Raw genomic sequence first — 144179 nt, forward strand, 5'->3', positions numbered from 1 at the left:
GACAAAAAAAAAACAACAAAACACCAAGAAATGAAATGTGGTTAAATAATTTAACGTCAGATGGTTTCGGCGCGCTAGCTGCACGATTGATGAACCTTTTTTTCGGTTCTCTTCGGATCGTTCTCTTCCACTTTCTTCTTCATAGAACACGCCAGCGTGAAAAGACATTCCAGGCCGCTGATAGGCCGTTTGCAGCACATCAGCATCAGCCCTTGGGACCTTTCAAGGTTTGAAGTTTGTGTGAGTGTGTACTTTTTTTTTGGGGAAGAAATCGTTTGTCTAATGATGCTCGGGCTACAATGAATCTCGAACGCGACGTATGATTGATTTATTCCAACCCGGGGGGGGGGGACCACCATTTCTTCCGCCAGGCGAATTCCCATTCCCCTTTTTTTGAACGGTCAATAATCACACATCGGGGCCAAGGCCTTTCGGCGGTGGCGGTGGTTTACGGCTGCGCTTCGCAGAATTTAGAACGGTTTCGGTCCAGTTTTAATGGGAAACTCTTCGCGGAACGGCTACAAGGTTGCGCTAGAAGGTTGCATTTGATCTTTTTGAGCTGGGCGTCGCTCGTTCACGAGCGAAAATTCTGTGGAGCATGCTGTGCCGCTGCGTTCGGGACAAGCAAGTGTCGGCAAGCACTGGGGCCAGGGACTGATTTTGAAACCATTACTGAGAACGCGTCGGAGGCCGTACAATTAGTATCGTCAAAGCATTTAGCGGACGAAGATTTTCGACGATCTCGAGCAATTTCTTAGGTCCTAGCTCCGCTATCAAAGAGCGATGAGTGCAATTATGTTCAAGCTTTTCGCCGATTTTTCCCCCTTCTTCTGGCAAGCAGGAAACCTCTCCGCATCCTGCAAACCTACCCCAACAAAGTACTCCCGCATCAACACCGCTAGAGATGGAGAAAAAGACTCAATCAGAAGGCCTCGGTGAGAAGAAAGTTAAATACAGTGAAGCAGAAGCAGAGGAAGAATCTCAACCCATAATGAGTTTCCCTTTGTCGAGCGAAACTCGGTGTCCGAGTGAAATTATTGACATTATTTCTCACACCATTTTAGCCTGCCTGCTCGCCTTCTTCCCACCCGAGCGCGTTTCCGACGGGCGGAATAAAAGCTTCTGTTCTGTTTGTGCACCATCAAAAAAAGCGAAAGAAAGAAAAAATCCAGCCAGCCACTTCCGGGCGTGTGTGTGTGTGTGTGCCGATGGAAACGGTTCCTACTCAGCACCGTTCCTTGCGACGAGCCAATTTAGCTTTAATTGGGGACGTTATTCGAGACGATTTTGCTCGGACTTGGAATCACGGTGCGCTCGAATCAGTTCCCTCGGAGTGCTTAGAGTGAAGCGGTTAGAGATTCTATTTCTGGATAAGTTTCTTCATCCCCCTCCCCTTGGGAGGAATGCCCTCCACTCCCCCGGTCCGGAAGAGGCTCGTAATCGATTCGGAATACCGGAGTCAGTATGATGGGAAGGAGGGCACCCGAAATGCCCGAAATCGCTCCCAACACCATTCGCTGGATTAATTATGATCGAGCTCCGGAGCAGAGGAGTCTTTTTTTTCTTTCTTCTTCTCTAGTTTGTACGTGTGAGTGTGTTTTGGCTTCTCCTTGACACACCGTGTAAGTGCTGTGGCGCTAGTAATGATGATGGCAGCGTTCCCCAGGGCACTTCTCCAGCCATCCCCAGGAAATGGAATGTTCTGACGGCGACGAGCGCGCGCGCGAGCGTCCGCGATCGCTGCACGGTGACAGGAAGTCCGATCGCTCTCGAGCACGAATCACGAGCCAAGCAAGCATTGAACCGGTAGGAAGTTGGCGGAGGGAAGGGCTGGGAGTAAGGAAGCTACACCCTAATTGCGATATAATGGTACGTTGGGCGAGGTGTTGGGCTGCTGTTGCTGGTGCGTGGAAAGGATTAGAGAGCAGTGCGCCCTAATTGGTCTCGCTGGCTGGCCGTCTTGGTGTCTTCGCTTTGCTCCACCGACGACGAGGCCGGCTTGTTTGCTCACCTTTGATGTGCTGGAGCCCGGTGTTATAAATGCGATTTCTTCTTAAATGCACTCTTGCCTGCCCTGCGCAAAGCCCACATCGGGAAAAGGTGACTGATTATGATGTTGCAACACCTGCAATTGTGGCGCGTTTTCCCGCAGACAAAATTAAGGTGGGGGGGGGGGGGGTGCTTGGAACTGGATGGCGTTTATGAGTGAAGGGACGAGACATTACTTGAAGTAACGCTCCGAAATAGTCTCGAAAATAGAGCATTAGTTGCTTCTGCCCCAGGAAAAGTGTCTCCAGACGCCTGCTTGCTGTTCTGTTGCCATTGAACGAAGCAGTATAAACAGGTTTCAGGGGTGATCAATCAACCGTCGTTGCAAGCGTCAGTAAGACACGGACAGGTGCACTTGCAGTTGCAACGCAAAAACACTTGTTGAACGATGGAAGCAAGGTAATTTGAAATAATTTTAAATTAATTGCTACTTACGGACCTGTTCAAAAACCGGTAAAACTCAAATTGAAACGTAAAATACCACACCGCTACAAAGTAATCCAGCCCGTATGATCTATACTGCGGCAGACCTTACGGGCACCTACCATTGCTGCGCTGCTCACTGTCACCTTCAGCTTCAACTCAAATCTTGAGCAACTATGATCATCGATTTGCTTCTTGTGCGCGCGTTAGCCCGATCGAACCGCGACCAATCGAAACCAATTCGAGCATTAAGTCTAATTATGGCCCAGAACCTGGTGGCGGCTGTCTCTGAACATTCGGCTACGGGGTTTTTTTTTATTCCATTTGCTTTTTTTGTTTCTTATTGTTGCTCTTTTTCTACCACAGATCAACCGGTACCGATAGCATGGAACCGTGGCATAGCCCTCTGGGGCCGGAAATTGAGAAATTAGCCCCGCGCGCCCAGCACGTTAATAGCCCTGCCCAGTTAGCACCGGTAGTGGTGGTGGTGTGACCCGCGCATCGCTTTGGTCCTTCGAGCGGGATGGGAACACTTTATTTGTGCGTTGGACGTGTGTGAATTTCGGTTCGCAGGTTTTGTCGTGCGGTGTTTGTGCGCTGAGCGTAAATAACATACAGCAATTAATACAGCTCACGGGTACAGCCTTGCCAATGCCGCCGTCCAGTATGTGCTGCTAACCGTGCTGCCGATAATTTCTAGTCGAATCTTTAACGCTCGCCGACCCATCGGCAGGCGGCAAAGCGCTGCTTCCGAAAAGGGGGACGAACGTTATTTGACTAATAAAACCAACTCGTAACCATAAAACATAACCCGCGCCGCCAAGCTCTGTGGCGCCAGGTTTGCGGTGCGCGGGACGAAGCGAAGATATAAATCCAATCGGGGCAGACCCCGCCGTCACTCGGCGCCTTTGCTCTTCCTCCGGAGCTGCGACATACAAACAAAATACACACACAGACAGACACAAAATGAGGTTTGTTTTTCACTCGAAATGAAAAAAAAAGAATCTCGACATGGACCCTCTCGATGGCCTGCAACGGGTTTGATACGTTTTGAGAAATCATCCCGGGCGCCGCCAATGTTTGCTCGGGAAGGATCATCATTTACTCGCCACCTGACAGCCCTGTTTTTGTTCAGTTTTATAGCTCTCAGGCCCACTACGGTCTTCTCAGGCAGGTTTGACGCCGATAGCTCACCTGCTGATGCCACTGCTGAGCTCTCGGTCGTGTATTGCGTGGATGTAATCGATTTGAGTGGGTTGAGTTTGGCTTTTTGTATACAAATTAGCCTTTAAACTCATTACGGAGCGGCTAGCACATTTTGTGTGATCTAGTTGATGTTTGAACTGAACGTTGGATTTGAACTTTTCAGAATTTGTGCACGATTATGACGCCAATGAACTGACACATTAGCAACATATAGTTCCATTAGGTCATATAGGTCCTTGAAAAATTACGATGTTTTCTGGAAACATATTCAATTTACAGGGTTTTCGAGGATTATATAGACATGTCCAGCGAGTTGTAGATTCGTTCAGGCATATAAAAGACTCTTTCAGCGAGATATAGAATTGCTCAGAAGTAGGCGTTGACATGTTCGGATACTGTAGAGCTGTCACTTTCGTACCCCTTGGACTGCAGCTTGCATCGTTCTCATCAGGAGGTAAACAAACGGTTTTGGAAAGAAAATATGCTTGTTTCAACTAACTCATTCTACTTTTAGGACTTTTAAGAGTGAAAAATTGAACCCTGCGGCACAGTGTGTAAACAAAACAAATGACAGCACTACAGAATCGCTGAACATGTCAACGCCTACTTCTCGCCTACTTATATCTCGCTGAAAGAGTATATTATATGCCCGAACGAATCTACAACTCGCTGAACATGTCTATATAATCCTCAAAAACCCTGTAAAAGACTGGATTTTTGTTTTGTTGAATTGACAAATTTCACCAAGAATTATAATTTAAGGTAATAATAAATAATCTCAGCCTCTACGTTACATCATTCCCATTATTTTACGTGAGAAGAGTGTGTATATTGCTATTGTGGAGAGCTACAGCTATTGAGACTGTGGAGCTACATTGAGCGTGTTGTGCGTGCGGAGTATTTGGAGCGTACAGAGGCCTCGCATCTTATCGAATATAAGACGCTCTCGCCTCTTTCAATAGAGCTACTCTATGCAATACTAAACGCAAATGAAGAATTTTAGCCAAAAATATGTTACTGAAAGTAAAATAGTTTTTGTGTTTTTATGTTATATTCATCGTGTCATGTTTTATTACTGATACGTTTACATTGTACCAGGCTGTTGTTTTATCCCGGCTCCTTCGTAATACCTTCCAAAGTAACAATGAAACAGCATTACAACACTGTAAGCATGCACGACAGCAGTAAAAAAAACCGTTCCCGTTCTTTCGCCCGTCGCTTCCAAAGCAGACATTTTTCGGTAGTTATGTTACGGGCGAGCCGATACCATAAATAAGGCGCCCTTAACGTTGCAGGAGAGGGCGGGCATGAATTTATGCCGTCAGCGTGGCCCGTTTCTTCGATCCGACACTCCGTTTTATCGTTGGTGTCACTTCGAGTTCATTTTTCGAATTAAACTCTTCTGTGCACCCGCTTTCCCTCGCTGTCGGTCCTCCTCCCTCGAGCACACGACAGCTGGTGGAGGGCCGGGCCGGGTACCGTGCGAAGGATGTAACCTTCTTGTTCGTTTTTGTTTTCCGGGAAGTCCCGGGTGCGAAGGTAAAGGAGGTGATAAGAAAATGGTGACCGATCCAGTTTAGGAGCCCCTTTTTTTCCTTTCGCTCGATTTGCTACTGAAAACAGCGATCGAAAGGACTCGCTCGCCCTCGAAAAGAACCCGGCGAGAAGTTGTGTACTTGAGAGGATCTTGTCTTTTTTGTAGCCGTTGTTCGCTACAACTGGAGTGATGCTTTTCTTTATCGCCAGCAGACGCCGAACCGGGCGATCTCGGATCACAAATACGCGCGGGTTCAAAAGGTAGCCCGCTTACCGAACGCTTAACGTAATTACGGTGCATTGGATGGTTTGTTTGAAGATAGCAAGAGCAAAGGGAATGGAAGGAGTGGTAGGAAAGGGGAAAGCATGAGAACATTTGAGACCTGAACCTTCGATCAAGTGCATCGTGCGTGTGTGTGTGAGTGAGTGTGTCTGTACCTGCCAGGACATTTCTCAGGACTTTTTTTCTCGGTTCCGCCTCTCGCAGATTTGGTCGTTTGCGTGTTGCGTTTTCACGAAAAGCGACTGGAGATGTGCGTTACATCTCCTGTCGGGCCGGCCAGCCAGCCGGTTGATGAAGGTTTGCGTCGATGACGAATCATTTATCGAGCAACCCGAGCCAACGAGGACCAGACTGCTTTTCAATATACAAAAAAAAACAGCTTCTTGACGAATCGGCAATTAATGATGTTTTTGGAAACAGATGTAGTGTTATCCGGTCCCAGAGGATGCAATAGTGCAGGAAAATGTACAATACATCTTTTAACCAAAATTTCCTATATACCAATATTTTGCTCAAACTTGAGATCGAGAATGTTAGCATTAGCATCAGAGTTCGGCTCTTTTGGCGATATATCGAATATTGCTGCCTTGGACCAAGCTTGGGATTTACTAAAGGACAATGCATTAATACTTGCCTAAAACATAACATATAATGAATTTCTCAATGTAATGCTTACGTAATGCTTACCTTATGTGGTGGGTATCTAGTACTGGCATTGGTTGCCAGGACCGGTGAGAGTCCAGTAATAGTTGCACGACCTGCATGTGTTTGTAATTAGTTTCAAGACCAATATCGGTTCAATATCAGTTCATGGAATTCCACCATAAAGATAGAAGTAAGATCCGGTATGAATTCAGGAACAGCTACAGGATAAGTTTATTATGAACGACTTGAATTGAATACATTCCAATATTAACTATTTTTAATAAACTTGGGGCACTCCCGTGGTACAGTCGTCAACTCGTTCGACTCAATAACACGCCCATCATGGGTTTGAGCCTAGAATGGACTATCCCCTCGTAGCAGGATTTGTCTATTCTGCAGCTGTGCTGAGGTACAAGAAGTTATTGACGAACACATTAAAATGTCATCAAGAGTTCACAATTACGAAAAGAGAAAGCTTTGACATTGAAAGTTTCACAAAATTAAAATGTGTTTTGCATGTTTTTAATTAATTCTGTTTCAACTTCTGCACAAAACCTACAAACCTTGACTCTAGTTCATACTCGTAGTTATCGTTATCAAACCAGGCTCTATAAATGTTTTTTTGTTGCTCCTGTTTTGATGAAATGATCGGCCCAGTAGTATTCCCGCTTCCATTTCCATTCTCTACAATACTGTCTAAGCCACTGTTAGCCACCCCAATATTATGAACAAACAAAATAGCACAGCGACCGCTGTATACCGTACCGGTATCCTCTGGCAAGTGCTATTCTCTGCCCCGTCCCCGTCAGCGCTAGCGGCAAAAGACATGCTGGATATCCTTGACAACGTTTCTGGGCCACTTTGAACTGTTTTTTTCCCACCATCCATCCTGGTCACCTACTTCAAGTGCAGGCAACAACAAAAAGGATGCACAATAACACCGCATGTCGCAATGTCGCCTTGCAACTTCAATCGCTTTAACCTCCTAAACGGTTTTCGCCTCATTTCTTTTTTCTTGTGCAAGCGTAGTTATGTATGACCTGGTTGTGCTGTGTGAGTGGTATTACTGTTTGCCAGTGTTTGCCTGTACAGGCGGCAAGGGTAAACAACATTCCGCGCGACCAAAAGGAACAGTCGACAAAAAAAAGAGCTAGAAACATTTATTTGCGGTTAGTTGCGTGCGTGTGTTTGGATTCGCGAGTGCGGCGAGAATGCACTTACCATGTCCGATGGTGGAGACCAAACAAATAAGTGAAGCAAAAAATAAACATACACACACTAACCGAGAAAATCCTCCACGACTCCACCTGCAGGGAGAGAACGAAAGTGAGCATCCTGGTGCCTGGTTGGCCATTACCCGGTGCAATTAGAATGCAGCAATGGTACTCGCTGGCACTAGCAACACTAGAGTTTACCATCGGTTTTCTACCCCCAACCAAATCTCCCCCCCCCCTCCCTTCTAGGGAGCTCTCACCCACTGAAAGTGATTTTGCCTGTGCCTATTTAGCGGCGCATATCTGCACGAGCGAGCCTTTTCTTTTATAGTGGCACGTTTTATGCAAAAACAAACACGCGTGTGTAACCCAAACTCTCCACTCGTTCCGCAGCAAAGATGAGGATATGGTTATGAGGGTGGTGGATGGGGCGAACCCCTCCTGGAGTTGATAAACGGGTTGACAGGCTGTCCGGGTCTCTGCGTGTCCTGGGGCGCGCGCGTGCACCAGGACACGGTCCACAAAAAGGGTTTTAATGCGGCAGCCGCGTGCCCGGTGCCCTACATTCAGCCGTGCCGCAATGTTTGCACAAGGACGATGAGTCATTTCCAGGCCGTGGATCACGGATCGGACATCGGAGGGGGAAAGGAGAGCGGTAACGGATGCCGTATGTTGCAACTTCTTGCCGTGGAAGTTGCCATTTCCATCTGGTTGCGCATTTTTCGCATCGTGCGTTGGAGCTTTCATTCGAAAGTGATGCATATGCAAGGGCGGTGGGTTCCGGGTGACGGTGGACTGACAGCTGGGTGAATTATTATTGCCTGCAAACAGCATATCACCGAACGTGGCGATAGACTGCAGCGAGACATTGTTTTGGATGCGTATCATCTGCATCTAACAAGGCTTTGGATGGCCTTCAAGGACCTTGGATGACTTCGCAGCAGTTCAATGTATTCTCAGGTTATGTAATGACCAAAGAAAAAGAGAGAAAGATAGAGAAAGAGCGTGAGAGAGGTTAGGGGGACTCAGTTCAGAGGCATCTAGACTTCAGTAAACATTGCAGACCTTTTCCAGGAATGTCGACACTCGACACTGCGCTTAATTGACACGATTAGGAAGTCCGCCATCTATCAGCAGCGCTCGCCCCATCGGCAGGTGGACCAAAAAGTCGCCCCTTGCTCGGACATTTGTGTTTCTCTGTCCAGCCGTGCAGAGAGCGCCTTTAATGAGCCCAGGGGTAGGTGAAGGAAACTAACAAAACGAAACGGAACATGGTCCGAAAAACAAACCAAAATCAATTAAAATTGTAATCAACCAAGAGCCCACCCCGGTGAGAACTCGCTCTGTTCTGATAACTGATGTCCGGATGGTGTCGTCCCAGCGACGACTAAGCAGCAGCAGTTGGTTGTCACTCTCGCTGTCTCGCTCTGCATCGTAACTGAGCGGGGTTTGGACCACACAAAGGCAGCAAGCATCAGCCGTTGCTAGTCGAGCTTTGTTGTGCTGTGCGTCTCCTTTGTATCCCGTCGGATATCAGTTTCGTAGCGTCTCGCTACACAACCACAGACCACCGGTAGCCGGATGATGATGGTAGGAGGTAGAAGAGATATGCTGTGTTTTATCGCATCCAACCAGGGACCGGGTTAAGCGAATCGAACATGGGGCAGCAGAAAAAAAAGATCATCGGAAGATTGATGAGGTTGGCCGATTAGAGCGTAATGGTACACACGGGGCGTACTGTTGTTGGGGTACCGCACGCTGGGAGGCAGGTGGTTGTTGTTTGCTGCGGTGCCGCAGAGTTGCTTTCGATGTTTTTCTTTCGTGTTATGGTTTTTGTTTTCATCTATTCCCAAAAACGAATGTCAAATCTGTCAAATCAATTTTCAACATTGATAGCCTATTGGTGCGAGGTCACCATGTGGATTGGTTCCAGAGCATCCAGAAGATGCTGCCCGAATTGGCTAGCTCCAATTCACGAGTTGTCCGAGAATCTAAGATGTGAGATAAGTGGAGCTGCAAGATCTGGAAGCTGCCCGATGCAATCAGATACGACGGTCGCTTTACCTCGGACATTAGCTCAAGCAAATCGAACATGACATTGAACCGCCGCCTAGCATTAACCATGTCACTCGCGCACTCGCTTGCCCGTTGAATGCGTTGAATATCTTCTGAGAAAGCATAGGAATGCGCTTGCGCCATCCGTTCGGCTCGACCGCTCTACGCCCATCAACACCGGGAGCTGAGTCTATAAGATATGGGGAAGAGGAGCTCGTCTTCACCGGCCACGTAAAAGCCACTCGCGCACGACAATGAAGGCACGTTACGCGCAGCAGTGCTCCGCCGTGGTCGGGATAATTAATGAACCATCGTCGGTGGCGCAGCGCATTCCCCCACAGTCGGCCAAACAACTGAAACTAATCCATCAACCATCGAGATAAGATGAAACGGTGCCGAAAGCATCCGCACAACCGAACCGGACTGATGTCTATCAGCCTGGGCGTCTCTCTCTCTCTCTCTCTCTCTCTCTCTCTCTCTCTCTCTCTCTCTCTCTCTCTCTTCACAAACCCGTTCCTCTTCGCGGTTCTGCTGCCGCTGCCGATGAGTCGTTACTTTCCAGCGTCTTCCCGGCAAGGTCTGCTCCGGGTCCGATCCAGGCTTTGTTTCCGGAATTTAGCCAACCGAATCCACCCGCGAACAAGCAAAGGACTTTGTGCGGAGAGGCTCCAGGGGAGAGGTCGAAGAAAATAACAAATTTAGCAGCGCTGGGGAATGGAGAGAATGAAGCGAATGTAGAGCTGGGAGAATGGGAGAGAATGTATTTTTTTATTGCTCTGAGACAGTGGAGACAGCCGCACCAAGACACGGGTCTGGTGATGGATGAAGCAAAGCGTTTTGCTGGACGTCAGCCGTTTGGAGCATTTCGTACAGTCAGACAGTCATTGCTCGTCTCATATTGGCGAGGTTCGCTGTTTCGCCGAAACGAACTTCAGCGAGTTTCCACCGGTTGCGCGACCAGTCGTGGAAAAAAAACTTTTCTCAGGCAACTGTCGCTGGATGCTCGCGTACGCGCACGGTCGCTCGCTAAAGCCCGCAGCAGGTGGGTTCGACCCGAGTCTAGAGACACAGAGACCCAGCGACAAGACCTGGTAACTATTAATAACAAAACAAAATAAGCGAAGCTGAGCGTGGCGGCTCCTAAGCCCCCTTTCCACGGTTTTGACTCCATCAATCATCTCACAGGCAACACGGACAAGGATCGTTTGGAGCGTGAAATGCTCGTGGACGTGCTCAAGTGGAGGCAATGCTGCGCGTTCTTTACTTTTACGCCCAAACGCACCGGCTTGGGACGCTGTGGCGTTGCGTTGAGCGACCGAGTCGGCAATGATAATATGCATAATTACCTCCAATCGCTTGAAAGTCACGTACGGCCCGACATCGAGACGCACTGGACAAACATGGCGTCCCGGGACGATGCATTGTTTACCCCGTCGGCCTAGGTGATCTGTTTGCGAACAGTTTAAGATGTATCAGGGTTTCGTGCTGGAATCCATGTCCCGGAAGCGTGGGTTTGAGGTTGAGGATGCAATGACTTCATTGCCCTCAAAGGTAGCTAGACCGTTTTGTGGCTCTTTCGGGATCAATGCACCGATTTTAGGAAGCTAATGGTGCTTTAACGATCATTTTTGTAACTCGCGTTTATCATCAGGCTTTGATTCTTTCGATGAAAACCCCCAAAAAACGCACAAGATCAATTCACACACACATATCCTATTTGCTAAACCTTTGCCCTATGCCGACCATGTCGATCGAGCAAATGATGGTTGCGTGATGGTTGTAGTTGCAATTAGATAGGCCTCATCGTAGCCCGTTCGACTCCCGTACGAATCTTCCTGAGATTTGATCAAAAGACCCGGTAATTGGATTATGAACGCCCTCGCCCTCACCCCATGCCCGACAAAATACCGCCAAAGCCCGGGCAGGAATAATAGCCCAATTAATGTGAACTCCCAACACCGGTCCCAAACTCTCGAAGTGTTTCGGGTAATGATGGGATTCATTAGTGGGTTCTCGGGGGCCCAAGATTAGGATGTCTAGTCTGGAGAGCGCTTGGGCTTTCCAATTACGCGTGCGCTTGTCGCTAACCACAGGTACACGCATGGCGGCAAGCCAACTCGAGAAGGAAACGGAAGCTCCGCGAGACCCGAATGCCAGAGCGTCTGCAAGACATATGGTCGGGGAAAGTAATGTGGTTTTCCGCAGCAAATATGCTGTGCGACAGAAAGATATTGCAAACGATGTAGCGTTGTCGTTGTCTCAGGAAAAAGATGGCCGAACGCAAGATGTGTTGGATGTAAGATGAAATCGACAATGTACAAAGTAGTGAATGAACAGAAAACACAAAAAAACAACATCCCTACTTGCACCACACAGCACATCTCATTTGACTGATGCATCGGCGAATCGCATTTACGAAATTAGTTTTCCGGTACAAGCGAGCGGTGCAGAGGAGAAAGAATGGAGTAAAAAACAATGGCAGCGCTCGGTTTTGCGGCAAGGAATATAGAGCAGAGCCGAAAAGAGGACTTTTGTCGCATTGTTGAGCTGCTCCACCTGGCGCAGGAGCGCATCCCACGCTTTCAAGCATCCTTTTGCGCGAGGAAAGCAGCAAAGCGCCGCAAGGAAAAGCGTATTTGTTTGTTTCCCGGCTATCTATTTACCTTTGCCGCAAGGGAGAGACTAGCTGGAGTAAGAAAGCTTGGTGCATCTCGTTCAAGTACTCCGGGAAAGCACTCGAAGCAATCCCGCGATTATTCTCGGTTTGCTCCGCTCCGGAGGGAAGCGAAACAGAGCAGGAAAGCTGAGGGGGGTTTCGCAATTTCATCTTGAAAATTAACCGCAGCATCTTAACCCGCGCTGCCTCCGTCCCATGGCGGAAGTGTTGCGGCAGATTGGGTGATGAGAGTTTAAGGGTGCCCGTGAGAGCGGTCGGAAGCTTTCCTGATTGGGAGCGAACCAGGGCGTTCTCGGCGAGGTTGGGTCCGAAAGCTGCATTCACGCCAGGGGAAGAAATTCTTATTGTACGTTACTTGTAACTGTTTGTAGGCAGTGAATGGATAAAAAGCGGAGTTTTTTTTTAAATTTTAAAAGAAAATTGAAGAAATTTTGCTTTGTGCTAAGTAGCTGAAGATTTAACTGCACGACCACGTATCATAGGTTAGATTTCAAATTCAAAACCCTGTAGAAATAGCCTCACTCAGTCACTACATGCAGTCGTTAAGGGTGTGATTTAGTGATTGCTACCTAGATTTTAACCTAGTGCATTTAAAGACGAATTTATTGTGAAAACTTGACAAGACGACTTGACTTAATGAGTTTGAAACATCGTGAAGTTATTTTGTAATTAACATGTTTTTTATCTTACTATTTCCATTTAACGATTTGGGAATGAGTGAGGCTGTATGTATGAGGCGATAGTTACTTTTCTAATTATTATTTTCATAAGATTCATAGTATATCAATCTGAAATTTGTTTTTGTCTAGTAAGATATCTAGATGATATCATACGAACTCAGAGGTAGATTTATCAATCTCGGGTCCTTGTGTACCAAAGTGTAGTACTGAGTGTTATGAAAAAGGTTGAATTTGACCAGCACAAACAATACATTTTGATGAATATTGAGAGGAAGCCTCAAATTCGAACTAGTATGTATGTGTAGCCTCATCGGCAATATCGAGACCACCGAAACATTTTGAGAGTTGAAAAGCTTTACAAATCGGTTCTAGAGCTTGGACTGGTTTCTACAAAGTCTACAGCAATTGTTGGTTTCTTGGGATAGTTTTAGATTGCTTGATTCGTTACTTGAGGCCGGTTCGCTTATGGGAAAATGCTCCTAACAGGTTGGCTGATAAGTCCCCGGTCTAACAAAGAAAAACACATTTTTTGGTCAAAATTCGTTTTTATTATTCAACATAGTTCCCTTCAAAAGCGATACAACGATTATAACGACCTTCCAATTTTTTGATACCATTTTGGTAGTACTCCTTCGGTTTTGCCTCAAAATAGGCCTCAGTTTCGGCGACCACCTCTTCATTGCAGCCACATTTTTTCCCTGCGAGCATCCTTTTGAGGTTTGAGAGCAAGAAAAAGTCGCTGGGGGCCAGATCTGGAGAATACGATGGGTGGGGAAGTAATTCGAAGCCCAATTCATGAATTTTTGCCATCGTTCTCAATGACTTGTGGCACGGTGCGTTGTCTTGGTGGAACAACAAAATAACAAAAGTTACTTGACAAAAGACGCTCTGTCTCACAAACTAATTGACATACAGACGTCAAATTTTGACACGAATCATTTGAAGGATGGTACTATATAAAAATAATATGCATTTAATACTAGCGGCGCCATCTATGTGTCAGACCGGGGACTTATCAGCCAACCTGTTATACTAGAAGCGTAGTGTACGCTAACGGTGTATCGTTTTCTTGTTAAAATTGTAATAGCTTTGATCCATGAAGATCAGCTCGTCGCTGACGCTGCACTACTCCATTAGGATGTTCTCGAGTGATAGATTCCTGTAAAAAAAAATCCAAAGGCAAAGAGGTTTTGATTGAAAGGTTCCTGATGAACCGTAATCAAGTTGACCGACTGTCGTCATAGTATTCTGAGAATTTGATTGGGACCAACCCATAACCTTCTCACAAGACAAAAACGTGCAGCAATAATTCCAATGTAGTGTTTCCTACTAAATCGCGGCTAGAACCTAAAAGGACCTAAAACATTTTCCAATAAAAATGAGCAAAGCCAAGCAATTTCTACTGTTTTCGAGCTGATACGCAATTCCTGTGACAAAAACCAGGAATTTGAAATGGCTGCAATCATACTGATGCATACAAAGATGGAAGCAACAGCATCGAGCAATGACACAAGGATCACATTACAACGGCACGGCATGACGCCGCCTTGAGAGCGCTCTTCAGGGGATATCACGGGATACCACGCACCGCGCTACGCACGCGTGCTTCCCTGGGTGCACGCGGGAACGAAGGGCTGGAAAATTCCGGGCCTCCCTGCCGACTGCGACCACTTACCAGCAGGCGGGGAAGAGGATTTCAGCGACGCGAGAATGCAAGTGGACGCATATGGATGCAGGCGCCCGTGCATTGTCGCCGTCATTATGCTGATTGGCTTGTTGTTGAAGTGCGGACCCCGGACCGGCACACGGATCTCGTCCTGGGGCGCTCTATTATGTGTTGCCATGTCCCTCTCTCTCTCTCTCTCGCGCTTTCACTCTGTCGCAGTTTCGTGAAAAGATTGTTATTTCCATCTTTCAACCACTTACCCTCGCACGTAGGTACGTGCACATGAGTGGGAAGGGTTAAAAAACACTTCCACACGGCCGTTCGCCGAAAGGACGTGAGGATGTAAGTGCACGTGTTGCACTGCGCTCCAGTTGCATCCAGGGTACGATGCTGCACTCCAGAGTGCACAGCCCACTGTAATGGAGAACCAAACAAAGCTTCCTCGGTGCCGTTTTCCCCCCGTGTCGTTCGGCAGGCGCCGGCAAGGATATCGTAATACAATACTACTCAGTGATTTTTTATTGCATGCATTTGCACACCGTGCCCCTTTTGCTCAGAAGGAGGAGGAGGAGGAGCAGTGTGCATTAGCTTGCATCGGAGGGGTGCATGCACAAAAGCCCCGTGTGGGGTGAAGCTGGGTTTTTCTGTTTGTTTGGAGGCCGCCCCGTCGCGTTACGAAATGGCGACCGAAACGGATCCGCTCACGAAAAATGCTTACCGTTTGGCGTGCTCTTTTTCTTCTTCTTCACCATCCGGCCATTGACGCCATGCTGCCAGCTGGAAATCTCTTCAGATGGGAAAAGGATGGTGGAGAGGGGGAGGTTAGCAATTGCATCCTTTGCCAATGTGGTGCCCTCGCGTTGTTATTATACCTTCGAGCGAACGCATTGCAAACTCCGCCTTTTGCTCACATTTGTGAAGCACGTTTTGTTTATGCTGCGCTGCTGTTTTCTTCCTCTTCTTCTTCTTTTTGTCGTGTTTACTCGTATCCTTTCCGCATTTTCTTTGTGCTTGCTGCGCCACCCATCTATGTGTGAGCATTTGAATTTTTAATTCATCATTGTTAATCGTCAAACGTTGGAGTTTAGTTTTTTTTAATGATATTGGGCGCGTTTGCTACGGTTGCTCTAGCCGCAAAGAGATGATCCGTCGCCGTGGAGTGCTGAAATAGTGGAGTTCATTAGCGAGCTGTTGCGTCAACAGGAAGGAGTGTAATGTAGAAAGGCAAGAATGAAGAAAAAGCAAAAGCACACACATGGAAGGAACCATTTTTTGTTTTGTTTGTGTGGAGCAGAGACGTGCTATTCCAAATGCGAGGAGGTCTTTTAATTTCTCATTTCCTCCACCTGTGCTCCACACACACATACACACACACACACACACACACATACACATGCAGTAGCGCCACCATTAGAAGTATTTGGATCGTACATGCCGGCCCGAATGGTTCAATGTTTTACGTGCACGTTTTGGAGCAAGCTTCTACCAGTCTTTGGGAACCAATTGATGGGGGGGGGGGGGGGTAGGTTTGAGCAAAAGAAATGAAGCAGAAGTCAAAGCTCAGCCTACCATATCATGCACACACAGCCACTGAGCCACACTCACATACACACATCGATATGGTCGTTTACGATCTATTACTGATGCTAATTTATTCGAATGAGTCGTAATCCCATTGTGTGAGCGTTGTTTCGCGTCGTGAGCTTCAGGTTCCACGGTGCTACCTTTTTTTTTTTAGCATTTTTTTGCTTTCCGATGTTGATGTTCATCTGCCTACGAGAAGCTACTCCAATGGGTCCTAACCATTTTTAAAGCATCGTGTACCGCCAATTTCCCGGCCCACCGAATGCGCGGTCTCTGAAGGATGGAGTGCTTTTTCCACTGCTTTTTTGTCCCAAAGCTTGAAGTGAAGTCTTCACAGAACACATACACACAGAATACAATAGAAATGTTTTTTAGAAAAACTCAGCTCAATTTTAACAGGCATGCACTAGCTAGATCGATGTATTGTGGAGCAAAAGGCTTCGGTTTAATTGTGTCTAAATGTGAGCAAACTTTTAATGCTCTATTTGTCTCCAATTTGGCTCCACCGTTGGTCGATAAATTCTACCGGAACACACACACACACACGCACAAAGTTTAAAACCGTTTCCATTGCCCTGCCCCTTTCGAGTCGAGTGGGTCCGCACAAACTGCGTGAGAAGCTCCAAAAGCTATCGTCTAATAATTGTAATTTATGGTGCAAACATTAAGGCCCTCGCCATCTCCCTACCCCCTGTCCGGAAGCTCCGAAATCAACACGTTGAAAGCTTTTAAATGGTGTTTTATTACCTTTTCCACACGTACCAACACAAATACACACACACAGACACGCACACAGAAAGACAGAGATATACAAAGCGGAAATGGTAGAAAAAATTAGTAGTCAGTCGCGTTGCCTTCGCCCATTGCATCTGGAGCTATTAAAATGAAAATAGAATTCCACCTGAAGTCGGCTCTTGTTTTAGCTGCTTGGTATGAAAATGGAGGTGTTGGGGTAGATGAGGGGAAAGGTAAGACCAAAAAAAAAAACGAAGCACCGGCTGTTGACACCTGTCAGCTGGGTCGGTATGTCAAGTGTAAAAGCCCGGCCCGAGGTCAAGTGAAGCATTCTCTATCCATCGGGTCTCTCTCGGGTGCGTGTCCTCTCAAGACACTCAAGAATGTGCTTCAATATGTGTCTGTGTGTGTGTATGTGCACTTGAAGGACATCTTAGGTCCATTGTCTTTCGTGGAATGTCTTTGGAAACTGTGCTTGACGTTCCTCTGCACCTGATTGAAGCACGGGATGACTTCGGCAGGACACACCATCGGAAGTGCTCCTCGAAGGAGGGCAAATAAATTGGAAATTTAAATTAAACAACCCATTCCGAGCGGGCGGTTCCAAGCCTGGGCCGGGAGAACCCAAATCGGGATAGTTCCGTGGATAGCTTCCTGCTTGACTACCGGGGGAAAGTTTAATGAATTCCTAGTTTCGCGTGAGCGAATACTAAAGTTGTGTTGAACGTTTGTTGATTAAATCTCCTTCGTAGCGGTGAAGAATTGGGGTGGTATCGGAGTTGGTCGTTGGTTCTTCGAACGACTTCGCAAACAGTGGATTGACTTGCACTCAATTACTCGGCATAAGCGAGAAATTCGCATTCCCGTGTACGCTGTCCACTCTCTGGTGTACTTGTTTTTTTTTTACGATCCTGTAGCATTGGGAAATGCATTCTATTCGCTTTGCTTTCTAAAGCCCAGAGCTTAACCTGGAATCCGGCAACAATAGCTTATTCTGTGATCCATGCTCCGGCCCCACAACCGGACGAAACGGTTTGCTCGGAACGCGGAAAAATGCAAAGTATAGCGGCGTTTTGAGGTCGGCGTTTTCGTACGGCTCATTGAACCCGATCGAGTGCGCGGGAAATCAAACTGCACGTGTGCTCGGGCCGCAACGGCAATGCCATTTGCATACAAGATGGTGGAGAGGGAGGGAGGGGGGGGGGAACACGGAACTGTGGGACGGACGACCCACTGCCAAGTTCACGCCAACCCCGGGACAGGAAGTCACAAAACTGTCAAGCCAATTGTATGTAAATTGCTTGTACGCGAACGCGTTTCGTGCAGTCCACCCGGATAGGGAAGGGATGTGTTAGGAGCTGACCTACAAAGCTAGCAGGCTGGCAAGTGAACTAGAGCAGCACTACTTGCGGCTACCGAATGCAAACACCAACAAGAACAATAACAAAAAAAAAAACATTCAAATTCCTCGGAAGAGATCCTTCCGACCGGTCGGTGGATCCGGGGGGAAGCTACAGCATTAATTAATATTCATTTGGCGTTTATGAAAAGCGTTCCTTCCCGGTCGGCGTATCGGAGCTCACGGCAGAGGGGTACTCATCTCGTTCCGCTGAAATATGGTGACCATTTGTAAGCGCTAATGATGGTGCCATTTGTCAAGGGGATCGGCAAGTCCTCAGGTACTCAGTCTCTCGAAAGTACGGGCCAATACTCCTCGACCTCATCCAGAGTCTGCCAACTGCACTCAGTGTTTGCAGTCAATTTTGAACTATAGTTGAGGCATCCAACTCCAACCCAGAAACCGTTTTCCGGGTGCGCATGTTGATTGATCGGCCAGTTGCGGCAGCTTCCAAAAGGTCCGGTCTGGTGTCAGCTGAAAAGCTACCAGTTTCTAAGGGCAACTGACACGCTCGCAAAACTTACAGCGGTGTGTGTGTGTGTTCAGAAAGCAGGGTCCATTTGTTTTCTTTTTACAAAAGCTACAAACGCAAAAAAAGAGCGACGCCAACTCTACAAGTCTATTAAGCCAGCCCCAGAGCGTGGTCAGGGAGAGTCAATTAGCACTAATTATTGCTTCGTACCTGGGCGCTTCCGCCACGCAGCCTGGCAGACGGATTCAAACCAAAACGCCCAAAACAGACGTCAAATGGCCGCATAATGTGGTTGGTTTAATGTCACTGGCGTTTTGCAGCAAAGAAGCAAGCACTGGCAGAGTGATTACACTAAACCGGTTGACGACGCTTACTGACAGAGGTCCTCAAAAAAACAGCTTGTTTGACTATTACCGCTGTCGAAACGGAACGCACTCATACACGACGCTTTTGCCCGATGTGACACACGGCGAAGCGCTCTTCGGGTTTGCTCGACGACGCTCCCGACGAACAAAATTCCTTCCCGAGCACGGCAAATCGAACGTGTAATTTGTGTAATTTGTGCCTCTAAAAGGCTGTACAGCAATTTCGTTAATACCATCACTTTCACCCTGTGGGAGTTGTGTTGGTGTGTGCGCTTTGCTGCTGCCTGCTTCCAACTGTGCTTGTGCTTCCTTTCGCACGCCATCAGAGCTTGTATGTGTGTGTGTGTGTGTGTGTGTGTATGAGTATTGCGAGCGTGTCGAACGAATCGGTTTGATTTGTTTACTTACCTTGTTCGCCCGCCTCGAGTTCGATTATTCATTTCACTCTTTAGTGTGTGTGTTTTTTTTTTCTCTCTCTTCAATCTGCTTTTCAATTCTTCACCCAATGATTGCTGCAATGATTGAGATGAATTCGGTTAATTATAACCAACATAGCATTATCGAATCGGATTAGTGGCAATCTGGTGGCCAACGGTGGGAGCAGCGGGACCGTTCCTTCAGCATCTTCAACGAAATTGGTTTCTGCTTCACTTTTGCGATTCGAATGAGTCCGCGGTTTTGTTGCCCTTTGCTGGCTTGCTTCTCAATTTCTTGCCACGCTCACCTCGCTATTCGCCACGGGGCAGCCCGAAAAAAAAAAATACGAGCAAGGTCGTTTCGCTCGCCATCGCTGCGCTACAGCCGAAGAATGAAAATCAACTACATACAACGAGCAGCAACGGTGGATGAATGAAAATGAAGAGCGAAGAGCGAGACAAACGACCCGAATGAACTACAGCGTAACACAGACAAAAAACATGAGAGCAATCAAGAGTGAGCAGAACTACTACTACTACCACTACTAGAGGGGAAGCCAGAACGAAGCGTCCCAATAACACCATGAACCGTGCAGAACCCGAACGGGCAGAACCATCGAAAAGCGCTAAAAGTCAACTGCGAACGGAGAACGCAAACAAAAACTTATCGAGATTCAATCATTTACATAATTTATTACAATTTTATTCAATTATTATTTGATTGTTTCCCTTCCCCATCCCCTCCAACTACTCCTCTTCCAAGCTGCTCTGCTATATTCTTGGCTCATTTCGCCCGGTGAAGCCCCATGCTGCTAATGCCTGGCCTTGCTACAATTATCTTTCCATTTCTCTTCTGCTCGCCGGAGTTATCTCTCTCTCTCGTGCGCGAGCGCTCGGTAAGGGTTTGTTTGCTGTTTTTATTAGTTTAATTTAGTTTGCCGGGGCAGCTGGGGAGGGCAGCGCCGGAACACTATCCATCGAAAGAATTACCGACCCGCTCTGCCGGCCAACCCAGTACCAGAGACGCCCGAGCGGAAAGGAACTGATTAGGTTTTGGTGTGTTTGTTTTTGTCTGCTGCTGCTGCTTCTATGGAGTTATTTCGCGCCGTATTTGTTGATGAGCGTGGGGCTTGGTTATGTACTGGCTAGTTTGGCTCTTTCTTTCCAATTTTTGTTGATGTCGTTCACTTATACTTGTTCTAAGGAGTGTGTTGGATAATGGGATGAGCAGATTTACAACTGCATCCGCTTGGCACAATATACTAGGACTGCATGATAAAATTAAAACATTATTCTAAGCATCTCGTTTCGGTTTGCGATACGATCTTGTACAATAAAATGCTATAATGCTATCTCAGCTTGGCAACAATGTTTCAATGCACATATTTACAATCGCACACTGGCAAAACGGTAACGTAAGCGCGATAGAATACGTTACAATTTACTATCCTGTTAAAGCGTTTTGAGCAAATCGGACCATTTCGATCGAAGTAAAGTGTTGAACAGTTTCGTTTATCATTTCGTCGAAGTTTACCACAGCAGTACAGTAATGCTGTTCACACGTGTGTGTGTGTGTGTGTGTGTGTGTGTGTGTGTGTGTGTGTGTGTGTGTGTGTGTGTGTGTGTGTGTGTGTGTGTGTGTGTGTGTGTGTGTGTGTGTGTGTGTGTGTGTGTGTGTGTGTGTGTGTGTGTGTGTGTGTGTGTGTGTGTGTGTGTGTGTGTGTGTGTGTGTGTGTGTGTGTGTGTGTGTGTGTGTGTGTGTGTGTGTGTGTGTGTGTGTGTGTGTGTGTGTGTGTGTGTGTGTGTGTGTGTGTGTGTGTGTGTGTGTGTGTGTGTGTGTGTGTGTGTGTGTGTGTGTGTGTGTGTGTGTGTGTGTGTGTGTGTGTTTGGCTAAATTAACACCACCTACCCGAGCGAGCGTGTTGTATAGTTTGAGCAATTTGTGGCATGTAATAACTCGGACCTTTGCGATATTATGGTCAACACTGAACAGAACCTTCTAGTTTGTTTCTTAGTTCATCACTGTCCTAGTTCCGGACACGATGCGTTCTATTTATAAATTTTCATTACTTTCACGTCAGTCGAGATACCTGAAGCCGTTTTGCCAAAGTTGCATTTTGTTGTGGGAACCGAAATTGTCATCGGTTCCGTGTTATTTTTTAAGGTGGCAAAATGTAGGAACCATTCGATAAAGTCGCGGACACGCGTCTCTTATTGCATACTGCAGCCGCAGTCCGTTTTGGCGTTAGCTATTCCGGTACTGGGCAGTGCGTGTGCGTATCGAAATTAGACCTGTCTACACGGTGTGGAATGTTCGTCACAGGCATAATTTTTAGACGATCCACCTGCAACCGCGGTAGGGTAAATGTACCTATAGTGGTGGTAGTACCAATAGTGGTGGTATTGCACTAAAATGCGGTTCATACGGCAAATTACAAGTAATTAAGTTATTTACGTCAATGTGAAATGTTCTTTCGCCTTTTATAAAGAGTTTAAAAGTTAAATGGGACCATTCCGTTACTTAGTGACCGAAAAATCCATTATTTTGTGAAATGTGTCAACATTTTTCCAAAATCCTTAGGATGTCATAACGAAACTCATATTTCTGTTAACGTTCTAAATGACCACATAACCACGCAATTACTAGTTTTTCAACATAACCATTATGAAATGTTATTGTTTTACTAAAATTATTTGCCTTTTGACCACATTTATTCATTTTTGAGTGTTTTTTACCATAGTGCCATTATAGGTACACAAAACAGGCATGTTCCTATAGTGGTTTTAGTTATAAAATCAATAAAAATAGGTCGTTTTAGATTTTTTCGAGGATATTTTCGACATGTCGTACTGTTTTCACTAAAATAAGCAACAGAAATGAGTTTTACGTACGTAATTTACCAAAAACAGGCCAAAATTCGCTTATATGGCTGAATGAAAAATTGACTTCAAATCAAGCACACTCTTCCGGGTGTAGGTTGATGACAGGTGTGATGCAGTACTTTAGTCAATAGTTTCATTGATCAAATTTATACATTTTTTCACGATCAAATTACCCAAGAAACCTATATTATGGCAGTAATCCTTGCTATTCATACGAAAACAGCTTCGAAACTAAGTTTCATTGATATTATACACCGTTTTTGATGCATTTTTGTTTACCACCACTATAGGAATACAATACGACGACTATAGGAACCATAACACTATTATAGGTACAACGAAGCAGTCACAAAAATATGTATTTTTTCGTAAATTTGATGTACTTCATGATAAAAATGGTTGTGATTGCGTAGATAAAACATATTCCAATTGCTATGTGTTAAAATATTCAGAAATTGTCCTTCCTTACACTTTAAATCCATTAAAACACATCGGTACCACTACAAATTGCACCACTATTGGTACATTTACCCTACACCGTTTTCGAAACGATTATTTCCAATTAGCTTTCGGGGCCCGCGTGAGCGGCCGATTAGCTGCCGGTTAGTGGCCCGATAAGGCCGAGTGGGGCAATAAGTAAGACGGGAATGCGCTTTAGAACAGTTTCACGATCGGCAGTTCGCCCTCGCCGGGCAGTGGCTCTGCTTTTGCTCGCCCAGCACACAAACACACACACACACACAGTTTAATATTCAATACGCGCGCGGTAGAGTGGAATAGCAACACGACACCCCTCTCGCATCCGAGAGGAGGCCGAGAGTTTTTTTTTTGTTTGTTCGACGGGAGCGAGGCGTATTTTGAAACGTTGAGAGACGCACGTTTGCATTTAAAATCTAATGAAAGGTATTCATTTACAAATGACAGTAGGAAAAATGGGAGGCGAAGCCAAAAGATGGAGCCCAACGCGTGGCCCATTGGGCGTCATGTGTCTGGACAAGTGGTGAATAGAATTAAATGCCATGGAAAATCGACGGGGGGCGTCACGGCCGTTGTTTCATTACATTTTCGTGTCGGCGTGTGACTTTTCCGAGTTTGTTATTTGTTATTTGTTACATTTTAATAAAGCAGGTCCGCCACGGACTCTTGAACAGCTCTAGCTAGATTTATTCGTTGGTTTCTGTTGTAAGATTCGTTACCTTCTTTCCTGCCCCACCATCCTTAACATTACCTACAATTAAGTTCACATTTTGCATTATCTAAGCCGATCGAAGCCCGTGGACCATTGCCGTCGCTTCGATCGTTGAATATTTACACTCTCCCCAGCGGCGCCCGCCTCGGCTTTAGACGTGCAGGATCTCAACCATAACCTCGTTCTCCACCAGTGCGTCCTTCTCTAGTCGGGCGGGGTCGGCGGGGCTGCCCGGGCGCCACTTGACCAGAATCACGATCGTCAGCAGCACCAGCAGGAACAGCAGCATGGCGACGAACAGGGCCAGGATGGCGATCTCGCCGTTGCTTTCGCGCGCGATCGGCCAGGGATGCAGCTGGCTCGGCGAATGCCGCCGGTGGTACGAGTCGCCCTCCTCGAACGAGTCCAGCTCCCGTGCCAGCGCCTCGTCATCATCGCCCTCGGCGACCTCGCCCAGCAGCCGGACCGTGGTGGTCTGCGCCGGCGACGGCTTCCGGGTGCCGCTCTCGAGCAGTACCGCGCCCGAGGTGCTCAGCACGAGCGGTGCCGAGCGGATCAGTGCGCTCGAACGCTGTGGGCGAAAGGATTGCCGCGTTTGAGCGAAACGAAGGAAACGGTCGAACAGGGACGGCTTACCTTACTGCGGCAAGTAACCTGCACACGATAGTTGGTGTCCGACCAGAGCGAGAGCTGCACGCTGGGGGACTCGGTCAGCAGGTTGCCCATCAGTCCACCGCCGGACACTTCCCACGTCACGAGACATTGGCTAGCGCCGGGCACCTCGATGTTGGTACCGTTGCACACGTCCGGCAGCGTTGCCGTCCAGCTGACGTCGGCCGTGACCAGGGACTCGTTGCGCACCATCCGCTGGACGGTGAGCTGGAGCTGGCAGCGGGGCAGAGCTGATCGTCGCGAACCCGGTGTTGGCTGAAGCGCTCCTGCACTCGTGCAGCTGATCCAGCACTGCAAAAAAACGAAAAAAAAGTGTAAGATAACCCAAAGACTAAAAAAACAACATCAGACTTAAAGGAAGATTGCAATTTACGTTAAATATAAGTCAATACTCTTAATACTGTATCAACCACGCTGAAAGTCATCTCCAACAAAGTTGAAGATACTGTTTTTATGAGCTTCGCGGTGCCGTCCTCTACCGATCTGCTTATGGGCTGCATTTCTCAATCGCGCCACCTTTCACCGTGCCGCCGACAGGGTAAGGTAAGCTGATGCAATCATTACAAAATTCCCCTCCCCTCAGCCACTCCTTGAAGCGCTGGAAATGGCTGCTCGACTCATCGATCGTTCATCGAAGGGAAGGTAAAGCTAGCTGGAAAGCTTCTTCAACACCATCCTAACCATATTTTTTACCGTCTGCTGGTCATGATGTTGGTGTGTGCAACTTCTTCGAAGATGTTAAAGCTTATTGTGCGAAGAAAAAAAAATGCATCCCCGACTGTTCCTGGAACCCCCCCGCAGACCCCGTCGGATTGGAGCAATTTATGTGACCATTGTTTCAGATAAAGAGTCATCCTCATTATCATGGAGCTCACCCTTTATTACTGTTATTATCGTAATCATTATCATCATCATCATCATCATCATCATCGACATCAACATCAAACATCATCGCTGTTGTTATGATCGTGGCAATAGGGGGGGGGGGGGAGGTGGTGGTTGATTGTTTACAGAGCGGGGCAGAATCGATGTTTCGGGCGGGTTTCGCGCCGTTCACGTTTCGATACAGGTTTGATTGCAGCCCGCTCCGGGTTGAACAATTGAACCTTTCAGCGAGCGTCGCCTGTCGCCTTATTAGTTTTGCCGTTGCACAGGCCCTTCCAGGTTCTTTCGAACTGGATCATGACGAATCGATTTTTTTTTTTGGTTTTTGTTTGCCCACGGGTGGGTACACAATGGCTAAAAGGACACAGCACTGACAGGAGACGTCCAAATGTTTTGAGATCGTAAAGAGTGCCAGTTGATCGCGCAGAAAGGTTCGTCGCTTGAGTGGAGGTGAAATATTTTGTTTTAAAATTTCATTTCGCTCTAGCTGTTGAAGCACATCCTTGAGGGATGCAACAATAATCACCGAACCACACCACTGTCCAGCTAAAAAACGCTTTGCAATGTTCGTATTGAGTTTTTTTGTGTTTGTTTGCGCTTCTTTCTCGTCTACCATTTGGCCACTGGATTACCGGGGCTTCTCGTGACATTAATCCCTGTACCAGTGGGTACATTCCCGCCGCTTCCTACCTAATCGATCGAATTGCAGAGTGCTGTTCCCACTCCCCTGCTGTCTGATTGCTGTCGGTCGCTGTGCTGATCGACTTCATCAAACCGTTCAGCGAGCGAAGCGATTGCGACGAGTGGCTTTATCCATTCAGGGCCCAAGAGGTTCGCAAAAACGAACTCAGCCAGCTCTAGGTGAGCCACAGCCCCTGTTTAGACCCTTTCACTAAAACCGCGACGCAACCACGGTAATGATGTGTGGTAAATAATAGCCCACGTAATTAGACCAAATAAACATTATGAGTTATGGCAAGTGGGCACGAATGGCGGGGAGGTGATTTTTCAAACCACCCCATGCGCTGCGTTCAATGGAGAGCAGAGGCGCGTGTGTGAGTGTGTGTGTGTTCGTGAATGACAAACTCCACGCTGGGACATCATTGTGCAACAGTGCACATGTGCATAAGTCGGTGGCCGCGCACATATGCACATAGTGCTGTTGCGCAACGCCTGGTCGCAGGTGAAGGTTCGCCCGGGACAGCACTGCGAAACACGGGCACACGAGAAATCGAAAGCCACCACGGTGCTGGTGCACTACGGTGCAGAGAGATGGATGTTGGAAGTCGAGACGGGGACGGTGCCAGCCATGTTCTGTGTGCCATGTTTGGCTGAATGCGTTTACCGCTTTCCGTTTTATTATTTTGCACACACAAGACACAAGGCGCAGGTCCCAACCGTTTCCCGTGGTCCCGCACTGACTGAGGGTCTTCCCGGTAGGGGGTGGGACTTTGTTTCTTCTTCTTATTATTACTATTAGCTTCAACTGTGACGTTGGGTTGTCGGTTTAGGTGGTGGACGGATTGACTTTCGCTTCGGGTGGGTTGGCATATACACGGTGACACAGGACGTGACTGTCGAAGGGAACGCAACAGTGAGCAAAAATTCAATCGTTTGATCGTTTTTTTACATTTATTGTTAGGTTTAGGCTAACATTGGAAGGGAATTGAAGTATAATATTTGGCGTTCCAGCAAAATTTGACAAAAAATGCACAGTTTTTTACACGTAAAAACAACTGCAAACGAGATACGATCATCTAAAACAAAAGACTTTAGCAAAAGCGACGAACCTCAAATTCATCTTTTGATTGAATGATTTCATCTTTTTATAAACCTTTTTTTGTTGAATTCATGAAGAATCCTGTTATTTGGCAATATTTAAACGAGTAAATAAATAAATTTTTGATCTTGTTAATTGAAAAAAGATACAAAAAATGGATCTGATATGGTCCGTTTTATTTGAATTTAAACAATCTTACGTTCTGTTTCAAATTTTGAATGTAACTCACGTAACCTTCCAGCGATTTGAGCTCTTAAGCCCCAGCAAACCAGGCTAGTAAGAGAGCTAATGCAGTACAAACGTACTTGGTGACCTTTGCTCTCCTTGCCAAAATTGCCTGCTTCACTGTTAGAACTGTGCAGTTTTGGACTTATGGACATACTCTACCCACGGCTCGAAGGAGTCAGTGAGACGGAAACGATTTTGGGAGTATTGTAAGTTGTGTCTGGTGCGCGTCGTACCTTCGGACGAGACCGTTTCCACAAATTGTGCACCAACCAATGAAAAAAAAAAAACACAAGGCTTGGTAAACAAAGGCATGGAGCAAAAGCGAAAAGGTTGACCGTTTTGCAAGCCGTGCTGGTTTAGTACAGGCTCGAGAGGGGGCGGCAGAAAGATGAACTTCGTAATCGATATGACTGCTGGTGTGGTCAGGCAACGGGGGGGGGAGGGGGGTAGAAAGCCGCTCCAGTCGGCCAATGCGATGAAGAGCTTAGAAAAGCGCACAAGTCTTGCGAAATAAAAGCGTCTTGGCTAGGGATGCGTCCGTTGTGCAGGGAGGGGGGAGTGCTGCATTCCAGCGTTTAATCATTTTGCGCCGTTCCGGACCCCGGGGACTAGCTGGTGTGTTGTTGTTAAGGCGACGCGAACCAGACGCGGTCGAGTTCGTTATTTTGTTGAATATTTTAACATTTTGTATTTTTAGGTAAGCATGTTATGCTTTTATTAACCTATCCCATGGCTTGATGGGGAATCTATTGTACCATTGTCAATACATTAGAATTATTACAACCGCTTAGAAAACATCATATGTGTTGCACCATACAACTGAAATAATGACAGAAAATGCCAGATTTAAAAAAATAATCAACATAGGTGCTGCAAGTAAAAGAATAGCTCAACTATAGCTAATATTTACTTATGTAAGCGCTTAACTAGTTTAGCAAGAATCAAACAAAATACAAAAATAAACAGATAAAGAGAAACAAAATGCAAAAGAATGAACTAAAAGCCACAAAAATATGAAAAAAGAAAGAAAAAACAACAGATTTAAACAAAAACTTTCACACATGTAAGCACACATACACACACAATACAACAAAGTACGTACAGATAAAAAATGTCTTGTCACACATATACACACTCATGGCATTCTTATTGAAAGGACTCTTGGGCACTTCATTTGATTTCGTTCTCAGGCAACGGAAGAAAAAAGGGCAAACCGGCACACTGGGAAGCGGAGGGGGGGGGGGGAATAATCACACAAAAAAAGCCCCCAGAGAGCCATAGCAACCCCGCACCAACGAAAAACCAACGATGATAAATGATGGCGTAACGGTGCGGTAATAAATCGAAATGCCGTGGCCCCGTGGTAGTGCGCCGTGCATTATAATTATGAATAATGATTAAATTTTTCTTCCGATCGCTGACGACTGATAAGAGACCGCCGTGGTTCGATTATTAGCAGCCGCTCGATCGCGAATAAAGGGTGGAAAGGAAAAGGCAGGGAAACCGAGGGATCTTTAAAAAATGAGCTTCAGATTAGCAGACTCCAAGTGGGCTGACAGAGGTAGAATGGTTTTCCTTTCGCTGCTGCTGCAAAAAAAACACTTAGCATAGAAATAAAAAGTCATAATCACACACACATCCATCCGGCATTCGATTCAAAATGATTAACAAAAAAAAAAGATTAAAAAAGAGTCGTTAAATGAGCGCGCGAGCCTCCGCGGATCGTTTCGCGCGGGTTTTGAATTGCAAATCGATTAAGCGTTTCATGGTTTGGGTGCGGTAATGTGGAATGATTAGCTTCACGGGTGTTGTATTTTTTTTTCTTTTTCGGCCACGGCGCTAGGCAGCTTCTCGCAGCCGCTTATTAACTCATCACCATCAACTGCCGCCGCAGATGCGGCCGGCTTCCCGCTTTGGACCCACACGGACATTTTTTTTCTAAACTTGGCGTTGACCGTGCTGGACTTCATTTATATGGCGGGAGAGATAGAGAGAGAGCGCGCGAGAGCTGATTAGATGCAGATTATAATCATGCTCCGGAAACGATTAATACATGACAGCGTTTTATTTTTGCTTGCCAGTGTCAGTGGGATGGCCATCGCTGCAAACGGTCGGGACGCTGTGGAGCAAGGTGCAATAAATAATCGTTGAAGAACCACGCTACTGACCCTGGCGTTGTTTGGGGTTAGCTCCAATCGGTGGCGTGTTAAGCTTTTTTTATAGCTTCTAATCAAAAGAAAAAGAGAGAGGGAGAGAGAAAAAGAAGAGATAGAGAGAGCACATTAGACACATTCCGAGCGTGTCCGGGAGATCTAAGCGGACGGTGCCGCCCGTCAGCGAGTGTGTCGAATCTGTGGCTGCCCGGTGCGGAGAAAGAAGCTGCTAATGTGTGCCGCTCAGCCTCAAAGTGGTGACCTCGGCCCATCATCATCAGCAGCAGCACCGCACCACCGCATCATCAGACAGCACCGGCGTTATTGAGCAGGAACCTGTTCGCTGGTCGAGCTGGACTTTGCCGTGTTTGCTAGGTGCCAGCGCAACCAGAAGCGATTATCTGTTGACCCTTGGGGGCTCCGGGACTTGGGAGCGATCTGGGAGGCCTCGTGTCGATGTATGGGAGCTTTAGCTTGCGGAGCAGAATGACATTTATGATGTCTTCTTGGGCGAGCGATTGGGAAAACGGTTGGAAAGTCCAGCTATTAGGGGAGGAAGCTATGTTGAATGAGATTTAAAAACTTTGGCGTTTATTTTATTTTCAAGAGCTGTAGCCATGCGAGTAATTAGAACTAATGTTTTCATTTCAGTTTTTCCCGTTTCTGTCATTAAGCTTGAAAATGTTATTTTTAAGACAATTCATTTTTTTCGATGATTTTTTTACTTCCTTTCTATGGTCTAGCGTTTACTTTATTATCTTTTCATTTTTGTGTTTCTAGTGTAAACTTGTTTTAACATGATTATGTTTGTTCTTTATTAACTTCTCTATTTTTTCCTTTGATTTATCAATTATTTCATCATGTTTTCATTGTCATTTATCCGTTGTTTCCTTTTTTTCGATTTCGTCTATCCATTTATTTACATATGTTTTTCTATTTATTTAATTTTATGTTTTCCGTGTTGTTCCTTTTTTTTAAGAAAATTTGATACACCTTTCAAACATTGTTCTTGCCTTATCTGTTTTAGTTTCCGTAAGGGAAGCTACAATAACTATAATAAACTTTTAAGATTGCTTCCTTTGAACGCATTGACACGTTCGTTCTGCGATGTCACATGAAAATAAACAAAAAAGCCAACAAAAAATCCGTCCCAAAAATACAGAGACGTACTCCTTTTTCCCCCCAGCAGCAAGAGTTACTCTTGTAGCGCGACCTTTGGCCGAGCCGGCGGCGACCCAATCGCCAACATTAATCATCCCCGACGACGACGACGCTTTCCGTGAAGATGATGGTGAAAAAAGTAAATAAATCTTCAATTGCTGCCGTCTTTGCCTCTTTCGCGTAAGGGGAGAGGTTTGTTGGTTTCGGGCTTGTTTCGGGCCAACTTACGCCCGGTCAGCCGACGAGTGACGGAAAACGTGGCCGTGGGCCCCATCGCATCGGTGCCGGTGGATAAGATGATGAGATTAATATTGCATGAGCAGCCAACTCTTGCGCGGGATGAAGAAATGAAGGGTTTTTTTGTTGCTGTTGTGTTGTTTTGTTTTGTCTCGCGCTGTTGATGTGTGAGAGCATTTTCCTCAGGTTTGCTTCCTGAAGCTTTGCGGATCGGTGTAGATAGGTGGAGTGGTGGTAGTGGTGGCAGTGCAAAGCAATCAAAATTTTGTGCGAGCCAAAAACGTGGAAAAAATATTATTTACAAAACAAAACAAAGCAGGAGAAGCACACAAAAAAAAAAAAAATCGAAACAAAATCGGAAGCAAACTCCGGAGCCGATCCAGTGCCCACCGTTTGTGTGCATGCGTCCTTTTGCGGCGAAATCGGTGCGTTTGATCCAAGCAAGCCGCCGCCAGCCCGCCAAAGGCCGCCTGCGCACAACAAGGGCAAGGCGCAAAGTCGTTGCGGTGCGCAGCGCTGCTGAAGTGCAGAGCTAGCCGGCATTGACCCGAGTGGCTTTTATGGTGGGAGCGGGGTTCGGTAGCCCCCGGGGAAAATGGGGAAAAGTGCTCTAAATATGCTTAATACACACGGCGCACAAGTACAAATGGTGATGGGGAGGGGGGTGGGAAAGAAAAAAAAAAGGAAGCACAAAATCAAATGCGCCTGAGAGCAGCAACAGCAGCAAAGTTGAACGAAAGCGCTGAACGATGAAGGAACCGCAAGATGAATGAAAGAAGAGAAATAAAAACTACACACACACACACACACACACACACACACACACACACACACACACACACACACACACACACACACACAAACCGAGAACGCACTGGCTGTCATCGGGAAGTTTGCGATAAGTTAAGCGGCAAACGTTCGTTTGTTTTAGCTTCCACACATGCACTCTTCCTCCTCGTCAGTCCTTTCGAGCGAAAGAGAGAGTAAGGCAGAGTAGGGTAAAGGCACCGGGCTAGCTAAGGAAGGGACAGTGACGGGCGGGAATAGATTATTAAAATGAAACGCTCCTCACCATTTGCCCAGGCATTATAATTTAAGTCAATTTAGATAGGATGTATCTAAAATATTCCTTTGATTTTTTCCGACTCATCCCGATCAACGGGGGAGGGTTTAAGGGGGTGTCTGGTTCTGGCTTCTGACTTTTGTGTGTGTGTGTGTTTTTTGTTACGTTGCTTGTTGTTGCTCGCTTTTGACCGCGCTCGAGAAGTCGGCGTTGTCTAGCGCAAGAAGCGACCTTTTCCAAACCTGTGTCTTCACGGTGTACGGCCGGACGATTGAATCATTGGAATGATTAATTAAAGGTGAGCAACTGTGCACCAGTGCGGGCTTAATGATTCACCTCGAAATGAAGGGATTTGCGCTGCAAGTTAATAGTGCTGTGAAGATCGCTTCTTCGAAGCTGCAAGCCAACCTGCGCAGGCTCGCCAGGAACTGCCAAAGCCTGCCCTTATCTCAGGCAAAACCATTCAGCGAAATATTAGCGTATCATGCTGATCCTTTAGCTAATGATCTTCGCCTAATGTGAAGCGCTGAAGAATAATGCGAGCAGCGAGCCTCCGATTATGGATCTAATTTTCGTCATTCATCATGTGCATCTTGTACCATCTACTGCCCTCGGAAGCACTCATCTAGCTCTGCCGACGTCCACGAAGCAGTCGGCTAACGCACCCTCCGGCTAGCCATCACTTATGATACGGTACGCTTCCCAGAAGCCAACGCAATTCGATCTACGCCTCGAACATGTGTCCTCTGCCGGAGAAGTTCCAGGAACCTGGGGGACCAACACGATAGCCGACCATGCGCTACGATCAGACCTCCGTACACTCACGCTCCCAGGGGCCCCAAGACCTGCCGGAGTACGAAACACACCGCATGCAATAATAAAATTATCATCCACTATTACATGGCAAAGTATCTGCAAACATGGCGCGCCCGGAGATAAACACCGCCTCGCCGCCACTCACGGGGCCGCAACTGCGTCTTTGCTGGAGGTCCTGCAGGGTGCGAGCAACCCTCGTGTACACACGAGCCCGGCTGAGCGCGGTTTTCGGAGCAGAGCGCTAATAGAGATACGCCGGTGCACGGCCGCCATCTACGACCGTGGCGTGACCGGCAATGCGAGCTCCCCCTGTATTATTATGCATTATGCGAAACAGTTTACGCATCGGCTCGGGTTCAGCCCCCCCCCCCGATGTCGCATGTGTGCATGTTTTGGAGCGCGGCGGTGCTGCCGGTGGCAATGTGGTGACGGAGCGCAAACGATTTACATATCGAGGCAGTCCGATCGAACGGAACCGATGATGGATGATGGGAAAGGGGCTCCCACGGGGTTGCTCCCGGTGTGCCCGGAGTGACAAATACTGCCAGCTCACGGGAGCTTCCCAAGTTTGCCTTCCCTCCCCGAGGGCAAGATCCCGGCCGTGCGATAATCGAATGCGTAAATCGACAAGATAAGCAAGCGAAACCGAATGTCCCGTGCGCTGCAGGCCCTCGCCAATTCTTCGCCCGCTGCACCGTCGGTTGACACATGACTCTGTGTCCTCCACCTTCTGTTCGTGTAGCGCTGAAACTGGTGCTGCAATCGTGTAAAACTGAACGTCTTTGAATCGTTCCCATCCGTGCTGTGGGCCCTCCCTTTTGGAGGTGGAAATCGGCACCGATCGCCAATTCTGTCACGATCGACTTCAGTTCTCGGCTGCCGTAGCATCGCGGTGTCTAGAGAGTGAACGAAGGGTAATTGAAAAAAAAGCGCTGGGTAAAGAGAAGGTAACGCAACGGAGAAAAACAACAACAACATAACCCTAAACACCGAACATACTTGTAAGAGGAGATCGCAGGAGCTCCTCGCAAAGCCATGTTGGAGCTCGTGGAGCTGATGTTACGTCTTGCGGTTGCTCCACTGATTTTTCGGTAGCAATCGCAACATGCTTCCCTTCCAAAGTGCTTATACACACACATACGGCAAGCTGAAAAATGTGTTTCATTACAGTGTGTGTTTGTGTGTGGTGCTGGCCAGGAATGAAAATGTAACGGCGAATAAATGGACACAGTGGTGCGCATAGTGGACGTTTGTTTAAATTAACGCTTCCGAGATGAAGATTTCTTGAAGATATTCAACGGTTCTAGTGTTAAACATTGAAGTTCACGCAAGAAAGGTGTAAAGTCAATAAGGCATTTGAATTCTTCGATATATTCTTAGTGTTTGCTCCAGAAAAGCCAATATTCAATTCAATTCAATTCAATAGGTTCTTTTATCCAGGTTATTGTACTAGATTGAAGATATTCAACGATTCTAGTGTTAAACATTGAAGTTCACGCAAGAATGGTGTAAAGTCGATAAGGCATTTGAATTCTTCGATATATTCTTAGTGTTTACTCCAGAAAAGCCAAACTCTTCTTTGACATTGAGAACCTAGTTGTCCGAGACATCTTTGCGCGTACTGATGTACTGAGGTCCAACTTAGATCTTTGCGTTATGATCCAGGTTCTAGGTTCTTTTATCCAGGTTATTGTACTAAGCTGACGTTCTGCCTAATCCAGCAATCGAAGTTCAATACTTGACGGACCTTTCATCAGATATGGACAACTACCTCTATTCCCTGCTATTCCTTCTATTCCTACTTTCCTGCAATATCTCTCACGCCAAACGCAATCCTACAGCATGATTTTATGGCTGCAAAGACCTCTGCCTGACCCACCGTGTTAAATTGCACGGAATTCCACGGAGCGAACGTACCAGAGCGAAGTTGCAGCCTGCAGTAAGTACGAACCCCGCTCCGAGCAGTGCGGGAAAGCAATTTAATTAATTATTTAAATTTAAGCATACATTTTAGGCTAATAAACGATCGCATGAGTATGTAATCGTGAATTCATTAGCCGGGTTGTCTGCTACAACTGAGCTCGGCAAGAGCGTAAGTCGACTGTGCAGTTCGAACTTTCGGGCAGCAGTCGATAATGATTCTTTCCTGCCCGTTCTTTACCACCCCTGGGAGGATCGAGAGCGCAATCGAAACATGCGCTGAACACGCGTAATGGTGGGCAGCTAGATGGAAGGTTACAACTGGTCCACGGCATACCCGACGCTGGAGACGTTGTGGTGTTTTTATTTTTATTTTTACTTTGCTTTACTTTTTGCCTTTTGCTTTTTGCTGTTTTGACAAAATCGTTGCATGTCGCCCTAATGCCAGCAACAGCGACGCAATGTCAGCGAGTAAACGCATAATTTTCGGAGCACTTCCCCGCTTCTTATACCCTTCGGGCTGGAGAGAGACAGAGATCGCAAACGCAACTCCGTACACCGGATGGCTGAAAGCAACATGGACAAATACGTACACACACACACACACACACGCTCGATGCAGATGCGTTAAATGGCTTTTAATTTTCCGAACAAAAAAAAAGGGCCCCATGCGAAATAATACCCTCTCTCTGGCCAGACAAAACGTTTGTGCCCATTGGCACTGGTGTTTTGCTTTGTTTTGGTGTTCTGTTATGGTTTTGCATTCCCCGTGTGCAACTGTCAGTGAAGAAGAACGACCGAGCCCATCGTAGCCGACGCCACGCACCGCTCGATCTGTTGCTTCGGTTCGGTTTCGGTAATAATCTTCATAAAATCGCACGCGAGCAAAGACACCGGGTTTCGTACGCCGGGTGCCGGGCAACTCCCGGGTAACATAAGGGAACTAGCGAAAATTAGCAAATTCCTGCTGATTAGCGCGCCCTGATTGCAGTTCGCCGGAAAAATGGATTGATTTTGGTGGTTAGCTCCCGGGTGGAATAGGAGCCATTTTGGATCGCGATTATGTGCCTACATTGTGTGTGTGTGGGGAAGCGCATGGACCGTGGTTCGGCTTTTCACGTGACCCAGCTAATTATTGTAGCGCTTCGCGCGGCCCATCGTGAAACGACCTGGCCAGTGTGGGAAGGCCAATTTTAATGAGCGTTTGTACATGGGGAGCAGTTGGGCAGAACATTCTTTTGCGCTTTTGCGATCCTTGGGTTGGTTTTCATAGAGTCTAAAAATAGCTGAGACAAGACATATAACAAGAGAAATCTAGAAGTCGCAAATTCTACGCTATTTATGGTTGATTTTTATTAGTTTAACACGTGAATTGAAATCTATTGGGTTCGATTGGATGAGTCGATTTGAGCACAGTATGAGAAAGAGCTAGATCTTCACCACCCAACAGTTGGTGACGGCTCGAAAGGGAGAAATAAACTCCAACTAGAATAACCCAAATGTCCAACTCCTAGACTTGTCCTGTACCGTGTCACTCCGATGTGCAAATAAAGCATAAATAATGTCTTCTCCGTCCTTACAGTGCTCCTGTCACTTCTAATCAGATCTTGGCTTTAAGACATCGCTCCAACAGGAACGCAGAACGCGCCTCTAAGTCGATGGTGTTGTAACATTGAGCCTTTGTCCAGCCGAAAAGAACCGGTCCCGCAAAAGCCGAACCGAACATCGATTTTTCGGGCAACCGTATCGATAAATGTCATTAGTGGCGTGTTGTGGTCCGATACATTTGGGGTGGCATCTCCTCCGTTTGTACCCGACCCGCAAACCCACAATCGGATTACACTGCTTCGTCGGGCACATTAGCTGCGGTATAATTGATTTATTAACTTGTGTTGTGGGATTTTTCCTTTTCCGTTTCTGTGAGGTTACGTAAGGGGTGACAGCATTGTGCCATATATCTCTGCGTGTAGCATTTGGAGCTGTAAGTTTTAGGAAGTTCCAAAGCTGTCTGGATGGCTATGTTCTGGTGCAGGCTTCTACAAGAGTTCTGCAACAGTGGGCTGGAGTTTGAAGATATTGGAGATGCGCCGTTTTGCAGCTCACCGACTGTTTGCGACAAAGCTAACCAAACAGAGGAATGATCTATATGTTAGATCTTCGCCTGGAATGGATAAACCATTTGGATAATGCGGCAATAAAATCCATTGGAGCAACGGCTGCATACTTTCAGCTTCACGATGCGCAGTACAGAAAACTCCGTGTGAAACCTTCAACGCCAAGCAAAAGGAAGATACGCTTATCTCGGACGGCCAAATCTTTAATGCACCTTCTCGAGAAGATTTTTCAGATCTTTAGACACACATATTCTACATCCCATTGCCTCAAAGCCACACGCGACGACGGACCACACACACAGACACACCGAGAGAGCGAAACAGCGGACACTAGGCGACAATGCGATACCGGTCGACGCAATAACCACCGCCCAACGTCCTTCGGGGTCGGCAGGGCGCTGGGGAGGACCTTCGCATCTTCATTCGTGTGCACCAAAAATTCCCAAAAAACGATCCGGTAAAATTGAAAACAAAAAAGCAATGAAGAAGCGAACACACGTTGTTGCAAATCAAAAGAAGCACGCGAAAGCCCAACCCGAGAGGAACGGGCGTGAGTTTGGCCTGCTACAAAACGCGCCACGGCTGGTGCAATCGGAGCACTGGAATGGCCGCTGGCCGCTGTCTGGGTCGCCCCATTGTTCGGAGCTCCCGCTTTGAATTGCATGCGGGTAGGTGCAAGTAGGTGCAGCGATGGTTGGGTATTACTTTGCCGCTTTCTGGCCTTTTTTTTTTGTTTTTTTGGTTTGCACTCTCGGGCATTACTTCTTTAACCGTCGCGAGAATGTTTGCTGAGTTTCTGAGGTGCCCTTTGCTTGGTTCCTTCTTGCTCATACATAGTCACGCACATACACATAGACACATATGCGTATAAGAACATCTTCTCGCTCTGTCTGAAGTTCCCGGATACTTTGTTGAAACACCGAGCGTAGCACCTAGCGAGCGCAAACTCCTTCCCGTGACATACGGTTAGGAAGCAAGAACCAGCGAGAGAGCAAGAGAGCTGTATAGAGAGTTGCCATTGCCAACAGAAAGAAGAACAAAAGCATAAATGCAGTGACATGGAAATGAAGGACCCGGCCGAAGGACAAGGCACGCGATCCCAGGGTACGACATACACAAGCGGGAACAAAACGAAAAACTTCCTCCGAAACCGCCCCAGCCAAACCCGTCCCGGTCCCGGAGCGGCAAGAGAGACATCAAGTGCGGGCCCCCGGAAGGTACCAGATCGCACAAGATGTGATCCAGCAATCCTGCAAGCACGCAGGAGCGCGGTTTCGGGGTTGATAGAGCGAACTGGGCGGAACAAAAGCGAAAACAATCTCCCAAGAATACGCTTCTATATAGATATGTATGACCGATTTTTTGTTCCTCAATATTGTGTATGTATGTGTGCGTGTGCGCTATGTTCTTTTCATCCGATACGCGTTCCCGATTGTCCGCGTGGTATGATGAGCGGGGAGCGTTTCTGCAGGATTTAAACTGATCGGGAGAGACGACAAAAAGAACTACGGCATGGTGAACAAACCCGAAGGAAGAAAAAAAAAAACGCACAGCCACGGTGAACGATAAAGTCAGTTTGACAAATTTATGCTTTGCAAAATGGATTTGAACTCCCCTTTCCCCCGTCGAGTAATGGGTGCGGACACACGCGGACAAACGAACGAACGAGAGAGAGAGAGAGAGAGATGGCGAGCGATGAATTGGAATATTTGGAACGTGTGTGCACCGAAACGGGCCCATCAGCCTGAAGGTAAACCTTCCGAAGGCCATCTGTAGCGCTTCGTACCAGCCAATCCATTTCCCAAGCAGACAAAAAAAGGGAGACGAAAAGGGAACCAAGATGCCTGACGGGATTTTGCGTTTCTTTTGTGCGACACATGTCGGGTTTCGGGGCACAGGTCTGGATAATGAGAAGCGGCGAAGAGGTTGTCGGTTTAATAATGCCCGGGCACAACGACGGTCTTGTGGCGATAAAGAGTCGTTGGAATAGAGCAGCAGCAGCAGCAAAAGAGAAAAAAGCTGGAGAATCCCAAACTCTCCTCGACTGAACCACGGACGGACCGAAGCTGACGGGCGGACGATGACAAATTGCCAAAGGTCTTGATGCATGAAATTGGTCCAGGATCTCGAGGGGCTTTCCCCCGCTGTTTATGGTCCTTTTGCCTGCCCTGCGAATCCGTCACGGATGTGCGGTTTTTGCGCACCGCGGTTTGGTTCTCAGTTTTGTCATAGAAGTCTGATGTTGTCCAAATGATTCCTGCTGGCAGAATCGCGAACTCCAGTATGCACTGGCACAATGTGTCCAGATGCGGTGTGTTCTGTGTGCATTGGATTGTGTTTTTTGTTGTTTTTGAAGTTTGGTGCCTCGGTTTTGTGCAATTACCATGCCATCATGGGAATTTCAGGCACTTCCCACAAACTCCAAAACATGCTCGCCCAAGAGTGCAGCGACAGAGATTAGACTCGGTGCGTGAAAATCTTATCCCACGTTCCATAAATTAACCGCACCCATTATCGAGCGTACAGGACACGAATTCCCGCGGGTAAACACTTGCGCACTTTCGGGAATTTTGGACTGGAACGTGATCTGCGGTCGCCGATTTCCTGAAGGACTGCCTTTTTTTACAGTCTCCATTCTAGCCGATCACTATCGGCAGACAATTTGTCACACTATGCAGCGCGCGATAGCCTAGACAGATGAGCGCACGGGCTGGCCATCCAACCTTGAACTTGAAGCTCGCCAGTGTGTGTGCAGCTGGCCGATAAAGTTGGAACGACAGTAACATCCCGCGAATGTACCGCGACCGCGCGAGCTGATAATGAACCGCCAAGGCGTCCTGGGGCCGCCACAATCGAACGATGATGGCAATTGTTGCTGCGGAGACAGTGCGTGAAAAAGAGAGAGAATGAGAGACCTGACGCACGTGATTAATGGAGTGACTGATAAATTGCTATCGCGTGTCCGGCTGGGTTGTGGCGCGTTGGCCGGCCAGGCAGGTTTTGGTGGTGCTGTTGACAAGAGACGCCCCTCACGTGGATTGTTCCTGGACGTCCTACATCGTCTCGCAGTAGCCACGCAGAGAAATATCGCTATCAATCAACTTCGCTAGCCGGAGTTCGTCGGAGCTTTCGCAGTTGACGAACTTCTCGCCGGCTCCCGGGGGGCGTCCAGATGGCATCTTGATTTGTTCAGCGAGATCATATGCCACACATACACCGGTCGGGAGCGGAAGCACCAAAACCACAGCAAGGGCCCGAGCCACTTCCGGCCGGATGGACGGACGGCCATCCAGCAATCAATCATTTTTAATAGGATCCCGATTGGCGTACCTCGTATTGCGAAAAGTTTTGATTGTGCTTTGTTGGGGAGTTGGGAGCGCACGATTGCCTAGCGCGCTCTCCCAAGTTGGTTGTCCGGTACCGCATTGACAGATGATTTATGAGCTACACTCTCCTAGCCCTTCAGGCGAAACATCCCTTGCACACGGCAAACATCCCATCCCGCGTGGGGTAATTGATTCGTCATCCGGAGCAGTGCGGCGCATCCTCATCAGCAAACGCTTACGGTGCCACCCGCTGACCGACGGTGTCCACCGTGCGTACACAGTTCGGTCATTATATCGCGTTTTCGGACACCTCTGCAGCGGGCTGCAGCGCGGTAGTGTAGTTGTTTACCCGTTTTGTAAAACATGCCCTTTTTGCGCTCCAGTGAAACATTGTAAGACACCAGCCCGGGCCAAGGGTGCAGCGCGTGATCGTGCTCCAGAAATTCGCGACCGAAAGCGACGCTCGACAGCGGCCATTAATCGAGCAGCGAGAGAAACAACTTGTTACGCCCGGGGACGCTGCGGGAGTTCCGGCCGAAAGTCGCCAAACGTCGCGTTCCGGGAGAATCACTTGGCAGGTGCCTGTAAGCGAAATCCTACACTAATGGAGCAACTCCCGGTGCACGCAGGTGAACATGAGATTGGCTTGCGTGTCGGTATGCAACACGGGCTAGCAACATTGTTGCAGTCGCGCTGATATGCGGATCTGAAACCTAGGATTGCTGCTGAGGGAAGTCGAACGTCGAACGCGTGGGCTAGTTCAAGGAGCAGGCCGTTCGGCCGCATCCATCCAGATCCACACAAAGGGGCAGAGTATTGCATTTAGAAACAATCAAGACGATGTTTTGCATTTGAAGTCTATGCAAATGGTCCGATTGAGACCTTCCCTCACAGGGGTTGGCTGCTCTTTGCTGGGATCATATTTTTGGCTTGCGAATGTCTCTCCATCTCTCGCTTTGTCTTGTTAATGCATTCAACCGATCCCGCGCCTACCCCACAGAGAGCTAGATCCTCACCAGAGGGCGCCACCGACCGCCCAGCTAAATGATTTCATAACTGTTGCCATTCTCCGCTGCGCCGCGGCGACTTATTCATGAATTTCAGCTTCCATTCATTGCTGTTCCGCTTTTATTTGCGCGAAAGTGGCACAACGGCGCTTCCTTCCTGGATGAGTTTGGCCGTTTGTTGCGCTCCCAGGAGGAGCGGGTTTGGCACAAAACCACCCCAACCCGAACACTGCACCGTACCGCACCGCCCGGCTCGGTCATGAATACATAATTTTCCACCGTACCGGGGGTGTGTTTGCAGTGCTGGTCGCGGAAAAACTTCCAGCCAACGGCGAGCAAAGCGCGGAACAGGAAGCAGCGTTGCGATGGTGGTAAATAAACCGACCCGCAAAACGGGGGAAAAAACTCTTTCCGATGCTACGATAAGATTAAGTCCCAACGGTACACTTCATTCTTTGCTGCGCCCCCGCGAATGGGTGAGTTTTGGAGGTGCCGCAACAGCTACAGCCACAAAAGCAGCAGCAAAGATGTTGAAAAAGGTACCTTTCTTTTCTTGAACCTGTGGGTTTTTAGTTTTCTGTGGACGCTGCCACTAACCACCATTGGAGCTGAAGATGCCTGCAAACGGTAGACGGTACACCGCATGACGAGAAGAATTTACAAACGGCGGATGATAAATCAAGCAGATGAGGAGCTTGCTGATAAAAAAGGACGAGCTGCTAAGGATGAAAAGCATCAAGTAACAACATAAGAGCAGTGTTAGTAGCCTTGAACGCCAAAAAAAAAATGCTTCACCGAGTAGTGGATGCAAACCAAACGAAACTTAAACCTTGATAAGAGTTTTAGTGTTGAAGTATTGCCGAAATACAGGCAGTTATCTTCGAAAGCTGATTTGAGAGTGTTGCTAGAGAAGTCTATTTATAGATTTACATAAAAAAAAGTTTAGTGAAATCTATAATGAGTTCCTTGTGTAATGGATTCTAAGCACGTCGTGAAAGTAATCAATTAGAAGAGTAAATGTACCAATAGTGGTGCAATTTGTAGTGGTACCGATGCGTTTTAATGGATTTAAAGTTTCAGGAAGTACAATTTCTGAAAACTTTGACACATATTTTAAAAAAATAATATACATATATTTGTGACTGCTTCGTTGTACCTATAATGGTGGTATGGTTCTTATAGTCGTCGTATTGTGTTCCTATAGTGGTGGTAAACAAAGATACCTCCAAAACAGTGTATAATATCAATGAAACTTAGTTTAGAAGCTGTTTTCGTATGAATAGCAAGGATTACTGCCATAATATAGGTTTCTTGCGTAATTTGATCGTGAAAAAATGTATAAATTTGATCAATGAAACTATTGACTAAAGTACTGCATCACACCTGTCGTCAACCTACACCCGGAAGAGTGTGCTTGATTTAAAGTCAATTTTTCATTCAGCCAAATAAGAAAATTTTGGCCTTTTTTGGTAAATTACGTACGTAAAACTCATTTCTGTTGCTTATTTTAGTAAAAATAGTACGAAATGTCAAAAATATCCTCGAAAAATCTAAAATGACCTGTTTTTATTAATTTTATAACTATAACCACTATAGGACCATGCCTGTTTGGTGTATCTATAATGGCACTATGGTAAAAAACACTTATAAATGCATAAATATGGTCAAAAGGCATATAATTTTCCTTAAACAATAACATTTCATAATGGTTATGTTGAAAAACTAGTTATTATGTGGTCATTTAGAACGTTAATAGAAATATGAGTTTCGTTAAGAAATCCCAAGGATTTTGGAAATGTGTTGACACATTTAATAAAATAATGGATTTCTCGGTCACTAAGTAACGGAATGGCCTCATTTTTCTTTAAAACCCTTTGTAAAAGGCGAAAGAACATTTCACACTATCATAAATAACTTAATTACTTTTAATTTGCCGTATGGAGCGCATTTTAATGTAATACTACCACTATTGGTACTACCACCACTATAGGTACGTTTACCCTATATGTTCTTCAATATTTTTTTTTGTTTAACAAAAAGTTGATCAATTGCTTACATTTTACTTTCGACTATTTTGGTTGTTTTGTGATGTTTAAGGAAGCTCTTTTTTTGCAATGTTGTTTGACATTTGCCAACGAAATGACGTCATCGATAAAACTAACCGTGTCGCAGCCGTGACATCAGTTGGAGCGAAGCTGATTATAGACATAGATTGCCAACTGTTGTTTGTTGGAATGAGAAACCCTGTAAAAGGAAATGTCACAGTTTTTTTTTACAGAAAATTTGAAAATATCATGAAACGCGATTACAATTATTTCTTCCTATAAACTTCCTTTATGTTCAAAGTACTATTGTATTGCTATTGTAGCGACCTTGGCCGCTACGATATAGACCAGGGGCCTCCAAACTTTTCAGCTCGCGGGCTGCATTGCTTAAAAAATAACTATGTTGAGGGCCATTTGAAGCTACCTTTAACTGATGAGTGAACGTTTAAATCTCGTTTTTATAATAAAATACCAACGATACTTGTACAGTTTCGTGTTACTAAAGTTTGATTTTTGTCTAAGAAAAGTAAAAAATACATTTTAATTAAAAAAATCATAATAACGTAATATTTATATTAACTCTGGCAAAGTCATCGTGGGCCGCATTTTAAGCTCTTGAGGGCCGCATGCGGCCCGCGGGCCGTAGTTTGGAGACCCCTGATATAGACCGTCGATGACAGCTGATAACGGCGGCCGTATCCGTACAGGCGGCTAAAGAACACGAACCGTGAAATAGGAGAGGAGGTGAGAGAAAGATCATCGTGAGAATGGAGAGAGGACAAGGTTGACGATCAAAGGAGCAAACGGGCGATGGCGGTAAAAAGATGAAGGAGATTCTGGTGTCGGTGCTTGGCTAGATTGGAAGTGTAGTTAATTGAAATAAAAGTTCTGGTGTTGGGGAGCATAAAATTTAGCATTTTATTTATAATAAATAGTTCTAACCGTTTCACTATAAACAAGAAGGAACAATTTAAAACAAATATTGTCTCAAGCAACATTGCCTCAGTTTATCAGCTGCTCCAGCACTTTGCGTTACAGTTGTTTCGCTACTTTAAATATTAAATAAAAATGTGTGCACACACACACCCCTTGATTCAATGGAGCAGTCGTGGAGAAAGCAAAAAGGGATTCGCACGTAGAAAAGGGAAAAAATACAGTAAAATGAGATGAAAAATCTGCCCAAAATTCCGTCCGTTCGGGCCCCCACTCAGTCTGCCAGTGAAACGCGAAAAACAGATTCTCCCAAACAGAGGCCCGCACCGCGATTATCAGGTAGCGTGAGAATCGCACCAACCACAGTGCGCGTGCCAAGCAGCTTACAGCATTGTCTGTCTCGTTTCGGTGGAAAATTGTGCGTGCAGTGTGGAGAACGCCTCACGTGGACAACCGTGCAGTAGGGATGGGGGCGGTGTGGGGAACCGACCGAATGTTTTGCGGATGTTCGTGGGGATTTGACATGCCCGCACGTTCTTCCTGCCCACCACATGGTCCTGCCTCCTTTGCACCCTTCTTTGCATAGGAAAAGGGAACGCTTTTCCCGGTGCCTTCATTTCGGTAAAACACACGGCCGGTGCGGGTTGAAGTTTGGGTTGGAATTTGAACGGCTGGGGAAGATGTGCGGGGAAAACAAACGAAATGTATCGCAATGTGCGCGCATGTGTGTGTGTAGGAAGGTGATGAGATGAGCGGGAGATATGGTTGAGTATGGTGGCAGAATAATACATGAAACAATATTAAGCCGACAGATGAAATGTGCTTCGTGGATGGGAAATGCTTTGCGATTCGGTTTTATTCCAATTTTCCTTTGCTTGCGTGTGTTTCTGGGTGTGTACGTGCACGTGTTCGTAGAAGGACAAGCAAGTATTAACGACGGCCAACACAAACACACACACACACACACACACACACACACACACACACACACACACACACACACAGAATAAAGCGTTGGAACACCCGTGCGGGGATGCCAAAAATTGCGCAGAAACAACCGCTAGAGCATAAACATAAATAAATAAACTCGAAAATTCCTTTCGCCCAGGCTCAAACGGGACTTCACCGGGCGGGGTGAGGAGGCAAAGATAAAGCGTGGAACCGTACCTACCAGCTATCAGCTCCCTGCCCTGCCAAACCCGTTTTTTATACGTCTGCCTCGAGCTCATCCTTATCATCCGTCTCCGATCCGAGCGACAGAAAAACAAGGACACGGAGATTGTTTGCCGTTATTTGAGGTTAGTTTGGTGGTGATGATGGCAGTGGTGCTGCTGCTGCTGCTGCCCCCGTACCCGCAACCCACCGTCGAGGCAATAAAAGCGAAGCACGAAGGGGTTTTGTTTTCGTTTCTATGTGCAATGCCGGCCACACTCCAGAGATTCCGCTGGCTGCCCCAGAAAGTAAAAAAACAAAAACAAAATAATCGGGATATGCTCAGGCTTTCCACACGTTTTTCTATGTGTGTGTGCGTGCGTGTGCTCGCTTTTGGAAATTGGCCCACGGCCACGGAAATGGTCCCGAATTGGGAAAGAAGGTCCATATAACTCGCGTGAAATGCGGAAAGAGTATGTTAAGGTGTATTGCAGTGCGGAACTTGTTCGGGGGCAGGTTGCGCTGAGCGGTGGAACAAAGGGCCAAAAGAAATTCAACAACCCAATCTATTAAAGTGTACGTGGACTGGCAGTGTAGAAGTGCGGGAAGGTGGTAGTACGGTAACGAGATTTACAAAAAAAAAAAAAACCTCCGAGGCCCAAGGTACGCAAAACGCCACAACAAATAGCGAACGGGGCGCACGCAACCACAAAACCACGAATCCACCGAAAACCGAAACTCGAACAAAAACGCACACTCCAGCCGGCAGAGAAGGTAAAGGAGCCTCCCCAGCAGAGACAAAGGCCGCTCGGTGGATCCGCTTGCGGTGGCCGCCCAGAGAGCGCACAGACACACATCGGTGCCCAGGTGCGGACGGTTTTACGATAATGGAAGACGATTTATGGAAGACAATTGCTTAAGGATTCAACGGTTGGGATGGTTTTTCTTCGCGTTTCGGATTTTCCCGAGCCCCTGCTTTGTGCTTTGTGTGTGTGCCGTGTGCGTATGTGCGGGCTGCCCATGTGTTATTGGGCTGCGACGTTTGTCTTGGATATCCCGACCGGCAATGCTGCTATCGTCACCAGGAAAAGCATCCTTTCGTGTGTGTGTGTGTGTGTGTGTGTGTGTGTGTGTGTGTGTGTGTGTGTGTGTGTGTGTGTGTGTGTGTGTGTGTGTGTGTGTGCTTTTTTTTTGTTTTCGCCTCCTGTGCAAGGACATCCTGCCATGATCCACGCTCATTCATTTTCCTTGCTCACACTGGGCCGGGGAGGGAGGGCAATTTCGCCCAGGAAGTATGATGGAGGATTAGTCGGGGCAAAATATTATTACCATAAAGAGATCCGCTTTGGTGGTTACTCGGGTTTTGTTTTGTGTTGCTTCTCCTTCGCCCAGCTTAAAGCAAGAAGCCAAAATAAATAAATAAAGCCCATTCGGCCTTACCTTCCTTAACCATGGCAATAAAATCTATTCTGCCCCACTTGAGTGGGGGTAAAATGCGAAAAAATCTAGCAAGGGAAAGGGTATCCGGAAGCGGGGGAAAGATTATCCTTTTGTTGACACGCTCATTTCTCTTCTTTCCATTATGTGTGTGTGTGTGTATGTGTGTGTGTGTGTGAGCGAACGGCTTTCCACAAATTGGTAACGCTAGGCTAATCTTTCTGGCCCAACATCCTGCCTCACAGTCACATAGCAGGGGGCATTCGGGGCATTGCAGCAGGTGCTGCGATGGGTGTTTTGGGTGAAATGGAGGCAGCAAGGGGTGCTGAGGTGGCAAGACGCGGGCCCAAGTTGTGATATTGTGTAAATGACACAGCATAAATACAAATCAAATGTCAATCGCGTGTCGATGAGTCCGGATTAGCAGCAGCTTAGGTTCGACCGAGCTCGGACGGTTTGAGGACGAACTTAATTTTGGGCTATAATTAGCCTTGATTGGTTGTTACGGCTTTGAAATCTTAAGAACATTGTTGTATAAACAATTCAAAATTTGCGAATTGCTAAAGCGAAGTTCTTTATACACACTTTTTGCATTTGACAACTCCAAATTACCAAAAATTGAGCAACTCCAAATGAGGAGCATTAAGTCTTCATTTTAGTGAGTGTTTTGACGATTGTTTCTATAAGTCGAAGGAAAAATCAATTTCCAGAAAATCGATTTGTATCTCATCGCGAACAACATCAATTTTCAGCATCTTACTTATTACAGGCGAAAGAGACCCGCGAGACTCGAAACGTCTATTATAACACAACAAAAACAACAACATCTTACTTATCAACAGAATAACGATACACAACCATTACCATAGGAGTCCTCTCCATAGGCAATTGAATTTAAAATCAAAATCCTAGTCTAGCCTATTCCAGACATACAAATCTTGTGAAAAGTTTGTGAGTGCTATTATTTTGAGAAATTTGATACCATACGAAGCATATATAAATTCACCTTAGAAGGACTACCTTCGATCGAACAAACCTGATGGAGCTCAGACCATTAGTTTTGGTACGCAGAGAGAAGAATGCAATGACAGAGTTTCAGTAGTAACTTCAACTCATCCGAGAGTTGTCGTTCGTATTTACCGCTCCAAGTTAGGTGTCGATGAGGATCAAAAGTTGGTAGTCCAATTCCAAGAAACGATTGCTCCAACAAACAACCCCAGTAAACTTCCCAAACTGTTGGCAGACAGTAGAGTCATCTCGGAAATAACCATGTCGTTACAACATTGAGCTGAAATGTCTATTGCGTGGACAAGGTTTAATGAAATCCTTTGCGTAAATTTGTTGTTCTGAGAAACGATAAGACTCTACATTGAAGCTACTGATGTGCTTTAGCAGTAAGCAAAACGAAATTAAACGCTGGTTGGATTGAACTGGATAGTGAACCCCAAACCCGTACAAGTTGCGCACTTGCCTGTGTAGTTGCTGCTAGCGGTCCGGTTCTGCCCGGCAGTGTCTGTCATTTGCACCCCGTCGCTTCAGTTGCGGCTAGTTTGCTCGGGGCTAATAATATCGCTTTTAGTTTACAACCGACCAAAAAACACGGGTACCTTGGGAACGTATTTCTGCTGGTGTCCCTCCTGCATCTCCTTCCCGTGACAGCATTTCAAGTCCGCCAACTCTCATGGTTCTCGTCATTTTTCGTTTCGCTAAATTATGACTGCGGTAGCGCGACGGCACAACGTTCGCTACGAAACCCCTGTCTATCTAAGTCTCTCGTCCTCTCTCTCTTTCTCACGTGCTCTTGCTCTACTGTCGATCGCGCACTCAAGGCATGCGAAATGTTTGCTCTTTTCCGCACCAGCAATAAATCATGCCGGTTGCTGTTGCAAAAACGCGACCCCGCCTGCTCGGCTCGCCCTCCTTGAACCATGAAGCGATGTCATCGGTACCATCACCAGCCCGTACCTCGCACTGCAGTACACGGCACACCACACAGACGGTTAAAATTAGCATTCATAATCGACCGGGTAAAGCCAGGCGGCTGCTTGCAAATCCAACCGCTCCGCATTGAATTAAAAGGTCCCCCGGTTTGGCCTGGAGGTCGCCCCGAGGTTTCGTGCGCAAAAACACTCTGCCGGACGATGAAAACGCAGAACGCGCGAGAACTTCAGGAGATACGATGGGGCGCGTAGGCTTCTGAAATCAATCCTAGGACGTGTGCGAGCTGATAGCGCCCTTGTTTCGACTACAAATTGACGTTTGCCGGGTAAGATGACACCCCGGCTTGTTATTTCATCTTTTTTCATCTTAGCAGCTCCCTTCCTTAGCCCTGTCATTAGCCACTTAGTGAGGCTGCAGGTCTTAAGTGACGAACTCTGGATAGTCTCAAGGGGGCACACCCATGTGTGTGTGCTGCCGGCGTAATAGGACACTGTTTACATGCGCGCGATTCTGGTGAGGATTTGTTTCCGCTGCGGAACATCGAGCTGCCTAAGTGCTTTCAAGACGCGACACTCGTTAAAGGACGTCAAAAGGTACTTTGAGTTGCTTCTTCGCTTTTGAATCTTGCTGTCACATGTTCTAGCAAAAGCCTCGAGTGTACGACATCCTCCCTCCCAACAAAAAAAAAAAAAGGTAGCAACCTCATTAAGATCAAAATTGTTCATTAGATCGTTCCGTTCCCCGGGCGAGAAAACGATGTTATTGAAGGATCTCCGGAGCGTACATTAAGCGATATCCCTTGCGAGGGGGAACAGCGACATCCGCAGGGACTGGGACACCCGAAAGTCGAACAGAGCAATACACGAAAACATCATCAGCAGAACGGCCAAAGAGATATCTTGACACAACTGGCCCGGGCACATCCGGCAGTGTCGGGAAATAGGACTCGTAAATATTTACAGCTTTCTTCCGGTTCTTGGTGACGTTGCCGGTCTCGCTGCTGGAAAGATACAGCCGCATGGGATCTTGTCTCTTCGCTCTCTCTCTCTCTCTCCCTTTTCTGAGGTCACACCAAGCAGCTGGGTGCATCGCCGAAAAAGGTCGCTCGGCCACATCCCCTCACGGGGTCACCGCTCACAAATGTGGACGCGCCGGGAGACGGAAGTGACGGTTTTATGCCATTTAACAACCATTTAGCATAAATGGCAATCGTGTGCTGCCCGCCAACAGAGCCGGCAAGATCCGGACAATAGAGTCGGAACACTGTGTCTGTGTGTGGATGTGTGTGTGTGTGTATGTGTGTTTTATAAAAATAAAGATCCGGCCTTCTGCGGGACCCGGACAGGCCGACAGGCGACTCCGGCTAGGAAAAACCAATAAAAGATCGTAAATTATCGCCACTTTCCCTTTTGCGCTGGTCCTTCCGTTGCTGGGTAGAGGTTAAAGCCGGGGGAGGAATAGACAAAGACACCGAGAGCCGGGACCGGGAACAGACGGGTACAACAGCCAGAGCAGAAGCGTCAAAGGCAAATGTTTGATTTCCTCACCTATTGTTTCCCCTCCCTCGACCCTATCCTGCGTTGCGGCGAGGTAGCTTTCCCTTGGTGCTCGGGGACACCTTTTTTCCCCGCTGTTCGTTGACTTCACCGGCCGGGCAGGATGTGTTTTTCACTTCCCAATTGCACGTGATTTATTGTGACCGGATGGTGGCAAACGGTTTTCGCTTCGCTCACCGACCAGACCATTGCATTCCTGAGCGGTTCCTTCCGACCCATGCTAGGGTTCTTGGAATTCCAGGTCCCTACCTGGAAGTTTTTGTGTGTCACGCCGGTAGGGTCTTTATTTGCAAGGACCGAGCCTCTCCGAGGACTGTCGCATTGGCGGACCGGTACTTCCGGACTCCCAATCTCTGCACCGAGTTACAATGGAAGCATTTTACCACCAAGAAGTTGTGCATCTCCGGGGAGTTGAACTTCTTAGCGATGCCGTTTGACACTGGTCGCCGCTTTCTTGTGCTCCAGCGGACAGGTGCATTGGTTTTAGTGTTCCTACATGTGTTGTAACCTGCAAAGATGTTCTTGTTTGACAGTTTTTTTGCGTGTGGAAATCGTTGGATATGAATTCTATTGGAGCTGTTGAGCAAGTCTTTGCGGTCGGTATGGTTCTAATTCTGCTCCGGAGATGATGTCATTCAAAGTCATCCAATATTCAGGTCGGTCACATGGTGTTCCCAATCCCCGGCATGACCTGATCCCAGTGAAATAGTAGCCACACCGTCACACATATGCAGCAACAGACAAACTAGAAAGACAGACGACCAGTGCACGACTAGTCACACTGGAGTCAGACGAACATCGGACGGCTCCTTCCGAGTGGCTCCGGGTGTGGCGAGTACCACCTCTCCGCCAATCCTCCCCCTCCAGAAGCTTTAGGATGTAAACAAATAAGATATATTACAATCCATAAACAGCGACGACTGTGCCATCGCCGCCAGCCGCCGTGGTATCCCAAACGCTCCATTCCAAGCGCCCCCGTACGGCACAAGGGTGGTCCTCCCGCGTGTTTGGGCTGTGCGGGACAGAACCGTCCGACCGCCAGCTGCACTGGCACTGGCGTTGTTGTTATGCTGCGTGTTTTTGTTTGCTCGCGCGCCCCTTCACAGGCACCAATCGGAGGACATCCTCGGAAAACATCACCAACGACCGGCATGATGGCGGTCGGTCTGTAAAACAAACCAAACGGTGCAGATGCAGCAGCAGAAGTACACCGAGGTCGTATTGTAGCAAGGGCTCGTTCGGGGTCGTCCAAGGTCCGCACACAGACACGGACCACGGGCGTACCAAGGGCACTGTCGCCGCTCCTAGCCTTGCAGCGGTAACGATCCCGGATTCCCGAGTCCGGTTCGTCGTCCATCGTCCGCCAGCTATCGCAGAGCAGAGCGCTTCGAGCGATTGGAGGTCAGGCAGGAGTACCGTACCTTGCCGCTTGCTGCCTGGTACTTGAACGGTGTGCAGACGTGAATGCTCATTTCATGGATGAAGTTGTTTGTTTTTCCTTCGCTTACAGATCGTGTGTGAGTGTTTCGATTCTTAGCCCTGCTGTGTATCGGTTTTCGTTGATGGTGGTTTGTTGTAGCTGGTGCTTGTAACAAAAAAAAAAACGGCAGAAAGAGTGCTACCAATGTAAGAGAGCAACAAAAACCAAAATAACAAAAAAAAAAACACTAACTACACCACTGCCACTAGACGGCGACAACGATTGCACTTACGCTCTCCACACTCTGCCACGCCATTGCTGGCGCGGTCCAACGCTGGAGATGCTGGAAAATATCCTTTCCAAAGACGTTGAACTCCCGTTGAACACGAGCAGTTTCGCCAAAAACCGCCGGGAGGAAGAGAACCAAGAGGAAAAAAAAAACCCCACACCGTTCGATACCGTACCGAGTGACGAGCGCACTCAAGAAGTCAAGTGGTTTTGTGCAGAGAGCCCAGGAGTGATTGCTGCAACAGGCAATGGAAAAAAAGGCACACAGAAAGACGAAACATGATTCCGAAACTCACGGTCGGCCACGGTCGGCTTCTGGGGCCACTTGTTCACCGCGTCCGAAAGCTTCTGCTCAAGTGGTGCGAACTGTAATTTTACGTGCCCGTTGTGGCAGCGGCCCGTTGCTAGGGGGTACAACACGCACTTGGGCAGCAGGAAAGCATGGGTTTGGAGCCCTAAACACGATTAAAGGCGACGCGATAGCTGTACGAGCAGAGTTGTCATTTAATGTGTCAAAAAATTGGCAGAATGATGGCGACAAATAAGCGTCATCGTTCAGTAAGCAACTACTTGATGTTGAACGCTTGGAATGAAACGTATCTTAAAGTTTTCGGTACACTGAAAGAGTTGAGAAAACATTTCAACAGAAATATCTTAACACATGAATGATACTGCATGAGGGAATAATTGAAGTAAGCATTAGATCTAACTCCATATGGCGAGTTTCGTGCAACGATGGAATAACAATCGTGCAGAGTAACGAAAAAAAAAACCCGAAACTTGTCTGGAAATGTCAAGACGTCTGCCATTGTACCTGCCAAACAAGTCAACATCAACACAACCGTGCCCGTACGTGCATAACGATCAGTTTCAATAATTACCGAAACAGTCCGCTGGACAACAACTTCAAGCCCCGGCCGCTGCTACCATTGGCTGAGCAATCGTCCGCACTTACAATTTCTGTTTGCTCTTGGTACGTTTCTGTTGTTGTTTTTCGACCCCACCTATACATCTCCTCTTTTTTCTAAAACTTTGATCATATGTATGCATTCGAAACGCCAGAATGAAAACGCAAAGGTATCGGGGACAAATCGTGTGCTTTACCCCGTCTCGATGGTAAAAGTATGTACAAACATGTTCATGTGCAGGTGGAGAACTTAACACAGAGAGAGGGAGAGAAGAAAAACACTGTGGGTAAATAGAAACCAAGTTGGTCGGACAAATATTAGCAACAAAGCTGAGAAAAACAATCAACAGGAGATCAGAGCAGCAAAAAAACAACACAACAAAGAACAAGAAGAGAATGGTGTTGAGAGGGAAGAAAAGAGTTGAGAAAAGCTGCGTCTAGGCACGTACAATTGTGTAAATGGAAGGCTTGTTGTACTTGTAGCATGTAAGACGTGAAAGAATGGCCAAAATTGTTATTATAATCGGTATAAAGTACAGTTCTAGCGAAGACCAATTTGAGCGCAAGGTGAAAGCAAAACCCTTGGAAGAAACATGCAGCAAACAAACGATCGCATTCGGGTTGATTGTCATCCGGCAAAAGTGCGCGCTGTTGAGAAAGCACACACACGTACGGCCCTTCGTAAAACCCCTTTTTTTCATCCCTTCCGATGCATTTGTTTGTGCGTGTGTGTGTGTATTTAGAAAAGCAAACAAATGCGCTGCCGTTGTGTATGGTGCCGTCTTCCTTCCAAGTGTTCCACGGATTCGTTTCCATTAAGATATTACACTGTGCTTGCGGAACGGTTCGCTCTCAAGCTCTCCCAGCTGCATGGAGGGACAGTTCGGGACCGGTCACCAGGAGTGTCGCTGCCGCCCGCTGTGACCGCTCTGGGCCGCCGAGTCAACGAGGACACAAATTAAATAATGAAAGCCCCGTAAATACTGTTTGCGCTAGTAATTGATATCTTTGCCTTCTGCCACCTCGCCCGGCCAACGGCGGGTCGCAGGAAGGCTGGCCTGGGGTTTGCCAGAGAGATCACGATGGTTCAGACGTTGGGTGAAGAGATTTCGCATTTCGTTTTATTGTCGAGACGGGACGGGGAGTTTGCGTTATGCGTTATGGAGTTTGCGTTATGCGACTGCCAATCAAACAGTAGCTGGCGCTGGTGTTAATTTACAGCTTAAGTGTTGCCATTTATATCTGCTTGCAAATCAGACTGTGCAATCAATTTGCGTTTATGGCATCGATTTGTGTGCACGGTAGTGATAGAATGTTGAGAAAATAATCTTTAAGTTACCACAAGGTGTAGAGCAATATGTTTTTACTAAATATAAGCTACTGTTTTGGTTACTTAAAAGACATAGAATATCTATCAACGAACTTGAAAGATCTCTTCGGAAGTGCTTCAAAGCTTCCCATTAGTGGTGGGTAAAGGTGGCAAAAATCTGGAGTCGACTCCGATCCGACTCCGATTAATTCGGAATCGACTCTGAAAGGTAGGTTCACTTTGCATTATCCGGAGTCGTTCGCAATCGCCCGGAGTCATCCGAAGCCGCCCGGAATCGTTCGGAGTCGTTCGGAGTCGGAGATGTCCGGAGTCGTTTGGAGTCGTTCGGAGTCATTTGGAGTCGTTCGGAGTCGTTCGGAGTCGTTCGGAGTCGTTCGGAGTCGTCGGAGTCGTCCGGAGTCGCCCGGAGTCGGAGTCGTCCGGAGTCGTTCGGAGTCGTTCGGAGTCGTCCCGAATCGTTCCGAGTCGTCCGGAGTCGTTTGGAGTCGTTCGGAGTTGTCCGGAGTCGTCCGGAGTCGTCCGGAGTCGTCGGAGTCATTCGTAGTCGTCCGGAGTCGTTCGGAGTCGGAGTCGTTCGAAATCGTTCCAAGTCATCCGGAGTCGTTTGGAGTCGTTAGGAGTAGTTCGAAGTCATCCGGAGTCGTCTGGAGTCGGCTGAGGTAGGCCTTCGAAATTAAGGCCTGTATGTGCACGCGCAAAGTGAAAGATAAAAAATCACAATGAAAGCAAATGTCTGATCACAAGTACAAAAGTTCTTATTGACTCCGATCATTTTCGATTCCGGTCGACTCCAAATGACTCCGGACGACTCCGAACGACTCCGAACGATTCCAAACGACTCCAATTCCGAACGACTCCTAACGATTCCGGACGATTCCGACTCCGAACGACTCCGAACGACTTCGGACGACTCCTAACGACTCCGAACGACTCCGGACGACTCCGGACGACTCCAATGGACTCCAATCGACTCCGAACGACTCCGAACGACTCCGAACGACTCCGGACGACTCCGACTCCGAACGATTCCGAACGACTTCGGACGAGTCCTAACGACTCCGGACGACTCCGACTCCGACTCCGAACGACTCCGAACGACTCTGGATAACTCCTAACGACTCCGGACGACTCCGACTCCGAACGACTCCGAACTACTCCGAATTACTCCGAATGACTCCGACGACTCTGGACGACTCCGACTCCGAACAACTCCAACTCCGAACGACTCCGAACGACTCCGACGATTCCGGACGACTCCGAACTACTCCGACTCCGAACGACTCCGACGACTCCGGATGACTCCGACTCCGAACGACTCCGAACGACTTCGGACGACTCCTAACGACTCCGGACGACTCCGACTCCGAACGACTCCGAACTACTCCGAATGACTCCGACGACTCCGGACGACTCCTAACGACTCCGGACGACTCCGACTACGAACGACTCCGAACTACTCCGAACTACTCCGAATGACTCCGACGACTCCGGACGACTCCGACTCCGAACGACTCCGACTCCTAACGACTTTGAACGACTCTGGAAGGCTCTGGAAGGCTCCGAACGACTCCGGACGACTCCGACTCTGGACGGATCTAGTGGTTCCATTTTGCTGGAGTCGGAATCGGACTAACAATAGTTGGAGTCGGATCAGAGTCGTGGGTGCGCTTCAGAGAGCACATCACTACTTCCCATTACTAGTGCGCATTGAAAAATGTGCAGCAAAGACAAGTTTTCAATTTTCATTTCTAGTTTTTCGTTTAGAAAACCATCACAATGCACAAAATTAATAATAACGAAAGCTACTTGTATTTTTTTTTTTCGATTTAAACATGCAAAGAAACCAACCCAATCACATACACACACACGCAGAACTCCACCGCATGCCCCTCATGTCCCCCCTGTGCTGTACGATACAATTCTCACTACCGCGAGCCGACGCGGAATGCTGGAATGCTTTTAACCGCGGCGATCGGGGCGCGAATGTTTGCCCAGCTCGTTCGCACCATCACACCTTCGCCGATGGCCGCCAATGTTTGGCCGGGTTTATGGCTGTGCGTCCGCTTGGTTCATCATCAACGCGTTAGCAATCGTTGATTGCGTTTGCTGAGAGGTGAGCGTTGTTTTGTTTGTTAGTTCGTTGCTGTCGTTTTCTTGGTCGTTTTTTTTCTCACTAGTCGCTAGTTTGAATTTGGCGGGCGGAGCCCTGGCTCGCTATGGGGTGGGGGGGACTTACCGTTGAGCAGGCTCGCGTTTGGCTGCACGCCATATCGGGCACAGAATGCTGCAAGCAAACAGAGAGAAAGAGTCAGTGAGAAGGACGATAAAAAGGTGTAAAAAAACAAACACGAAACGTGTAATGAAGCGTGGTAGCTGCGTTTCGCGTGAGGCGCGAAATGTTAATACCTATTAATGTGCCAATGGAGAAGGCAAAAAAGCAACAACAGCAACAAAAAGAGCGAACGATCGGCATGACACACCGGAAACAGGGTTCTGGAGCTGCCGAACCCTCAGTTTTGTTCAATTTTCCATCAAAAGCGAAGCAAAAAGAGGCTTTAAAAATTGAACAAACTGCAAACTGTTCTGCCACAGCAAGTTCCCCACTCACTTCTCTAACGGATGGCAAAGAAAACTTATCTCAACACAGCCGAATTCTACCCCTCCCTTCCACTGGCCGGAAGTGATCGGCTTTCGGCAACGGTGGGTTTGCACAGGACGCACAGGGCTGCCCGGCGTTCGTCGCCGGCGCCCACCGGTTAATGCAAATAAAATCACTCGTCCCGCCCGGGCCGTTGTGTGGGTGCGCGGGGCGATTTCAATTTGCCGAAAAATAGCAAACGTGCGTCCCGGGTGCCGCTGCCGCTGATGATGTTTATCTTGCGGTTTGTCCCCTGGTGCTGTTGTGCGCTTGCCGCACCGCCCCCGGAGCTGGAGAAAACTAATTTACACTTCAGGCAAAATTATTTCTGTGTGCTGAAATCGATCTTCCCCACATCGTTTGCACGTTTGCCGCGAGAAAGGCACTGTGGGGGGGTGCTGAGTGCTGCACAACAAATTGAACCACCAGTGTTGATTAAACATTGTATGCTTAGGTTGCTCCGTGGGGAAGTTCTTTTGCATTGAGATTTTTTAATTTTCTTCTTTTTTTTTTTTGCTTTGCCTTCAGTGAAGTTTCGTTCGATGGACAGAGCACTTGAAGTGCTTCGCTATTTGACAGCGAGTTTAAAATGCTCCATCAGTACTTTGAGTTTCCATTCGCATCGGCAGTCAGCCAAGCATTGCTCAAGCCTCTTACGGGCTTATCATCATCTGTGACTAGAAATTGTATTAAACTATAAAAGCACTTTAAATAAATAAGGTTCGCAATTTCAAACCACTTTTTGCTCGGTTCAAATTTATGTTTTGTTTGCTAACATTTAGTGAATGAACGACGCTTTGGGAAGGGGGGGTTAAAGTCATATCCTCCCACTATCAATTTGGTCATTAATTGAAGTAGCGACAAACTTTCCCTACGATGCTCGAAGCACTCGGAAAGCTCGGGCGCAGTTCCTTTCGTTCGTTGCTATTCGTTTGAAGCTGTAAACTTCAGACCGTGCTATGGTAACGGACACATACCGTACGCTGTAAGGTGTAGGGATGAAGACTCCGTTCGATTATCAATCTTAATTTGCTAGTGAAAACTTTCACTTCATAATGCTTTTATGCATTGAACAGTGGATAAGTATCGCTGAAGTCAGGAAAACGCAAAAAAGGACAAAAACGATTGATATTATTCCGTTTTTTTTTTATCAATTCAACACTCTTTTCACAGCCTGATTTCAGTTGAGATTTAAAATCACGTTCACCCCCCCCCCCCCGTAGACACTCAATACGTCCATCCCGGCGAAGGGGTGGCATTTGGGGTGGCGAGCCGAGCGACGGCACTTTATTTTAATCGATCTCCATCGCATCGTTGAGCGGCGGCGGCTGTGGATGCTGTGCCGAAATACAACAACGTTTGCGCCACTCGCAATCGATAAGCTTCGTCTCGCGGCGGCAGGTGGCAAGCTTTGGTAAACCCCCGGCTAGCAACCCCTTGGTACCTCTCGCCCAGTACCGCTCGCCCTCTCCCTTGGAAGGTCCTTGGCCTTTCAGGGGTCGTGGCTAACGAGGGTAATTCTCCGGAGAGGGAGTGCGCTGATGATGGGCGATGATGATGGCGCTGGCAACATCTTGTGTTTCCACAAGGGACCGCCGAACAGAAAACCGGAGCTGAAACAGTTTTACTGAAGTTCGTATATGTGTGTGTGTGTGTGTGTGTATGTGTGTGTGCAATAAAGTAGAAAAGGTGGTAGTGCGAGGCGCCTTTGGGCGTACGGGAAGAGCCTGGCAAGGAGCTGGTGAAAAATCAGTCGAGAAAACTCGTTTAGCCGATGGCAAAGTTGACTGACCGGGAGCAAGCATGAAGGGCGGGGAAGGGAGCGGGCCAAGGTGGCCGGTGCAAGTAGGGCAAGCTGCAAACTCCCGGAGAAGAATTTCCAAACTTTCTTTTCACCTTACCGCACCTGAGCCGGGGTTTCCACCCGGCATGCCGCCCGGTCGCTTTGTGTGCCATTTGCTTCGTTTCGCCCGTCGGTTCATTTCCATTCCAGGGAGCAATGACAATCCGGTCGAGGTGCGCACCAGGTGGGCGAACGGTATGCCTCACACACACACACACACACACACACACACACACACACACACACACACACACACACACACACACACACACACACACACACACACACACACACACACACACACACACACACACACACACACACACACATTCACAGATACAGCCATTCATTCGTGCAGGTGGGTGGAAAATAAATTTGCCGCAAACCCAAATGCTGCCACTACTGTGAGCATCCTTCCAATCGGGCTGCAAGAGTTGGCGGACAAGTCCCAGTTTTAGTAGCCTTTGTTTTTATTTTTCCTTTGCATCTTGCATCACACACATGAATGATTATCGATCACCAGTTCGAGCTTCGAGCCGACAAAACACAGTCAGCGGCAAAGGCAAATATCTTGCACAAACAAAACAGAGGATGGTAAAGCATCGTTAATGCGGTGCCAAAGATGCATAAAATCACCCGCGAGTGCCACGCGCGAGCAGATGGAGGCGCCCAGCACGGTGTAAGGTACGGACGGCAAGGCGCATCCATTGCACGTTGTGTTTGCAAACTCGTTTACCGGCAACACGGTTCCTGATTGTAGTTTAATTTTATACTACTAACATGAAGCGATGAGGGGAGATTTATGCAAAGACGATCGATTAAGTTTAACACTCTCATAAGTGGGGCAGAAACAGTAATTTAGAAAAATGCAATATCACGCTAGAACAATTTGTTTTGTTTATTTCTTAGTAGTTGACTTCCATGCGGGTTACAACGCAGTCTTTTTTTAATTGATATTAAGCTTTTTATTGGGAAATTTCTTAAGCATTTAATAGCATTTAATAATCACAATAGAATCTACACAGAATGGCTTGAAAGCAGAGAAAAAATCAAAATCCTAGGGATTCTATTCACAAACTCACTTCGTTTGACGAGGAAATTGAATTTGGAAGCATCAACACATAAGTTGGCTCAATTAGTAAGACAGTACAAAATGAGGGAGCTCAACATCCAGGAACGGATCATACTAGCCAACACTTTCCTAACTTTGTGGTACATTGGATCAGTTATGACAATAAGCAAATACCTTATTGGAATATACCTTATTGGACCTTATTGGTCAAATGGAGGGCCAAGCGTAAAAAAGCAACAACTTGCTTTAAACAAAGCCAAGGGAGGTCTTAACCTGCTAATAGCAGAACTCAAACTTAGAACATTATTGATCAACCGACACCTTATTAAAAAAAACACAGGCTATTTACAATAAGATTCTTGAACCAAACAGAAAATCCACCTAACATTAAAGATCTTTCATCATTCTATCCCTGTTTAGTGCCAATAAGAACTGAACTAGCCTATTTAAATGATAGATATACAAATGATCCCTCAGCAAAAGAGATTTACAAAAAAGTAATAGATTCGACTCCTCTACCACATATTCAATCCAAAACACCATCACTGGAATGGAACAAGATATGGCGTAATATTAATAATAACAAAATTAATTCAAAACAACGAAGCTATTTTTATTTTTTATGTTAATAAAAAACTAGTGATAGAAGAAATCTCGTATAGAAGAGCTCATCAAGCCAGGTAGGAATAATAAGAACAAAGCAAAAAGAGCTAAAATAATGTCATTGTTTATCAATTATTCTATATTTATTTATAAAGAGAATTTCACCAATGGCATAGGTAAAAATCAGTTGAAAAACGTAATACGTTAAGCAAGAAGTAAAATAGATTAAAGCTAGTGAATAATATACCTTTGTTATAAGTGTCAACAAACTGTTCTTTGTTAAAAAAAATAGTTATGACACATGAAAAAGCAAAAATTAAGGAACTTTTATATTAAAACCTTCCAGTGATCATCAAGGATAAGATCGTCATGGATACATAGCAAGCTTTCAGCATGTTCAACTGTTGCACTAAAGGATTAAGCAACAAAATGTGACAAACAACAAAAAAAAATCATCGTTACACACGCCACACACTCAAAGCCACTCTACCACGCCGGTGCAACCGGTCAACAACGTGGGCGGCTAAACTTTGCAGGCAATCTCCCACAGCCGCACCCGTTGTTTCCGGATGCGGATGGTTAAATGCTGCAGCGTTAAAACGTTTAGTGAAACGGAGAAAAGCGAAAACCGAAACACTCCATCCTGCTGAGAGCTGCTTCATTCACTAACTGGGAGGCGCTGGTGCCGTGCCGGAAAAGTGGTGTATGAATTTTCGAAACTTTTTCCTCTACTCATGTGCACGCATTGGCACACAGGCGCACATGCACACACACACACACATACACACTTCTGGAAGGGTATGGAAACCACAAATGCGTTTGGAGGGCAAACAACAGCAACAACAAAAAAACGACAAAAAGGACAAAAGCACTGACAAAAGCATCGTCCATCTTTCTGCGATCTGAGGCAAGTTGGAGGTTGCTGTTTTTTCTCGCATCCTCCTTTTGGCTTCTCACTAAACGACCACGTAACACGTGCTTGGCAATGGCAAAAAACAAGCTGCAACGAATGGGTATGAGCCCTAACAAAAAAAAAAAAAAATAAAAACGCAACAAAACGGCTAACAGAGCAAGTGCAAAAGCAAGACCACACCGGTGTAACGAACCGTTCTCCGCTCTCTGCTTTGGGGCGGGAGCTTGCACTCGACCCATTCGGTTGAGGCACAAATTTACAACCATTGCGGTGATTCGGGAGCGAGCGAGGTACCAAACCGATCCTTCCGCACGGCTACGGACAAAAGGAACGTGGCAGCAGCAGCAGCAAAAAATGGATCCCCAAAAACGCATAAACGCATGCCGGTACGATACAGAAACGAATGCTGATGAACAAAAACCCGAGCAAAAAAAAAAAAAAAAAGGAAAGAAAAGAATGCACAAAAAAAGCCAAACCGCGCCAAACCGGTGTAAACGGTTTTTAGCTTTTCCACCATTGTTGGCCCGTAAATCCTTGGCCGAAGAAAAGTTACCACTCTTATCAGCATGTGGCGCGCGGTGTAAGAGCGAATGATCCGTGCCAAGGGCGACCGAAGGAGGAGGAAGGTCACTGCGCTCGAGCGCGTGAAAAACGATGATGATTTTCCATGCCCTGGCTGTGGACGTATGTATGTGTGTGTGGTTTGTTGCCATTTCAATGCATTTTTTTTGCTGGCTGTATGCAAATCGTGCACAGGAATGTATGAAACGGGATCAATTGGTATATAGCGGGCTAGTAGTGAGGTTTTGTCCCCGCGCTCTTTTGTGTCCATTGTTCCGCGAAAGCGTGTGTGGGTTTTAAAGTTTGTGTGTGTGTATGTGTGTGTGTGTATAGCATACACCGCCGAAAAGCTGAAACAGGCTGGATTATAAATTTATTCATTTATATGTTTGAACCATAAAGCATAATAAATTACTTCACTTTCTTTTTTTTTTGTTTGGCCAGGCTGCTGCAGCGAATGCAAAAGGGCTGCTTTTTTTTAAAGAAAGAAGTGTTTCACTCTTTTAGGAGCTTGTGTGCTTACTGTATGGTGTAAATGCTGTTGTAGCCTATATTTTTATCTCACATGGGGATTTAAAGTTAGTATGAAAACGTAGCACACGATTCGGATGCATTTCAACGAGTGGCATTCGTCGAGCTTCAAGATAATAGGCAATAAAAGTTAATGTTAACGTACTAATAGTGGTGGTATTGCACGATAATTTAGGGGTAATTATTATGTGGGTTATGTGTGAAACATTCTGTGATCTTCTACAAAGCGTTTAAAAGTTAAATGATGCCATGTTCGTATAGTGGTTATAGGCATAATCAGGGATGTGCCAAATCGGATATTTTCAATTTTGGGAAAAAATGGTTTTTGAAATGGGGAAATGGGTTCCCATCATGGGTTTAAACCTGGAATGAACTGCTCATCTTCAGAAACTGATAATTTCGTAAAACCATAATCTATAATCGTACGACTTAACAACATGCCCGTCATAGGTTCAAGCCCACAATAGTACGTGTCGCCATACATAGGACTTATTATCCTGCTATGGGGGGTAATCCAACAACCACTAAAAGCCAACCCCACCAGTGGTACAGGCAGGCCTTGACCGACAGCGGTTGTGAAGCCAAAAGAAGAGGAAGAAGAAGTTACGTTCCTTGATCTGATAGATCTAATTTAGAAGAAGTCAAATGTACCGGGTAAAACGCTTTGATTAATTGCGCTTTAAACTATTCGCTACGACATACTTTCTTACAACCAATAAAAGTTCCTTAATTCAAGGAAAAAGTCAGTGCTCTCAATGATTGAAGATGTTAAAAACATTATGAATAATCCGATCGTTCTTTTGAAAACATTGAACAAAAATCGTTAACAAATCTGATAGCACGACAGCTTCAATGGAAAAATGTAGGTGATAAATGATAGTGTTATTAGAAATAGAATAAAATGTATTAAATATGTAGGCAAAGAGACCTTGTATTTGCCTAAGCTGGGTATAAGTAAATCTTGGTTTTCAAATCAGCATAGTTAGGTGGCTAAATTCCAACCTATTGCGTCGTTAAGTACGTGTTAAGATTGGGGATTGCATCTCTAGTGAATTTGGCAGGGTCTCTGGTGTTGCTCAAGGCAGCATTTTAGGGCCTCTATTATTTAATCTCTTTATTATGTCATTATGTTTACGCTATACCTGACTGCTCGGTTCTACTATACGCAGATGACCTTAAGATGTACTTTCCTGTGCGTAGTTATAATGACTGTCTCCGATTACAAGGCTTTCTTTCTGTTTTTAATCTTTGGTGTTCCTTTAACTGTTTGTCACTCAACGTCAGTAAGTGCTCGGTTATTTCGTTTACTCGTACGAGAACTCCTTTATGTTTTATTTATGTTCTTTCTGACACTTCATTGCCTCGGTCTGAAACTGTTAGGGACTTAGGCATTATATTAGACACGAAACTTTATTTAGACAAACAATTTGACGATGTTATTGTAAGGGCTAACAGGACTCTCGGACATATAATTAGAAGCAGCAAAATGTTTCATGACCCTCCTGCTTAAAATCAATTTACTGTTGCCTTGTTAGTTCTTTGATTGAGTACGCTTCAGTTGCTTGATTTCCGGAGCAAGTTACTAAAATTCAGAGGCTTGAGAGGATCCAGCGAAAATTTACCCGTGTAGCTATTAAGCGGCTTCCGTGGAGACATAACAACGTGGTAACGACTTATCGTACGAGGTGTCAGTTGTTAGGGCTTGAAACTCTTGAAAAAAGAAGAATGGTTGCCCAAGGAATGTTTATGTTTAATCTGTTTACTAGAAGAATCGATGCACCTCTATTGCTAAGTAGTGTAAATTTTTATGTCCCTATTAGGCCTTTAAGTTGTGATGGGAAAAATGTAGTTTTTGTCGGAATCGATTCCGGCTAGCTCCGCAGTTTTCTGGAATCGATTCCGGATAGTAGGTCCGGAATCATTTTCCGGAATTGGTTCCGGAATCGACTCCGGAATCGGAATCGGCTCCAGAATTGATTCCGGAATCGGCTCCGGAATCGGAATCGGCTCCGGAATCGGAATCGCTTCCGGAATCGGAATCGCCTCCGGAATTGGCTCCAGAATTGATTCCGGAATCGGCTCCAGAATCGGATTTGGTTCCGGAATCGAAGTCGGCTCTCGAGTCGAAAATGGCTCATAAATTAGAATCGGCCATCAAACGGAGTCAGTTTCGGCATCGCCATAAAAATAGGCGTTTGGGTCCAATCATACTACGTATTGATAACCGCAAAAATCCAAATTTACTTGTAAAAGATCCATTCTCATGGAGATTCCCGAACTGATTTCGCTCCGGAGTCCGCTCGGCTCCGAAGCCAACTCCGGAATCGCCTCTGGAATCGGCTCCGGAATCAGCTCCGGAATCGGCTCCGGAATTGGCTCCGGAATCGGCTCCGGAATTGGCTCCGGAATTGGCTCCGGAATTGGCTCCGGAATCGGAATCGATTCCAGCATCGGAATCGGCTCCGGAATTGATTCCGAACACGGAATCGGAATCGGGTTGGTCCGATTCCGAGCTCCCACCTCTACCTTTAAGAACTCGACAATTTTTAATTACTGATTATCGTTATCGTTTTTTTTGTGCTAGGGATCCGTTATTATACATGTCTAAGAATTTTAATTTATATTCAAATTTAATGACTTGTCCTTCGGTGTCCCGAAATATACAAGTTTCATACGAGACTGCATTACGTCTAATTTTAGGAACCCATAGTTTATAAGACATTAGTTGTAATTGTGTATGTAGGCCATGGAGGCTCGATACCTTGATAAAAAATTAATAAGTAAATGGAAATTTTGGATTAAATGAACTTTTGAAATAGATGTTTTACATAAGTGACAAAAAAATTATTGAAAATTCCATTCTAACGAAACCACCACTATTGATACATTTACTCTACTAGTTTTTTGATCCAAAATGTCACACAAATTAGAAATTAAATAATTACATATGTTATGACAATAATGCGACGAGAAGCATCTCTATAACCACAGAATGGACCACAATAAAAGAGAATTAAAATGACCTTAGTTTGTACACTGTTCACTGAAGGGACTCTCATCTCCCGTTGCATACCTAATGAAGTGCTTGCGAAGAATGCAAAGCACCAAAGCGAAGGTTATGAGTCGCCGAATTGAATGTTTGCATCGTTTTGTTTCGTGCGGAACATTTTCCCATCATCCGATCATTCCTTACCAACCAAGCACAGGACAGCTAGGACAGCTACATCACACCCGAAAATGAAATAAAAAAGTACATCCTTTGCCTCAGCAAGTTTGCCCGTTTGCTCGCTGACCGTGCGGCAGCAAAGCGTGGAAAGCAAAGCATTATCCGCCGCCCTGCCAGGGACGCTGGGCCGTCAAAGCCATTCCGTTCCGGCCAAGGAAACCTGTGCAAGACTTTGCCGTACTTATTTCAACGCCACGCTGTCCACGCTTTGATTTGCACCTTGCTCCCTGGTGAGCCTGCTTGCCTGCTTGGGTACGAGCTGTTGCACAAAAGACCCTCCACCGCCCCATTCCTGGGCAGGGAGTTTGTGCGAGGAGTTCCGGTGCCATAAATAAATAAAAACGCCCCCAAAACCGCACACACACACACACACCCAACACCGAAACAGAGGCTTGGGGCAACGGAATAAAGGGAAAGGATGCCCGGAGTAAGGGTGGGAAAAACAGAAACAAAAAAGGGAGGCAAACGGAACCCGAAGCGAGAAGAAAAGCGGCTTATATTTTATTCATGTTGATGTGCTGCTGAAAAACAGTTTCATTTCGTATCCCGGTGTTTGGGGCAGATGGCGTCTGCACAGGTAAGCTCGGGTGGCAGGGAAATCGTGCCTTTCGCTGGGCTCGGAAAAGTGTCCGGGCTAGTTGCGGCGCGCGGAGAGGGATGGTATTACATCAAAGCGACAGGAAGCGAATAAAGGAAACGGCGTTGTTTGGTGGTAATTTTTGGCAGTAAACTGCACGCCGCACAGCGTGGATAGTAAAGATCAAGTGAACGGCTCTCCACACGCTTACACACCGCTCAATCGGAATGGTTGTGTTAAGGTGTTGGCAAATTATTTTTAACGCATGCCAACCACGACCTTTCGAGCCGCTCGGGGGGCAGCATGTCTTCGGGTGCATACAGCTCCAGCATGATTCTAAGCAGACAGTTCCTTAAAGGTTCCCCAAGTCATTTATTCGCTACTAATGTTTCGATTTGGATAATAAGTCGTTAGCTGTTAACGGGGTTCTTCCATTCGTCCCCGAAGCGAATCCCGCAAGCAACTGCCTGCATCGCTTCCCGCTCCCAGCGCACGTACTGCCCAAGCGTGTGCAACTTTCTTTCCTTCGCTTTGTGTGCGGCCGTCCCACCAACTTATCATGCACGGCGCAACGTTACTACGCGCCCGTAATCATTGGCGCGCGGCCTATCCTATCGCATGGAAAAAAAGAAAACCCCTCCCCCCGTTGGCCAGAACAAAGGCGGAAAGGAAAAATTATACCCAAAGAAGGACAGCAAGCAGCCTCTGAAAAACAGCGCCTGATAAGAAGTTCCGCACCACGGCCCCGCTGCTCCACTGCGCTCAACCGTACCGGGCGTGCGATGCGTATTGGAGCGCATCGGATGGAAATGAGTCGGAGCTCCGCTCCATGCCCGGAAAAAGTTTCGCTCTTGTTTGCTTCCCATTTTATCATCCCTAACGCACAGCTACCCACACACACACACATACACACACACAAACGTACTGCCGTACAAACACTACTTTCGCTTTGTTGGCCAAGTTGTCGGGATTCTTTTTCGGGGAGATGTTTTTTTTTCTTCTTTTCGGCAGTAAAAGCATTATTTTCCGATGGTAAAACGTGCCAAAATTCTTGCACAAGGACCAGCACCAGCCAGCAGGAGCGACGAACCCGTCCTTTTGTGTGTGTGCGTGGAAGGTAAAAGATGCTCCCCCCTATCTTTCCCCCTATCTTTCTCACACTTTCGGGTTCAGCAAACTCGAGCGCTTGCTTTTGCGAGTTGTTTTGCTCTTGCCCTGCTTCTGCTTCCTTTCCAGCATCGAATTGCCAAACTTCCCTGTGGGTGCTCTCTGTTTGTGTGTGTGTGCACGTGTGCTTCCTTCCGAAAGCGTAAAGTCTGGCAGGATTCGGCGAAGAAATCAGCAAACGGATGAATAATCGAAAGTACATCCGTACGTGCACGGTTGCGTACCGACCGAGCGGTTGAAAGGGGATCCGACTTTTATCCTTGCCACTGTGTGTGTGTGTGTGGTGCACGGTAGAAACAATGGCGAAATGTGGTGAAATTAGCTTTCTTTGCCGGCACGGGATGGGGTGGGGCGGCATGTCAATCAAGCCGTGCCGGACCGGACTCAAACGGAATACGCAATCAGCCGACTTTGCTAGTGGTGCTGGTTGCCGAAAATCAGAAAAAGTCAGACTAGAAACTGGCTGGCTGACGAAAACGATGAGCAGAACCTTTTTCCTTGCTATTTTCTTCTTCTTTTTCCCTTTCTTGTTGGGTGTCTTTGGGTAGCACCGATGGTAGCAAAACGTTTCATGCAAAAAGGTATTGTGTAGTTTCGCTTAATAACATCGCTTATGACTGGTGAAAAATGGCAACAATAACAAATTTGCACAAATCTGTTGGTTTTGGGCCAGAAAGCCACCAACAAAACAGAATGTTGATCAAGCCAGAGTAAAAAACAAAAAATATAAGCCCGAAATATTGTCACTATAGAGTGAACGAGGCTGACGCAGCCGAAACGGTGTAAATCTGGCAGGCCCCCTCGCATCCCGGAAGACTTCCGGGCGGCCCTTCAAAGATGGAGATGATTAGTGCTAAAGATCCGCTCGTAATCACATTCTCCGATGAAATATTCAACCCACGCACACACACACACGGCTAGCGGGATCGGGCAGCAGGGGCTTAATATGCATATAAATTAGATTATGGATTCCGGATCGGAAATACTCGGTAACAGCGCTGGTGCCGTGACCAGGATTCGAGTGAAAGTAGCGCAAGGGAGCGATGCTGTGCCGGAAATCCCTTGCCAAGGATCCCCCAAAATCGCAAAGGGGAAGTTATTTTTGGGCAGGAGACGACGAGAGCAAAAGCTGGAAGGCGAAAGGAAGCGAATTTTGATTCGGCACATCTATCAAACCGTCCTGGCGACATCGAGCAAAACAGCCAAAACAGTGAGGGATGATGTTTATCTAATGCGAGCTCGTATGCAAAACTCGTGAGCAGATGTCCAAATGTGTATGCCTCTCTTCATGAAACTTTCTTACCCTTACCCCCTCTCTCTTCCTCTTTCTCTCTATCTCTCTCTCTATGTCTCACTCTCCAAAGGGTACATCCGCTTCGAGGCTTTGGAAAAATACGGTGGCTCCAATCATAAATTTGACCTGCGGCTAGCACACCCTCCATGGTTGACAAACACCCAAAACCGAGGGGCATCCTTGCAGCCCAGCAGCCAGCAAACCCTCTCCACACTAAATCTCCAACGCACGGTCAGATTCCTGGACAAGGCTACCAGGGACGGCATTCCAAAAATGCGGCAATGATATCTCCTATCCGATTGTTTAGTGCTAGCCCCTTTCACGTTCCACGTGCCATGATTTGCCTGTATCCTGCAATCCTTTTCAGTTTACAAATGCTTAAACACGCACAGACACGTGCGGGAACAGAGTGAGGCATACAATCACATACGTGCAAAGAGAGGACGTGTTCGTGTGCAGGGGTTTTGCTAATTAATTAGATTAATTATTCACTTCTGTAAACACAACACCCATGAAAATCGGTGTAAACTTTGTTCGATTTACGCCACACCGAATCGAAGGTAAGTGTCTGAGTTTGTGTGTGCGTGTGTGTGTGTGAGAGAGAGAGAGAGAGAGATAGAGAGTGATAGGGATATAGAATGTAGAAGAAGTAGTGTTGCACAGTGTTACGCCATCAATAATAGGGGTTTTGCAGCAACATCGCCGAGTTCATGTCCTGCTTTGCGTCCTGGGTGCGAGCGTAAGGCGTCGCGAAACAGTGGAAGGTGTAATTTAATTATGTTGCCCATTGTGCACGTTTCAAACCTTTATCCTGTTTCGTTGTGCCAGGAGAACGTTGAACGCAAGGGGGGAAGCCATCGTTACTGTATCCCATTATCCAGCCGATCCTTTTGTGGCGCGCGGCATTGCAGCTTCGGGTTATTTATGGCGGTCAGGCATTATTACTGGAGCGCAGGGCACGGTGCGATGGCATCCCAACTGCTCCCATACGATTCTTCCCTCATCCCTCCCACCACTGGCAAACTATGCTGCGGTGTGAGTCAAAATCTCGATAAAGTGAGCGAGCTTATCGCACCTGCCGAGTCGAAGGCCGCCCTGATCGGGTCTTAACCGCACTGCTACCAGTTAGTCATCACCTTTGGATGGAGGATAGCATCTACCTTGCCATACAGATACATTCCATGTGAGAGGCAGACCACCTGCAACGGTACCCACAGCTTCCCAGCACCGGGTGGCGGGCCAGGCCGACTAGAGAATGTGCAACTCGCTCCGAACCTGAACCGGTAAGGAATTTGCCTTGAGCCCGGGGGTGGTAGGCAATGCCGAATTCCACTCATATAACGGACTAATTGATACGCAAGTGGGGCTTGTGCACACATACACACAAGCTAGATATTTCGTTTGAAACGCTTGCGGAGCAATAAATTTAAACAGACTTTAAGATGTTGCAAGACACCGTTTCCCTCTGGAATAACCTTGGAATAGCTTGGGATATGTTGAGACCTAGAAACTCATATGACAAAAGTGACGTTTCTGTAAGAGTGTGTAGGTTAGATACTGTGCACTAGAAGTGCAACTGGAATTCCCGAGCGGAACTGCTTAACTCCAACGAATGTATAAAAATATTTCAAACCATCTCGGTACGCTCCTTTTGCAGCACAATATTTGCATGAGTGACGCTCGGTACGGCCTCTCCAGGGCAGTAAGTAGAACGCTCACGAAGGCGCTATCTAGCATCAGCAAACTTTCTCTGCCGCCTGTGCGCTTAAGAAAAGGCCACCCGGGAGTTCACGGTCAGAATCGTGACGTTGCAGCGTATTAGCTGCCGAAAAGCAGAACCGAGACCCGCACGCTGGCAATCGATCGATCGGAAGCGTGGCCGGAAGCCGCGAGACCAATTATCACCTCGGATCGGATTGGCGCTGGGGATGAAGGGTTCCAGTTCGTGTGTGTGTGTGTGTGTCTGTATGTGCTCCTGTGTATCCCCCGGCGAAGACTTGCCCTTTGGGGAAGGGTAGAAGGTTCAGACGCCTAGCCCTAGACGTACTTTCACTTCGTGGAGCTGCCAAAGAGGCACCTTTTGTACCTTCCGCGATGCACACGGTGAAGATATTGTTGCGAGCTTAGAATAGCTGAGGACCCTATTTGACAGTGTGGACATATCTGTGTGGTCGGGAGAGGATTAAGATGTTGCCTGAAAAGGCGTAGACGACTCTAAAATATGTTTGGAGTCGTCCCGAGCAATGCCTCTTCCTTGCGGAGTGTAGGTGTGAATTCTCCAAAAAATCTCCTCGTGGGAAGTTGTACGTCATTCGTTATTTCCAAGCTCAATTGTGCTCTTTTCCAAAAAAAAAAAAGGAAAACAAACAGGAAAACATACTGTACCAATTTGTCTGTGCGCAGTGTCGCAACCAACACCCTCGCTGCCCTTTCAATTACGCTGCTCTTCGATATCTGACTCCTCCACACACATCTGACGTTTGCTGGTGTTGCATGGGGCAACATCTAAACGGAATCAGCAGCCCACCCTACACCTTGGGCGCTCTTCAAATCTGTCACACCCGCCCCAAGATGATAGAAGCGCTTCGCCAGCCAGTAACTTAAGCCCTGTGACGGGCCTGTCTCGCTGGGAAAGAAAAATGGCGTCGCCAGTTTGACAGCTCTAAGCGAGGAAATAAAAATAAAATTAAAGAAAAAAAAACAAAGCCGACAAGATATACGAAGCGACCGGAAAATGTATTATTCCACGTTTGCGTTGTGCTGGCGTTGCTCTCTCCCCAGTGCCACCACAGCTCCGAATCTGCCTTCGTTCCATCTGCCCCGTCGCACTGATTGTTACTTCACAGCTCGGCGGCCAGTAAGCGGAGACTAATAATGAAACCGAAAACTGAAGCGCCTATTCGAAATGTCTAGTGTTCAGCTGTGTGTTTCTTTTTCTCGCGCTCTCTCTTCTCCTCCTACTGCTGCTGCTGCTGCCAGCCTGATGCCCTACACTAAATTCGTTGCGCTGGCAGCGTGTAGCGATTGAACGTTTTTACGCCTCCACCCATGCACCCCGCAGCTCTGTTCTACGCTCCCCGTTCCCACCCGGTGGTATAGATTTCTTCGACTTTTTTGTATTTTTTGCTTTTGGTGCGCGACCAACAGCGGCAGCGCGGCGGCAGTTTAGCCGCTAAATTATTACGCTCATTTCTATAATGAAGCTATCGCTTCCCATTAGCTCAATTGAATACGTAATAAATTCTGCTACTATTTCGTCCCGAAATCGGACGCCCAGCGTTTCGGGGCGGCGAAGTTGAATGATGCGCCGAGCGTCGGTAGGCGCGGTGGAAAGAAGCACAAATTCCGAATTCATAGCAACTCCGATGCGAGCTCCGACAATGCGAATTTGTTCCATCAAAACGATGTTGCTTTCGCCATCTTCTCTCTCTCTCACACACACTCTCTCTCTCTCTTTCTCTTTCAGACACCTTTTCCCATGGGACCGATGCTTCGTGTCTACGTCCGACGCGCTCGCCATCTTGGTGGACGCGGTAGTAAGCAACGATTGACTGAACAAATTCACGGCTCCCTCAAACCCGCGCCAAACCGTGAGTCGTTAAAAGATGTCGTTAAATCAATCCATAAACATATCCATAAACATTCATCGCTGTATAATTATGCAATTCTGGAATGTTGGCTTCCATAGGCACCGGGGAGCATATTAACGGCCTGCTTCAACACATTCCCGGGCCTCTGCGCGCCTCTCACACCTGAAGCTGATGCTGTTGTACGATGATGGTGACTCCGTTGAGCCAAAGATCCTCCCTCCTCACTGCATTTGGGGGAGTGCAGGGCACGAAAGTGAGGAAGCATTGCGACGTAAGAATTATGTTCCAATGCATTGAAACGATGACTCCCGAACACACATACTGAACATATCTCAACAGCAGTGTGTCTCTGGAAGTGTTTGGCGCAGGCCATGTGTTGAAGCGATCACAATATGTCACCAGCCATGCCGAATAGCTCCCGATAGCCAACTGTCAAATAAGTCTTTTTTTACGTCCTCCCCTCTCAAAAAAACCCCTACGCATTCTCTGATCCGCCAGCAATTACTCACGACACGCCAGAGCGTGAAACGATGTAAGGTTTTGTCCTGAGAATTTTTATTCCTCTGCTTCTGCTTGCTGGGTCAGAACCGAACAAAAATAAAGATTAATGACAGTCAAGTGAAAGTCATCATCGTCATCGTCACGTCGTGAATAGGCACTTTAGGGACCTCGGGGCATTGTGCGCGTTCGTCGTCTGTTACATTTCCGCTACGCGTCTTTCCGACGAAATGCGCGATCATGTTCAGCGGCACGCTGTCCGATCTGGCGGAACGCGCGCGCATCTCTAATCGGCCACCGAAACGCTGTCTGACATCTGCACCCACAATTTGTACGACTCCAAAGTGCGTTCCAACCACCCTCGCACCCCGGTGCAGCGAGACGACATACTATCACGTACTCGGTGCCGAGGCTAATCGTGCTTGGAGTTGTTGTTTTCGAGTGGGCCGCGCTGTTCTTCCAATAGACATATTCCAGCAACAATCAGCCCCCGGGGGAGGGGACAGTGTGTTTCCGGCCGTTCGGCGATCGGTGACAGCGAAATTAGAAAATAGGCTGTTTGGTTTTCAGCGCATGGGGTGGCCTACGCAACCGCCCTGCTGGATGCAGCTGGTGCGTAAGTCCCGTCGGTATAATGCCGGACCAGCCGGACGGGTTGCCCGAGGTGAGAAGAGTCAACAGTGCAGCAGGTTTGTGTTTGGAGCTGTGCACATAAAACCCGGGCCCGTGGTCGCTAATTGGAAAAGCAAACGGGCGAAGGTGAGGAGAAGATCTATCGCCTGAACGCTGTCGCAAGTCAAGCGCTGATGGTGGTCTCTTCTCTTGTGTCGGAGGTGTGTTTTTGTTAGAGATTATATTAATTGTACGGCGCAGGCGATCATCAAGGCGACCACTGCCAGACAGTCTGGAAGCTGATAATACCTGATCTGAACCAACTACCACATCGCACCACCGATCCGCCTTTACCTGACAGAACCGGGCCGGATCTCCTCGTGCGCCATTATGGTCCTTCGAGCCGGATCTCTTGCGAACGCTTTCAACCTTTTTTTTTTGCGATCGTCCATCTTCACCGCGCGCTTCGTTGCGTAATTAGCGTTGCGTCCACGCTAAAGTGCACTTCTATTCTCCTATTGGTTTGCACGGCTCGTACCCGGGGTGGTGTTTGTTTTGCGCGTTCCTTCCAACCGAGGGCGTGGTTGGTCGCTTAGGTGCGTGCTCAAGTAGGTGGGTACAGCGTATCCACATTCGCACACCCGTCCCGGTTGCGTCGAGCGGCACCCTCCAAGTCAGATTGCGTTCTAACGCGCCCGTGTTCTCGTATCAGCTGCGCATGACTCAAACACTTTCGAAATACCCGCGTGAGTGACGTTTTATTTGCGTCGATGGTATGAGCAAATGTGTGCTTAAAAATAACACTTGCCTGTGTTCGATACGAGAAGCGTTGAGAAGGAAGGTTCTGCCCTTTTTTTTTGGTAGCTTAGTGCAATCGGTCATGCGAGCCGAATTTAAAAAATTTACTGATGATGACATTTCGGTGAACGATTGCTACATGTTGAAGGATTCGCGTTCCCAGATGAGAGCATGTGGAAATATATATAAATATATATTTTGTCTTCAATGCTTCCTTCGAACTTCTATGCCGCAATATTCATCTTTCATCGAAAAAATGTTCAGTTAGAGGCACTCTTTAGCTAAAATGTTTAACAAGTGTACCTAGAACCGGAAAGTTCTTGAAAATATCCTCGAGACTGTATCCCAGAATGCACATCCCAAGGCTCAAAAAACAAACAAACTTCAAACCAGTAGACGTCCCAACGTGCTGAAACTCCCAGTAGCGTAGCTGAAGGGGGGGCACGGCAAAATGCCCGCTGAGGTGTTTATCCACGCACCAACACACATAAACACATGCAAGCACACTTGATAGGTCATGTTTTGGCAGTCATCAGCCGCACCTCGAGTCGGACAAGCGTTTTCGAAATCAATTTCCCAACACGTCCACAGTTCCAACAACGACCGACAGACAGGCAGCTGACAGTTGGTGCAAAACTTCCAGCCTGCTTCCGGTTCGCTGACTCGGCTCGAGTGGATCTGGACTTTGGACGCTCTGCCGGTGTTGGTGTTTGGAACTGCTTTCTTGCTTCAATCCTTCGCTCCTTCTCTACATCTTTTATGGCTGTTGAACTACAGTCATTTGCAGCAGATTTTTGGATGTACATTTCGTACGGCCGAATGTCAGTGTTTAGGATCTAGAAGACATTAAATACTCTATCGTATTGCAGAACCTCTCCAGAGTATAACGGGAAGGAAATTGGAGATGCATTTGTTAGAGTTTCAAAATCTAATTTACAAAAAAAAAAACGATTAAATAATGAAACATTTTTGCTACTTTCGTTAGAATTATGTTGCAGTAGGTTCGAAAGCGCTATCGAATTTTGTTCCACCTCCTGTTCAGCCACAATCTGAAGCTATTCCCGCGATGTTCGTGAGCATGCTTTCACACTTAATCGGAAACAAGTAAAATAAACATACCAAAACGGACTGGACGAGCAGCCCCCGTATGTTCTAAGCCCTTCGAAACGGCCGCCACAAACGGGGAATCGGTTCAAACGGGAACACTGGAGAAAACAGGAAAACCCCCGTGGATGGAAGAAGAATTCCGTCAAGTTGGCCCTGGGGTAGGTGGTAGGGCCCGCTAGATAAGCTGGCAGCTGGCGGTGGAGGTACGGGACGGCCGGGCTTAACAACTTCACGCTGTTTGAGTAATGAAGAAGTCGGCTCCCGGGACCGCGGGGATTATCGTGTGCGCGAGTACGAGTGAAAGCGCACCGAAGCCCGTCGGTCACGTCGTGCCGCGACAGCGTAACAAATTCGAATCCCCGCCATTGTCATCGTCGTGTACGTCTGGGGCCTCTTCCCCTCCCGGGGGCCGGGATCGTTGCCGGGTGATCCAGGGGTTTTCAAGTTTTTGGAGCATTCACTTTTGCAGGAGAAATGCTATCGAAATGCTGAATGCTCTGCAAAACAAATTCGAGCAGTTCGAGAGCTCGCTGGAGGTCTCGTAATCCCGACAGCTTCCTTGCAGGAGATACTACTCTAGAGTCTCGCAGTGTTTAGCGGGTAAATACGTCCCAGAATTGTTATTCACTGTCGATATATACAGGTATTTCGCTTAGGAATTAGAGTCCTTCTTCGGAATTATCGCAACACAAAAAACCTTGCATCAGCTATAAATAATGCCTACACACATCTATCTTCATTAAACTCCATTCCAATTCCACACTAAAATCGATTGTGGAGAAGAAATTCTTGGACCTTGGATTTTCGCTTTTCCTCAATACCACACAAGACAGTTTTGCAAAGTTCTTACTTCTGAGAGCTCCAGTGGAGCTGCATATGAGCCCCGATAACAGCTCACTGACAACTTCGTCTAACGTTACCAAGGGCCTGCGATTGTCGAACCCTGCTATCTCGCGGGCGCAATCCGCCCGAAGGCACGAAGGCACGTAGATCACGCCCCTGGGCGTAAGTAGGCTTAATCAGATAATTATAATTGATCATAAAACTCGCTCCCCTTTTGCGCAGCCGGGAACCCGTGATCGCGGGAGAGCCGACCCGGGGCCACCCGGGGACGTCCAGAGGCGTTGCGCCTTTGTCGCTTCTTCTTCCTCTCACTTTGGAGCTTCAAATGCTAAACGTGTCTCGCGACCCCGTTTGTGCTCCCATTATTTTTTCTCTCTCTATTTCTTCACCACTTTTACCACGTGACGCGTTCTATTTCGTTCGCTGCTCTGAACTCTTTTTGTATACTGTTCGTTTCTTATTACTATTAAGCCTTTTGCTCCAATTATGTCCCATGATGGTTGGCTTTTTTTTTTTAATGTAAGCCATACCCCTTTTTTCAATCGTTACGGTGACAGTGAAAAACGGAAGAGCGAAAAGCAAAAACAAAAAAAAACAATGGCCCTACGAAACGATCGACGCTACGCGCTTCAGCCACCGGAACCGATGCGGCGGAGTGTTAATGAATGTATCGGTCCCTGCTAATCGCGTGAGAAATCGGCATGCATGACGAGCGCAGGAAATGGAGCCACCGCGTCGTGTGTTCTTTCGCCCAGGGCCTGAGATCTTAATACTGGCCACCTGCTGCTGCTGCTGCTGCACAAGCCTCAGCTCGATCCTTACGCTTGTGATTTGTTCCGCCAAGCGTGGTTTGATGTGCTTCTCTCTTCTTGTGTGTGTGTCCATTTTCCCGGGCATTTGTTTCCCAAGCAATAATTGCTTTGAAAACGGTGCTAGTAATTTCGCAATAATTCTGACACGTTTTTTTACTGGTTATCCTTTTGAGTATTGCCATAATAATGTTATTCAAATATCACATTACTGTCAGCAAATGGAGCTCGATGGAATGATTGATAATCTCGATACAATAATAATTATTTTAAAAAAAAAACTCCCACTTCCATGTGTGCACGAGAACAACACCAGAACCCACATGAAAGCACAATATTTCATTACAATCATTCACAACTTGTATGATACGCAATGCACAACAAAACAACACAACAAAGCAGCAACTCTACAACGAAGTAATGCATCAATCGCCCCCGAAAGATAGCATTGCAAAGGGATGCTTTCATGGGGAAGCTCGATCATTAAAATCACTGTTTTTTTTTTCAACCACCATGAGTTTATGAGTGTCGAACTGGGCGAATGAAAATGGAAATGATGGGTGGTGGGAAAATTGAACATAATTTTCATTGCCTCGTTTGATGAATGTGGGCATGAACCGAGCAAAGGAAAATTATTTAAATTAATGAGCTAGTGCGTGTGAAAGAGTCTTTATTAATAAAATAGCATTTGATAGTGTATCAAGTTCGCGAACGAGTTTTGCAATTTATATGTGATGGAAAATATTCACTTGCCACGGATGAAATCGATATTTATTTCATTAAGTTTGGTGGGATTTTCCATCCCTCAAAAGCGAATGAAAACTGATTTTAAACAGTTTTAAGCGTAAAGTGTTTTTGCCCCCCCCCAGCGCTCTTTACTTTTGACAAAATTCCCTTTTAATCCCACCAACTTTTGACAGAGCAATTCTGAACCCAAAACCGCTGGTTTACGCGCGCGGTGGTAAAAGTTTTTCATACTTTCCCGCTGCTACGTTCGTCCATTTTGGGCTGCTGTGTTTGTTTTGTTTTTTTTTTCGTTTTTTCGCGCGCTCTCTCTCTCTTTTTCATTCGAAAAGGCAACCAACCAAATTTTCATGCACCAAATTTTGGCGATAACAATTTAGCGTCTGTGTTGATGGTTTCTTTTTTTTTTTAATTCCTGCAACTGCTAGAGGAAAGCGGCTTTTCCAACCCGTTCGGGGTGATTTGTTCTAGCTCCCCCAGCGGCAGGCAGGAAGGAAAATGAAATGCTGGGGTAAAGCAAGCTCAGCAGCAAAGCAAGGGGCATCCTAACCAAACAAACAAACAAACGAACGAAACAAACAACATCTTGGAGGGTGCGGGAAAACGATTTTCGTGGCAAATGAAGCCGTTCGATCGCGTGCGTTTTTTTTTTTTGTTTTTGTTTTGCTGTTTAAAGTTACGGTTTGAAGGTACGCTGCGCGTGTATCGGAATTTCCCGCACGGCATGTGGCTGGCCCTTCCTGTACACTAAGCACACACACACACACACACACACACACACACACACACACACACACACACACACACACACACACACACACACACACACACACACACACACACACACACACACACACACACACACACACACACACACACACACACACACACACACACACACACACACACACACACACACACACACACACACACACACACACACACACACACACACACACACACACACACACACACACACACACCAGGTTGTGTGCTTTGATTTGTGGAAATCTGAGTGCCGAGAAAGATACGGCGTACGGGCGGAAGCGGAACGAGCTCAAAATTAATTTCATTTGAAATAATAATTTTATTGCTTCACTCTCATACCTTCACTCTCGTACCTGGTGCGGAAAGGAGTGGTGGGAAAATCCTTTCCCCGGATTCTTTTCGCGTTTGCGTCCGCGCTCTCTTCACGGTTCGGGGCTGCCGAGCTGCGCTTCCATTTCGCATTCCACGCTACATGCTGCGATGCTTCAAACAAACCAATTTCAATCACCTCTTCCGGAAGCGCTTTGTTCGATTTCGTTCGCTTTGATTTTTCAACGCCCCCGTGTTTGGTCCCCCTTTTCCCGCTCCCGACGGCGGACTGTGGCGGCCTGATGGGTGAGCGTTTCTTTGACTTAAGCCGCACCATTGAACCGTACCGAAGCATGAAATTGTGTGCACGGATGGGGGGAGTACGGTGAATGGAGCAGGCAGCATCACCCAACCGCGGGTGACTTGCTGCCAGTAACCGGGGTCGGGCTCTTTCATGTAAGCGTTTGTGCTGCGGCATTTTGGGACATTTAAAGAGCAAAGGAGAAAAAGAGATATAGAAAAAAAGAGCGAGAGAGAGAGAGATAGTGGAGAGAAGCGGGAGGAAGCAGCGAGACCGTTCTGCAATATTTTCTCGCATAATCTAATCAGTGTCATCGCGTCACGTCGACGCATCTTTTGCACCGATTCTGCACCCCTGCTCACGGAAAGATCTACTCGAACATTACCGACCAGGGAGGTCATTGTACTGATGTGTGTATGTGTGTGACAGAGGGTAGGTTCGTTGTCTTTGCTAGTTTCCGGACTTAGTGCGTGTGGCCGGGCGAATCTAGCCGGCCGGGACGATTCTCCGTAAGCTAGAGCCCGTTGCACTGGCTTCAGGTTACAGACACGAGCGCAGCAACTTTAGCTGTCGCCCGATGCGTGTGGCGGCGTGCGACACCTCATCCGATACTGGCCGGGAGCGGCTGAACAGCGCAAGCGATCCGGCTTAGTCACGGTTGCACGGGTGCGCACACACGGCACGCACGGTAGTTTGATCTACCATTTCACTCGACGAAAAGGCTCCAGCAGACCGAGTAGTGCTGTGTTTTTTTAGATGAATGTAACGCAACATTCCATAAAGTGTTGTTACTTTGAAACAAAGCCTGAATTCAATCCAATTCATTTTATTAAGAACTCAAACAAGATTAATAGTAGTTTGAAAATAATAAACTATTAAAATGAACAAGTAAAATCAAATAACTACATGATACATAAGAAAGTTAATGCAAAAATGATTAGAAAATCCAAAAAATTTAAAAAGGAATCGAAACGAGATGACATAATGTATAATAAACGAGTAATACCGGAGACAGCAAAACAAACACGTCAAAAAGACAGGACGTTCTTGCAAATACATATATAAGAAGTATTAAGTCGATGAGCAAATAAGTGACAAACATGGTTTTGATTGTTCAACCATATTTAAGATTAGTAAGTTTAGACAAAAAATACTCTAAAACAGCGGTCGGCAAAGTCTGGCCCGCCGCAACATTCTATCCGGCCCGCGAAAGATTGGAAGAAACTATTCGTTTACAAATTACTGAAGATCTTTTTGCGCAATATTTTATACTATCGTACTCTTTACCGTTTAATACTATGCACGATGGAATGACGGACCGTTTAGTATGTTCAAACTCGTAGCATTTGATGAAAAAATGCATTTTTTCGGCTGGCTGTAGAAAAACAACTAAGAGAGATAATTACACGATTAATTATCAAGATAATTTTTAAGCTCACTTGCACAAACAAATCTAAGACTTAGCGAGTTTCCTTTCGTAAGTTATCCACAATTTTTGCCATGGTGGACGAAGACATTCGATTTAAGTTTTCCCTGGGCCACAGGTGACCGATGTTGGACCAGTTTGCGGACTAGGGTTTCAGATCGAAATCCTGCCGAAATTCACTCGAAATGATCGCATTGAGTTTTGACGAGATTGTTTGCCGCTGCGAAGCCAGTGGATGCGATTTATAATTCCTGATCTGTTTACTCATGTTTCTCAGGTACTGTTGCACTATTTGGCCGGTTGCATCGATCTCCCGGCCCACGTAACGCAGTAATGTAGCCACTTGTACCTCTATCTTCATTTTTAGCTTCTTTTGTAAACTCAATAATGAACCTGAGCTTTCTTTCGATGCTTTGATTGTTGCCTAATAGTGCCAAGATGTTGGCGACCTAAATGCCGAAACTGGCTTATACGAACGTTTATAAACTTCCGCACGGAGTCCATTTGAGACGCTACAGGCTTATTTGTCACAAACACTTTTATTTAGATAAGAGACACCTAAGTTTGGTTGCAATAAATTTATTTAAAGTTTTGCATGCGACACTGCGATGGGAGAGGATTTGACTTCGTCAACGCAATACATGCAATACAAAGTTTTAGATGTGGTGAAATAGCTCCAAACATTTTTCGTGCGGCAATATTTTTTCTACTATTTATTCTCCTTAAATTCATTTAAATTAGCTGGTTTCTTTTTTATCTATTTTAGAGATATTTTCGATCGTATTTGAAAGCAAAATTGAAAATAAAAGAAACCCTGTTGTTTTAATGAGTTTTTTGTTTTTTCTTCAGAAATCAGTTATCAATTTAATTGACAGGGCATTACTTGCCCATAATCCTACGTATGGCGGCGCGGTCTATTCTGAGATTGAACCCATGACGGGCATGTTGTTAAGTCGTACGAGTTGACGACTGTACTACGAGACCGGCTAAATGAACCGGTAAATGACCGGAATGAACAGTAGTTAAGTTATTTATGATAGTGTGAAATGTTCTCTGGCTTTTAAGCAAGGGTTTAAAAGTTAAATGGGGCCATTCCGTTACTTGGAGACCGAAAAAAATGTGAAACATTATTCATAAATCCTTAGGATTTCATAACGAAATTCATATCTTTTTTGATTTTCTAAATGACCACATAACTACGCAATTATTGGTTTTTTAGCTTAATTGTTATAAAATGATTTTTTTATTCAAATTCATTGCCTTTTGGCTATATTTACGTATTTTTAAAAGTTTTTTACGATAGCGCCATTATAGGTACACCAAACAGGCATGTTCCTATAGTGGTCATAGTTATAAAATCAATAAAAACACGTCATCTTAGATTTTTTCGAGGATATTTTTGACATTTCGTACTATTTTTACTAAAATAAGTAAACAGAAATGAGTTTTCTGTTGGTAATTTATCAAAAAAGGCAAAAATTTGCTTATTTGGATGAATGAAAAATTGACTTTAAATCAAGCACACTCTTCCGGGTGTGGGTTGACGATAGGTGTGATGCAGTACTTTAGTCAATAGTTGCATCAATCATCAAAATTTATGCATCAACATTTATATTTTTTTTTTTCGGTCAAATTACGCAAGAAATCAATATTATGGCAGTAATCCTTGCTATTCATACAAAAACAGCCTCCAAACTAAGTTTCATCGATATTATACACCGTTTTTGATGCATCTTGATTGAGTACGCTTCAGTTGCTTGGTTTCCGGAGCAAGTCACTAGAATTGAGAGGCTTGAGAGGATCCAGCGAAAATTTACCCGGGTAGCTATTAAGCGGCTTCCGTGGAGACATAACGACGTGCTACCAGCTTATCATACGAGGTGTCAGTTGTTAGGGCTTGAAACTTTGGAAAAGAGAAGAATGGTTGCCCAAGGAATTTTTATGTTCAAACTATTAACTGGAAGAATCGATGCACCTCTATTGCTAAGTCATGTAAATTTGTATGTCCCTACTAGACCTTTAAGAACTCGACAATTTTTAATAACTGACTTTCGTTATCGCCTTTTCTGTGCTAGGGATCCGTTGTTATTAATGTCCAAGAATTTTAATTTATTTTCAAATTTTGTAGACCTGTCCTTTAGTGTACCGAAATGTACTAGCGTCATTCGAGATTGCATTACGTCTAATTTTAGGAACACATAGTTTATAAGACATTAGTTTTAATTGTGTATGTAGGCCATGGAGGCTCGATACTCTATAATAAATAAATAAATAAATAAACATCTTTGTTTACCACCACTATAGGAACACAATACGACGACTATAGGAACCATACCACCATTATAGGTACAACGAAGCAGTCACAAAAATATGTATTTTTTCGTAAAATTGATGTGTTTCATGGTAAAAATAGTTGTGATTGCGAAGATAAGACATATTCCAATTGCTTTGTGTTAAAATATTCAGAAATTGTCCTTCCTGACACTTTTAATCCATTAAAATGCATCGGTACCACTACAAATTGCACCACTATTGGTACATTTACCCCAATGTAGTAATTTAAGTGCAATAATAAAAACATGCATTTTTCTCGCCCGCGGCTCTCGATCATTAACTCAATTTGGCCCTTTGCCTCCCAAAGTTTGCCAACCGCTGCTCTAACATATATGTATTAAAATCTAGAAAAAGAAATATGTAAGCCATATCAAAGATGAAAAAATAATGTTGTTGAACAAAAGAGCTTATTAGCACCATAGTAAATATCTAAAACAGATAAATACATTAGGTTTTCCCCATACTCCAAACTGACTTCCATTGCGCATCTTTACCGCTAGTACTAAACGTTCTTTTACCCTGCCAGAATTACCCTTATCGTCTTTTGCTCCTTCTCTCCATAATCGCCAAAGGAGCATAATCTCTTTTGATGCACAATTCCTACCGGGAATGCCCGACTGGCGGCGTACCTATACACACACACACACACCGTGCGCCCTAGGCGTGTCCGTTCGGATTACTACTGTTTCGGTCGCAAGTGCACACACACACCCTCCTCCTCCCCCCCCCCCCCGACGAGCGACGTGTGCAAGATGTCGCCCCGCACACTTGGTACCGGTGGACAGGGACCAGTGCCCCGGCCGGCAGTGATTTATGAGCTCCCGCCCGAGCTGGTTATTAATATATATCGCGTTTTGTGTGTTTGTTTCTGGTCGGTTGCAACTTGCCACCTCCCCCTCCCCCACGAACCCTTTTCCGGGAGCGAAAGAATACAGCAAAAAAAAAAACGAGATCTTGCCCTTTGCTTTCCTTCGCGTGCTCCCTTCTGTATGTACTCGCGTCGCTGCTTCCACCGAAGATGTGGAAGAATTTTTTTTCTCGGTTTTTTTACACCCCCTAATCCCCGCTCCCCTTGCAACGCTGCCCCTTGCACGCAACGGTGTGGCTCTCAGTGCAGCAAAACGTTAACGACGCGCATCCGGAAAGATGTCAAGTTACTGGCCCGTCGGTAAAGTTGAAGAGCGAAACGTGAGCCCCCGTGCGCCTCGGACTTTTGCGGCAAAAGGGGCCAAGGGAGGGTGACGAATTATAGACTGCGCGCGGCGTGTGAGAAGCGTGCGAGCCGCGCATTGTCCAGGGCGCATTCCGTACGCGAAACATTAGTGCGGCCCATCCATCCATCCATCAGGCGACGGTAACATTAATCCAGCCACCAGCTGACGCCGCCGCCCGGTGGACGCACCCTTGTTTTTTTTTTTTTCACTGGGCGGGCGTTAAGTCAAGGATGCGCATCGTACTGTCGTCTGCCATTAGGCTCAACGTGCCCGACCAAAAGCAGCATGGCCGAGGAAAACAGTGGACATTGGGCTTGGTGAAGTGAGAATGCAGTTGCAGTGAGAAGTTAACTTGCATTATAACAACAAGAATGAAAAGAATCTGTATTTAGAAGAAAAAAGGAGAAAATAGGTTCAACAACTAGATAAATTGAGATTGAAACAGTAAAAAAGATGTACAAAGGAATAAAAAAAGGAAACTATAGAAGCACAAAGATGCTCTGAGAAGGGTTAAATAAAAACAGAAAAGAGAAGAATTTGCTAATAAATACAACATTTAAGTAAGACAAACAAAAGATAACATTTCAAAGCACAAATTAAGGAATTTGATGAAATCCACAAATAAACAAAAAAAAAACACAATACTGCACGAGAATAGAAGAATTGGAAAGGAGTAGTCAACAAGAAAATGTAATATAAAATTAAAAAGAATGTGAATGTGCAAAAGGATATACAAAACAACATAATGTAACAACTAAACCAATCAAGTATTCTAGCCATTTTTACGACAAACAGATGCCAGCAGATAGTTCCACTGTGCTCTGGGAAACTGCTCCACTTGTCCGCTACCATGACGTCATTCCGGGCTCGTCCAGGCCAGTCCGAACCACATTCCGCACACGTCGCACACGGGTCTAATTATTGTAATTACTGCAACAATATCTAATTCGCACCTTCCGTACCGCGACCAAGCATGGCCCCCGAAGATCTAGCCGGCAATTACGCATCGTACCCCGGCCCGGCGAACGTCTGCCACGGCTGAAACTGGAGCTTATGATAAATTATTTCCCAATCCATCGGAGTCTTTTTTTTCTGAATCTGAATCTGATGATCCGGTTTACCCGATCCGTCTGAGATGAGTCGTCGCACCGATGATTCGGAGCGGCGCAGGGTCCGATGAACTCGCCCCGTCGCCCAGCCGAAACAGTGGACGCGATTGTTTTGCTTGCCGGTCTGGCCGGACAGCATAAAAATCGCGTAATGCGCGAGACGGCGGCGATGACGACCATATGGAGTCGTTGGTGTCGGGCTGGAGGTGATAATATATGGTCCCATTGCCGTCCCGCCGTGGCTTGGGCACGCACCCCGAGGGCCGAAAAACCTTCCCTCAGGGTTGAGCAAGTAAAGCGGGAGCGGGTGGGATGTAAATCGAAGTCTGTTACCGTTCCGGGACAACCACAGAACAGAGCTGTGCTGAACAGCTGCTTCAATGCGTTGGGTATGCTTGCCTTCTCGAGCAAAAAGGCAAAGCAACTTCTAACAATGAAGATCTTTGACGGATATGAGGCTTAAAATTTACTGCTAATTGCATCCACATGTAGCTGGCGTAGTGCGGAGTCGTCAACAGTCTTCCAGAGCTTGTTTGTTGGGTTTTCTCTTCATTGTTTAATGTCATCATCCGTCCAACGGGCATTACTCTGTGTAGCTCCCGCAGTAATTGCGCACTTGGGGGACTTGGACGCACGACCAACATCTCCAAGTACGGGCGGCCGCCCTATTTCCCAAACCTTGAACGCCGTGCAGTGAATCATCTAACGGCTCCAACGATCGGAAGTACCTTCCAGCAGCACATTCAACACAAAACTGTGCAGATAATAGTAAGCCCGGGAACCAGAAAGGGGGGGTAAGATCAGAGCGATTGATCTGCTCCCACCTTTCGTTCGCCGCGTGGGACAGTGGCGCTCTCGCCATAATTGCCGTCCCGTCGTCCACTTCCAAACGGGCCTTTGTAAACCAAAACCTCCAACTGTGCGGCAGAGCCACGAATGACTTGCAAGCGGGAATCTCCTCCACTCAATTGGAGCGATCAAAACGGAAGTAAAGTCATTCCAACGTTCGTCGTCCCGGTGAAGCAACGTCCTCACTTGTGATGGACTCCCGTCATCGTGCCATTTTGCTGCGTCTTACGTTTTCCAAACCGAACCGACAGGCGAACCGAGGGGCAACGACGGCGCGCTTTGTCAATCTCCTTCGCGTTCTTAATTGCTTCTAGTGTCGCGATTTAATTGATTATCTGATCGTAATGATGTACCGGTTGGGAAGGAAAAATTTAATAATGGAACTCAAGAGGAACCTTTTTTTTCTTTTCTTTTTTTGTTTTGTTTTGCCCTCCTCCTTTTGCTCAAGATATCCCGCATGTCCTCACTTCCCACCCTCTCCCCGCCACACTACATGCGTCTACACGAGTGGCTTTCTCGAGGTCTTGTCGGTTTTGCGGTTGCCGTTCGTCGTCTGTGCTGCGAAGCCGTTTGGCCGTTGGCTCGCTTACCCTTGGCGGGGTTTTGTTTTGTTCTTTTTTTTTTCTTTCCTTGTTTTTGTTATTGTTGTTTTTGCTTTGTTTGGCGAGGGCTTTCGGCAGCCCCTCTCGCATGGGGTTTTTTTTTTCGCGAACCAGTAAGTGCAACTCTCCAGAGATTTGTGTTCGGTGTTCCCCCGGCTGCTCGGCTTCCGAAGGACGGTTTGTTTCGAAGTTTACTGTGGTTGTGTGTGTGTGTGTGTGTGTGAGTGTTTTTTTTTATTCACTCCCTCCCGCGGCTCAACAAAGCAGAGAAAACTCATCAAAACAATGCTTGAGGCGTACCGCTGTGACCGGGTGTACCGGAGGGCCCCGAGACAGAACCGGAAAGAATGTGGAAGAGCGGCCGCGCCAAGCCAGTGTCCAGCAGCCGCCGGCGGGAGCAAAAACGCGCCCTAATAGCGGCCGGAGCCGGCCTAAAAGGGTGAAGGGACGAAAGGTGCCCTCTCCCCCCCCCCCACCCCCCCGGAGAACGGCAGCAGGCAGGAAAGAGACTGCACGACGACACGAGATAAAACAACAATCGAAATGATAGACAGCATCTTGATTGAATCAGAAAACTAGTTAATCACGGGGCGAATCATGTCCGGTGGCGCGCATGGGAGGCAATGGATCGTCGTCGTCCCTCCCGAGGCATTCGGGGCATTCGTCGGGGATTGCCACAAGGGTGGACAGACCGCTGACGCATCGACCGGACCGGTGCATCGAGCCCGATAGCCCAAGATCCCCTTAAACAGGCATCGGCAGCGCTGCCAATTGGGTTTGCGGTTTTGGGTTTGCCTTCTTTTTTCTTCCTCATTCCTCTCCCGCCCATCGAGAGGGTACGAACGGCGAAGCAGCAAACGACGGCTAGTGTCAGGCTCACTTGCGGGGAAGTTTCGAGTAAGTCCCCGACAAGGACGGTCGGCTGCGTCAGTTGAGCGGGAGGACACATCAACTGCCGACGCTCGCCTGCCGCTTGATGGATGCCTGCCGCCCCATCCTAATGATAGCCAATTCGAGTACCACCGGGTCCACCGGAGCTCCCGAAGGGCGAGCGATCGAGGGGCAGCTGACATCGCAAAAGCCCGAACGGCCCAAAGCCTCCCGGAGGCCAAAGCGCAGACGTGTACGTGTTCTAGCAGGCTCCCGCTTCCCCCCCCCCTTCCCCCCCCTTGTTTCATGGTGGTGACGCGCAAACCTGCGCGGCCCTATACAGCCAGGCCCTATTATTTAATGAGATTATAATTACCTTCGCCAGGCAGGCCGCGCGACAGCGGTTGATAGTAGCGTCGTCGGTTGAGGTTGATGAAGTTGAGGCTGACACCGTCTCCTTTGTGGACGCTGTCGCTGCGCTGCTCCCTGTCAATCGGTAGCTGTCAGTTGGTAGTGATGATGCCGCCACCGCCCGCCCCCCGACCGCGGCCAGCGTCACCGCGAGCAGTGTCAGCGCGAACGGCCGCCCAGCCCACCGTGTGTCCCGGACTGGCGCCATATCTTTCGCTGGAACGTGGCGTGTGTGTGTCGGTGTGTTGGGTATGCTTGAACTTTTCTAGCCTTTCCCCCCCGTTCCCCTCCTTGTTCTACTGTTCCGTGCGTCTGCTTGCCCTCTTGCTGGAGCTCACATCGCACTGTGGCTGTACATTTCCACCGGGTTCCTCGCCTCGTTCGACAGCTGTCGATTAGTTGCACTGGGGTCCGTTGTTTTTTCCCGCTTTTGTTTTTCGTTGAACGTCGGGAAAATTCGCCCCTCTTTCGCACTGGAATGGAAGATAACGGGGAGAAAAAAAAAGCGGAGCAAGTGAGAGGGGTGATGTGAAAATTTTAATTGACTGCGCATCGCGATGAAGCGCAAAAACAAAACGCAAACAAACAAGGAAATGGCCAGCCAAACGCAACCCAAAACGAGCACTCCGGCGACAGTGTCATCAATGTCAGGAGATAAAAATAAAACATCCTTAAAACTGGGAGCAGCGTGACCTCGGTCAGAAAGTGTGGCTGGGTTGGTGGCGGGTGAAGGTCGAGGGCGGTCCCACCGCCACCGTCACACCAGCCAAGGTTTCGGAATGTCCGTAATGCGACAAAAACAAACCACAAAAGCACATGGCAACAAACAAACAGATTCGCCAAACCCCTGAAAGGGTGGATGAAGAGAGAGAAAGAGAGAGCGAAAAAGAGATAGAGAATGAGAGAGAGAGAGAAGGAACGAAGAAGGAATGGACATATTTTGAAAGGCTGCTTAATTATTTAATTGCATCATTTTTCATCGGAGCTCGTCCCCGGGGCCTGCATTGCAATGCAGTGAAGCTGGGTATGTGTGCGAGTGAAGGGGAAGAGATGAAATGAAAGAGAAAAGCGAAGCATGGCAAGTGTTGATTGTGAAGGCTTTTAGCCAAAACAAAAACAACAACAGCAAAAACCCCAAAAAAAAAGTTGTGGGGCCATAGTTTGGGGCACAAACACACTCAGGGACAGGATGTTTGGTGCGTGTAAGTGTGAAAGTGGAAGAATCCTTTGGCGTAGCATCATTATTCCTTCCGAGTACCTTACTTGTAACTGTCCATCTTGCTGCTCAAAGTTGCCAAAATTGCGTTTTTTTGGCTGGTTGTGTTTGTCGGACGCTTCCCAAATCCCTACAGCCACTCATCAAGCAACTCGCACACACACACACACACGCGCGCAGGTTCATTTCTGCCTGCGAAAAAGTCCTGAACCGCACCCGGGCGCCCGGGTTTGGGCTCGGATTTCCAATCCCCGTTGCGCCTGTTTGACGCTCGCAAAACAAAACGTTCCGAACGAGCGAGCGAGTGAGTGACGCGGGTTGATTGTGAGGGCGGACGCGCGAGCGAAACAATTCCGGTGCCTGAGTGACGACGAGTGGTGGCGGAATGGTGAGTGAGCATCCTGGGATGAGAGGGCCGTAATGAAGCTGGCTCGGGTCTCTCTATCGCACGGCCGTAAAGTTAGCGTCGCGTACTCTTTTTAGCCTTTTCTCACTCTCTCTCTCTCTCTCTCCCGCTCTCGCGCGCTTAATCTCATATCGTGGAAAGCCACGAGATGGACGAACCAAAACAAAACCAAACTGTATAAGCAAAAAAAAAACAACGCTTCTTCAAACAAACATCGCGAGCGAAACTAACCATGGGAAACTGTCTCGGAGTAGAATAGTTTGGGCGTGAGTACTTAATGGAATAATGTTCAATGTGATTTGATAACTGGTTATTGTTTGATTTTTTTTATTTACTTATTTACCTGCAGTTTAAATTTCACTATGATGAGCTATCACACATGCACACAACTCACTAGCAAATATGGTCGCACACTAAGAAAACAAAACAACAAAACAACCATCGAATGCACCCTGCAGAGCACACGCACGTGCTGGCCGCGTAGGCCGTTCAGTCGCGGCAGTAAGAGAAAAGTCGCCTTTTGACCCTTCCGCGGACCCCACCCCACGCTCCTCAGCAACAACAAGCGGGCACGAAACGGGCCTTACGAAAACGCGTCCGGAGCAACAAACCTTTCGGTCGGAACTGAGCGCACACCTTCCGGCGCGTTCGGTTTCGGCGTGTACGCGAGCCGTGCTCCCGAAGTTTTTCGGCCACCCACCGTTGCCCACAAGCCCCCATCCTTCTTCCCCTCTCTCCGCCCACTGTGCCTGTGTTTCTCGTTCCAGCCTATCCCGCCGATGGAGCATGTTATCGGAACGCAGCTTGTATGCTGCGGGCGAAATTGTCGGCGAAAAGCGCAGCGCGGGGAGGGAAGGACACAGAAAAGCAACAACCGGAGTGCCGAAAACAAAAATCAGGCTCAAAACTGCTTCACTCACGACCGCTCCCACAGCGGTCGGGAAGAGCAAATCCGTCGCTGCGGCGGCTCGCTGTGTCAGTATGAGCGAGACGAGGCATCGGCGGATGCTGGGCAACTTTTCTTTTTTTGTTTTATCGAAAACGGGCGCTCACGCTCGCTCTTTCGTGGGAGCACGTTCGGGCGCGCTTTCTCTCTCGCTTTCCACGTGAGCTCGCTTGTGGCAGACGTTCGACGGGAACGCGAGCGAGCGCTGCACTTTTCTCGCACGTGTTTGGAACTCACGCTCTTTTTTGAGGGCACTCACGCTCCCTCTCGCACTGTTTTGTGTTTTACGTTTCTTGCCGATTTTATTCTTGCTCTTTGTTGTGGAGCGTGCAAGATACGGAAGGGAGGAACTCACTCAGAAATATTCGAGCTGTTGCTGCTCGAATGCAATGCTGTGGTTCCTAAAAGCATTATGGGAAGAAGCATTTAGTGAGATTTTCGCGATGTTGAAGGATTGAATATTATTTCCCAATCATAAATATAATTACTGCTGCTAAGCTTGGCTCAAAAATAATGTTTTAAATTGGAAGAAGCCTTAGAAATGGGATAGAGAACGTCTTACTCCCTCAAACATAACCAAAGAAGCTGGTTCAAAGTTCCAAAACCCTCCACGAATACGAAAAGAGCGAAAAAAAACGACCTTCTACTACCCCACGCGAGCCACCGAATGAAACTCTCTTGCATGAACAGAAGAAATAAATTAACCATAAGTAGATTTCATTGTTCTAACTTGTGCTTAGCACTCGCACGTTTCTGTACTTCACGTCACAAGCCACCTCAAAAACATCTTAGAACCACCCCATCTTGGTGCTTTGCATTAGAAGGCTTTCGTTTGCTGGAATTTCTCTCCGACGCTCTTGGCACTGTACTCTTGGGCGGTTTCGTTCGCGGCAACCCCCTTCTGAACTGCACGCGAAGAATTGAGAAGGCGACGGAAATCATGTTTTTCTTCCGCGATCGCCTCCCTCCGGCTTCGGAAGCTGTTTGATGAGAATTACCATCCCCCGTTGGCTTTGCTTTGGTAGGCAGTAATGGGTCGCAGCGGAAGCGTTCTCGGGATGGAATGCTGAGCTTGTTGCATAGCAGACGCTCCACTTACGAGCGCGAGTCGATCCGAGTCTTTTAAGCCAGCTCACCGTGCTCGGGAGTGGGCCTTGCAGCAGACCACGGTGCATATAAATCGTTCCGCCAGCACTAGGGCCTCGATGATTTCGGTGCCGAGTTGTCGTCAAAAATGGTGCGGAACCGGCGAGCTTTGCAGGAAGCAAGCCAAAATGGCTGGGGTAGCACCATCATCAGCAACCATCATCTGCAGCAAGCTCCCGGTACGACCATGCAATAGATAGTTTATGAGCGATTGCACACATTGCCTATCAACTGGAGTCGACAGGATCAGCGCGCGTTTTCTTTTTGCGGTCCTGTCGCTACCGTCTCGAAATGTCCCGAAATGCCACGATTCGCATCGAATGGGAGGAGTTGCTTTGCTTCCACCCTGCGCCACTCCGGAGGGCATCAAGATTTCGTTTCAAGAACAACTCCTGCCGGCTGATTGCCATCTCATACAGTATCGGGACAGGTCCCTGCACTACGGCAAACTTCCAACGTCGAACGGTCTTTGGACTGGTGCAGCCGAGCTGCAATCGAAATGGGCCACCGCCATGTCCGGCTTGGCTCATATCGAATGTCCGGGAGTGTACTCCTCAACTCAACATGCGCATATACACACATTTGGGGGTTCGTTTGTGATCAAATATTCTCTTTCATCACACCTAAAACCTAATCTTGTTGCCACGCCAGGCCAGAGTGTACGGACGAGAGACCCGGCTCGGAGCAAACTTTATCCCATTTTGGGGCCCGGGAGGGAAGGGGAGGGTGGGAGGATGGCTGCACATTAGCATAGCTAATGCCCGGACGACCATTCTGCTGCTTTGCTGAGCCGGTTCCAATGACTGGTGAAGGTTTTCGGGTGAGCATTACCGATTTTTACCCTAGCTCCCTGGACTGGACAGGAGACAGCAACCGTTCGGGACGGTGCTCTGCCGGTTGCCGGTGCAGGACGGTATGCTCCGGTACTCGGTATCGATTTGACACCGCCACCAAGGGCGGCCGAGCAACCTGTGCATCGTGGCAGATGATGAGCGGAGTCTAGTTAAGGGTGAGCCAGTGTGGGAGCCCGTATGAGCTCAGCAATTGAGCAACTGTAATACGGCTTGAGGTGTATAGTTTACAGAAAGAGATGACTGTGTACTCCTAGATTTAATGTACATTTATTAACATTTTCAATAAAACAGTACAAGTAGCATATCAAGAGCCGCTTAGAAATTATTTTGATCGCCTAAAAATGTGTTATTTACTACTGATTTATACTTTAAAATTTGCTTTTCTTTGACATGTTATTCTATTCATGACTTCAACGACGAGATTTTTTAGTTCCGTTGCTGAGTTGCTGAAATTCTACGTTAAAAGATTTAAATATTACATACTATGTTTTGGAGGAAGCAACAATCACTCAGATAGCATCTAGTTATGAAAGCTACAAGAAAACATGAAACAGTGACAGTGATAGTATACAAATATCAAGGAACATAAAGACAATAAGCAAAAGAATGAGTATTCAACAAATTTTATTAAAAAATCATAAGCTGAAAAAAATGTGATAAAGGTAAATAAAACGTACAAAAGTGAGTTTCAGCAAGAAATAAAAGAAACAATAGATAAAAAAAATAGAACAGTCCAAGCGAATAGATAAAGCGTTCACAATACAAAATATTAAGAAACGCTTAAAAACATTGAACGCCAGTTAACGGCTAGATCGTGCACTCTAGCTGATCGTCTCAAACACTCCAAAGACAGAGATGATTGATTCCTTCCAAAATATGTTTGACCACACGAAAGACTAACCTTTTCCTCGTCCTCTCTCCCCTCCCTGCTACTCCACATGCAACAATCATTTAAATTCTAATGAAGCTCTTCAGTATTTGCGCCTGGTAGATGCGTAGAACCACCCGACCGACCAGGCATGTAGGTTCAATTTGCGTGCTTCCTCCGGTCGTGATTCATTAGCGATCGAGGCGATTGTTTCGCTCAACGCCCGTCCACCAGTACCTGTGGCTCTCAACGTGTGGCACGGAGGAAAGTACGCCCGTCCGCAAGCTATTTTCCGCTCGCCCCGTAAGTGATGTTCCGTGACCGGTTCATTCGCGACTCGGACTCCACGCTTTGCCCCGATGATGGATGGATCGGGCGTCGGGTGTTGAGTGTTGGAGTGCCATCATTAGTGTGGGTCCAGGGGTCACGAACCGTTTTGTGTCTGCGTCTCGAGCTGCTTCGAACGATCCGCTCCCTGCCCCCAGTGGATTGGATTATTTATTCAAAAAGGACCTCCACTCACTGCGGCGGCCGGCGTCCTTCAGGATCGGATTGTATTTTCATGCTCACCGCCTTAACTTTCCTTCGTCGTTGGCCCATCCGTCGCTCGGAGCGTTACCATTCTGAGCGGGAGCTTTTTTTTTCTGCTACAGCTTTGCAAACGTTTGTCCTACTCCTTCCCAGAATCTACTGCACAGTGTCACGCCGCTTTCATCCCAGGTCCTTTCGGAAGTAAGAATCAGCAAATCGTTCCCGTTGCCCAACAAAAAATGGAACCCAGACAAACGTTTCGCCCAACAAAAAAAGAAGCACAACCTGTCCTTCAGCTTTAGGACGGATGAATCACGCACTCACACAGGCGGCCAGCCAGCTCAGACGAAAAAAGGATGCAACCCAACTTGACCTTCCTCGGTTTGGGGGCCTTCCCGTGACTAGTTTATGATAAGGGTTAAGGGAGGGCGTTTTTTCCCCGAGTTTGCTTCTCCGGTATCCTTCATCATATCACCTTCCCGCGCTTTGGGGATTTATATTCCTTTTTTTTTTGCACGCTGACAAGAGCTGTCGAAGCTTGTTCGCGCCGGGCGAACATTGGTCCCATGCTGCGGCGCGGGATGAAAATCGAAAGCGCCGGAAGGCCGCCTCGGAGCGCAATGCAGACGGGAAGAAAGCAGCAAACTTCCGCTTAATTAGGCCCGGAACCGGTGCGGGACACTGTGTCACGGTGCTGACAGTTGCGATGAAGTTTTTTTTTTTGTGCGTGCATGTGTATCGGTGCTCGATTCTTTGCTTTGTTTGCTATGCAGATTTTGTGTGAGTGTATGTGTGTGTGTTTTTTTTTAGGGTGAAAAGTTGCGTCCCAAGAAAAAGGATCGTGGGAACGGAATGATTAAGTAAGCGTCGCTGTTTTCTTTTCACAAAGGGTTACTGTAACTGCCATCGCTCAGGCATTGGAGCCAACATGCTGACAGGAATGGAGCTTTGAGATTTTAAAGGATGCCTTTTTGAAGGACTTGCACAAACAAGAGCAACAAAAAAGATCCATTGAAAGGTTACACAACGACTCTGCGAGGATGAGGTGTGCATGCTAAAAACAGTTTTTGTTTTCTGAAACCTGAACTTTTTCCTAATGTGGCGCTAGAAATTGATGTCGGTCGTAGAAGTAGCTTTAAAATCTGAACTCGTCCCGCACAAGCTACAGCATTTGCCATTGTCTAGATATCATCCTAGGACATCTATCCATAACTCTGGTAACAATATTTGTTGCTGACGACTTCAATATATTTCTTCCTGTGTCCTCTACTGATGATTGTCAATCGCTTCAGACTTTTTTTTTAAATTTCATCTTGGTACTCGGTTAGTGCTTTGTCCCCCTAAATATTGTGTTGTCTCTTTTGGTCGTGTTACCAGAAAAAAATATTGGCACTACTTTCTTGGTCAAGCTCAGATAATTAGAAAGTCTTCAATTAAGGACCTTGGTGTTAGGCTCTATAACGCCCTCATGTTCAATGACCAGATTAACCAAGTCGTTGCTAAAGCAAACAAAGCGCTGGGACTCATAATTCGTCTTGCCTCTGAGCTGAGAGATCCGCTATGCCTGAAGGCACTGTACTGTTGCTGGGTTCGATCTATATTGGATCACGCTAGTGTTGTGTGGACCCCGGCTGGAGGTGCCGCTTTGCAGAGACTAGAGAGAGTGCAAAGGAAGTTTAAGCGTATCGCAATACGCAGATTTCTGCACGGATATAATGCACCTGTGTCCTCTTATTCTCTCCGTCTGTCGTATGTTGGGCTTGATGGAAATCAAATCCGGACATTCACACGCGCAGTCTTACTTCATCGCCAGCCTCCTGACCTCTAATATCGATGCTATTTCGCTCCTCAGCTCTATTCTTCTTTACATTCATTCTCGTCGTCTTCGCGACAGACCTCCCATTTTTATCCCCTCCCGCTGTTCTGTTTTTGGTCAGAAAGATCAATTTTTGAGCGCATGAAGCTCATGATATGTCCAGTTTTCGCTCTCCTCTTTCTGAGTTCTTGTCTATATCATCAATCTCGAATCCTTAACATTTCCTTTTTCCTTAGTTTGTAAGATATATTATGGTGAAACCCTAGGCGACTGACAATCTGAAATAGATACTATTAATAATAACAATAATAAAATCCAATACTCCAAACATATCCTTACATCATGAATATTCTAGCTATATCTTAGGGCTAAATCCTAATATCTGCCTTTGTTTCAAGCCCATATCCTAGTTTGTAGATTTGTATTGAGTCCAAAGTTTAGATTCTTTTGGCTTGACATTTTCAAAAACATTTGAATTGGATCATTCCGGATTTGCGATGATCCTTTTGAAGATCAAAAGTTGTCTCGAAAATCCTGATATTGATGACTTCAAATTGCTACAACACACCCACTTCCCACATCTTTGTGATGCTAATGCTACATCTTACAGTGAGATTTTTCAGATATTAAAGGATGCCTTTTCAAGGCAATAACAATAGCCGCAATAGCCATTAGAAGGTTACTGTTCTGAATCTTGAACTTGCGCTCTGAAGCTGCCATAGAAACTGGAGGTGTAGGTGTAGTATTAATAAATGTTCTTGTCCCACGCAGGATCTATCGCTTACACATGTCTAGATATCATTCATGAACATCTATCAATAATTCTGGTCTTAATATCTGATGTTCAATACAGACTGTTACATCGATCGCGAATTTCTTTGCAGTTTCCTAGAGACAAGACCTAAGTTGTTGTTCAATAGCTTTGATGTTTTCAAACCGTTTGAACGGGTTTATTTCCAACCTCGTTGAGCCAGTTTTGTATAAAATCCTCATATTGATCACCATAAACTCCAACCTTAAACGCACTTCCCATAGCATTCCACTGCACCATGCCGTGCACCCTCCAGTAACATTCCACGCAGAAACAAAAGGGTCACTGATCGTGCCAAAGTTCTGCCGCTTCCTTGGAATTAATTTACATGCTCTAGAGCAGCTCGGCTTCCATCCCACCCTTTGCTGCCCCTCTTTGTCTCCCTCCCCGCTGGGAGGGCTTCATTACCAAACCATGCCGCGAGGAATTTCGTTGGCAAAACAGGCTCCCAAAGCGCAGCAGCGACGGGCCCAGCCCAGCCAAAACCCGATTGATCCTGCCCTCGGATAGAGAAGGCAGCGCGAACCGCTCAACCGAAAGCCTACTAATTCGTGTGATCATGTAGTCGCGTGTGAGTGCAGTGCCGCATTATCGTCATCCTTCCACCGCTCTATCCCGCTCACCCTGTGTTTGCTGATGCTAATGTTGGTAGCGCATGCAAGGCTCTGCCCCAAAACCAAACACGGCCCGGGAAGGAATATTTATTTTAATGCGCATTTAAGTAACCGCACGGCCGCAAGGGAAAGGCAATGCGGTCGGCAGCGGTATTAAGTGTCACGGTACAAGAGTAATCTCCCCAAGTCCTGCCCCACCTCGCCCAGTTCCGCCCATGTGAGTGCCATGCAGGCAGGTATCGACTCGATCGATTTAATGGGAAGAAGTCACCCGGGAGTCGCGTGTCCGAAATGGGCAAAATAACTTCACCTCCCACACCCCGGCCAGTGGGAAAAGGAAGCAGCATTTGTTCTTAAACCTTGCCCTCTCCTCTTTTAAATCCCTTCTCCGTGGTCAATTGTAAGCAAGGAGAGGAGAACAAAACCGCTCACGGAAGGGGAAGAATCGCGAAATTTCCCATTTTCCTTCCCAAGCGTTCATTTTCCTTCCCAGCTTCACCTCTGCATTACGTTTGTTTGCTTTGTGTTTGTATGGATGTGTGTGTGTGTGTGTGTGTGTGTGTGTGTGTGTGTGTGTGTGTGTGTGTGTGTGTGTGTGTGTGTGTGTGTGTGTGTGTGTGTGTGTGTGTGTGTGTGTGTGTGTGTGTGTGTGTGTGTGTGTGTGTGTGTGTGTGTGTGTGTGTGTGTGTGTGTGTGTGTGTGTGTGTGTGTGTGTGTGTGTGTGTGTGTGTGTGTGTGTGTGTGTGTGTGTGTGTGTGTGTGTGTGTGTGTGTGTGTGTGTGTGTGTGTGTGTGTGTGTGTGTGTGTGTGTATTTTAATGCACAACCACTGCGAAATGTAAATCTCACTCCCGTTTCGCTCCCACACCCGTCGGGACGAAGGCTAAGTGTTTACTTTAATTATGTACAAATTTGAGTGTTTTTTTTTCTCCATTCCACCCGTGCCCCTCTAATCCTTTCCGCTCCTCACAATCGTGTGTTTCTTCACCATGATCTTGATCATCACCCGCACGTTCGTCGCTGTTCCACATTTTTAAGCTGCTGTGCATTCGTGAGTGTGCGGTGCGGTTTGTTTTTTTTTTTTGTCTTTTGGATTACACATGTGGCATGGAACGCGGGAGTCGCCGAATAAGGGAATCAATGGACATCGTTTAATGTGCTTTACCTTTAACCTGATGCTTTCGTTTCGTTTTTGTTCAACAGTAAGTACCGATTTGGCTCTTGAGGCTGTAAGCAAAGCACGCTTTTTAAAACCAAAAGTGTTCAATTATGAAAAGCTCTTCCCCGGCATTCCTCGCAAAAAAAAAACAAAAAAAAACATAACAAAACAAAAACAAAACCCTTTCGCATAAATTGAACTCATTATTTCTAGCTTAAAACACAGCAAAATGCACGAGAGACGGACCCAAGCACACGGAAAGGAATGATGGCTCCGTGCTCCGTTGCCTGGATCGTCCTCTGCTCGTGCAGCGCGCGCGCGTGTGTGTAAGCGGGCGGGAAGGGAGCTGGGCCGGGCGCGTTGTTGCAAATGAATTGCATCGTAGTTATCGAGATTTAAATTTTTCTCAACACTTCTGCTTGCCCTCGCCAGCCTCCAACGCCACACAGCACACGAGGGCGCGCGCGCGTTCGCCCACTCGCTTTCCTCATTATCGCTCGGGCACGGTTTGTTGCCGCCATTGTTGCCAGTGCGCTCGATTTGCCTGCTGCACAGCACGCCGGCAGAGCTAAGGGTGGTTGTGGGCTGTGTGTGTGTGTGTGTGTAGTTTTTTGTTGTGGTTGTGGTGTTGTATTATTTCTTCAGCTTTATGCTGCTACCCCCAAAAGGGATTGGGATGGGAATGGGACAGTTTAACTGCTTTCGAAAACTGCTGCATTTCCCTGCAGCGCACTGCACTGCCGGGCGGAAGCAAATGGGTGAAAATGTAGTGGGAATGTGCTTGGTGCCGTTGCTGTTGGTGTAGGAGTTTCAATTAAAAACACCAAATTACCTTTCAAGGCTTTGTGCGGTGCTTTGTTATGCGCGTCCCTCCGCGCGAAGAAGGGCGTGCGAAGGCAACACGAACGGCACGAACGGCCGGCACAAAAAGCCCCGGCAAAAATTGATGCATCAATGCATCCGCGATTCCCGTCATGCAATACCCAACGTTTCACCAACCGTCCCCCCCCTCGTGCTTCAATACTGTTGCCCTTTGCCTGTGCGCAACAAATCGTTTGAGTGTTAATTTAATTGTGCCTGCTAAAGATTCGTACACACCCGGCGGCCCGGCCCCAGCAGGAAGGGCAGTGGTGGCTCCACCACTTGATGCATTAATGCAAAATCAGTGCCTATGTGTGTGTGTGTGTTGAGGTAGGGCTGAGTTGAGGAGAAAGGAGTAGGGGGAAAAAAGCATTAAAATAAAACAACGTTATGGGAAAACGGAGACTTGCACGCTCGCGTTGAAGGGAACGATCGGGGAGTCCTGGGAGACTCGGTCGGTCGGTCGGGTTGGTTGTTTCGCGCACCTACCTTTAAGCGGCACAAATGCACACTGGACCGTGGGTTTGGGGGAGCAGGAGTGCAGGGGCATGACAAAGGAGGTAGGGAAATCGCGCAGTCGCTTCGCGAGCTATTTAATTTCATCCCATTTAGGCAGACATTCCAAGGCAGAAGATCGCTGTCGCTGCGCTTTCGGTTGCTGCGCTTTTATAATGCGCGAGGTGTTAATTGTCGTGAAATAGCGAGGGAACGGGAGGGGGAGGGGGGAGGGAGGGTGAAAATGAGGCACCACCGTAGCGCAAAAAACGTGACATAAAGAGCCCGTCCCGGAATGACGACAACGCTGCGGCAACAAACAGCTTCTTGGGGCGCTGTTGCGACTATTTGCCGGTTTGCCCATTTCCAATTCCCATCTATCGGTACGAAAGAAGGGGAAAGGAGGGGAAGGGGAGGACTAGCCGCATACTGCACCGTGTTTTTTAGTGTTTCATAAATTTCGATTAGCTTATAGCAACCGCCCACGAATAGCGAGATGTAGAGAAGAAAAAAACGCAATTATCAAAGCTGAAGCCGTGCGGAGAGGTTGGTGACCACTCTGGGTCCCAGGTGATCGGAGCGAACGGTGCGGTGCACGGTTCGGACGAATGATAAGCGAACGAAGCGTGAAGTCCGTGAAGCGAGTCAATTCCATCAACTCCGCTAAACGCTAACCTGTCAATAAGGGGGAAAACACTGCACACGTACGGGGATGGCGAGCGTGCGGGATCCAATTCTAAGCGTGTTTTATGGGGGCTGATGACTACACCCGCTCCTCCTCCTCCTCAATGTGTTTGAAGCCCCCTAGCAGCACGATTTGGGCGGACTGGAGCAGTTTAAGCAGTGTCCGCGCACAGTCATAAAACATGCTTGAAGAAGCTTAATTTAGGAACAACTGGCTGGCGAGGCTCTCTTGGGAGGAGACTCTGAAGCTTCCGAAGCGGTTCAGGTGCTGAGCTGTCTGCGACCTTTCAAAATGCCATTTATGACATAAGCCTAATGAGCTAGCTTAAAGTATGCAGTAAAAGCTTGAGTGAGCGAATTTCAAGAAATAAGATTTGCTGGAAGTTTGGAGCAGTGACCTTAGGAATTCTGAAGGTTTGCGAGATCCGAGAGCACTAGGCTGTTGAAGATATTTCGGGAACTCTCGGGACACGATACGAGGACGTAACATTTGAACACGAGAACTCAACTGTTAGGATGACTCTACTGATTCCGCTTTATTACTCAGGCTTTTTACATCTTTTTTTCAACTTCAATATCCAATAGAGCCTGGCAGAAGTTACCATTATGAAACAAACATCCGAGTTTGAAGACACTCCTTGACATTTACAGGCTCCGGCCAGCAAGACGATACAAAGATGCCAAGTCGTCGCCAGCATATTAGCAAGCGTTTATCTGCCGGCGGCGACACGCCCTCCCGTAATTGCGCCAAAGAACCTAACCCTAACAATTGGTGTGCCCTTGATCGCCTGTTCTGTGTCGGATCCGTTGCGGCTGGTTTTATGTTTTGGGGGGGGGGGGAGAGTTCGATTTCGGTGAAGATCTTTGGCATTGTCGGTCTCTGCTTTACCACCTGGGATGTAGTGCTGTATCCTCAGCGAAAAAAAAACAACAACGCCAAAACAACCTTTCTTTTTAATGCTCTCCCTCAGCATTGTAGCCCGTTCCGTTCAGCGCAGCACAATTCAATGAGCACATTTGCTTGTTTTCTTCCGACTTGTTGCGTTCCGTTGTTTTTCCCTCCTCATAAACCAACCTCTAACCCCTTTCCGTCTCCCCTCTCCCTCTCTCTCTCTCTCCTACTTCTCCTTGTCTCATATCACAGCATCTTGCCCGGCGACCTTACAGATACATTATTTCCCGCTTCCCGGCCCGGAGGTGGCCGACCCCACGCTGACAGTACGGGGAAAACCCGCGCACCGGCTGGGTTGGGTTGTTCCGTCCACCAACCCTCCCTTCTACCCCCTCCCTTTCCCAGGCCTTCGCAAACGGCTGGCATTGTATCCGGTTAAAAGCCAGTGCCAGTGAGAGGTCGGGCACATGTTTTGCTGTGTGCGGCCGCCGCCGCCGCCACTCCACGCCATGTGCCCCGGCGTACGTAACAATGTACTATAAATTATTATTTGATTTTGATTGTTGAGTGTTCCCCGCTCACAGATGGGGTCGAAAGCTCTCCGCGCTTGGGTGGGGCCTCGCCCGAACTCACCCGAACTAGGACACTCTCACCCCAGACGGTCGCACGGAGCTCAAGCTCAAGGGGCAGGGCATGGTGGCCCTGTGGTCGGCGCGATAGAACCAAACTGGATCGGGTCATTGGAGTTTTACGCCTGCTCGCGGAGTGAGAAGCTGAGCATCAAAATAAGCGCTCTAGGACCTCGCAGAAACATCGTGTAAACAATATTCGAGCCGGTCGCGCGCGCGCGCACTCACTTTTGCTCCAAGAAACTTTTGCCGGAAACGCTCCAGGGCATGACGCGGGATTGCGGGATTGTGGGAAAAGAAACGGGGAAACGAAGGGAGGCAGTATGGGAGGGTGAGTTTGATACAACCCAGCGGGCGGTGCAACATCGGACCCGCGGATATGAAGCATTCGATGCGTGTAGCGCGATTGTGTACCATCGTGTGGGTGTGGTGGCGTGGGTTTTGCCCTTACCTTCCCTGTGAAACACACAGCGAGAGTGCGAGAGAGTGTGTGTGTGTGAGGGAGAGAAAAAGAGAGAGAGAGAGAGAGAGAGAGAGAGAGAGAGAGAGCGAGGGCACGGTCCGCCGTTTCCCGCATTCCGGGCCCAATAGTTTTTGCTGGTGCCTGACTTATGCTTCTCTATCTTGCTGCCCTTCCCTCGCTCCAAACGGCAAGATGTTCTTGGCGGGGGTGATTGTGGTTTTCGAAAGACAAAAGTCTAACCTCGCCCTGACGGTGACGAGGTCATACATTGTCTTTCCGAGATTTCGAAAAAGGAAAACGAAGACAAGAAAGGTGCAGCAAAAGGAGGGTGCGAATCATGGTGTACGAATTAAGGCGTTTGTTCAACCGTATTGGGAGTTCGTTTGTTGTAAGTTGAGTTTTAGGTCCACGGAAGTACTGTATGGAGTACGCTTATTCTGCATAATTGACCACAGCTTGAGTGCAATTAATTTTTGTTCGGTTGCTTTCGAAAGACTGAATTTTTAAAAACAATCCCAATAAGCTTTCGTGGCAACTGCATCTTCGGTTTTTGAGGTTTTATTGATGTATTGTATTGTATTGATGTTTTTTTTAACACAGACTAAAGTACTTGTAGATGTTTTTTTCTTCATTGCAGATGGTTTTTAGGGGATAGTTACGAAATATTAATGACTAATGAAGGGTAAAGTACCTCAAAGTTTTGATCCTCACCAAAGCTTAGGGAGATTTTTCCCAAACTTTGAAGGAACTGTTTGAGCTAGTTCCAACCCACCGTAAGCTCCAGGGGCGGAAGGTAACATTTAAAATCTGCAATCTTCAATCGTAAATAAAGAATCTGAGTCACCGTCTGCGATTCTGTCTGCAGCTCCCTCGAAAATGGTGGCCCTCGATCCGGATTACTGACGACCGCGGCCGGCCATTGATTTATGGGACTTTGCGCCAAATGGAATAAATTAAAATGCTTCATCTCATACGTTCCGATTCGTCCGAAGTTCTCGGTAAACGAGATGCACCAGCATGTGTATGTGTATGTGAGTGTGTGTGTGTGTATATGATTGTTTGAAATAATTCACAAAAAAGAAGTATCGTTTCACCCGTTCCGGGATTTTTACGATCGCATTCAGCATCGTAAAACAGGGGCTAATGTTTGTGATGCAGTTTGACGTTTGATGGTGGGGGTTGAGTTTTGGGAAGATTTTATTGGAATGCGAGCAGCCGAAAAATTGGATGCACCCGGAGCATCAATCGAAAACTCGCCGACCGCAGCCGAACGCTCTTGCAGCTGATTCCTCAACTTAATGAATCTATAAAAACGAAAACTTCTTAGCCGGATGACTTCATCCGTCTGTCAGTGGGAGCTATAATAGATCATGGCGGCGGGGAACGCATATAGAATAGCTAATAATGAGATCCAAAAGATCCATCAGATTCGGACCTCGGTCCGCAACTGGTCCAGTGTCGTCTAGCCGCTCATCGTTCGTTCTACTTCCATCGCATTCGAAATTGTCACCCTTCAGTTTTATTGCCACAATTCGAACGTCTCCCTGGAATTGGGGTGCAATAAGCAAGACCTAGACAGGGGGGAGGGGGCGGGGGGAAACAGAAACATAAATGCCACCGACACCATACACTCCAAGAAGTACCAAGTGAGCGCCCGATTATGATCTGTTCGCCGTCGTTCGTGCTGTAGTTCTATCTTGGCCGGGTGAGCAGTTTTGGGGAACAGGGGAATGTTATTTTTTAATTAGTACCCGCTTCCTCCGAAACCGATGCTGCGAGGGGTTTTGCTGTCTCTAATCCGCCTGCCTGCCGGAGAACGGGGCAGGCGCACGAAAGGATACTGGATTTATGAGTTTGTTATGCTCTTTGCGCTGCGATTGCGCTGCTTTGTGGTTTCTTGCCGAATGCGGTCCCGAAAAGGGACTGATTTCTACGCTGTTAGAAAGCCATAAACCCCGAACGAATCCCTCTCACTCCCCCGGGGGAAAAAATGGAAACGAGCACATGAAGCGATGCTAATCGCCTTTCGCGTGAGATTGCCCCGGCCTTGCTTATGAACGGCGATGAAAACAAAACGATAAAGACATCAATAATGAAGTCCTCCTGTAAACACACTGTACGACAGAAGGGTGCACGCTAAGACTGATGGCTGATGAGGTGTGCGGGATTCCTCTGGCTTTCTTTTATTCAACAATATCTTTCTTCTTGATGGCGTATGATTTGGCTCAATACTAATTTGTGTATGCAATGGCAATGTATGAGCTGCGCTTGTCTTTACTTGCTTGCTATAATGTGCAGTGTTACGCTTATTTCTTCGGCCTTGCAGCGTCCATCACAATCAAATGTGGACTGTAATTGTACCCAACCAAACCTATGAAAGCAGATAAACTTTTTAATGGCCTTCCTTGTGTGTGCCCTTAATATCCTAGGATGGTTCGATGCCGCACATCGAGCTTCGGAAAGAAAGCGACGCACAGTGTCGCCGGCCAGAACCCGGCTGCGATTGTTCATCTACCCGTGGTTTTGTGGCCTGGTGTGTGTGTGTTTTTACGATTGTCGATGACTCCATATACACAGCTACGGTTTCCACCTTCATGGTTTGCCACCCGCGCCAACACATTCAGCCCAAAACGGCCCAAACAACTCCGAAAACGCGTATGACGCTCGTTATGCGTCACTTGTTTTATGAGTCGCTTTATGAGTTCCATGCACCGTTTGCACCGTCCGAAAACGGAATCGCCTTGGTGTGACTGTGGCTGGAAGGGGAAAAGGAGGGGGGGGGGATATCCCGGGTGACCTCCCGGGTGATGCGTTCTCGGATGCTTTTTACGGAGTTTTTACGTTTCGTTTTTACGAGCGTAAAAGTTGTCCACACTCCCGGACGGGAAATGGGGAACCTTTCTACCGCCGGATTGCGTTATTGCCGAGGCGCTTCCCGAGACGTGTGACCGTTCGGTTGAGTGTGATGAACCGATGAACTGAAACGAAACTTTATACTGGAGAAAGGGTTTGGTTTTTTTTTTGCTGGAGACAGTTGCTTTAAGAACTGGCTGCGAATCCTAAAGTTCAGTGTTTATTTTGGAAAATCCTTAATCTTGGCATAGTAATGTTTAAGGTACTCTGGAAATTCATTTCTCAAATCAAATACCGGATAATAGAAGATAAAAAGCTGTTCTTATACTGATAAACTCAAAAAAAGTATTCTGATGGTGATACATCAGAAATGATTTAAGCACTACAGACATCACAGTATTTTATATTTTTCAGGATCTTTACGTTATTCGATTATGCCAAACTATCAACATTCGTATTCCCAACAATCTCATGTAACTTTTTCGCCAGTTCTGTGCACACAGTGAATTATTTCGAAACATTGAAGGCGGCAATCCTCTAACAGCCTCGCCAGTATCTATCAATGCCAACAAACGAATCGCGCCCATACCCAATCTCTCCCATTCCCTACACACTCTAATAGTTCAATCAACTCCAGGCAAACCACCTCACAACCGGCTACGCCGAATTTCGATCCTATTTTATTTCCCCGCCAGTCTCGCTCGAGCGGCTCCTTTCCACGGGGTCGAGATAATTTCGTTATCGAAGTTGGTCGACGAATGTCCCTTTTCTTCGCACGCTGCTTCGCTCGCAACCCAACGCCCCCGTGAAACGACATCTCACCGGCTTTATGTTCACGTCTTCCGACCGAATCTTCAATTTACTCGCCCGAATGATGCTTTCTGTGGGCTGTGTGTGCTTTCTGCTGGGCCCAAAGGGCGTACGGTTCGAGCAAAAGATAAAATCACGATACTCAAACTCTCGACAGTATTTTTATTCCACCGCTATTTCGCTCTACCCCCGGCTGCTTACTTCGCGCCTGTTGTTTGCCCCGTGCGAACGCGGGAACCTCACCCTTGACCGTGGCGTTTGATTTTTCAAGAATCGAAAGATCACATCCCCTTCCCACTCACTCACCCCAAAAAACGCTGCCTTTCCAATTCGTAATCCTCGCGTGAAAGTGATACGCGAGCAGCACACCGCACGAATCCGATTCGGAGGTTTCCATTTTCAATTTTCAGTGACTTGCTTAACCAAAAGGACGAAGGAAGCTTAGGACTTACACACACCCACAGACACTCACACGCGTACACCTACCAGAAGCACCCACTCAGGCTCTCTATCTAGCAACCTTAGCTGGGGCGATTGATTGAAATGAAAATAATTGAATATCAAGTACATTCTTTGCAGTCGCAGAAGCCGAAGACGCAGCGGGGAAATTGGGAAGAGCGTGGCGGCCAACAGATAAGTAACGCGTGCATTGCTGGGATGGGAAAGGTCTCTTTCGCTCTCGCCGAGAAGGACCTGCCACTGGCAGGGATACGTTCCAGTTCCAGGCTCGCCCAAGTGCACTCCCCACGCCGTTTGGCGTTAACGTAACGCCTGGAGGGGTTTAAATTTCGCCAATGCTAACGGTGCGCCTTCGTTTGGCGTCTTGTTTACCGTACAGGATCAGGTGCTGGAGAACGGATCCTTTGCACCGAGCGGGCATTGTTCGTGTTTGCTGAGGCTGTGGCGGGTTTTGTTCGCGTCAGTTTTTAAGCTTTAATTGAACGGATGAATAAATTTAATGATTTCTTTTTTTGTGTGAAGGAAGATTTGAAGATATATCTTTTAGTTTACTTAGAGTACTTTATTTCTAAGCAATACGGCCAGCCTGTCCCTACTGAATATTGATTGTAAAATTAAGTTCTTTATTTTTGCTGACTATGTTGTTCGTTTTTTATGTTATTTTTTTGCAGTGGAGAAAGTTGTTATCAATAGTCAACATATTTTACAAAGCTCAAAAAACTTCATGTTCTAGACCAATTCACGAATTTGATTCTTCTTGCTCAAAACACTGAGGATACCCTTTTTACATACCCCAAATCACACTTAAAGCCAAAGCTTTGTTTAAGCTCAACAGAAAAAAAAAACAAAAGTGACGAGATTAAATCTGACGAGAAGTAACGACAAACCTCTAAACACACGATGACACTTGGAGCTTTACCGGATGGAAAGCAAGAAAAACACACACTCACAAGTGTGTTCAGGCGGTCTTTTTTTTCTGTGTAAGAAATGTGTGCCTGGTCCAGGTTTACTGCAGTACCTCAAGCTTCCTCTCCGACACACTTCACCACCGTGGTGGACGAGTGGTGCCACTTGACGACGTGCAACACGTGTCTGGCAGCGAGGCAACAACCCATCGCAAGCGTTCCGGTAATCCCGCCGATGACGAGGACCTGTCACGGATGGGCCTTTAATTAAATCCAGCAGCAGCGGCTGGCTGTCACTGGAGTTCCGAGATCAAGATTGAAAGTGTGTGTGTGTGGATGTGTTTCTCTGGATCTGTCCTTCGCTAATCAGCTTTGGGCTAGGGACCGCGCCTCGGATAAGAAAGACGTCTTCGCCTTGCTGTAATCTGCATCATTATCAACGACTTTAGCCAGTGGTCCACCTACCCCCAGACAACCCCGCCCCAAAAAAGAGCAAAAGCCGGAAGTTGCGTAATCCTGACACAAAACATCTCGTCATCACAGTGTTTGGCTGGACCGTGCTCCTTGCCCACCGGAAAGCGGTGAGTGAAGAATGTTTTGGTGTGGTTTTTGGGGGGGTCATCCTCACCAGACTTACGCGTAAAAGACGTAATCCTCCAGTGCCTGGTAAGGGGGGGGGGGGGAAACGAGCGGCAAATTACCACACCAAAACAATGCCAACGCAGGGGAGCGAAACGGAACGGGAATGATGTACAAACAAAAAGTAAACTACACGGCTTACAAGATCCAAACTTCGTTGGCGAAATGTCTTAAAAAGCACGTCAATGTTATGCTTTGTTTTGGTTGGGTGTGTTTTTCGCGGATTAGTTTCAAAAGCCACATGTCTCTTTCCGCTCTCCCACGGTTAGGTGATGTAATTTCAGATTCTTTTTTACATTCATTTTTCCTTCTGCACACTTGTTTGGACCATTATTTGTGGTTGTTTCGTTATTATCCATTACGTTGGTGTTTACTTTCGTTGTTTTGTGGACTAACTTCATGGATGAGTGTTACATTATATTCTTTGTTGAAATTTGGTTTTCTTTATTGATTTTTTTCTTTTTCAACGAAATTATTGTAACATTACTCTTTTGTCTTTGTTGGTTTGCTTAAATTCATTTATTACCATTTCTTACTAGTTTACACATGTGTTTTCTTTGCTCATAGATTATTGTTGTCGTTACTTTTTCCTTGTGAACAGTTAATGGAGTTGTAATTTGTGGCCATTCGTTTCTACTTTACTTGTTGTTTGCTATCGTTGTTGATTTCTTTTATTCTTTATTGTTTATGTACTTGTACTTTTGTGCGCATCCGTTGTGTAAGTCTGATTTAATCACGTTTTTGTGTATTCTTAGAAATAATTTGAATTCCCAGATACAGATTTTGATTTTGACAATTAAAAATTGTCATTGAGAAGAAATTAACGTATATTTTTGAATTTCTGTGCTGATAATCGTTACAAACACATTTCCGCTGATTCTATAACTACCTGGTCTTGAATATCTACATCATGTAAACGGCTTTTGGAGGAAAATTAATAAATTATCGTACATTATTTTACATAAAATACACGATTTCATAGATTCCGATTCTTAAATTTCGGTTATAAACTTATTATTCACAGAATTCGACATACGACTATTTCGACTTACACCTTGCTTTAGGGCATTTTTTCGGTCCCAAATACAGTCGTATTTCGGGAGACACCTGTACTTCTCTTTTACCTTTTCATTTTCACGAGCCTACGAAATTTATTTCTTATTACGAGTTAACAAATTTATTTCTAAATTAATGCTTTTTCATATATTTATACACAGTAACAATCCTTTTTGATTTGCATTAAGAATTTTATTTTATAGAGCGATCATCTATTTCAGTAATTCTTAAACCAACATTATTCCTCTTGTTTAGTTGATGTCTTATATGCTTCTATCCTCTCTGCCAAATCCCTTCATACACACTGTTGTATGAAGCTCCAAGAATCGATTGTCTAGCCTAGAGTCCGCTGTTGTTTGTCAGCGGACCTAGATCTCCCGTAGATCATCTGTTACGCACTTAATCTTTCCCATTTCGAACAAACACAAAGAATTAAAGTCTCAACATTAAGCCCCCTCGTTCGTTTGCTTCCTAAAGCCGTACATCAACCACAGCGCCGTCGCCACCGCCGTCGCCATCGACGCAAATATCGACAGGAAGGAGGAAGGAGAAATAGGAGCTGAAGCAAGAACATGACGAAGAAAGTAAAACCTACAGCCCGATTATTCCATTATGAGTGGAAATCATGGCTGCCCACTACCGCCGCGGCCAGAAACACTGGCCCCCAGCTAAAGCTGAGCTTGCTGGGTGCGATGCGAGGGGAATGATAAATGTTTAAAGTTACCAGTCACGAACCCGCGCTGCCACCGTAGACACACCAACACGCGCTAGGGTGGGACGGGGTGTCCATTTGTGGGAGATTATCTTATCGTAAGCCGCGAACTGCGCGCCGTAGGTTCCCTCCAGAACCGACGGGCGTGTTGTGAAGTGTGATGTGCGCTGCGCGCTCGAGATAAAAATCAATCTGCCCGCGCGTGTGTTGTAGCATTGCTACGTTGTGTACTTGAAGTTGTGGATTTCGGCGTGTTTGGCGTCCGGTAGTTCTTAGCGGCCGCGTTGACGAAGACCGAGCTGAAGATGCTCAGCGGTGCTCGAGTGTGTTTGTCTGTAAGAGCAACCGTCAAGCATCTTGTTGGCTCGCTGGACACAATATGGTTCTTTGGGGCCGGTTTGGCAGTCCTTTTGCAGTAAACATAGTGAGCCTCCAGCCTTCTGTGTTAGTGATTCTCTCTCCCTGTCTCTCTCTCTCTCTCTCTCACACATACACACACACACACACACACACACACACACACACGCAGTATATCCCCTGCTGCATAACCGACATCGAAGAACACGGGCGGTGTTCCAGTTTCATTTCGCGGTTTCCTCAGGAAACAAACTAGTAAATGCCCGCTGTCCAAAACGGCTGACGTCTCCGGGCGGGTTTACGGGCCGTCAAATCGTTGGCAGCTGCCAGGCCGGGAAAAAGCTTTTTCCCCCTGGGTGAGATTGGAATGGGTGTTTCTAGGCTGCTCGCACCGTTGTAGTTTGTAATCTTAATTCCAAGCGTACCGAGGGTGCGCGGCCAGATAGCGATCAGCTAGAACTAGCCGAAGTGGGATGAAGTAGTGGTGCCGACCTTTTTTTTTTTATCGGCCACTGGCAATCGGCCGTTCGGCTGTCGAGGGTGCTTCACGTCTTCGCTAGTCCGGGACAGGAATTGCCCCTACCCCCTCTCCGCACCCACTTCAGGTTGAAGAGAAACCTAAAGGCCGAAGAAAGTCGATTTACCGCAAAACGGCGCTGGAAGCCACAGACTACTGGAGTGGGTCGTTTTGTGTTGCTTCGACCGCGTCTTTCCATTTCCAAATGGGCAGGCTTAAGTCAACAGCTTGGAGCAGCGCTCGCAGGTTCGCGCGTAGGCTTTGATGGACGCACTTCACTGAGCGCAGTACCGCTCGAGTACCGATTAGCGCTTAATAGACGGTTAAAGGGGCTTTTGCCTCTTTGCTGCTGCTGCTGCTGCTGCTGCTGAAGTGTGCTGAAGTACGCCCTGCAGCAGCAAGCAGAAGACGCTAACAATTACTCACGCAATAAATCACCGCAGTCGGTTTCTCGCCGCAAATATATGTCCCCAGTGGAGAAAGGGGCAAGTACAGAGCTCATATGAAAATTTGTTTTTCACGCCCCCAAACTGCAACCCTTTCCCATGTCCAGCTGCCCGTACCGCAGCAATCTCGCAGCTAGCCGATAAAAATCGGACGCATAAATCTGGCAGCTTCCGGGTTGGGTAATAAATGACAGAAGCGACTAACCTCCATTTTTGTGCCACCGGGAGATGGCGAAGAACTGCGCCTTTCCGGATGTACACATTCGGGGAGCGTCTTCTTCCGGTACGTTTTGTCCTGTTTGATTGGTTTCATGTTCCTGTGCAAGAGAGAAGGGAGAGACACCATGTTTCACCACCGCACGCCTGTCATCGAATCCACCGGCTTCGCCGACAAAAAAAAAACGGGCCGACATTTCGGGGCAACACACACTTTGGCGGGGTACAATAAATTCGATCACTGCAGCCAATCGAGCATCCTCGCAACGTTTTGCGACACTGGGAACACTTGGCTGCTTTGACACACCGAGGTGTCCTCTCGCTTGCACACACGCACGCACACAAGGGAGAATATAAATGGGGGCACTCCGGTTTTGGCATGAGTTATGTGCCCCACCGGGTTAGCACTTGGCGTGGCGTACGAGGCCCGCGGTCAGGCAATAAAAATGAAGGATGTGCGAACGATAATCGAGGCCCTCGGTTCGACCTTTTCTTGGGCAGCTTTTTTTTTTGAGGAGGGCGGACGGTGGGAGCGCCCTGCACTATGATTTAGAGCATGTGGATGCGCTAAGAACCCAAGCGGCGCTAAGTAGGTTAAAAGTCACATTCAGCTGCAGCCGGGACGATGCTGAGCGGCTGGTCGAGCTGGACCGCAGGAGTTTGCAAAAGTTTCAATCGAGGCAGATAATGGTGGAGGTTCGGACGAAAGTGTGAGCGAGCGAAGTAATTGAGGCAATTAGCAGACCACACAGTCGTTGTCCTGCTGGCTGGTCAGGCTTTACGTGAGTCTTATACGGGCGGTATGGTTAGCCAAGTTCCTTTCTTAATGCTTTGTGAATCTGTTTGAAAGAAGATGTTAAAGTCAAACATTATTTGTAGAGGTAAGTTCTATTGGAATTCTAATTGAAATGAACAATTGAAATAAAGCTCGAAGTTATTACTTTTAGAAATGTCTTAAGACTGTTGAAGGGTTTTGTGAGCTCTTCAGAATTCTCAAGAAAACTGAATTCTTAGACTTAATTTTACAATCTTCACTGGTCGAAGATGTCTCCTGAAGATGCATTTATAGCGTGAAGTTCTAAATCCTCAAATAAATCCGAAAATTGAATGTCAGAACCAAAATATTAAAACCTGAGCACTTTAATTGTTCCAATTTTCCTGAAACTGATAGGTATTAAAAGACTGTCACTGTCCAGTTCTATCTAAGACTCGTCTGGTTTCCTTCCTCTACCTTAAATCGATAAATCATTCTAAACACACGCACTAGGTTCCCAACCTGGACCAGATTGTGAAGCTTGATAATGATGATTTCATCTTATCTCACGATCATGGGAAACCGCCACTCCCGAAGCTGTACCACCAGCGCAGCGGCAAACCCTGGGCATCACAACTTATATTTTTCACCCTCCTCCTTCCCCGATGGAGTGCTCTCTGCTCCCAGCAAAGCAGTCCAGAAATCCAAACAAACCGGGACACGGAAACTGCGGGAGTTCCAGAGCTGGCCGCAAACTCGATCCGATTCCGTTTTGCTCTGTATCGCAATGTGCCCTCGAAAACCTTCGCACAGTAAACGGTGAGACGCACCCCCCCCCCCCCGCTCACCGTCACAAGCGGTACATTCCTGCTCGCGGGATCCTCCCGAGGTACGAGTCTCGGCCGGTCCCAGCATGGCGCATGGAAACAAGTCCGCGGGCTTGCTCAACCCGAAGATTTGAAATTATGAACTGTCAGTTCGCTGTTTCCCTTCCGTTTGGCGCTGGATGTCACTAAGGTGAAAGCCCACTCCACCCCTCCTGACGCTTGAGGCGCTCCGAAGCGAACGCCGCCCCGTCCCGCCCGATAATTGATTAACATCGCACCGTGATTGATTTGATAGTTGAAATAATTTGAACTTAAGCTTGTAATTAATTTACATCTATTTGTTTGTACGCCGATCGGTGGTCAGCTGCCGCCATCGCCACCACCGCTGCCGCCATGTTCGCCATGATGCGCCATTTATCCAATTACGACGCGACGCGAGCAGTGACCGAGTGACACATCGGACGGATCGGATGGATGGATCGATCCGAGGGTAGGTAATTTGCGGTTTCAATCGCTCCCACACGCTTCCATTCGTTTTTCCGTTGCGGGCAATATTGCGAGACCAGGGGATTAGTTGAGACGGGTTTTGGTGCGCCTGGGGGAGAGAATGTGTTGGTTTGTTGCAGCAGGATATTAATAGCGTCGGTTGCGGACTTATCGGAAACGGCTTGAATCTGACGGTTTGCAGATGAATATCGACATTCATAATGGGTACAGTGTGACGCGTTATATTCCCTTCATTCAAGGCTCATGGTGATTAAAGCTCTCAAAGGCTTTCAAATTAATGATAATCATGTATGATATGATGATGTATGCGAAGTTGTGAAAAGATTGACTGTACAACTTACACACATATTTACACAAACTTGATCTACACAAACTTTTCAAGACAGTGTGACCCTGTAAGCAGAGCATGAAAGTATAGCTGGAAGTGAATTCTCCGTATAGACTAATAAAATCCCAAAGATCTTTGGAATCTTGGAGATCATACTAGAATTCCACGAAGTTTGAGAACTTCCACAGCGTTTGAGTCGTCTAAATGCAGTTTCTAACTGGAACGATCTCATCAAAACCTTGGGATATCAATGTTACAAACACATGGCTCTAAGAAGAGTATTAACATTATTCTTACGTTTGATGCCAAACTTGAGAAGATTCTACCAAACGCATAAGATATTGATGTACTCTGATGACGTTACGGCGAAGAGCATTGACATTATTGCTCCAAAATCAAAATAAAATTTGATCTTTCAAAGCCAGGCTTATGATTCATCTCACAGCCAAGTCATCGGGCATTCCGTGCAAATTTTACTCCCCAAAGATAATTCCTGCCCATGCTCGCTTGCAGCCGGACATCATTTGAATAATTCAGCAACGGTGCGTATCGGAATCAAGCGTTGCACACCGTGCAAGGGCACCCAAGTAGCTAGCAGGTAGCAGGGGCCCCTTGATCTAATAATGATGTCCATGAAAGGGATGGAATTTATTATAAAACCCATCTTGCCGCCACACTAGTACGCACTCGCACAACGCTGCAAGGCTTCCCCAGGTTTGGAATGCATTAATAATCATTTACCAACGCGCTCAGTGCAGCCAGTGTGGCTGATTCGGTTGTCGCTTTGCGAATTCGGCTTAAGTGCCGACGAGAACGTCTTGCCACCCCGACGACGTCCACTTAGATAATTGTCCGCTGGGAGTGGGTCGATGAATGCCCACCAACGAAGTCGGTCCGATTTCGCTACTGCGCGTCTTTTGCGCGAGGATCGGTTTGCACCCGATGGAGTTTGCACGTTTAGTCGCACGGCTCCCACGGGGCACCGTCATCGTCTGCGAATCTCTAATCCATAATGCAGCCTCGGCGGAGATCTCGCCAGAACCGCGTAGCAAATGCGATTACGCGTCGGGAAGCGACGATGCTTCATCGGGCTGCAGCAACCAGCATCGGGCAGTGAAGCAACTGCGGCAGGGCTTTTCGGGGTAGTCTTGCCTGGGCGGGTTGAGTTTGGTGATGCTCGGACAGCATTGGGTTCATCTGCTATGTTTTAGTAGTTTTGTTCATCAAAACAAAGTTAAAAACAATATGCTTTAAGATTTTAGAATTATAATTGTCCACGAAAAAATCTTCTCCGACAAACCCAACCAAAGCAGATCTACTCAACGTTCTCGTTGTTACAGCTAGGTACTTCTGGCGGACCTTTTCCCTTCATTTGACAAGCTGTCTGTAATAGATATCCACACCGGGTGGGGAGCATCTGTGAAATGAAAATTAATAAAAATAACAAAAAATGGAAGAGAGCACTGCAGAACCACACCTCATCTTGACTGTTATCGGTTTCAGTGCGGAGGTTGTCTTCTTCTTCTTCTTCTTCTCGCCCTTCTTTGTTCGTTACACACTGGGGAAAATAGTTTTTGTCTTTTTGATCGGTTTTCCCTTCCGATGGCGGGGTTTCAACTGGATGGAACCTTCTCGTTAACCGTACCGTCCCGTCACCGGCCATCACGGGCATGGATGCGCTGGGGAAATAAATTAAATTTTCAATTGCGCACAGTCTGACTCACTTTCTTCCGGGCAGATCGTGTTGTGACACCAGTTTTGCGAGAAGATTTTAGTAGGTTGGTAGAAAAATGGAAGCAATTTCCCCGAAGACAGTATAGAAATGTTGCTTTAAAAATAATTTACAAAAACACACCAAAAATCAACTAATAAACATAATGCGTACGATTTTCATCCAAGTTATTATTGCAATCCAACTCACTACGAACATCCATAACTTCATCCAGAACAGAACCTTCTTGACAACCTCAAACCGACCAGCTGGAGCTACTTCGATTTCATAGATTTGTCTTTCTCCCCGGCGCAGAGCAGAGATTGTGGCAAAGAGGTTCAATATGTTCGGATTTCACTTCCTGTGCGCGGGGGTCGTCACGGTGCTAGACGCTGTAAGTAGGCAGTCCCCCGAGGGGCGTCCAACATTGATGCGTCCTGTGACGAACATTTTGGGCGAGTAGGGCTAAGGTAACGGGACGCCAACGCTGGGATCGATTGCAATAGCGTGGATGATGGGAAAGCGGTTTTTTCTGCTTATCAAAAAAAAGGCTGTAACTATAGCCATTGCCTCGGTTTTCGCACGTACCTTCGCTCTGTTTGGCATCGTTGGAAGATAAGTTTTGGTCGAAAGGAAAATACGGTACCGAACAGTAACGCAGAAAAGGATTATAATTCTAGCCATGCCGGATCCCCATTCTCTCCCGGGAGTGCTGCAGTTCGCTCCTCGTTTGCGAATGGAAGAAACGGTTGCCGGTGTAACGGACGAATGTGTATAGTGTGTATGTTTGTGTGTGTGTGTGTGTGTGTGTGTGTGTGTGTGTGTGTGTGTGTGTGTGTGTGTGTGTGTGTGTGTGTGTGTGTGTGTGTGTGTGTGTGTGTGTGTGTGTGTGTGTGTGTGTGTGTGTGTGTGTGTGTGTGTGTGTGTGTGTGTGTGTGTGTGTGTGTGTGTGTGTGTGTGTGTGTGTGTGTGTGTGTGTGTGTGTGTGTGTGTGTGTGTGTGTGTGTGTGTGTGTGTGTGTGTGTGTGTGTGTGTGTGTGTGTGTGTGTGTGTGTGTGTGTGTGTGTGTGTGTGTGTGTGTGTGTGTGTGTGTGTGTGTGTGTGTGTGTGTGTGTGTGTGTGTGTGTGTGTGTGTGTGTGTGTGTGTGTGTGTGTGTGTGTGTGTGTGTGTGTGTGTGTGTGTGTGTGTACAATTTCCGCTTCGGTCCCAGTATCCGGGGTCCGCCGATGCTCCTTCGCTCGTGCAGGTGAAATATTAATTAGCATAAATTAGTCCCGGCTGGAGCCACCGTTCCGGGGGTCCGGCGGGGCTTAACCGGGCAAGTGAGCGGCCGACCGAGTGGGTGTACCGGCCCGGCCGTATTTCTCATTGCTAATTCATCAATCGGATATTGGGTGCCCGTCTTTGCTCGTCTAGGCCATGCGAGAAGGGAAATTGTGTGGTTCTTGCATCCGGTACCGGATGTTCATACCCGGCCCCGATGTGTCTGCCGCTCCTATTTCCCAGGCCAAAAGAGGGAGAGAAGGAGCTGGTTCAGTTGCAAACTGCTAGAATGGGGTGATGTAGGAGAATGCTTGAAGAATGTGTTGTTGTTTTTTTTTCAGTTGAGTTGAATTGAAATGAAATTGTTCCAAAAATATCATCGAAGCAAATAAGTAAAAGTCTCTAATCTGCTGAAAATTTCTAAAGAAATCACAATTACTGTAAATTACAAGAACTACATAAATCAAACGTAAAATGAAAGAACAAATAGAACATTTCGGGAACAAAATATAAGCAACACAAAGCAATACAGACTCGTGAAATAGAATTCCACACCTAACAACAAAGCACACGCATAAAACACCACATCACATTAGTGTTGGGAGATTTAGGATTCGTAAGATTCGAAGATTCAATCCCTAGAAAGATTCGATCGGATCGGATCCCGTTTGCAGGATTTGAATCCCTAAAAAATCCTTTGCGATTGGGATTCGATTAGGGTTTTGATTCGTTTGCGATTCGTTTGGGATTCGATTGAAATTCTGATTGGGATTGCGAATCAATTGAGATTCGTTTGTAATTTGATTGGGATTCTGATTGCGATTGGGATTGCCATTGGGATTGCGATTGAAATTGCTACACGACATGAGAAAGAAGACATAACAAAGTAAAATTAATGTTCTGTATTATTCAAAGCCCTAAAAAGAGTTCTTTTAATTACTCAAAACAATTTATCATATCAGAAAATACTAAAAAAACGACGTCAGAAAAAAACAAACCTGTAAAATGTATGTTGTAGGATGATAAAACGAGAAAAAACCGCCACAAGCCAACCAAAAAGCGAATGAAAAAGTGAAAGTAAAGTTTAATTTCAAACTGATTTGTTGAAAATGTTACCAAACAACCTTCGTAAAAACCTCCAAATTATTTATAACAAATCATAAAAAGATACCACACCAAGTAAATATTAGTGCCAGAGTGATGTAGTTTTATGAGTTCCTACTTCCTCCCACAACGCCGGTGCGCTGAAGGCCCGGCCGTGAGACTTGCTGGCGCAACCCGGGTCCTCGTCCGATCGCCCGCTGAGTCAATTTGTCCGGACCGGGATCGAATGAAACCGCGAGTGTGTGTGCTCTCTCTCTCCTTCTCGTTGTCTCTCTCTCACTCTTTCATTGCTCTAAGCTAATCAGCCTGCGGCCGGTTCGTGGGCGCCCGCAGCCGTCTTTACGTTCATCAATCTGCAGTTACTAAAACCGAGCCCGGTTTGTGTGTGCATGTGTGTATGTGTGTGTGTGTGTGACTGTTTTTGGCCTTCCTCTTGTTTCACTTTCCTCCGACATTGTCACCGCTGTTTCTGGAGCGGTTTATGTGCGTTTGTTTCTACATGCTGTTGTGCTGTTATTTTCTAGATTTTTATCACGCTGCCCCATCACCCTTCCGGTTCGCCCAAAGCGGGGGCCCAGGCCTTCGATTCGTAAGTTTGGGAAAGACGATAGGCGAATACTTACGATAAAATAAAACGAACATAAAACCCAGCAAGACACCGCCGCCGCCACCACCGCCACGATCGTGCGGCCATGGGGAGGCGCGCGCGCGCATTTTAATCGCCAGTCAATCACTTTTTTCGGTGCGGTTCCCTCTGCCGGGGTTTTCTTTCTGACCATCGGTGACATCGCTCCGTGGTGGCTCCACCGCCCGTAATCGATGCATGAGTTATGGACAATCCCCTTTTCCCTGGGCGGCAGGACGGCGCAGCGGGTGAAATGGTTTTGTTTTGCTCCGGTGTACGGTTTTATTTGGATTTTTATGACGCCATTTTTCTACCCATTCTGGTCCCCGTCTCGGCACGATCGAGCGCGCGCGCGGGTGGTGCAAGTAACTCCCGAAAAAGGAAGGGGGTTGCATGGTGCACTATGGTTTTCCAGGCTGCAGCAACAGCGGGCGAACAGTTTTGAATTTTAGAAGCGAAGCAAATATAAGACGAACAAGAGACAATGCAGTGAGAAGAAACAAAACAAAACAAAACAAAAAACACAAACCCCCCAAACACCACAACGGAGCAACGGAGAGAAATGGTCCCCACAGTGAGACAGTTTTATTGCATTTATTTTTATTTTATTGCCTTCGTATGGCTCTGCGCGTGTGTGTGTGTGTGTGTGTGTGTGTGTGTGTGTCTGTATGTGTGTGTGTATCGTCACAATCGTCATCCATCCGGTGGTAATGGGCAGCCCGCGGGTAACCGGGAAGAAGCTGCCAGAGATGCCATTGCTCCTGCTGCTCCTGCTGGTTGCGCCGGCCCGAAAGGTTTCTTCAGATTAAATCATGGCCGCGACTGGACGGTTACGTGATCTTTATCGCAACGTGAGTGATGGAATGTCCTCCCGCGCCCCCTCTTTTACCCCCTTTTTTTTTGTGGCACACTGGACAGGAAGAAACCCAAAACAGCACCAAACACCCTCGGCCCGGCGGGAGTAAAATATGGCTAGCTTGTCCAAAAACGTCGATGACGAGTTTTTAATGCCGATCTGTGTCGTTCCACACCGCTTTTGCGGGGACGTGCGGGGGGGTGTGCAGGGGGAGGAATGAGCAGAGTATCAAATTTTATAAAACACTCCCAATGAATTCCGCAGCAGGCAAAGTGTCACTGGCGAGCCGGAACGCACGCACGGTGGGATTTCTGAGTGTATTTAGAGCTGCGCTCGGTATTTCACCTCGGCAGGTATCTCACCCTGGCATCAGAGCGAGATTGGAGGAAATTAGACTAAATGATGGCATAAATGGGCCCGGTTTGGATGCCTGTGTGTTTTTTTTTTTTAAGGGGTAACTGATCCGATCAGCAAACGGGCGCGCGCGCCCCCGAGGCAACCGTTGGGAAGAAATATTGCTGAACTCGGGAATCTATGGGCCACATGCTCGATCGATACCGGAATGATAGCGTATGCGTTGGAGATGTCATCTAGAGTTGCTGGAGGACGCAAGAAAACATTCCAATTGATTTAAAACCACTGCACTGCGAACATTTGGAATTCTTCGTTTGGTAGCTCGTGAAGCCTGATCGGGAAGTATTTCTTGGGAACTTTACCCACTATCTCGTTGGAGCTTCTGATTGGTCCTATTTTTCTACCAAAACTGTACCCCGGAACATCACATTCCAGCTCAAGGTTTCATGTTACTATTCCGGGATGTCCCGAACAAATGCTCGCCTTGCCTAGACACTTGTTATCACCTGTCAAAATATTGCTTCCAGGCTCGTTGCTCACGTACCGGGACGAGCCGGCAAAGGATAGAAACCCGTCAACAGGTTTCGGCCCCTCGAAATCGATCGATGTCGGGGCAGGTACGCGGTGTGATTGCATCTTGCCCCGCCGTCCGCGAAATCGATCCACGTCCGCCTGTCACGTTCGCCGGCGGCCAGCGGCAACCTGGCGCGGGGACGCGGGCCAAAGAAAAAGAAGGTTACGTTCGTGCAGGCATGCACACGGGAAGCGACACGGAGCGCACCGGTTATGGTCTGACACCGAGGGTGTCCAGTTTCGAGTGCGCCGGTGCTCACGCGGGCGCAGCGGAACGTGAAGTAATTGGATATTGGCCTCGCCTGGTCTCCGGGAGGTCGGTTGCCGCTTGTCCGAGGATGATCCGGTCGAAAGGAGTCCGTCGCTTCCGTTGCGCTTCGCTGGACCGCGGCCTGGAAAGGAGTTGGGCTTGGTTTTGACCCAATTCCACGTCGACCCCGAACCTTACGTCTTACCTCTTGGGTCTTACCAAATTGTTGAGCAATCCGGAATCGAACCGTGCCCTGGATGCTTCAAGTTTCCACAAGACGATCTACAGCTGCGGTGCCGGACGGGGGAATAAACCACTCACACATCGTTCCATTATTATTGGAGCAAGTTAAAGAACATTTCTGTGACGCTGTTTCCAGCACTGAGCTGTTAGGCTTTACCAATGTCACATCCGCCAAGTATCCTGAAGAAACAAAGCTTACTTCCGATTCGTTACATGCTCTGAAACTGCAGCTTCAAAGTGTACTCACCAGCACATCAAACTTTCCGCCGAATTCAATAATAATTCGTTTCGTAGGTTAATTACAATTCCTGACAACCTTCTGGGACACAACATTAATACACGCACCCAACTGAAAAGCCTCCTGGCAAGTCTCGAGTCGCTAGCGCCAAACTCCGGTCACTTTCACTGCCAATAGCTTTCGTTCTACCGGCCAGAGGCGTGAGTCATTTTGATGATGACAGCACTGCGTCCCATTTGGGGAGATCAAAGGGGACACAGTCCGAGCGAAATTACCCTCAACCTGGCTGCCCAAAAGGAAGGACATCAAAACGTTAGCAGAAAAGTGTGTCACCGTGCGTACAACCCTTTTTGTCACATTCTGCTACGTGAAGTTTCTCCGGGAAGGTCCTTTCATCGTCTTCTTTTTTGCAGTTTTTGTGTGTGCTAGTGTATCTTGCTTCATCTTCCGTTCGTACACCATAACATGTTTATTAAAAAAAAAGTGACATTAATGAGCATTTTCACACTTTGCTTATTAAAATGTAAATGAGTGGAGTTTATTAAAAAGTTTCGTCTGAGTGGGCTCGTCGTCTGCGAGCTACGCCCATCGGATTATTTTTTTTTTTCAGGGGTGGTAATGTCTCAAGAAACGTCTTTTCGGGGCTTCATTTTTTGTGTAAACGCTATAGTGTTTAGCATTTCCATTACTTAGAAGATTCTCCGAATAAAAAAACTTAAAAAGCACCTCCAAAGCTACTCGATATTTGACCTTTGGCAAGCAAAACTTACTTGACAGTGATGAAGACGCTACTGCTGCTTCCACTTACAGGTTAAACGTTGCTGATCTGGCCAGAAAACTAACAACTGGTCGCATCTTAGTGTCCGTGCAATGGCTATAAGCTCAATGCTCCGCCCCGGACCTGGCTGCGGCCCGGGAAGACTCCCGCTCGGAGCTTAACCATGTCGAAAGGCGCTCGAACAAACAGCAGCTCCTTGCGGCTAAAATTACAATCAATTGCACACTCTCGAAGCCGGCGATCGCCATGATCCACCTGCCCACCGGGCCAAGGGGATTAGCTGCTCGAAACTACCGCGTCTCCGCCATCCGGAAGGGCGACCAACACACGGCAACGAACGGCGAACGATGTCTTAGCCCGGAAAAGAATGAAATCCATCGAGCGGGTCAAGGATTTTGCAGGGCTTAACATCAGTTTTTTTTTGTTGGTTCGTTTTGTTGGTTGCTTCACTTTCCTTCTCCAATCAATCTAGATTTTTTGTGAGCGTTGATAGTCCTTCGGCTTGGTCGGTGCCGAGGATACTGTATACTGCGTGGTGTGCTGATTCCGTAGGCTCAGCGTGTGTTCCCTTGCAGAAACCATTCTTCGTGCTAGAAAGACAGGATTCCTTTTTTTGTATTTCGTCACTATTCAATTAGCAAAATTAGCTTTTTTGGTCCTTTTTCCTCTGCTTGTTTTTTTTTTTTTTGTTTGCTGTTTCAGGGTTGGCTGGTTACACATTACCTATTCCGCGACCTGGTTCGGGTAACGAGATGTCCAGGTACCGGCAACCTTTTGCGTTGGTCCCGCTCGTCCCGCTGTCACAGCTCTTCCACGCACATTGTGATCGATATGATGGTAAAACGGAGTTCCACCTTTTTTTTTGCTTTCCTATTTTCTCCATCGTTTTTGTTGTTTGCTGTGTTTGCTGGTATGTACTTGGGTTAGAGTTTTGTTGGCTGCTAGAATCTTCAACCATTCAGCGAACGGGATGTGCTCTGTATCTCTCTGTCCTCCCCTCTAGCCTTGGGAAAGGATGGTAAGCTTATAAAGCTTGCCGGAAGGATCTGAATGTTGCTCTTGATCCATTTAACAAACAAAAAATACACGCACACACACACATTTTCAGGTGGGATACAAAACCTTTCACCATTTCACGGGGCTGAATCGGAAGCATTAGCCGTCACAAAAGAGAGCCCGAAGCCGGAGGAAACAGCGCATAAAAAAAAAACAACAACGGTAGAAAAATAGACACACACACAGAGCAGACGGCAAGAGGGCTGTGGGCGGAAACTACCCTTGGCATCCAAAGTTTGCCACCGTGATTTGCGATTCCCACACACACACACACGCACACACACGCAGACCGGATGTGGAAGCTGGTGTTGCAAAACCTGTGCGCGCCCGGTAAGATCAAACGATGGCCACGCCGGAAAGGCTTTCAGGCTCGGAGTGCGAACAATGAGCGCTGCACGGGCTAATCAAAGCAGCGAAACTTCAATGAACCGAGCATAAATACACACACCCATACACAAACACACACACACCCACATATAAGAAGGCATTTATGTACGTACCGGCACGGTATGAAGGATAGATCAATGAGCAGTGGATGTGCTTGATGGCGGGATTGGAAAATGCCGAAATTCCGACGGCGCGTTCAGCGTCTACCAATCAAGCCAGAACTAAAGCGCCTGGCGGGATGAGGTTGAGTCAGCACAGAGCAGAAAGAGAGAGCTGGTGCATTGTTTGATTTTATCTTTGCAGGATTTTTGTTTAGATAAAATGTACTTTTATAAGCATCGTTGAGCAAACTTGCCAACTAACTATTAACTATTTTGAGAAGGTACGGTACGTGCGGCGTTTGGTCTTCCTGACGAGTATGTTTTTAATTCCTGTGAGTGACGACTGTACCATGAGACCGGCTCAGCATTGCAAGTGTAGGCTGGGGATACAGTATAGACACTTCGATGTAACAAAAAGAGACCATTTACAGCACTAGGCTGAAATTAGAATGAATTACTAGGGGCTGGTAAAGAGTTAAGGATTCAGTTCCAGGATCGGTACGTGTATGATTTTAATATCAGTTCCAAGAGCAATATGGGTTCAGGATTTTTCTAGTTCTAGCATACATCCTGGATCAATTACAGAACTCAATTCCAAATCCGTGACGGATTCAGAATGAGCTCCAGGACCAGAATGGATCCTTTATTAGTTTCAGGGCTGGTTTCAGGATCTATTCCAGGAGTAGTTTGGATTCTGGATCAGTATATCTGTAACCAGTATAGAACCAGTAACAGTTACAAAACTGGTATAGAGTTGGATTCAGTTCCAGGATCAAAATGGTTCCTAGATAGGTTCCTGTACCGATATAGATTCGGAATCAGTTCCATGAACCGATTTAAGTTCGGAATAATTTCGGAATAAGGACAGGTATGAATCAGAAATCAGTTCCAGTTCTGTTACGGTTTCGGAATCAGCTCCAGGATCGGTATGGGTCCTTGGTAAGCTTCTGAACCGATTTTACTTTGGAGCCAACTCTAAGTCCAGTTGAGTTATTGTTAATTTTTTATTGTTTATTTGTCATTTAGTATCTTGCATAGATTTGCTGGGACACTTACTTATATAATAAATCCTTAATTCATCTACAAACTTAGCTACAGCGTTTTCAATAAGGAAACGAGAGACAATTGGTTTTAAACTGAACTATACTAATATTGAAGTCAAAGAATCTTTGGTTTTTGTTGAAGCTATGTATCATTTGGTTAATAGGCGCATTGTAGGAATGGGCAAATCTTGAGAACGTAGTTCTTAACAGCTCACGTATCCTGAGAGGTCGTTCAGGATCATAAAGATTCAGCTTTTCTAGCAGGTAGGGAAAGTCTATGTCCTCGCTGATTAACTTCGCGACAAAAGTAGCTTGTAATGCCTGACGTCTATGTTCTAAGGTTAGTAGACCAAGAAGCATGCACCGTGACAGGTAATCTAATTGTTGTGATGAAGCCCATTGTAATTGGTATATTGCTATTCTGGAGAATCTTTTTTGTATGCTTTCTATCCTAGCCGTCCACACGTGACAGTATGGGGAGAAAAGAACTGAGTTAGACTCTAGGATGAAACGTACTAATGCGGAATATAATGCTTTCAGACATATTGGATCTTTTATCTCAAGAGTTTGCCTGATTACAAATTCTAACATCCTATTGGCCTTGGTAATTATAGAGTGGTAATGCTCGCGAAAGGATAGTGATGAACCAAGAATCACACCAAGATCCCTGACTGATGACACGCGAGACAAATTGTTACTGTGCAATGAGTAACAAAAGTTTAAAGGGTTTCGTTTCCTGCTGAATGTAATCGCTTAGTTGGTTTGCCACACACCAATTGCTGAATAGGTTGAGATTGTTCTGGAGCGCGAAGCAATCATCGATTGACCTGATAACTGAAAAAAGTGTAATATCATCAGCATAAAGTAGTACAGAATGTTTTGGGAGAATAAGAGTCACGTCGTTTATGTAGAGTGTAAATAATAGCGGCCCCAAGTTGCTGCCTTGGAAAACTCCTGAAGTATTTGTGAATGATTGCGAAAAGATGTTTTCTTATCTTACAGAATACATTCTGTCCGTCAGATATGATTTCATCCAATCGATGACAAGAGGTGAAATACCAAGCTGAACGAGTTTTGCAAGAAGGATGTTGTGATAGATGCTATCAAACACAGCTTGGAAATCAGTGTACACTGTATCCATTTGACATTCCGATTCGAACGACATATGACATTCCGAAACGAACTGAGTTAAGTTGGTGGTTACGGATCGTTTAGGTATGAAACCATGTTGATCAACCGATATGTAATTGATACATGACATTACTAGGACGACGTAGATTATGATTTCCAAGATTTTTACAAAAGTACATAGACATGTTATTCCACGATAGTTTTTTGCATCATTCTCAGGTTCTCTTTTAAGGATAGGTGTCATCCATGAAAATTTCCACGGCTCAGGAAAGATCCCCATTTTAAGCGATGCTGTAAAAACAGTCTCTAGAGGAGCGCGTAAGGCATCAGCGCACATTTTCGCTTCGATGGTCGGTATCCCATCGGGCCCCGGATTATATCAAGTTTTCAGTCGATTGATGATATTACAGATGATATCACCGTTATGAACAAGTTCCAGAACCATTATGGGTTTAGAATATTTTCCGAGACCACCATGGATTCGACATCTTTTGCAGAATTGGTATGGATTCGGGAACAGTTCCATGGCCTATTGGCGAGTTCAACAGAGTTCAACATCCGTTCCTGGAGCAGTACGGGTTCAATATGAGTTATCATATTCAATATGAGGTTCAGGTCCGATATGAGTTAAGAATCAATTTCTGATTACAGGTTCATTATAAGTTCCATAATCGGTATTGGTTCACAAACAGTTCCAAGATCGGTATCAACTGTCTTTGGATCTTTGGATAGAGAATCTTCTTCTTCTATTTAGCGTAACGTCTTACGCGGACATGCCGACCTATATTATACTTAATTGTTCTGGAACATCATTCATGTCATATTCATTAAACTTGCTAAATAAGAACAAGCAGCGAAACGATAAAAAAACATTAAATTAAAATATATTTCCCTGTAGATTGCTCAATTATTGTAGCTAGAAAGCGCCGTAAAAACTTAATTCTCAACTACAAAACCCTCTCGAATTGTAAACGGTCCTCCCATCCCTCCCTCCAATTGGTACGAATGGCAAGGACACTTCACACTGGTTGAAGTTGATTTTCTGATTTTCTTGCCGTCCGCAACCGCACTCCGAAGCATCCCCCACTCTTCCCGCTCTCCCAACCGGCCGAGCGGCAATCGACCGCACTTCGGTTCGGCATTATTGTTCTCAAATTGACTGTAAACTTTTGTCACCGAGGACGACTGTGAAACTGTGCTCGCTCACTCCTGCCGATAGCATTTGACTTGGCACCAAATGGCGCACCGGAAAGATGGTACCGAGGTTTTGTCCCCGGTCGCCCGAGTGTCGCTTATTTACGCTTCACGATTGCTGCCCACCCCAGTGAGTGCGGTGGGTCGTCTCGGGTTGGAGACGAGTAATCAATTTCGAGTGAGGACATTTTTATCAGCAAAACTCACGCATCCAAAGTCCCGATCCGACGGTGGCGATGGCGGGTTGAAGCGGCCAATAATTTGACAAATGCGTTTCGAAGCGACAATGGGTACGCATAGGGTGGCTTGGGAGCGAGGAAAAGCGATGGCCCGGCAGTCAATTGTGAGCCACCACTGCTCGGTGTTTCGGAGTGTTGCAAATATTTTATCGAAACGAACACGGACGATAAACCCGTCGTGCGCCCTAGTGTCGTTTGCGGTCGTGTAGCAACACGGCAGCACCGCGCCTTCGGTTGTGGGAAATCGGATGGAAAATGCTTTACTAAGACGGTGCTTACGGTAACGATTTTTCGTGCCGAGTCAGCTGTGACAGCCCGTGGAATAGCCGTCGTGCCGTTTGTGAGTGATTGTGAGTTTAAGGAAAGGATTTAACCATTGCGTTGCGGATCCTTTGAGGAACAAATTTGATATTTAATAATCTGTAAAGTGTATCTAATGTACATGAAGTAACATTTAAATGTATAAAATAAACAATAATTCATCAAAACAATCAATTACAACAGTGAAAAACAAGGATCAAAAATATATCTAAACCTACAACTGAATTTATACGCCAAGAAACATTGAAAGCCTCGATTGAGCTAACCCTTGTTCTGTCCGATACGTTTCGCCTCATTTATTCATTTCAAAATGTAAAATATGTTCACATGACTCCGATTCCGATCCTTTACCGTTTCGTCCTCCTTTTCCCTCATCCTGAATAATTGTTTTGTGCTTTCAAACGCTTCTTTTTTTTGCTTTCAATTTCAGTTGACCTCGACATGCACAAGACCATCGAAAAGGGTCAAGCACGTCCACAAGCGCACTACCCACCAAACGGTCACACGTGCAATGCGCTGCGTTCGTTCGCCACCCGCCACTCTGCAACTGTCGGATCTCGTGGAGGAGAGATGGTGTGAAAAAAAACAGAAAAAACGCAAGCACACAAGACAACAATCTTCCCAGTAGCGCAAAACGTAGCAGAAGCGCAAGGAAGGGCAAAGGCTACGGAGTGCTAGCAGATAAGATACGCAGACGGGCAAAGGAAGAGGAACGGACGAGAAGCACACACACACAGCACAAAAATCACAACCGGAGCGAAAGAAAGGGGCAGCGAACGGACGAACGAGAGCACCGGCAAGATAATCTTATTAAATTGGTCATAAAATTAAATTGAAGATGAAAATGAGAGAAAACTTCTGCAGCGAAACGGTGGGTTTGCGCGGGCAGGGTAAGTTCCCGTAAAATGGTCAATGCCAATGTACGTGAGGGTTCCTTGTTTCGACAGTTTTGTTTGTTTTGTGTTTTTTTAACGTTTATGATGTTTTTCTCACCCTTCCGGCAGGGTCGAAGGTGACGCGCGCAGTCCGAGTATCGGCTCTGCTGTTGTGGGTTGACGTTGGGGCTAGCTCGAGAAACAATTGTCAGCTGTTTTTTTTTGTTTTACTCCCTCCCTAGGTTGGTGCGAAAGTCGTTGGTGGGGTTTCCTCGGTAAGCAGCTTATACCAATCTGAACTTTTGATCGCGGGGAGGAGCTTGCTCTCTAGCTGCCGGCTTATTTCGGCATCAGTGCACGATTTTTGAAGCTCTTCTAGTTGCTGCTTGGTTTTTGGGGAATAGCAGAAAGGAGTACGATTGAGTGAGTGCGATTCGCGGCTAGAAATCCACACAACGATAAAGATCGACCGGATGGTGACTCTGGAAGTTGGACGAAACGGTCCGAGGGCCAGCGAGCACTGTCAGCGATCAAATCGGATTGTGTGTTTGAGGATACTGTTCGAAGTATTTTTTTTTTCTACAGATTTCCAGAGAGTCTGAGATTTCGAGCAGCCTCAACAATCTGCTATCGATAGACTGTTACAGCACATGGAGCGAGTTTTGCGTTCGCATCAGAACCGAAGGACACTTCAATTCATTCAAAACTCATTCGTCAATTCAATTCAAAACTTCATTCGTCAATCAGTTATAAATTTACACAAAACGATTCTTGATTTCGTCCTAACTGAATTTCTTGAAGTCTTCGAACTGCCTTAGCACAAAATCTCAAAATCCTGAAGTCCATTGGCTTGAAATCTGGAGACGCTTCAGACGCATTCAGATGAGCTGATGAAATAAGGAAATGTCTCGATTCGCCATTCTTGAACGATTGAAACCTTAAGGACTGAAGCTGACAGTAAAAAATATGTAAAGGCGGTCCCGGAGATACACGGTTAATGGGGACCGAAAACGTCCGGTAAATTCCGCGTATCTCGAATTTCCGCGTAAGTCGAATCTCGTAATTACCAGCCAAAATATCACTAATTTTCGTGTAATTTTGCAAGCAGGGGGTGATTTTGAAAAGGTTTTTAACTTTCGATCAATAGGGAAATTATTTGGCACTTGACAATTGAAGTGTCAAATCAATACAATTTGCTGATAGAACTGTCAAATTTAGAAAACCGCGTATCACCGAATTTGCGTATAAGAGGTATCGTGTATCTCAGGAACCGCATGTACTTCAAAAAGTAGTTAAGCGCAAGGCTTCTAATGGCTTTTGCTAAAGTGGTGCAAATAGTATTCCTTGTTTAGTTTTACGCCTCTGTCAATGGACAACAATGGCACTTTCCCTCTGTGTGGATATAGCTTCCCAAAACCAACTAAGATGATGCATTTAGATATCATTAGACAATGTCACGAAGACATGCTCCATACATACGATCATTTTGATTTTGAATTTTTTCTAAAATTGTTATTAATTTATTTATTTATTTATTTATTTTCCAAAATTTTGTGTCTTGAACTCTTGAGGCTGTGACAAACTAAGTACTTAAAACCTATCTTAAACCTAAACCCTAAATTCTTTGTTCCTTATTTTCTGATCTGGTGTCGCCAAAATTGAAGATTAATAAAATGTTCTCTTTAAATGCGTTGGTCATTAAATTAAAATCAAAGTGATGGGATCATGTATTGAATTGCCTTGTCATAGCTAGTAACGGTTCATTGTATCCATATAAGGTACACCTGTTCTCGCCGACAAGTAAGTTACGAGAGCGAAGAGGTCTCGATGGCGCGTAGATATTGATCTTCTCTAGTAAACAAGGGACGTATAATTCGTTTTTTAATATTTTGGCTACAAATACACATTGGTTAACCTTAAAACGGTGTTCGAGCGTCTGTAAGCCAAGCAGAAGGCAACGCGAGCGCATTTTAAAGCAAGTCTTGTAAACTTCCGTTGTATTGCCTCTATTCTGTTAACCATCGTAGTGTAATTCGGAAAAACCAAAGAATTGAGCATAACTCCACGCACGGGCGCACAAGACCAGTAAACAGCGACTTAAGACATAAGACATCATTACATTCACGGAATTGTCGAAAGATAAAACCTAGCATCTTGTATGCCTTGTTAACAGTGTTATCAATATTTAAACGGACCTGTCGACGATCTAACACATTGCCTAACAACGAATAATAATGATAGATCGTTTTTTTAGTCTATGAAACGTAATAATGAAACATTTATCAAGGGCCAACTCTAGATCATTTTCATTTTTCTAGACAGCAAGTACCAAACCCATTTATAATATTATAAAGGATGATGCAATCGTTAGGACTCTTAAACTGTAAAAAGAGTTTGACGTCATCAGCATACATTAAACAAGTATCAGGTGGCACACAATATGTTAAATCATTAAAAAATATAATAAATAGAAGAGGTCCTAAATTACTGCCTTGCGAGACACCGGAAGAACTTGTTGGCACATTTGCCATGCGGTTTGTCAGCGATTTGTTTATAAAGATTGGTTGTCACTTGGCCATTCGCGGTAATCCGAGATGGTTATCGAACCGAGCACCAGGTGGCGTTAGACGGGATGATAACACCGACAACAGAAGATAAACAGGGGGAGATAGAAACAAGGCGAGAGGGAGATGAAGTTACGTCCTAGAGAGAGAGAGAGAGAGAGAGAGAGAGAGAGAGAGAAAGAGAGAGAGAGAGAAATAGAGAGAGAGAGAGTACGTCTGGAAATTAGAAACGAGGTCACGGTCGAGAACAGGGATCACCAAGGGTCATGCTATCTCGGTACGCATTCAAAGTCCAGTACGCAAACGATCAGCTGACAGACCGGACTATTTTTAAACCGCGCCTACACCCGAAAATCATTGTTCGCTTGTGATATCGCCATTACAAAAACCCGGAATAAAAATTAATTGTGTAGTGAATTCTAAAGCTTGTTTAGTGAATTCTAAAGCAACAAGCTAATAAATTCTGCCGAATTATTGTTCTTGATTTTGACTTGATAACGCCTATTTTCGAGATACGAACTTATCCATGATACTGTATGCTGAGAAAACCCAATGTGTAGAAGCTTCAAGGCAAGTAGTTTATGGTTAACACTATCAAAGGCCGCTTTAAGATCGGTATAAAGCGTATCAACTTGAAGCCGACAGTCAAAGAAGCGCACACATGATGATACAAAATTTAACAGGTTTGTTGTAGTAGAGCGATGGGGAACAAAACCATGTTGGTTAAATGATATAAGCTCGATTTCTAGTGGAGCTTTATGAACAGCAATTTCGAACATTTTTGCTCCAGCACACATGGATGTGATGCCACGATAGTTTTCAATGATAGACTTGTCACCCTTCTTATGTACTGGGAACATAGTTGACGATTTCCATACGTCAGGAAAAGTGCCAGAGTCCAAGGATACTTTAAAAATGTGTAGAAGTGGTGCGTTGAAGAAACTACTACATCGTTATGTTGTGACTTAGCGTGCAGCAACCAAGACCACTTCTCACATCCGCGGTCTGACAAGCAACCCTACTGTAGAGTGCAAACCCACCTGTTGGTAAGCAATCGTTACCAAGTAATCAGTGAGGTCAATATCTTAATAAATGATCTCACAGACCTGATAGACATAGCTGACGGTAGATAGACCTCTGATCTAAGTCGTCGGATTAACGTAACAGATATTGCTTCTGGAAGAAAGTACACGAATTATCTAACTCAAAAACTGAGCTCATGTTTATCGTTCAATTCATTTGTTGTAGAAGGTAGTTCAGCATATTAATTTGTTTGCTTGAAGTATGTTGAACAGGAAACTGCTGTACATAGCAGATGAGAACAAATTAATTTGAAGTTCAATTATGGCTAATAAAAGTAAGGATTGTATATTCATTGTTACATTCACAAGTATAAACAATGCTTGATTTAATGCCGAACTCACAGGGTAAAATTTGAACTTAAGATCCGAACCACTTGTCGTCACAATTCAAATAATTGATTTTGCTGGAAGCTCATCCGGATCAACCACTTCGAACGATGCACTCAAGTACTGCTAAAAAAAAAACAACACTACACTGCCGACCAAATTCTTGGCCTTGGTGCTGCCTTTAGCACCCTTTTCTACCCGGCACCTAATATCTAATCGCACCGCCGTGTAAGGAGAGAGTGTCTTGCTCCACATTCCCTCCCCGTTTGGCATGCCTATTTGCTTCGCAATCTGCTCGCTGCCTCATTGAGTTGCCGCCCCATTCTTCATTTAATTTCCACATATGAACTGTTTTGCCGCTTTGATTTTCTTGTGTTTTTTTTTCCTACCTCTCTCTCTCTCTCTATCTCCTTCTTTCCCATGCTTCATTTTTTGCCTTTCCGCATCAGCCTGCCCCATCGTCATCATTGGTGCGGACTGGCACGGACCGGGCTGCTGCAGTCATCCATCCATCATTTCGCACGGGACCCGGTCGCTGCAGCACTGCTCCCTGCAATTACGCGCATAACAATAAACATAAAAGATCCACCTGCTGCACCAGCCTTGCCACCCTCTCTCTCTCTCTCTCTCTCTCTCTCGCGCTCTCGTTCTCCTCTGCTTCGTCCGCTGCAACCGACACATCCATAAAAGGGAGCATAAAATGCGCCCGGAATGCAGGCCGAAATCGGGGCCGCTCTCGGTGGCCGCGGGTTTCGCCGCTCGTTCCGCGTGCACGCTGGCACGCTGGCAAACGCGCGTCGACCATGGGCAGTTCGCCATGCATTCCAGCCAGACACCTTTTCACCCAGCGCAGCTCCCCCCCCCCCCCCCGAAGGGAGGAATCGTTTAATGGAGGTTGAAGGGAGATGCGGGATGAAGCGAAACCGCTTATGAGTTTTGTAGCTGTATTTTATTTTTCATCCTCCCGTTGTTTGATTGCGAAACCGCGCTGCACGTCCCGGCGTGTCCCGCAATTTGTATTTCACTCCCCCGCTCGCCACTGCCTCACTCCCGGAAGGGGTTTTCCATTTGCTACACTTTTCCACACCGTACGAAGGGCATAGCAGCAGCACCAGCAACAACAAAAGCATGTGTGTGTGTATAGAAGTGTCTGTTTGGGTGTTTGTATTTTGCGTGTGTGTAGCGCACTTCATTCCGGCGCTCTTCGGAACGGTACACGCGGAAAGCGAAAAAAAAGCAGCAAAAAAAAACTCAACGCAACAAAAATAAAAACGCGACTCTCCGGATCCACCCTTTCTCCGGTTTGACCTGGCAGGGGAAACTCCAAAGACGAACACACAGAAAGAGTGCAGCAGCAGCAGCAGCAGCAGCAGCAGCAGCAGCAGCAGCAGCAGCAGTGCTATCATTTCGCGCGATGCACCATTATGCATGCAAATGTGATTAAATATTCATTAATATAAAATATAGCAGGCAGTATTTATGCCTCAATACATTATCTCTGCTGCCCTTCTTGGCACTCGGAACAGAAACACACACACACATATACGCGCGCGTACGTATGCACCGAGTTGTGACAGGAGTGTACACAGGTGGAAAACGGAGGGCTTGATTAAGAATGCCGCCCGTGTTTTCGTACGCAGCCACGCAAGCGACAATTCTGGTAGCGTTCCTCGGTCCTTGGTTGCTTGGTGTGTATGTGTGTGTGTGTGTGTGTGTGTGTGTGTGTGTGTCTGGGTTGGCGCTTTTGTAGCTTTATTCTTTTTTTCCCAGTGGCGCAAAAATAGTTCCAAAAGGAACCGGGAGACGCGGACCGCGATTAATAAATTGTGTTGACTCTGTTTGATTACCCAATGTGTGCTGTGGGTTGGCATTGCTGCACTGCTACAGTTTTTGCTTTGTTTTTTGAAACGTACTGCATTTGAACTTGACTTGCATTAACCATTTTTGGGAATATTTTTCCCGTCCCCTGGGCCACTTTCGATCGCATTTCTTTGCAGCACAAAGCCAAACAACAACAACAAAAAGAAAACCACTCCCAAAGAAACTCACACACGCCCGGCAGTACCGTCCAGCCGGTTTGATGCATCCTTCAAAATTTGCATATGCTCTCGTTAGGGGGGGAATAAAATCCTTCACCGCACGGCATATTTGTTCAGTTCGACAGATTGCTCCGCTCAATCGCTCATCGGCATCGGCACGGTTCGGAACGGGAAGGGAACAGCGCCGGGAGTGGAAGAAGTATCCGCTTGGAGAGCGGAGAGTATGTCTCAATGGTGTTGCCTGTGGACGGTCGTTCTGCGCCCGGCTAATGCACCCTTTCCCGCGGCAGCCCGGGGGAGGGACAAATTTATGCAAATCGGCCCGAACCAGCTGTCAAAGCCGGGCGAATTTGCTGTGCTGTGGACTCGGAACGTCCATCATTACCCGGGGTTGTCACTTTACGGCACCTCCAGCACCAAGCTCCAAGGGATGCAGCAGACAAGTAAATGATTTATTCTCCCTTTTTGCTCAGTGTGTGCGTGTGTGAGAGAGAAAGACAGGGAGAGAGTTTGGAAATTATATTAAGCATTGATAGGAAACGGTGAAAAACTTAATGTGCTTAAAGAGTTTCTTATTGTTGAAAAATAAATGTGTTATTATTGAGTAAAAAAAAAAAAAAAAAAAAAACAAAAAACAAAAAACAAAAAACTTTAAGCGACGAACCGGACAAATCTGTGAACGATCGCAATTATTATTCTTTCGGTTCCTCTGTTGAAACATATTTCGTATTTAGTTTCAATCCGTGTGCATCACCTTCTTTCTACACTCGCCGAAAAGTGAGCACACCCCTTGCGGGAGTTAATAACATTTAGCTTAGCCCTTCGCAGGAACTACGCACGGGCGACGGCAGCCCAATATTGCCTTTTGAAGTATTGGTTGTTTCAAGTGTGCGCTACGATTGCAGTGGCAAAATAAACACTCCCCCAACGCAACCTTTTACATGGCTGCAATCAAACCACCCAACGATTTAAACGGAATCATCGCTAAGCTATTTCACGCACCATGGCACTGACCTTTTAACCTGCGGGTGGTACACTCGGTTCACAAAAAAGGGGTCGAGAGAGAGAGAGAGAGAGAGAGAGAGCGTGTTCAGTTCATTCTTAGTTTTTCCTTGCACTGCGTGAGTCTCGGTGTGCGCTGTGTGTTGGGGGAGGGTGGAAAAACAACTTCCCCAAAAACAGGTCCGGCACAGCCCCGGAATGTTGCTTAGGACTTAAACGCTAATAAGGCAACGACCTGCCGAGCGGTTGAGGACACAATCATGGGTGATTGCTGCAGCCAGCGGGAGCGTTGCAACCCGGTGGCAGCTAGTGGGTGGAACTCGTTGGATGTTAAGGTGATTGAGCACGGAGAGCTAGCAACGAGCGAGTTTTTCCCGCCTAATCCAATCCCGGCATGTTATTGTAGGGATGTGTTTTTCCAGTTGCGCAGTTGGCCAGGGGGCCAGCTGTGCAAGCAAATGAGTTTGCACGGGAGGGTCGGAAATGAGCCACACATAAAAGGGAAAGAGAAAAAAGCTCGATCAAATGCCCATTAGCGGTAAGGATAGGGATGGGGTGGGGGGGTTCCTTTTTTTTAAAGGTCTTCCTTGCGGTTCGTTAGCGATTGCGCTGGGAAATTAAATTCAATCATCATTGCGTCTTGGCGCTAACGATTGGCGCCGGGTTAGAAAAGTTTGAAATAAAAAAAAAGGACAATAGAGGGAACTGTTTGTACTCGAGGACTCTTTTTTTCCATTGCAACCGGGATGATGCGTGCGCAGATAAATAATGTACGCTTAATTGTGCTTAATGTATGTCCTCGTTTTAACGACGGTTTGAGTTGTCATTTGCTTTCGTCACGGACGATGGATGAGGTTCTTTTTATTTCAGGGGCAATCTACACTCCCTTGCGACCTTTTTTCGTTTTCTCACACACGAGAACAAATTGCGGCTTCGCTTTGGATGAGGTAAAAATGCAGTATAGAGGATTCGCTTTTAATCATAAATGAACTGCCAGGCACTTTTTAACGGCTTCAGGTAACTGTTTCAAATAAATACAAAAACTTTGTCATTGCATCGCGTCATTTCTCATGCACATTTTTGCGGAATGTTTGCTCAGTCTATTTATTTTTTTTTTTATTCTATTCTACAAACCACCACAAAAGAACAGTGCTTATCTGAGCTGAAATTTTGCCCAATTGTATGTGCTCTAATTTCACCGGCGAGGTGCCGCAAACACATGCTCGGATCGAAATACTGCAAGCGTCGAAGCGACGGGCAGGTCGAAGCGAAAAACGGAACTCAGTTCCGCGACGAACGAAAACCAACTTCCGCCTTCCAGTGCTTCCGTTCTCTACTGCTGTTGCTCTAGCACGGCTCGGTAAGAGGAACGTGTTAAAAAGGGCTAATTAGCCGCAAAGTTGAACCATCCCGAACTGCCGGAACTGTAAACTAAAGCTGTTTAACCCTTCGCCGTACGGTCTGTGTTGCTTATGATGATAGATTTTTTTTGTTGAGTTACTTTTGAGAAAAAAAGAAACTGTCGCTTCAATTGCAAAAGGATCGGCGGGAAAACGTTGCCCCCGTTCTTTACTTCCTGAATGTCGTCCGTCGCATTGTACGGTGTTTGATGGTTTGGTGGATTCTTCGTTATTTTTCTAACGCCTGTGCAATAAAGAAACCATTTTTTTATTCATGATGCATGATGAGCTGTTTACTTTAATAATATGAAAATTTGCCTTGGTGTTCAAAGGAGTAAGAAAAAAGCACTTCAATCCTTTGATCCTTACCATTATTTTCAACTTGAAATTGTACAACTTTCCACAAGTTTCTTAAATACAAAATACGATTTTGCGAAAAGTACACATAAAGTCCAATTTCAAACATCAACAAAATGTTTGATAAAACGATACGAAAAGCAATCACATACTCTATGTTGTAAGTTCACAGAACGGTTTCTACTAGTGATGGGAAAAATGAAGTTTTCGTCGGAATCGATTCCGGCTAGCTCCGAAATTTTATGGAATCGATTCCGGAACCAATTTCGGAATTGGCTCCGGAACCAACTCCGGAATTGGCTCCGGAATTGGTTACGGAATCGGCTCCGAAATGGGTTCCGGAATCGACTCTGTAATTAGTTCCGGAATCGGCTCCGGAATCGGTATTGGTTCCAGAATCGGCTCCGGAATCGGAATTATACATCTGGCTCTGGAATCAGAATCAGCTCCGGAATCGGAATCGGTTACGGAATTGGCTCTGGAATCGGAATCGGTTCCGACATCGGAATTGACTCCGAAACCAGAATTGACTTCGAAACGGGGTCGGTTTCGGCATCTTCATAAGAATAGGCGTTTGGGTCTAATGATGCTTTGTGTTGATAGCGACTAAGAATCAAAATTTACTTGTAAATGATCTATTCACATGAAGATTCGCGGACTTATGTCGCTTCCCACACTTCTTATTTCAATTCAAACCATTCCATTTCTGGAGTCAAGTTCTGATTCTGGAGCCAATTCCAATCCTGGAATCGATTCCGGTTTCGGCTCCGGAATCGGCTCCGGATTCAACTCCGGAATCGGCTCCAAAACCAACTCCGGAATCGACTCCGGAATCGGATTCGACTCCAGAATCGGAATCGATTCCAGCATCGGAATCGATTCCAGCATCGGAATCGGCTCCGGAATTGATTCCGAACACGGAATCGGAATCTGGTAGGTCCGATTCCGAGCTCCCACCACTAGTTTCTACAGCTAAGACACCACATATATTAAAAATACAAAACAAAAAAGAAGTAATAACAAAGTGTGAATCAAATATTCAAAACTATAGTGAAAAACTTGTTCACATGAATATTAAATTTAAAATAAATAAATAAATAAAATATCACCCAAAAGCAATGATATCAAAACTTCAGTATCAAATTGAACACTCAAGTTGATTTAAAGCTCGATTTACTAGATGACCTTTACAACCTGAACCAAGGTAAATCAATTGTTCACTTTTTATTTATAAGTGGTTACAAAAAAGATGATATTTATATGTTTTGTTTCAGTGTTCATTTAGCTTATTTTTATATTTTCTTTACTTTTACTTTATTCATTCAGTTGCTTCATGTTTTTCTTTCATCTTCATACACCTTTGGAGTATCATTTTCTTTGGATTAATTTATTGCTGTTTCTGTTCTGTTTGAATTTTGTTTAAAACTGTTCCATAATGTATATCATTTTCTTCTGATACTATTGGTTTGGATTACTTTTAAATGCATTTAATGTTTTTTTTTTTTTTTGCATCATTTAATCTTTTCTTTTGCTTAGAAAACAATGCCCCTGTAAAGCAAAACCCTCCCTGGGCTCCATTGCCCCCAGCCTTCTCCCCTCTACTGCAATCGGTAGCGCTCGATGAGTCGCTTGGTAAAGTAATTGCCCCCCCCCTCCCCTACCTCTTCACGTCCATGCTCTTCTCCAAAGATGTACCGCGTGCGTAGAACTCCGTTCATTCCACCAAGCCCCCTCGTGATCCCTTTCGCCCACTCCCGCGCTGGGATCTATTTTAACCAGCCCCGGGGTCGGCTGTCAGTCGGCAAACTGCCCTTAGAAGCCGAAAGGGCCGAAACCGGTCAATCCCTCCGCTCCACACGGGCCCGTCCTCCTCCTCGGCTTCATGCATCGCGTGCATACGCATTGCGCTTATTGCGCTTAATCAAGTACGCGGGCGCAGAAAGTGACCGGCAAGGCGCAAGGCGGAAAAACGCACATTGGCCCGGGCGGGCCGATGTCTTTGCCGCCGCGCGAAAACCAAAAACAAAAAGAAACCTGCTCCTGAAGAATGGGATCGCAGCGGAAAGTCAAAGGAAACTCCGGCCTCCGGTAAGGATGTGAAAACGAAGCCGGCCGGAGCCGGGCAACGACGGCGACGACGACGACGACTGCACGATGCGGACCGTGGGCGAAACTATTCAATTGATATGAGATTTATTTATTTGTTTGCACAAGATGCTAGCCATTCATGCGTCAATCATTCTCAATATGCATATAATTATAATTCAGCCCGGTTACGGTTGCCGCGGCCACGATTCGGTGCGTTTGCGGGCAGACGTTTGCTGGCCGAGCGCGCTTCCCGTCCCGCAGCGGTGGCACAGGGCTGCACCGAGAATGCTGCAGAACGGATCCTCGCTCCTCCCATGCTTCGGTGGATGCAGTTGTTCTCGTTTTCCTATGCCGCACCCGTTTGGCGCAGACATCCTTTTCGGCAGCGCAGGCAACCGGGACCGTTTCCTTCCCGCTTAAGCGGGGTCTCTTTGCCACGGGGTCTTTATTCGGTCCGCGCGTACGTCCGAGACTTCTTCAACTTCAAATCGCCTCGACGGGTTCTGCGCGTGTGTGTGTGTGTGTGTCAGAAGGGGGGTTTGATGTGAAGCCGACAGATGGCGGAAGCCAAAATTCGAACCAACGGAAGGGAAGGTGAGCAGTTTTTAACTCAACACTAATGAGCCGCCTTCGAACCGGATCCATCCCGGACTCTGGCCCGTTTGTGCAGAGGCGCCCGCAACGCATTGTTCCAACTGTGCAGCCCATGAAACGGCTCCATTTAAAGCACACACTCAGTGAAATAGAGAGAGAGACAGAAAGACTAGTAAATGCACTGAGCGGGAGCTTCCCCCGGGCTCGTTACAGCTTATCAATATTTATGCTCCAATGCGCCTGCTGGACACTTGTTTACGAGCGCACCGTCACTGGGTGCGTCCCGTATACGTGTGCCGAACGACATCAGCCAGATTCTGGTAGACAAAAATGGAGGGAGAGAGAGAGAGAGAGAGAGAGAGAGAGAGAGAGAAGGATAGAAAAAAAAAACAATAACTTTCCACCTAACGCAAACTCACATACGGTACGGTAAATTAATTTCAACAGACTGCTGCTGTTTCTAAACAAAAGTCTTCCGGGATTGGCAAAGGACTCAAGCGCCGTTGTAAAGGACCTCCACCCCTCTCACCTGGGTGATCACTGTTATTTATCTGTTCGGGTGTGTAACTCGATACAAACAGCATCTTCTTTTATTTATGCATGGTTAAATAGTGACACTCAACTGTTGATTAGCTTCGAATGCCTAGCTTTGAGATTTTTTTACGGAGAATTGAGGTGTTGTGTAAATGTAGAATGTAGTGTTCTCAGTAACACTTTTTACAATATGCCGTAAAGTGGTTGAGACATTTTTGATTTTTTTTTTTTGTAAAATGGGTTGAAGTGATTGCGATGAAGAGAGAAATTTCAATGTAATACAGGGGTTTCCTGGCTGCCACACTCCGTAAGCCTCATCTTGGATCCAAGTAATCTGATCTCAACTTTACTAATTATCCGTTTCATGTCAGCGAAATGTCCTTTTTTGTATCTTTTGAACTACGATAGAAATGATGGAAATGTATATTATGGGTTTGAGATAGTGCAAAGAAACCCTGATTACATTCGTTGGAACTCAACTTTTACAAAGGTTAATCATTGTCAATATTACTTCTAGGAATATCTGTCACTTGTTGCGCTTTTTTTAGCTCCGAATCATTGGATCTTGAGCTTAATGCATCGTTCGGTAATCATTATTGAAGAATTGACAAAGATATTCACATCTTTGTATTCTGACGAGGACCTCCGGTGAAAGATGTTGCGCTATTGCCCGAAAGATTATTCCCGATGTTCCTTTCCACATCTTTCTTACAAAAACTTTCCTACATCCAATCACAACCCACAAGACAATCCACATCTCATTGCCAGCTCTCTCGTTCACTACCCATAGTATCTCTCAACTCTTGCATCTCCCAATCCCAAGGCCCTGGTGGAAAACAGACAAAAAATTCTACCACGCTGGCTCAAGGACGCCATGCATGTGTACAGGCTCGCATGGCGAAGTGGCACACATGTTCGACACATTATGGGGCAGCCACCCAGTGAGGCAGCACTGTTCATCCGTACCCACAGGCACAACCGATGCTGACTGGACTTACTTCCGCAACCCCCAAGTGGGCGGATGGCTCAGAACGTCCGATCGTCCGTGCAACGATGTTCCGTTTGCTCGAAAGCACTTAAGGTGCAACGCATTCCGTCCCCGGTGGGTTGAGGCCCTATCGCATGCGTCAGATTCCGTCCGGTCGGAAGATACCGGGGCAGTAAGTAACCCCTCTTCTTGTTCGTAATTTTGTAGCATCATTAAAATTTCAGATTTCACTAGTGGAATTTCGCCAAACCCACGGGCAAGCTGAACAGCGGAACTTGTACTGCCCGGAAACGACCCAGGCTCGGATATACGCGGCTTCCTGTATGTTTTGTGTGTGTGTGTGTGTGTGTGTGTGTGTGTGTGTGTGTGTGTGTGTGTGTGTGTGTGTGTGTGTGTGTGTGTGTGTGTGTGTGTGTGTGTGTGTGTGTGTGTGTGTGTGTGTGTGTGTGTGTGTGTGTGTGTGTGTGTGTGTGTGTGTGTGTGTGTGTGTGTGTGTGTGTGTGTGTGTGTGTGAGGACTCAAGCTACGCTATCAGGATTTCGAGCAACAGTAGACTAATGAATTCCGGGCAAAAAGGATAACGGGCTCTGGAGTACTTTACAGGTCAGATTCGAGGCTGCTGGAGATGATTTGACTCGTGATCTGAACGTATGATGTCATGATGCTGTTTATTTTGTAATTTTTTTCTTACTCGCATTATTTTGTTCTTATAGTGTAAAATAAGGACAAAATAGGGGCGAAATTTTCGCTACATAAAATTATGAATTTTTTTCTCTTCAATCAAACAATTTTATTAAAAATGTTCTTTTCGGAAAAGAACAATATCGTCTTGATGAATTTAATTCAAATTAAAGTCCTAAATAAAAGGAAGTCGGAAGTTTTCAAGCTCTCAAAAGTGTCGTTAGAAACAAATTTTGAAACATCCATTTCATCAGGGGTTATCCATGCATTGCGTAAGAGAAAACGCTACCAAAACTCCCGCGGGGAACCACTGTTGCCGTACTGAAAGATGTACGCCATAAATCTCGTACCAGAACAAAAAAAAACAAGGCAATAACATAGACAGCCCCGAAAACACTCTCGCACTCCATTAGCGCCATTTCCTTCCCATGGTTCCCGGGTTGCAGTTGCATCCGAATTGCACTTGTGCCGCGCGTGCATCGTAACTTGGTCCCCTATCAATAATATCACTTTCATATTTATTCGCTGCGGCGCCAGCGTTCCGTAACGGTAATGGGTTGGGTTTTGCTTAGAGCTGCAGCCAGTTGCCGGGGCCAGTCGGTGCGGGGAGGGAGCGAGCAGTACAACATAAATCTAGGCTCATTTAAAGTGAGGCACACATCAGAAGGGAAGTGAGTAGTAGGGAAGGGCATGTGAGCTAATAATAAGTTTAGATATGGGATGTGGAATGAAATATTAACAACTGCAGCCAGAAAGGAATCGGGCGAAGGGGAAAATACGCTCGGAGATGAAGGGCTGCACGCTTCATAAATAAATGCCTGTGTGCTCTGATATGGAAGGTTTGATCGGGTGTTATGCTTTTTTATTTGATACAAACAGCAGTCACACACACACCCCAGACACAAAAAATCCTTTGCCCAAAAAACCCCGTCATAAGTCACTTTTAGCGCGCACGGTGGAAAAGGGAGCCGAACTCAATTTGTCAAAACACGAGCTCCATTAACACCTTCCGTTCTTCGGTGGAATCTCAGCCTCTCGGATATTCGTTCTCGACAACACACACACACACTGGGACGTGGACACGACGTGCAAACCCGTGACAAATGTGAGCTCATTTCATCTTCACGCGACCCTTCCGAAACCGAAACTAATTCCCAGAGGGTTGAGGGAGTAGTAAATCGAGTCCCGGTGCGAGCTCCTGAACACCGAAAAACCACCACCAGCTAATCAAATGCCAGTACGATAAATCATGCTCCTTGCAGTACCACGCGTTCGCATGCTTTGCAACAGGGGACGCCTGCAAATGTCCTTGCGCGATAGCGCCGCGTGTCCTTTGGGTGTCCTTGCAGACCATTTTTTCCTCTTCCCTTCGTATATATTTTATTCTATGCTTCTATAAAACCGACACGTACCGCTCGTTATCGGGAAGTGAGACATTTTCGCTTTTGGATGTCGCGGCTCACTTACGAAGTAAAACGAGACCGCCATCACACCTATAATGATGCGTTTGCGAAGATGAATGGGCTTCTTGGACGACCGGACCCGATACTGGCATGGGCTATGGGGAAAGTTTAACGAACCTACGGACTTGATATCACAAACGTTTGCTGCTACTACTACATAGGTTCTGGAACCAGCGAAATGGCAATGCTGAAAGGGTGTCCAGATGCACGGTGCAGAGATAATGCCGGATAAAGTCAAACTCTTACTGGTCAAGATGTTTAGCAACACTTCTTCGAATCCTTCAATTAAATTTCGCCAGCTACTTCAACCCTACGAACAATTCGTACCAGTGAAGGCACCTTCGCGTACTTTCACTGCTTTCCATTATCGGCTTCAATAGAGTGCCGCTCCTTTCATCGAACCCTCCAAACTTTGCGCCGATAAATGCGCAGGGACCGAAAATCCCAACGCCATCTGGCTGCTTGCCTTTCTGCGAAAGCTATAAATCATGCGGATTCACCTAGATTAAGTGCTTTTCGGTTGAAATGTTGCCGAGCTGAGTGAGTATCCGTATGATAGACCGTTTTGGAGAGTTTGGCAGGACCAGCTTAATGATTGAGGAGCGTTCGAACATGGAAGATAAAGGATAACTTAAAATCAATCCGGATGGTTTTGTAAACGGAACTTGTAGGTTGTTAAGAGATGTCTTGTTTGTCCAATGATGCACACAACGAGTTCCTCAGAAAATCCTAAAAGCGAGCACTTTGCTGACTTCAAGAAGATGTATGGCAGTGCACCTGTCCTTACCAAGACAGCGATTAGATTGAGACATAAGATAAAATTTGGCTTTTGCTTAAGTAATTAAGTGCTTAAGTTAAGTATTTGGAGTATTTATTGCAACCAAATCTGTAGAACTCCAGATTTTCTGCAATTATGTTCAGAAGCTGTAGTAAAGATATCTGATATATGATTGCTAGGATTGAGTTGGCTTTAAATTCAGAGTAGGTATTCCGGTAACGGAATCAGTCTTGACCCTAGAAATGAAGTTAGCTCCGGAATGAGAATTAGTTATTGAATTGAAATAAGAAGTGTGGGATGCGAAATAAGTCCGGAAATCTCCATGTAAATAGGTCATTTACAATTCCGATTCCGGAGTCAATTCCAATTCCGGAGCCGATTCCAGAACCAATTCCGGAACTGATTCCGGAATCGATTCCGGAAACTGATTCCAGACCTACTATCCGGAATCGATTCCAGAAAACTTCGGAGCTAGCCGCAGTCGATTCCGACCAAATCTTCATTTTTCCCATCACTTATCTAGAGACCTCAACTAGATTATTAAAATTTGAAAACTATGAGACTCTAAGCCTTGATGAAGCTATAGCGTTTCTCTTCAGATACGTCACCACTGTGTAAGTTTCTATCAAGATGATCGATACTTTTTTGTTCCTAACTTCTGGAGCCATTTGGATAATTTCGTAGATCTCGGCTGAT

The 144179-nt window shown here is 46.5% G+C and overlaps 1 protein-coding gene across 1 annotated transcript; it reads right to left on the reverse strand.

The window, feature by feature from the left end:
* Positions 1-22728: 22728 nt before the first annotated feature.
* On the reverse strand, positions 22729-89701 carry LOC120906683 (transmembrane protein fend-like). Its single transcript, XM_040318538.1, has 5 exons — positions 89433-89701; positions 87433-87940; positions 56085-56132; positions 24114-24440; positions 22729-24048 (listed from the first exon to the last, which is right to left on the reverse strand). The coding sequence occupies exons 2-5, from the start codon at positions 87673-87675 to the stop codon at positions 23629-23631; spliced, it is 1038 nt and encodes a 345-aa protein (XP_040174472.1). The 5' UTR covers positions 87676-87940; positions 89433-89701; the 3' UTR covers positions 22729-23628.
* Between the last annotated feature and the right edge of the window lie 54478 nt (positions 89702-144179).

Source organism: Anopheles arabiensis, chromosome X (assembly GCF_016920715.1).
Source record: "Anopheles arabiensis isolate DONGOLA chromosome X, AaraD3, whole genome shotgun sequence".
Classification (NCBI taxonomy): Eukaryota; Metazoa; Arthropoda; class Insecta; order Diptera; family Culicidae; genus Anopheles; species Anopheles arabiensis.

What these genes read in the sequence shown, in the direction of transcription:
- LOC120906683 (XM_040318538.1), bottom strand. Translation starts at nt 87,675, where the DNA reads ATGGCGCCAGTCCGGGACACACGGTGGGCTGGGCGGCCGTTCGCGCTG. An exon ending in GCGCGGCCTGCCTGGCGAAG is followed by an intron (nt 56,133 to 87,432) that starts GTAATTATAATC and finishes GTTTGCTTGCAG; the next exon opens with CATTCTGTGCCCGATATGGC. An exon ending in AGGTTACTTGCCGCAGTAAG is followed by an intron (nt 24,049 to 24,113) that starts GTAAGCCGTCCC and finishes TTTCGCCCACAG; the next exon opens with CGTTCGAGCGCACTGATCCG.